At 31.3% G+C, this 144,179-nt stretch overlaps 2 protein-coding genes across 4 annotated transcripts; one reads left to right on the top strand and one right to left on the bottom strand.

Annotated features, from left to right (window-relative positions):
• Positions 1 to 1,018: 1,018 nt before the first annotated feature.
• Positions 1,019 to 63,653, bottom strand: LOC118187235 (cytoplasmic dynein 2 intermediate chain 1-like). The gene is made up of 24 exons (XM_035357405.2): positions 63,354 to 63,653; positions 50,004 to 50,697; positions 49,410 to 49,453; positions 42,707 to 42,763; positions 42,394 to 42,582; positions 37,302 to 37,465; positions 33,899 to 34,022; positions 22,334 to 22,442; positions 22,075 to 22,175; positions 20,246 to 20,369; positions 19,825 to 19,901; positions 19,658 to 19,737; positions 19,490 to 19,562; positions 17,612 to 17,717; positions 17,070 to 17,130; positions 13,431 to 13,474; positions 12,264 to 12,444; positions 11,924 to 12,011; positions 8,961 to 9,027; positions 8,811 to 8,869; positions 7,843 to 7,888; positions 5,739 to 5,919; positions 1,960 to 2,032; positions 1,019 to 1,197 (listed from the first exon to the last, which is right to left on the bottom strand). The coding sequence occupies exons 1-24, from the start codon at positions 63,366 to 63,368 to the stop codon at positions 1,096 to 1,098; spliced, it is 2,859 nt and encodes a 952-aa protein (XP_035213296.1). The 5' UTR covers positions 63,369 to 63,653; the 3' UTR covers positions 1,019 to 1,095.
• A 64-nt stretch (positions 63,654 to 63,717) lies between these two features.
• LOC118187236 (uncharacterized) lies at positions 63,718 to 110,255 on the top strand. Of its 3 annotated transcripts, XM_035357407.2 has the most exons (8): positions 64,033 to 64,084; positions 70,002 to 70,076; positions 73,205 to 73,307; positions 85,716 to 85,781; positions 93,573 to 93,796; positions 100,129 to 100,357; positions 101,658 to 102,039; positions 103,354 to 110,255. In XM_035357407.2, exons 3-8 carry the CDS (start codon positions 73,228 to 73,230, stop codon positions 103,474 to 103,476), a joined length of 1,104 nt encoding a protein of 367 aa, XP_035213298.1. In that variant the 5' UTR covers positions 64,033 to 64,084; positions 70,002 to 70,076; positions 73,205 to 73,227; the 3' UTR covers positions 103,477 to 110,255. The 3 variants fall into 3 exon arrangements, with proteins under 3 accessions (XP_035213297.1, XP_035213300.1, XP_035213298.1); XM_035357406.2 differs by lacking the exon at positions 70,002 to 70,076 and having other exon boundaries at positions 63,718 to 64,084; XM_035357409.2 differs by lacking the exons at positions 64,033 to 64,084; positions 70,002 to 70,076 and adding an exon at positions 63,718 to 64,013.
• The last annotated feature ends 33,924 nt before the right edge of the window (positions 110,256 to 144,179 follow it).

Raw genomic sequence — 144,179 nt, forward strand, 5'->3', positions numbered from 1 at the left:
TATATATCAAATTCAATTAACATTGAGCAGCTAAAATTTTGAGAGCTAATTTTTTAAAAACTACTTGTGCAAGTTTTACAAAACTTGGTAGTTTGGCATAATTTGAGTTGTAGAGTCTAAATATGGGAAAAATTGGCATCATTTCAGAAAAAGTCAGATTTTCTGTCAAAATACATATATTAGAGCAACGTTATATATAAATCTAATGCATATCCTAAGTCGCGCTTTCAAGACATGAAAAACGCTATTTGAATTTCGTCAATTAGCCCATTAGAACCAGAGATATAGAACTGTTCTCCCCCCCTTTTTTTTTTTGGTGCAGTGTACATAAAGCCACTGCTGCATCAACTGCAAAATTTATGAAAACAGCTAAGCGGCAAGGTGTAGAAGAACTGTAAATACACAGTTTATTTTTTCATATAATCCCCAAAGAACAAAAGTCAGATTATTGAAATGTTTATGCTTTAATAAATTAAATACAGAAAAAGTGTCATAGCTTCATATAAAAATTCAAGGAGTTATTATAATTTCATGAAACCAACTTAAAGTTAATAATAAATATTTATTCAATACGGGACAATGATTACAAAAATCTACTTCAGTTTCTTCTACATATCAGCAAAAATTATGTATATTTCCTCATTGATGTTGAAAAGTCATCTAAATCATAAATTCATTCTCTTATATCTGAACATTTTGCATGTAAAGGTACAAAATTTATTATAGTTAGAAAGCATTATGAATGTTTTATTAGACATTTTGCACTTTGTTGACCAAATAAAAAGTTAAATTTTATATTTACAAAGCTCTTCTACATCTAGTCTTGAAACTATTTAAAAAAAAATTCTTGATTTATTTTGAAAACTTAATAATTGGAATTTAATGTCCAATATTAACAAAAAAATAAAGCAAGCAATCATGTTTTATACACTCTCTATATCAAAAGTATATAACATTGGCAGCATTATTATGAAAATGTAAAAATGTGTACGTTGTAGGTTTAAGAAAAAAATACCAGTTTTAAAATTCTAAATATTTGAATTTATTTCTCAAAAATATATTTAATAACTTTAATTTATTAATGATAAAACTTGATCACAGATTTTGCATATACTCTATTTGCTTTAAATATTCCTCCTTTGTAACTTTCTCCTGATACATATGAACTTCAACTTCACCATTTTCTTTGGAAATAAGCTAAAACAAATGTTCAAAAATTGGTTGAATATATAATAGTAAAAACATGATAAAAATGCTGTAGGCCGTGTACATCATTGAATATTTTACACTATAAAAATAATTCCTGTATTCTGTTGTAAATTTTTTAAGAAGGTACAATGATTTTTTATTACTTACTTAAATATAAATATGTAATGAAGTATAAAAATTACTACAACTTAAATGAATGAACTATAAAAATTACAACTAATTAATACAACTATAACTTAGTATTTAATACTTTCACATATTCAAACACAGCCAAAAGCATAAAAATTCAAACATAGCTTAAAAAACAAAAGCATAAGATTATACGAAACAGAAAGTTTCAGAGAGGTAACCATCATATTTTCCATTAAATAAATATATAAATAATGTCCAATGACTAAAAAAGATTTAAATCAGAATTGTCTTGAAATATTCATGTAAGGACTACTGGTCTACTATTAGATGAATTAAAATTTTACTTCACATGACTTCTTTTATGAAATTTATATAAGCTATTTATAATTTAAAGTAACTTTTCTTGCTTTTCATTCTTAAATTTTAAATCATAAGTGCTGCTATTTTGAACACAGGGTCAAATGTATAATTTCTGTGTATTCTAATTAATGTGATTACACAAGTTACTTTCTGTTAATCATATTTTTGAAATATAAAACTAAAGTAATGTGTCAGAGAAATAAACATCAAGTCCAAAATATTTGAATTGTGAATTACATTAAAATATTATGATTTTACCATGTTCAAAAATTGCTCTGATGTTTGATCACCATAGTTCTTTTCAATATTTCTAAAGGCAAGCCATGTTACCCTGTATAAAAGAAATAATATATTGAGAAAATATTTTAATCATATAAAAATAGCTATATTCAATGAGCAAAACAATCTTTAACTTTTATACATTAATAAATTTTAATTTTTATACAAATGCAAAAAGTTAAAATTTGTTAAAACTGTTTTTGTTTTAAATGGATTTTAATGCTTTCCAGTGATTGGATGAAATTCATGCCAAATTTTTCATTTTATTATTATATTTTACTCTTGTATTTTCTTGTTAAGAACTACTGAATATGCCTTTTTAAAAAAAAAGAATTAAAGTTTAAAATTGTGAAAGATTTGATTTCAGTTTTTATGAGTTTCCATGGTTCAAAAGTAAACCATAACAACAGTAGAAAATACTATTATTCTTATCATTAGATTTAGAAATGACGTTCAGTAATGTTGCTTCAGTTATTCTCATCATTTATGTTTCTGTGTTTAGTACACATAATTTGCTTTTATTCACAGAATTGTAAACATTTTCCTGATTTGTGTTAAATATAAAAATTTACAGTTGATAATTAATACAACTGAAATCCAGAAAAAATAATTAAGAATATGTTCATAAGTCTGAAATTACATAATTTCTTGAAAATATTGAATAATTAATCAAATTCTAATTCAGAAGTCAAACAATAAAAATCAGTGTTATATTTTCAAATTTTCACAGGACTAGTTTCGATAATTTTTACCGAACCAGCATCCTCAGCTGCCAAAGCGCAAATGAACAAGATAGGATATAATGATCAGATAATACAGTCAAAAGTCGTTAATTCGGACACCCATAATCCGGACCTCAAAGTTAAAAACTTTCTGCGCATGCGCCGCGTTGACACATGCGCATAGGTGTTTACGCGTGCGCGTAAGACCTCTTACGACTGCGCATTTGCGTGTGCGCATGCGCAGAATACGTTTTCGCGTGCGTGTTTTATGTATCACGAACGGTATAGGCTAAAATTATCTAATTATCTATTTCAGTTAATGTTGATGATTCCGTTGTTCCTTAATTTTTGAATTGGATCCGGCTTATTATTTTTTGCAGACTGTAAGAGCAATACTATAAAAGTAAACTTGAACTTTCGATTATGTCAAATAGAATTTCTGAATCTGGAGCTCCCAAAGGATCATACAAAACGAAAGTATGTTTCGATGTCCGTCAAACAAAAAGTGGAATTGCTGCAAAAAATGGATAAAGACATGAAGATTGTGACAGAGATGTTAGCGAAAACAAAAAAATTTCGATTGACAAGTTAGTCGGTATTCTCGGCACAGCAATTTAACGGGACTTGAACAGCGGAACTTTGTAACTGAACAAAAAATTATGTCTGTTTATAGAATTAAAGAGAAAGTATTATCACATCAAACGAAACCACTTACATTAAAAGAAATGTTTAGTAAAGTAAACAAATAAATATTAAGCTTTTTTTTGTAAATTTTAATACCCTTTAGATCATAATTTTTCTTTATTTCATAAATTATGGTTTCATATTTTTAATTTTAGAATTTCTGCATGCCATCTTACGCAATTTAAACCGATGATCTATAATCCGGAAAAATCGATAATTCAGAATCGCCGAAGTCCCGAGGAGTCCGGATTAACGACTTTTGACTGTATAAGAAAGCCTAGAGATAAAATAAGCTAGTGGCGCCATCTGTTGATGAAACCAGAACTAAAACATAATTTCTTTAAAGGCCGAAGGCAAAGATGGACTGGATTGGAATTAGAATCGTTAACTAGAACAGAAAGATTTTTTTTTGAATGTAAAATGCCTCTAGAAAGTCCAGTTCATCTTCCAGAATCTTTGAATTCAGCCTTTAAAGAAATTATGTTTTAGTTCTGGTTTCATCAACAGATGGTGCCACTAGCTTATTTTCTGTCCAGGCTTTCTTATCTTATCCGATCATTATATCCTATCTCGTTCATTTGCGCTTTTGCAGCTGAGGATGGTGGTTCAGTAAAAACCATCGAAACTAGGCCTGTGAAAATTTGAAAATATAATGCTGATTTTTGTTGTTTGACTTCTGAATTAGTATTTGTTTGGCGTGTTATTATATCTTAATTAATCAAATTGTTTAATAAATTCATATTTAATTACAAAGGCTTTAAATATTCATAACTAAATATAAAATTAGTATATTTATATAAATTTCTTACGACTTTTTATTCTTTTAATTTAATATAATGTAAAACTTTTCTGTTTTTAAGAAATTTCACATATATTGTTAAGTTTTATCAAAGTAATACAATTTTTCTGTTCAGAACTGTACAGCAATTTGCAGATTAAAATAAAAAATCTGAATACTGGTGAAAATTAGATAAACCTATAAGATCTTTAAAATATAGTCTCTATTATTATATATTGTTACGAAATGTCCAACTGCAGTAAGATAGCTTTCCCACAAAACAGGTTTAGGGTTGCCAGATATGGCAAATGGCAAGGTTGCCATATCTGGCGAAAAATCATTTGGGGACAAAATTGGCAATATGCCATAGATGGATGGAGAACCTTCTGGAATGAATTCTTACTGGTTTAGCCCAGAATGTTCTCAAACACGAGCCAAAAGCTGTATAAACCCTGCTGGTACGTGGAGAGTTAGACCGAGCAGAGTCCTTCGATTTGATAGTCAGTCAGTGAGTGAGTGCTCGAAATCTAGTGCTGAGTTAGTCGCCGAATACATTGAGAGTCTACATTGAGAGTGTCATGAGTTGGTGCATCGTCGAGTTTGATCTTGCAGTGTGTTGAGCTTCAGGAACGACTGAACCGAGGGGTCGGGAGCTGTACTCTAGTGCAGGAGTTCTTAACCTTATTCCCCATCTGGGCACATCTGACAAACAGGAAATGGTGGTGGGCACAGTAAATAAAAAAAGTATTACGATTCTTAATATTTCTTTATTTTATTGCAAACATAAGCGTCATAAACAATACCCTACATTAGAAAGGTAACAAAAAATTCAAAATAGTTGCATTTAATGTTATTTTTGGCAGTTGCGGGCACACAAAAATAGCTTTGCGGGCACAGGGTTAAGAATCCCTGCTCTAGTGTATCGTGAGATGTGGTTTGGAGAGTCTCGACAGTACGTAGAATTCCAAGAATGACCGAGCAGAGTTGGGAGCTGTACTCTGGTGCTTTGCCATGAAGCTGTCTCCACCATTATAGCCTGAAGGCTGTGTCGCTGATTGTTCCAACATGTTTATAGTAGATCTTTGACGACTGTAAAATGTGACTTTGGAGTTGTCTTGAATAATACTGGCCAATAAAATGTGTTTTGATACTTCATCAAGTGCCGTTGTTATTCACTCCAAATCCATGAACAAAATGTAAAGGAAGGGAAAAAAACGTAACAATATTTATAAATATTTTCAGTATTTTTGTGTTTAAAATGAAGATGAAATTTATAAAATATAGATATTGCACTCAACCTGTATTTTACATAATTATTATGACTCTTTTTCTATTCATACATCTGAAGACAGACTACATGATTACTTAACAATTATCTTTGATTGCCTAGATTTAATACATTACTTCTTATTATCAACATTGCAATTAGGTTTTAATAGAAGTGGGGATAAAAAATGGCAGTTTCATAAAACTTTAATTTCTTAAATAAACAAAAGATAAATATTGTTAACACCTGAAGTTGTATAATTTAAATTTTATGGTAACACATTTATAAAGTATGAAATTGTTTCTACCTTGAATCTTCAAAATGATAACTTTGGATAGGATGGAGAGAATCCTCCATTAAATTCCACAGGTATAATGATGATGATGATGAACTGAGGGCACAGAACATGACTGGATGAATAGGTGACCATTGCAAAAGAGTCACAGGATCACCTTTTGCAACCTGAAGAAATACCATCACAGGGCGAGCTGAAAATTACATTTAAAAAAAATGAAGAAAATGTTGTATAACTGAACACAGAATATGAAAATTTTGTAAGACCATTTGAAAAATGTAGTTGTATGCACTACCTTAATATGGTTTGTTTTTTATGCATTATTCCTGAACAGATGACACTTCAACATTGGTAGTTAACCAATTTTTTCATGCTTGATAGTCATTCAGGTAACTAAAATTTGCGCTATTATATTATATATGTAATGTTTGTCTGTGAATGATCACCTGCTGTTCTTTTTTCATGAAATTATTAAATTTTTTGTTCAGAAAGATGCAATTCACACCCATATTTTAAAATTACGAAATGTTTAAATTTTAATAATTTTAAAATGAAAAAATTATTATTTGAGATAATTTTCTTAGGAAAAAATTAGTATTAAGGGTTCAAGCATTGTATAGTTATGCTTATTATGCATATTGTTTCTTTGTCTGAAATACTATGAGAAATATACAAGGTATCTCAAAATGAACCTTTATTTATGCATGAATTGGCAAAGGTCAGACATATGTTGAAAGAGTAAATACTCTGATTAAATATGGAAAATGATATCAACAAATGTCCCCCACATCTCGTATAACACTCATGCAATAATTAATAAAGTTTATTATGAGCTAATATTTGAATTTAAAGGCTGTACAGTTAAGTAATTTTCCAACTAATCTATGTATATAAAGAAGTCTATTTGTTTGTCCTCTAATCGTCACCAAACTTTCTGCAATTCTTTTCTGGGTTCTGGAAAAGGTCAACATCCACCCCCCTCAAAAAAAGCTAAAATCAGAGATATTCGTTAAAAACTCAGAAAAACAATAATTTTGCCCTCATTTTTCTAAGTGGCAACAGTCTCGCAAGCTGAAAATGAAAATCTGCTGTATTTCGAAAGTTGTTGCCACTGATTGCTTTCAAATCCTATAGATTTGTTAATAAATAATTTCTGAGTTTTACGATGAAATAAAAATAGTGTCGCCAAAGATTAAATACATTATTCCAGATTCCAAAAATTCATGGGAAGCCATTCCGACTATTCCTATCTTCGTACGATTTTAATCAGCCGAGATATTAATTAAAAACCATGAAAACACTCGTTTTTCCAAGTGGCAACAGTCTCATGCATTGGAGATAAGAATGCTTTATTTGGAAAAGTGTTGCTACTGCTTGTTTTCAAATCGTAGAGTTTTTTAATAAAAAAAGTTTTACAAAATATATATATATATATATATATAAGGAAGAATATCTGTTTGTGTTTGTTTGTTAGCATTATTGATTTCTGATTAACTGTGATTTATTTTTTGTCACATTTTTTACCATCGACTGAAATTGTATATAGGTGAAATATTGAATGGAATTTGAGCTTTTACGACCATTTGATTAGAAAGACGAAAATCATTAAAAACTGCAAGCCATTGTTGCTTATATAATAAAAGAGAGTGAGCTTACTTTTCTATCAAAATTTTTTATGTGGGTTTCATATCGTATCAGACTGAAAAATGTGTGACTATGAATCTTAATTTTTACATCATTATTAGAGAAGGATTACAGTGGTATCATTCACTCTGTTGTTAAATACATTACTCTCAATCTAACTGAACTGCCATTGGGTACTTCCACTTGTATCATATAAAATAAAATAGTTTTTAGAATTTCTACATGAACTTTTTCTTTACTTCCATGATGATATAAAGAATATGAATAATCTGTCAAGTCATACACTTTGCCTCATCAATTTCATTTCATTAAAAATAATCTATTATTTAAATGATTTTATATAAAACTATAATTCTTGTAGAATTACAGAAGGTGAACAGAAATAAATATAACACATGCAATATCTATATTTATAATAATAGTATACCGTATATGAAAATGCATAAATAAAATAATAAAATAAAAGCATCACCTGATTTTATATTATATAATCTAGCAATACCATCACTACAACCAACCTGAAAAATATAACATATAGCTGAATATAATTAAATGCAGAACAGTGAATATAATAGTGAACACATATTTTTAATAAGGAAGCTTTTTTTTTTTTAAAAAAAAAAAAAAAAAAGAAAAACTAAATTATGCATTATAGAATATTTATATATGGTAGATACATACATATATTTAAGCATAAGTGCAATGAAGTATGCTGGATTTATACTTTTATACCTTATCAGAGCAGCAATTTCATTATAAAAAATGTTTACATTTTATGCACTTTGAGTTATAAAATTTTCCTAAATAAGATAACAGAATTTAATTTAAAAAAATTTCAATGTGATATTTGAATACATTTTAAACAAAAATACCATTGATAAAATATTTAGCTTACTTTACAAGTAAAGCAGAAAAAGATTCACATCTTTATGTATTAAATTCTCACAGACATGCTGTAATAATTTTATAAGCTCATCAGATACAAATTTAATTAGTGCTATTTTATCAATTAAAGACCCATTAGCAGCTAAAATGAGTAATTTTAAGTGTATATGTCCTGAATTTTGATTTAAAAATCTTAAATGAAAAATGATCTGAGTCAATAAATTTATTCTTAAATACCTTCTGGTGAAAGGTTAAATACCTTCAGATTACATCAAATTCTAGAACATTTTGTATTTAACATACTAAAGCCAAAAGAATTTAGGGATCTGCTGTATGTGGATCACATGAAAATGTAGTTTTTATATTTAGAAACCTCCCATCTATCTGTAGTATTGAAACTATTCTCATAAACTTCCCTACCTTATTTTGAGAAACTGGCTTGGATATAGCTTCATACTGTTACATTAATTATGCAGATAGCTAAACATTTCTAAGGCCTGAAAGCAAACTTATATCTATCTTAATATGTAAAGAAATCAAATAAAATGCACTTACTAGAAACAACTCTTCATTATGAGGGGAACAATCAATACAACGCACTTCAGATGAAAATTCTAAGAATGAACAATTATGTGATTAATACCATAAATTAAAATTACTATTACTGTGTAATAATTCTAAATTTCATTCACTGAAGAAACACACCTGATTCACTAGAATAAAACCGTGGTTCAGGTATGCCAGTATGTCGTGTTGCATGAAGAACAATTCCCTTTAAAGAAATGGAAGCTTATCATTATTTTAATAAAAAATATAAATATACTATTATACTAATTTAAACTATTACATACATTAAATTTTATCAGCATAAATAAATTTAATGACAAGAACTCAAAAAGTTTTCAACTTATATTTGACACTTCCTGTTTTATTTAAGTACTTCAAGAATCTTTCAAGAATACAAAGACCAAGTGGATACACACATGGATACAAATTTTTCCTCTTCAATATTGATACTAAATATACACTTTCAAATAAAAAGTTCTTTAACATGTGGAAAAAAAACTGTTTATATGTTGTGCATGAAACCGGTCTGTAGGAGTAAAATTCAAACTTTTCTCACAATCTCTTCAAAACAAATATTCCAATTAAAAAAGAAATGTTCATGATGCTTTAATTAATTAAAAAACTCATTAAACCAAAATAAATATTTTCCTACTGCCATTTTTATTCTGCAAGGATTATATAAAAATTTTAATTTTAGCTTTATTGAGCCTTCCTAGACACAACATTGAAACTTTTTTTCGGGGGGGGGGGGAATTCTCTACTTTATTTTGAGAGATTTGTAATTGGAAATACATGCCTAGGATCATTAATTTAAAGCAGTGAGACCTGTAGTCAACTTTCTTATAATATATATATATATATATATATAAATACACACTCTCATGTGCAATATTCAGAGAATTTGCAAATTATGCCTATTTTTATGAAAAGCATTGAATTAAAGGTACTAGTTATGCAACTGAAAAATTATGCAAATATTCATAATTGAATATGTAAGCCTACATGTGTGTGTCTGTGGAGCTGTTATTGTGAAGAGAATATATAAGTGCAAGAGGAGTTTTCAGTGATTTGCATGCTTGTACTCCCTCATGACATTCGCCATGTTTCTCTCAAGAGTTGGGTAAATTTTATAAGATATCAGGTAAAATGAGTAATCAAGAACATATGAAAAATGGAATAAGATGGAGAATTGTCGAAGATTAAAGGCAGGACAATCACAAGTGCAAGTGGCTAGATAACTCAATGTAATGCCCAGTGTCATCTTCAATTTGTGGAACAAGTTTCAGGACACTGAATCCATATTTAGAAGGTTGACTGAGATCCACAATGATGAATGAGGACTGTTATTTGGCACTTTTAGTGTGGCAACACAGGTCTGCTACAGCTTCACAACTCTCATGTGAGCTGTATGCTGCCACCAGAATATGGGTTTCACAGTCTATTTGCTTGAAGGCTTCATGAAATAGGGCAGTATGCCAGAAGACCTGCTCACTGCAGCACACAAGATAGCATATTTAGCATACTGCAGACAACATATGTCTTGGACCAGACTTAAGTGGAGCACTGTGTATTTTACAGATAGTCAAAATTCAGAACTGATTCTGAAGAACACTGATTCTTGGCATACCTGTATCTGGAGAGAGTTTGGAACAGAATATCATCTCTTCCTCATCAGGAAAACAATCATTACTGTGGTGGAGGAGTAATGAATTTGGCGGGCATTATGTTGGACATCCACAAATTGCTGAATGTGTTTGACAAAGGCTTCCTGACCCTTATAAGATACACAGGGGAGATCTTAGTGCTCCATGTTTGACTTTTCAGGGGTGCAGTTAGTCTTGAGTTCATGTTAATGGACAACAGTGCCTGCCCACATAGGGCTCAGCTAGTCGATGATTACATGTAAAATGAGGATATTCACTGCAGGGATGGGCTAGCCAGATCTGCTGATCTTAATCCCATACAGCATGTCTGGGATGATCTTGGTAAGATAATTTCATTCTGCCATTTCCTTCCGGGAATCAGAGTTAAAAACTGCCTTGCTGCAGGAGTGCGATCAACTGCCACAGGGACTCCTTAACTGCTTCCTGTCCAGTATGCCATCATGCTGTGCAACCTGTCTGTCTGTGACAGGTGACCATACTCCACATTAAACTTGTTTTCAGTTTGATATCACAATGTGGATTTTGGACATCTCTGCTATATGAGCTTTACCTGTAATAGTGACCACATTAAATGACTTTTGAATAGTGCATCTCTTTCTCTGTTACAAATGTACATTCATACCAAACTTCATTAAAATCTGTCCATTAGTTTTTCAGAAATTCAACACAATGTGCAAATTCTCTTTAATTTTGCTCATGAGTGTAGATATCAATAAATCGAAATAGTGTGGAATTCTATGCATATTATACTACTACCAGAAGCTCTACTCACTTTTATGTGGTAAAAATATTATAAGATGATTTTGGGCTCTATGTCCAGTCCTTTCAAGTCTGATATTACATTTAGTAGTTTAAATTTAGTTACATTTAATTTCAAGCCTGGTGTAGTTAAATATTAAATGGTGCAGAACTAAAACAGTGCATTATTTTACAAATCTTTTCAAAAATAATAACTTTACAATAACAATAGTAACTTTTAAATTTTGTCAAGTCATACAAGCAATTTAATATATATTTTGAACATAATTTTACTTTAAACAAAATCTATGACATTTGTTTTAAAGTTACAGTAATAAAATTAATATTTTTTGAATAGATGTGAAAACAAATAAAACTCAAAGACATACTCAAACGAATCTTTAAAATATGCAGAATTACATTTTAAAATTTTTCTTTTAGTATTTAATATGTGAAAGAATTATTAAACGTTCTAGCAATAAACAGTATCCAGAACAAATCAAAATCAAAAGCTCTTTTGCATTTCAGATAAATAGTATGCATCCAAGTAAAAAAGCACTTAATACTTTTCCAAACATTTCACTATTACATTGGTAAAGAGTGGTTTTTAATAAGAATAATTACACAATAAACTTTCATAGGCCATATATTAAACATTTTTCTTTTTTAAAAGATGATAATAATTAAAGATTCACTTACAATATCTGTTGTAACAAGAATTCTGCTGGGGTCTGAAGGAACTAAACAAAAATCAAAAGTTCGAATGCTAGTTTTCTGGTTTAGCTGTCTGAAACAGTGAAATAGACATGCATATGTGGTTTAAAGAAGGAACAGTCTGATATAATTATTTAAAAAATAACAACATATAAAATAAAATGTGTTAGTAAAATTGTTATGTATATTACTATATTCTTCCTATATTTATTTATGTTATCTTTCAAAACTTCATTTAAAGTAAAAATTATAATTCAGAATCTTTATTATTAAAAATCTGATATTAAATTTTCAATGGAAAACAAATGTTTAAAATTATGCTTACAAGGTACTGAGGTGGTAGAAAGGCAAACATGAACTTCTAACTAATCTGAATTTTCCACCAGGAGCTAAGCCAAGCTCAGTTTCAAAACCAGATATATCTGGTTTTAAAACTTCCACAACAACCCAAACATTGATAACTCCCATGTCTTCTAAAGTCAGCACATGGAAACTTTTCATATAATCTGGTTGATAATACATAAATGTATTTTATTCTGAACACAAATAAGGTTACATCATAAAACAGGATTAATAAAAAAACATTTGAGAAAAAACACCCTTTTAACCTGAATGCAAAAAGAAATCAGACGATCATCATAAAAACTATTTAAAACATTGATTTAAAAAATATATTTTGCACCATAATTATATTTTGCGTTTGTTAGTTACAAAATTTATGTTCTGTTCCTTGAATTTTCTAATTTGGCAAAAATAAAGAATATATTCTCCCTAACCCCACTCCCCTGTTTCAATTTTGTAATAGCACAGGCAAACTGGAAAAACCTATTTCACCGCATCATCACTGATTTTAATGTTGAATAAATTCAGAAAATAATTTGATTTTCAGCTTACTGGCATTTTTAAAATTTAATGCAACAAATGCAAACAGCATTGATCTGATTTTATGGTTTATCATAATGTGTTATAAGAAGAAAGAAGGCCAGTAGCAGTGAAATAGTAGTAAGAAATTTAAACAATAGCAAGAGACTTTAAAGATGTCACAACTTTTTCATAAAGTCATAATTTAAAAGATGCCATTAATTTTGTCACAGTTTATTATATTTTGTTTTATTAATTTTGTCATAATTAGTAATCTAAAAGATGACATTAGTTTTCTCATCATAATTTAATAAATTTGTTATTATTTAAAAGATGACATAACTGGGCTATAGAAATAGCTCAGTTATGAAAAAAGTCATCAGCAAATTAAGACACAATATATTAAATATACAACTAAAGCTGAGACTTTTACAATAAGATACAACAACACTGATATTTCTCTTTTCAAGATAATAACTTGCTATTTGGATTTATAATAATTTACTTGAAATTATAATTTTGTATATGATACTTTATTAAGTTACTTTTTATTTAATTTAATTAAAAGGACAGAAAAACTGTAATTTGGAAAATACATATTTACAAGCAGAAAGAATTATCTGAGAATTACCTTTTTGTTCAACTACAGCTGACTCCAAATCTTGCTTTACATAGCTAGGGGAAAGAAAGACATTTATTAATATTTTTCACATAAATGTATAAGTATATATTTTTCATGCACTGAATAAAGACTATATTTCAAGATAGAAGTATGCATAAAACAATTTCAAATGTGCACAGCTTTATTGGAATAGTAAATGAGAATTTCTTCTTCAGTCCATTTTGTACTTCAGAACATAGAAATTTATACATCATATATTTATAAAACAAAACAATAAAATGTTAATAGACCTCATGTAATAAAACACAGTGTATAAGATAATATTGCATTATAGTTGGAATACATGATTGCTCACAATAAATTTCAAATGATCATAAACAATCTTTAAATTAAAATACTTTTATTTTTGTTTGTGCAAAAACAAAAAATTAAAATTTTCTTAATGCAAGAAATCAACATCAAAATATTTTCTGATACGTTTTAAGAAGATACTTTGAAAACAGATAAAATTGCCAAATAATTTCAGGTTCTGTTTATTTATTTATCATTGAAAAGATCAAGATGTAAAAAAATGCTTTAAAAGGTACAACATAGTAACAGATTCCCACTAAAATTTTTGCTTTTTAATCATTATATCACTCAGTTTCTCAAGGAGGGGGGAGTCCTTAAGGCTTATCAAAAACTAAATAAAAGACAGATGCACTACAGTTGTACAAAAAAAAGCTAAAATATTTAATAAATTTTATTTTTCTACAGAATTTATTTTTTAATTTCATGCACGGTTTGCTAACACTGAATATGTGAAAGCTAATTTTTTTAAAAAAATAGTAATTTTATTTTGCTTAGAGAAGAATAAAAATTTAAACAAACAATTAAGACAGAGCTTTAAAACATATCAAAATTGCTTTGACTAAAAGCTTGGCAAAAGAACCAAAACATCAAGTACTGGCACTTTCAGAACAAATAATATTCACCATTATTAAATAATGAAAAATCTGTATGTATGTATGCATATAAGTTGCTCCCATTGTGAAAAAATAGTGGCACTTAGTTTCACTAAATTTTGAACATGCAACATACTTCATTGGAATATCTCAAAGCATGAACTCTGGAATTTTTTTATTTTTTTTTATTTATGCTTTGTGCAAACTTAATGAAATTTGATTAATGTATTAAGCAATTTAAAAGCGATGTGTTGCCACACAGCAAAACCTAATAAAATACATTTATTTACATTCTTGTTGTCTTTCAGATTTAATCAGCAAACTCAGCAATTAAAAAGAAATGTGTTGCTATTGCCTGAAATAAAATACTTTTAATTTTCTGTGCATCAGTGTATTCTTTTCGCAAAGTGTATTGGTATTCAACTTTCATTATTTCATTTTTATTACAGTCAAAGATATTTTAACTTTCGAATTTAATCTGCTACTGATTAACAATCTAAGCAGTTTAAAAGGAATTCTTCAACTATCATTATTAATTACTAGCTGGATTCATTAAATCATTTTATACTTTTTCTTTTTTATAATAAATATTTTAGGTGACTGGCTGTGCAAGTACCTATTATAGCCAAAGAAAGATAGCCCTTTTCTTTATGCAATTTAAACATATTTTGAAAAAAGCCAAAAAATTCCAAATTTGTGTAAAATTAGAAGGATAAGGCAACTTAAAAATGACCTTAATTTAAATATATTAAGTTTTCTTTTTTGGTACATACCAGTTTTATTAGCACAGGTCTTATTTTAAATTACTGCAATTAAAAAAAATCATTGTTGTAAGTAATCTGTCTGTACGCAAGCAGGATTATATATATATATATATATATATATATTTCCACACATTAAAAACAGCAATAATTAATTAAATACATAACTTTTCTAATGTTTAAATTTATTGTTAAAATATTATACATAAATGCATATTCCTCATTTAAATTTCGCTACTTCCCCCTTTCTGCTCTAAAAATAGTAACTATTCATGACATATCAATCTAAACTGCCACATTTCAAAATTAATCGGCATCATGCTTTCTTATGTAACCAAACAATGCAGGTATATTATCGCCAATCAGATTAAAGGTTTCAACTAAACACCAAAACTTTTGACTTCTGCTTCCCATGCTTCTTCTGAATGTGTCCCTTTTTCACTTTTGCTTTGCTTTTGCTAACATGCATCATTCGCTTCTCTGTGTCATCCACCGTCTAAAGATGTATTAAGATTTCAAAAATGTGATGTGCATATTGCACCCATAATGATGTGAATCAAATTATGCACCTTATGAATTACCTTATCCAACAATAAAACTTTATTAAATATACAGATATGTTTATCTGCAAGTGTCATCCTTCTGTCTATGAAGTAAAATATCTCTAAGTTACATCCATGTAATAAACCATCTCAAATTCATTACAGCCACCGCTTCCAAACTATTACACATATATGTAAGATTAAAAAATATGTAAATCGGCTTTATAATTTAATTTAGCAATAGCCTCTTAATTCCTCAATTTTAATTTGGGTATTTACACTCTATTCTAAAAATAGTAATAACTTGGACTGCATCATTTCTAGATCAATCTATGTCACGTAGCTATTTCTAGATCAATATATGTGTCAGTCTATATCATAATGCTGATGACATTGATAATACAGAACCTGAATTCAAAATTTCAAGAACTGAAACCTTTCTGTTAACAAACAGCCTCAAACAAAATCTTCTCTTGGTGAGCCTCCATACTGGACAACTGTGCACTTTTGCTTCTATCTCTGACAGCCGCTTGAATGCTATGTTACTGTGCTCTCTTTCTCTCATAACGGGTATCAAAAATGTAAATGTTCTTGAATAGACATGATTTTAGTGCCAAATATATTGTGGCTGCAAATGTCAATTGAAATAAAGTTGAATATTTAATCTTACTTGGCTACCAACCTTCCTTTTCAATATGGATCTAGGTTCTATTGAAAAGGATGCCTATTTATTCATCACATATATATGAATATATATAATTTATGTAATATGAATTTGGAATTAAAGATGAAAATTAGGGTAATCAAAACTAAAATTAAGTGCAAAAGCAGTTAAGATTATGTAAACAATGTAATTATGAAAATAAACCACTATTCACCAGGACTAACAAAAAAAGTGTAAATGAAAAAAATTAATGATGACATATTTTCATTTATTTTCTTTTAGTCTAAGGTTCATTTTCATAAACTTTAGTTTTATTATTTTTAGTTTATAATGCCCACACTAATAAATTAAAAATTTCAGCTAAATTCCTTTTTTTTATTTAAAAAATGTTTTGTGTCCTGGTAAGAAGTAGTTTATTTTCATAATTATTACATATACACAGATATATATATATATATATATATAATATTTTAAGAATCATATGTTATTTTAAATGGATAAACATAAATATATGTAGATCCAAATTAATATTTTAGCAGGATCTTTGTTATTCTACATAAAATATGAAATAATTTTAAAAGGTCTCTTAGAATGTACTTAGAATTTAAATTTCTGTATATAAACACTTTCTTGCTTCTGTACACATGCATACATATTTATGTTTCAAATACATTTATTAATTTTACATTTACTTTTAGTGCACAAATAATATTAAAAAAGAGTTTAAAAATAATTACTTGCACACTGTTTTAACAGCAACAATACAACTGCTGTGATTTTCATTTCCCAGAACAGAAGCTAATAAAAATTAATATACAAGTTAATTAAAGCATTCTTATTAAAAGAATATTTTTTTAAATTGAAATAGTGAAAAAAAGGAAATTAAAATGGAAGATTTTGTAAACAAAATTCATTTCATTAGTAATATTTCTATGTAAAAATAATTCACTTCATATTCTGTTAGTTGTATTTTTTTTCTTTACATTTCAGAAGTACTTTCAATATAGGAACTGTAGGAAGATGAAATAAAAGTAAGTTGAAAGAGTGCAATAATATTTAACTTTAGTTTTTAAGGAATAACATTTGGTTTCTAACAAATATTCCTACATCATGTATTTATTAGTTTCCATGATAAGTTTAGGTTACGTGAGAACTACATGCCTCTTAAAAAGTGAATTTATATTAGAAAAAGATTACATTATGTACAAAGAAAATTAGTTTTATGTATTAGGTAATGAAATTACATTATTTTGTTTAAACTGGTTAAAAAGATACTAACCTGTATTATATGCAGGTGACTTTAGAACAAACTGTTCATTCAAAATTACTTTTGAGTGATTTGAGTTATTTTCTTTCAAGTCCCACAGCATAACAGCTCCATCTACCTTAAAGATAATGTTGAATATTTAATTGTTGCATCAGAAATTATTTAACCATATTTTCATAGTTTAATATTTAATTGATGAATCAAGAATAATTTCAATAAATTTTCATAGCAATTGCTCCAAGAAAAACCTTTATTATCAAAGAGTTTCATATCAGAAGAAAGGCATATGAGCAATGTAAATTTATTAATGGATTGGAGTGAATTATTTAATTTAGACAAAATACTATATAAAATATTTGATTTAGATATAATCTAATCTCCATCACAGTTTTGACAGGGATGGAATCTGAGGGTCTTCTGCCTATCTTTACCCTCTCCAATAGATTTAATATGGTTTTTACTTACTTTTATTTGAATACTAAGATTTCTACAGAATATTATTGTAAGACAAGGTTTAAATCAAAAAAGAAAATTTAATAATTGAATTAAAAAATATTATTATTTTATTTTTATCATATATATAATACATATACACACATATATGCAATTTAGAAAGCAATAAACTAAATTAAATCTATTAAAATCGCACAAGTTGTTACAAAATTTAGGTGACTTCAATATATTTTAAGTAAGTTTTTTTTTATCTTATTGCTTTCTAAATTTTACAAATAATTTGATTTGCAGCTTTTAGCACATCTACTAGTTTATCTCATTTAATTTTGTACAGATTTCAAAAAATTGTATCTTTCCATGGTGGGTAACTTTATTTCTCTCTCTCTCTCTCTCTATATATATATATATGTGTGTGTGTGTGTGTGTGAGTGTATGTATGTAAAAAACAGGTTAAAATTCAACATACTTATAATAAAATATTGTGTTATTCTTGTATCTTTGACAAAAAGAAAATCTTATGCACTAAAAATAAAAATAATAACAATAAAATCTATCTTATTACTAGTACATGTTTTAATATGGCCTTATGATGAACTTAATTATATTTCTTTATATACATTTATAATGCTACAACTTACATTTACTATATTATATTAGTTTCACTTTCACAATTTGAATTGAAAAATAGTACTCAAGTTTACTTAAGGAAATAAAATTATTAATTTTTAATTTTATTCAAGGAAAAATATTCAACTTTTTAAAACAAAGCATTTCCTTTTCTTTCATAAGATTGAAGGAAAAAAAGGTTTGTTGCATTACAATACAATACATATGCAGAGATACAAATACTGATCAACTGCAATATAAAAATTAACAAATAAATATTTAAAAAGTCCCTTTTAAAAACAAAAACAAAAGATGTAAAGAAGTAAACAATGCATTTGTAAAATTTAAACATATTTGGCAATTAAAATAAAGCAGTATTTTTTGTTACAATCTTTTACTGTTTTTTTTTTTTTAATTTAAAATAATTTATACTTATTTTTTTACCTTTCTTAAACATACAATACATATCATTTAAATATATGATCAGTTTGATAATAAAAATTTTAATACAATTATACCGGTGACTACTAATAAATTAAAATTTATTATTAATCTGAATTTTCAATAATTTCAAGTAATACAATTAATTTTATGGTTTAATCTCAAAAGCATCTAAGTGACATAAATAGTATTATTTTTTAAGTATTGTATCACTTCAAAATTTATCTGATTATAATAGCAAATAAGAAATTTCATACTTCTAATAAGATGTGTCAGTTGGTAACTGATCTTACTTTTTATTCATCAAATAAAAAAATCATTGATTTAAAAAATAAATGAATATATATACATATTTTTGTAACATAAATACATAAAAAAATAAAAGCATACCATTCCTCCAATGACAATATCACTACCCATACCAAAAGTTGCACAAGTTGGTTGACTATTAGCCATCAAAATGCTATAAAGGAATACTTATTATTTAAAAAGGATTAACTAGATCCAAAATATATGCAATCTGGAACAAATATTTTCAAAAGAAAACATATTCCTTACTACTCTGGCATCTTTCTATTACAAAGATTCCAAACACACATTATTCCTTTTTCTTCAATAAAATCTTCACTGCATGATAACTTAGAGAGGGAAAACAAAACTTATGTATTGTAAGGAAACATTTTACAAAATAATAATTACATTTCTCATTTTGAAAAAGCACTTACTTTTACCATACTATCATGGATAGTTATAATGAAACGGTCAGATTCAGTGCAGCAACTTACACTGACTACTGGAATATCTATGAACAATTAATAAAAACTTATTTTAGAAGAAATATAAGAAAGTGCAAGTATGTGCATATTCATATGTATTTATTAAAATGACAAAAAATGTCTAAAACATTTTTAAACGATAAAGAAAATTCAGAAAAGATTTTTTTTTCTTTTATCCTTTCAGAGATGTCATCAACAAAATCTAAAAATTTCTATACAAATGTGTTATAGTTCAAATCCTCAATATGGAGAATCATTTTGGAGAATAAAGTTTTATTTTCCTAAAAATTTCCCAATGATTAGATTTTGCAATTCTTTATAAGCTCAGCAGTAAAATTTATTTTAAAAACATGAAATAAACTTTAAGTACCTTTCAAGAAATTTACAGGCGAAAGAATATTATAACTATCACTGAGAAATAAGTTACTTCTTTGGAGAGAGCTTGATTGTGCACTGAAAGGTGGGAATTCTTCATCAAGAAGTGTTAAAATAACCTAAAAATAACAGATATAAAATTACAGTCAAAACTAAGTATGAAATACATGAACAAAACAGTTATCACAGCATGACTATAGTTCATATTTTTTATTTACTAGCAAAGGTTTCATTTTTCACATGGTAAAATGTTTCGCTTTTCAAAAAAAGAAAAAAAAATTGTCATAAACACTATTTAAAAACTTCATGGAGGATGGCACTGTTATGAAACTTTAACAAAAAACTTTTATGTCAATTATCATTTATTCATTCCACTTTTTGTTCAGTTCCACTAATAATTTTAGTACATCTGCTGAAAACTATGAAAATACATAAAAACATTGGTGAAAAAAAGTATAAATAAGGAGTAATAAATACAAAATACTTTTAACAAGGTCAGATTTATTTAATATTATTCAACTATCATTTACAATAAAAATATTTTATTAGTTATTTTACTTATTGCTTTATCATCAACATATAATGCTTTGCTAAAAACTTACTAACAAATACAAATGATGAGTCAATATATGTATTTTTCTATATTCTAAAAAATTTCAAAAAATAGCCATGACTAATATACTTAGTTTTAATAAATTATTAATTATTATTAATGCAATAAACACTCTTAGACTTTAGGTCTCTGAACAATGCATTATATAGTTATACATATCATAAATTATTCGGCATTAAAAGCACTGAATATTGTGGTTCCTTAATGAAGATTTATCTATAAAGACAGCATAATAAAATTAAAATTTTTGATTTGTAAATTATGATTCAATTCAAAATTTTAAAAGTAAATAGAATTTTAAAAAGCTTGAAAATGCAACAAAATAATTTTGAATTCAATAAAGAATTTACATAGTTATTCGTAATAAACGCCAGTAAAGGCTGATTATATTCTGAGATGAAAATACAGGACTACTTAGATTGATAATATATTCATATAGGTGGTAATGTAATACATGAATAGTATTAGCTTTAGATTTTTGTATTCTGAGACAACAATAACAGCATATATAATGCTGTAATGTAATAGCATTATATATGCTGTTACATAACATTTCATCTCTTCTCTCATTAATGTTATTTTTATATTTTTGCACTATGTTAACAAAACTTATTTTTTAGTATGAATAATTTTTCCTTCATAAGAAAAATACAGGTTGTTTCTAGATAGCAATTTTTACAGCTCATTAAAATAATCAATTTAACCAGAAAAAATATCATTATGGCAAGAGAGAAATATTAACTACTTTTCTTTAACATTACTACTAAACTCTTACTGTGTTTAACTGCTGAATATTTCATTTGCTACATATAGGCACACAGTTGTGTGAATTATGGCAGAGTTAATACTTATGTATACTTTTCATATAACTGAATAAATTTTCTTATTTTTAAAAAAATTTATTTCTATGGAATTTGAATTTTAACAATAATGAATTAAAACACATGTAGTTATATAAAGATAAAATACTCAGCCTTCTTTCAAATATTCTTTTTTATTAAACATAAAATTCAAATCTACAAGCAATATTTTTCAACTACAAATTAATTGAATTTTGTGTTGGTGTCACAACTACAAATTTGAGAACTAATCATTTGAAAACATGATTAGTTCTCAAATTTGTAGTTGAGAACGTAGGTGGCCTCTCGTACCACCTACGTTCCTCTTACGAAAAAGTAAGTAAAACAAAAGAAAATTTAAATATAACCTACACTACTGCTTCTCTGTAAAAAACTAGACAATTTCACTGAATGGTCAGCAAAAAGCGATTTCCAGTTTTCAGACTCATTCATAATATTTCCAACATTATCCCCTGGAAATAAATGTTTAGTAAATAACTAAATACAAACAATACTGTTTCATAATATAATATTAAAAAAAAGTACCAATGCTTTAAGACAAAACTTCAAAAATAATAATTCACATAAATTTTAAAACTTAAATGCATAAAAATATTGGTACTTAACCAACCTCCATATCCTAAGTTATCATTTGGTGGATTTTGAGTCCATTTGTTAAGCATTTCAATTTCATCTGTTTGTACTTCTTCTTCTTCACAGTTTTCTGTCTGAACAAATGCCTAGAAATAGAGTTCATTGTCATCTACCATTAAAAATTATCCTTTCTAATTTACTACAAAATTCAAGAGTGTATTCAACATAAAAAGTCTACCCATATTAAAAATGCTTCCTAATTAATAATCTTATGTAAAAATATGTAATAAAAATGCTTATGTAAAAAATACAAAATACAATTAGTGAAAGGGGGAACACTTAGTTATTATGTGTCTGTTTATTTGGTTAGTTGTTATTTCATTTATTATTACTATTTTGTTATTAATAGTAGGCTATACATAATAATTTAATAAAATGCATCGTGAATCATTTTACATTTATTTATGTAAAAAGTATCAGCATTAAATTTCTACAATGTCAAAGTCTCAGTTAGTCTTAAGGTCTTTTTCTTTCTCCCATACAGGTTCTTTTCTTTTGTATCTGATATATGAACTCACACAATCTTCAACTACTCACTAAATGCTGTCTTTTATTGGCATTCTGATTTAGTATAAACAATATACAAATGACTATTTAATGACATTAATTTAATAAGTTACCTCATAAAATACTACCAAAGCAATCTTTATGCATGGACCTTATAAGAGATAGACTAACCCAGTGGGCGGGGCCCGTGTCGCAGACATGTCGGCAAGAAAGAGTAGGGACGATCTGGTTTACTTTAACACTGAAACCTATGGCGTTTGTCTCACATAACTATTTTTAATTATTAAATGTGATCCGTTGTATAGTGATGAGATTATGAAAGCCACAGTTTCTTCCAAATAGGATTTAATATATCTCATTAAAGCACTTTTTACTGCATTTCAGGCATTTTTTTCACAAGTAATTCTTGTACAAACATCTTTACTTTGGTAAAACGGTAAAAACTCTAAGCACAAAATTTATGAACTTAATTTTGCGTAAAAATAAAGTAAAATTAAATAAGTCTGAGAGTATGCAATGCTTTGAAATAAATAAGGTAAAATTAAACAAGATCTGATAATTTTTTTTTAACATTTAATGAACATTTTCACGCAGTGATTTTCCAAACTATAATAACATTACAAAACGATCATATTTATTTGATTATATGATTATTAAATTATTAAATTATTAACATTAAAGTGGACTAGTTATTTTAATAATTCATAAAATTCGGAGCATAAAATTTTCTGAGCATAATGAAGGAAAAAAAAGATAAAATAAAATTTAGAAGCATTCTTACTTTAAAGTTTTGTGTGTTACCTATATTTATTGAATATCATATTCTTCGCCCGTAAACCACATACATTTGAAAACAGCATACCTTTAGAATTTCTGCACTGGAGATAAAACTGTTATTTTCCGTATAGTGCTCGCTCTGAACTCGTTGAGTTTGTTAATCAAAATTTCATTAAAGTTTTACAAAATATGAAATAGATTAAAACAAATTCAAAATTCAGCCTTCCAGATGCCTATGTTCGGGTGGAGGAATACATTATTCAAAATTTGATGGCTCTAGGTACTGTCATTTTTGTCACAGTGCGAGAAACATACATGTATTCATGCAGATTCTTCATTATTTAATTTCCTTACATATAATACAGGGCGATAATATTTGGTAACAACAATTTGCAAGGAGACACAGACATTTATAGTAAAACAGCGCAAAATGCCGCTAAATTAAATTAACAGCCTCTCTAGACTACCGCCCCTTTGGGCTAATAAATTAAATTAACAGTAAATAAAAAAAAATCTTATGCAGAACTAAAAATTAATTTTAAAAAATAATCACTGTAAAATACAAGCAAAATTAATTATTACGGTTAAATACAATTTTAATATTAGAATTAAATGTATAAACATTTTTAAGGAGTCAAATGTGTTTATCACTATGATGTATTATGAAATATAATTGAAATAAAATTCCTTTATAGAAATTGTGCTATAATACTCATCTATAATTTTAAAAAAGCAGCACAATTTAGAATTTTAAACAAAACTTTCAAAAATTCATTTTTAAATATTTTAGTACTTTTACTTATTTACACCAATAAAAAGCATAAAAATTGCAAGAGAAAATTGCTTGTTTGAAATTTTCTATTAGTTCAGATTTAAAATATTATTTTCTAAAAGAAGTAGTTACAAATTTCCTTACAGCATAGGAAAAGCTAAAAAAATATCCAGTCCTGAAAGCACGCAACAGCTTTATAATTATCTGGAATGTTAATTATGCTTGATAAATATGCTAAATTTTTAAAAATCAATCTCAATTTCAAAAATAAAAATATGTAGAAATTCTAATTTGTGAAATGAGGCACTACAACGAGCTTTTTCTTGACAATTATACCCGCTGCAATAGGCAACCAATGTTAAATTTCTGCAAGTCGTCCCTACTCCTCTGGATGTGATCAAGGTGACAGCCGGGAACGCCTCAGACGAGGGAGAAAACCCGTTTGGGTTAGTCTATTTCTTATAAGGTCCATGTCTTTATGGCCTTTCTCAGAGATAAAATAACAATTCCATTTCTTAATGCTTTTTTCCACATTAATGGCTTTAAATTGTTAAAAATGTTTTCATCAGTATTTCTCTTTGAGACAAAACTCATTTTGAATGTATATAATATATGTATACTATATTTTTATAACTATATATGGCCAACAGTTGATTAGGTTGCAGTGGTGAAAAATGATAAGACATTGCTAGTTTCTTTTTTCCTTCTTTCTTCTTGAAGATTCAACTGATTGAAAATTAGTATAAGCTTTTCAAACATGGAATGCTATCATTCTGAAGCCTTTTTTAAATTCAGAAGCCAATGTAAAAAAAAAACTCCAAAACAAAGTTATTCCATATAATACAGAAAAAAGAAATTATTGCATTTGCTATCTACTTGCTAAAATTAATACCAATGATGAGAAGAAGTTCCTTTAATTATTCAAGAGATTTAACATTTAAATGAACCAACCAAAAATGTCTTTACCCTCAGTAAACCAACAAAAAGGAACAGGATATTGGAACACTCTTTAACTGGACATATCACTCCAAGAAAGTATACAGCCTGAGTCAAAAGAAATTTTACACTGGATGACAATCCACTGAAGTATATTTACACAAACAAAAAAAAAAAGTCCCTCTCAGTGTGGCCATAAGCTACAATTTTGATAAAAATGACATTTACGGTATATTTCAACGTAATTCTCATGCTTGTGAATACCCTTGGTTCATAATTTTTAAATGTATATTTTCAACTGAGTAGAGCATGAATCTCTTTCTTTGATCTGAGGATCAATAGTGCTACTTTCTTGTTTATTTGATTATGGCAAAGGAAAGGCTATCTGTCTAAAAGTGCCTTCACGGAGGACTTCTAAGAGAAATTGGCTCATATACACATTACATTACACATGGGAAGAACCATGAAAATGACCAAGCAGCCAGCCTGTAAAATGCTGATTTCTGAGTGCCTGAAACAAATCACAATTGGAAAGGGAAAGGATGAAATCAGAAAAACACAGAAGATAAACTATTACATCAAACTTGATTTTCTGGAAACTTTTTTTACTAATGCAACAAAGTGAATTGCTTTGTTGCATAAGTAGATATCTGAGTTTGAGTCAAAAGAAATTTTACACTGGATGACTATCCACTGAAGTATTTAATAATTAAATAGATTTAAAAAGTATTTTAAAAAGATCAGATTTGATATGGATGCCTTTACAGGCAAAATTACACAGTTTTCTATTAATCAAAATAATTTTCATGTCCTTTCCATTTGAGCTCATCAAAGTTCAATAGTATAGCAAAATGTTAATAAAATATTTGCATTATGAATTATAGCTAAATGACTTTTCCAATTCTTTTGAAATCACCTTAAAGTATCTTTTATGGAAGGACACAGTACCGCAAAAAATTATTTCTTATAGGCTAAATACGAGGGCTATCCAGAAAGTAGATTACGTTTTGGAATAAAAAAATAAACAAAGTATAGGAAACAAATTTTATTATATACAGATGAAAGCCACACTCAAATACTACTTTTCTACATAGTCACCATACAAATTAAGGCATTTATCGTAGCGATGTACGAGCTTGGAAATTCCTTCGTCGAAAAATTCGGCCGCCTGCGCCTTCAACCACTTCGTTACCTCTTCTTGCCTTCCATCTTGCACAAAACTTGTGGTAACCAAGCTTTTCGCTGATGATTTCGTGCAACAAACTTCGCGAAATTTGTGGAAAACTCAAAGAAAGTTCCGTTATTGTGAAATTTCGATTTTCACGGACTTTAGCATCGACTTTTTCGAGAAGTTCGGCGGTCACTATGCTGGGTCTCCCACTTCGATCTTCGTCGTGAACATTGGTTCGGCCATTTTGAAATCTTATGACCCACTGACGCACTCCACCTTCAGTGATAATGTTGTCCCCATACACTTCACGAAGCTGCCGATAGATTTCTATCGGTTTACAGTTTTTTGCAGTCAGAAACCTTATTACTGAGCGCACCTCGCAGCTCGCGGGATTTTCAATTAACGCAGACATTTCAAACCGTCACAGTATCTGAACGGAGCACAGCACGAACCTCTCACTAGCACGGCTAGATGCAGACTGAGCTGCGCAACGCTCTGACCCCAAGATGGCCGCGCTAGCCCCGCCCCTAGCGGACACAGACGGAAACGTAATCTACTTCCTGGATGGCCCTCGTAATTATCCCGTTGAAGATCATTAAATCATTACATATATATAATGACTATCAAATGTAACATGTATCACGCACGTAGCCAGGGGGGGTGCCCTTCACCACTACCTATACTTAAAAAAAAAGCACTAATTAAATTTCAATAGATAAGGCTTAAGTTTTTAAAATATTGCTTGCCATCTTCCCAAAATATTCATGTGATTAACAAAAGAAATGAACAGAAAATCTATGATTTTTCATTTAGAAGTAAGATCAGGAAAAATCACCCTTCCTCAGCTAACAAGTAGCGAAAAAATACTTTTGAAGGTTAGGGCACACTTTCAAGTCTTAAAGCTTTTGTTTCTATTACAGCTTTGAATAGCTCTCCGTATCCAATCCCACTTTCCCTCTAGCTATCAAGCTTAATGTCACTAAAGAAGAAAAAGGCCCTTTCGTTTCAGACCAAGGAAACACAGTAAAATAATTTTAAGTGATTGTTTTTTACATTAATTTCAAATTTCAGTTACCTCAATAAATATAGCTAAAATATTACGATCTCTCTTTTTTTTAAAAAAAAATCATGTAGAGAGCATGCCAACTGCGATGCTTTAAATGTGATAAATTTTATTTTCTTAGCCATCTAGCAATTTAAATTCTGAACGCCTTCAAATTTATTTATTTATTTATTTTGTGTGTGTCTGTGTTTGGGACAAATAATCAGATAAATACCGATTAAAAGGAAATGTAAATTAAGAGAATTTAAATAGAATGAAAAAAAGCACATAACCCATTAGTTGCCAGAAAGTATAAGATTGATGAACGGTGCTAGTTCGACATAGGTTAGAAGATCTGAGAACGAGTGTTTATGGTTTTTCCTTGCGTACAAGGTAAGCAAACATGTGTCCCTTTGAAAGTCCTCCATGAATGGGATGGCATCCCTTCCCATTGACAGATAAACTTTGTATGCTTTTCTGTACCTATTTAAACAAGCAGTAAACAAGTATGTAGCCCTAGTTCCCTAGCTACAATCTCATGTTATAATTTACATAACACCAAGTTTTCCTCCAACACAAATTTTTAAGGAAAGCATGTTTACTTCGGTTTTATCTATAAAGGGAAAGCATATTTATTTCATAAATATTTTTTCGTTTTCTTATTTTGGCCATTACTCCCTACATATGTATCAATATTTATATGTTACTACATCTTTTTTTAATAGTTATACTAATTCAATATCTCTTACTTATGATGCATGCAGCTGTCCGAAGATCCATCAAATATTGTTTTTTCCATTTAGTCCACAATTGCCTAACCAATAAATCTTGGTAAACCTTTCTTTTGGTCAGAGAGGACTTGGTAGAGCCATCTTTTACAATGGAATTAAAGTTGATAGGTAATGTAGAATCTTTGTTTCCAAAAATAAAAAAATTGACTGGCCTCAGTGGCAACGGTTCCTTGTGGTCATTGCACACATATGTCAACGGACGAGAATTCAAAACAGCTTCCACTTGTGCTAAAACCGTTGACAATTCTTCAAACGTTAGTAAAGCTTTACCGAGAATTTTTCGTAAGCACTCTTTTACTGATTTTACTAATCTCTCGTAGAAGCCTCCCCACCAAGCCCCTCATTCTATTATAAACTTCCAACTGATTCTTTCATTCAACAAAAAATCTTGGAATTTCTCATTTGACAATAGTTTAGAGAAATGTTCGAGTTCCTTTTTCCCTTTTTAAAAGTTTTTGCATTGTCCGAATAAATTACTCGACAATTGCCTCTCCTAGATGTGAATCTTTTGAATGCCATCAAGAAAGAATCTGTAGAGAGATTCGGTACAAGTTCCAGATGTATGGCTCTAGTGATAGCGCATGTAAATAATGTTACATAGGCTTTTTGACTTCCTTTGATGTTTTTTACGTAAATCAGTCCAGCAAAATCAATACCAGACACATAGAATAGTGGTGTCTCATTGATTCTGTCTTCTGGAAGTTGAGAAGTGGTCTGGTCAGCAGACTTCAATGAATATCTTTTACAAATAAGACACTTGTTTATTATTTTCTTGATAAATTGACGTCCTTTTCGAATCCAAAAGCGACTTTGAATTTCAGCTAAGGTCGTTGCTACTCCTCCATGCATCATTTTAACATTTGCACTTTCTACTATCAAATTCGTTAGCTAGGAGTCTCTTGAAAGAATTGCCGGATGTTTTTCATCATGTGATAAACTAGAATGTTCTAATCTTCCACCTGCTCTCAGTATCCCGTTCTGGTCTAAAAATGGGTTAAAAAGATATAAGGATGATTTCTTTTCGACTTTATTCGCTTTCTTCAGAGACTCAATTTCTTCGGGATAAAAACGTTCTTGTTCAGATTTTATATATGCCCAAAGGGGCGTTTTTTAACGTTTTCATCGTTACCTTTATTTATTAAATATCATGTTCTCCACACTTAAACCATAAAATTAAATTCAACAGCGATACCTCAAAATAAACCAAAAAGAGCCTTATCTTTAGAATTTCTGATACAGTCTCATGCACTGGAGATAAAAAAGTTTTTTTTTTTTTTTTTTTTTTTTTGTACGTTGTTGCCATTGCTCGCTTTGAAACCGATGAGTTTGTTAGTCAAAAATTTAAAGTTTTACAAAATATGAAATAGATAATAAAGCAAATTGTAAACTCCAAATTTGGGCTTTCAGATGCCTATATTCAAGTGAAGGACTACTTTATTCAAAGTTTGATGTCTCTAGTTACCGTTGTTATATCACAATGCGAGACACATACATACATTCATGCAGATTCCTTATTATTTAATTTCTTTAACTATAATGCAGGGCTCTAATATTTCGTGGCAACAATTCAAAAAGTGAAACACTGTTTATAGTGAGCCAACACAAAATACCAAAACGAAAATAATAGCCCTTCTGGGCAATTTGCTGCTTTGGGCTAATAACAGAATAAAATAAATTATTTGGCACCGAATGAATTTTTTATCTGCATATTTAAAAACTACCCTTTAGATAATTTTAAATAACAATAATTTAAATTGCTAGATGGCTAAGAAAATAAAATTTATCACATTTAAAGCATCACAGTTGGCATGCTCTCTACATTATTATTATTATTTTTTTTTTTTAAAGAGAGATCTTAATATTTTTGCTATATTTATTGAGGCAACTGAAATTTGAAATTAATGTAAAAAACAATCACTTAAAATTATTTTACTGTGTTTCTTTGGTCCGAAACGAAAGGGCCTTCTTCTTCTTTAGTGACATTAAGCTTGATAGCTAGAGGGAAAGTGGGACTGGATACGGAGAGCTATTCAAAGCTGTAATAGAAACAAAAGCTTTAAGACTTGAAAGTGTGCCCTAACCTTCAAAGTATTTTTTCGCTACTTGTTAGCTGAGGAAGGGTGATTTTTCTTGATCTTACTTCTAAATGAAAAATCGTAGATTTTCTGTTCATTTCTTTTGTTAATCACATGAATATTTTGGGAAGTTGGCAAGCAATATTTTAAAAACTTAAGCCTTATCTATTGAAATTTAATTAGTGCTTTTTTTTTTTTTTTTTTTTTTAAGTATAGGTAGTTGTGAAGGGGGAGGGTGCCCGGGTGCCCAGGGCACCCCCCTGGCTACGTGCATGATACATGTTACATTTGATAGTCATTATATATATGTAATGATTTAATGATCTTCTTTAACGGGATGATAATTATTTAGCCTATAAGAAATAATTTTTTGCAGTACTGTGTCCTTTTATAAAAGATACTTTAAGGTGATTTCAAAAGAATTGGAAAAGTCATTTAGCTATAATTCATAATGCAAATATTTTATTAACATTTTGCTATAGTATTGAACTTTGATGAGCTCAAATGGAAAGGACATGAAAATTATTTTGATTAATAGAAAACTGTGTAATTTTGCCTGTGAAGGCATCCATATCAAATCTAATCTTCTTAAAATACTTTTTAAATCTATTTAATTATTAAATACTTCAGTGGATAGTCATCCAGTGTAAAATTTCTTTTGACTCAAACTCAGATATCTACTTATGCAACAAAGCAATTCACTTTGTTGCATTAGTAAAAAAAGTTTCCAGAAAATCAAGTTTGATATAATAGTTTATCTTCTGTGTTTTTCTGATTTCATCCTTTCCCTTTCCAATTGTCATTTGTTTCAGGCACTCAGAAATCAGCATTTTACAGGCTGGCTACATGGTCATTTTCATGGTTCTTCCCATGTGTAATGTGTATATTAGCCAATTTCTCTTAGAAGTCCTCCGTGAAGGCACTTTCCTTAGGCAGATAGCCTTTGCTTTGCCATAATCAAATAAAGAAGAAAGTAGCACTATTGATCCTCAGATCAAAGGAAGAGATTCATGCTCTACTCAGTTGAAAATATACATTTAAAAATTATGAACTAAGGGTATTCACAAGCATGAGAATTACGTTGAAATATACTGTAAATGTCATTTTTATTAAAATTGTAGCTTATGGCCACATTGAGAGGGACTTTTTTTTTTGTTTGTGTAAATATACTTCAGTGGATTGTCATCCAGTGTAAAATTTCTTTTGACTCAGGCTGTATACTTTCTTGGAGTGATATGTCCAGTTAAAGAGTGTTCCAATATCCTGTTCCTTTTTGTTGGTTTACTGAGGGTAAAGACATTTTTGGTTGGTTCATTTAAATGTTAAATCTCTTGAATAATTAAAGGAACTTCTTCTCATCACTGGTATTAATTTTAGCAAGTAGACAGCAAATGCAATAATTTCTTTTTTTTTTTTTTTTTTTTTTTTTGTATTATATGGAATAACTTTGTTTTGGAGTTTTTTTGACATTGGCTTACGAATTTAAAAAAGGCTTCAGAATGATAGCATTCCATGTTTGAAAAGCTTATACTAATTTTCAATCAGTTGAATCTTCAAGAAGAAAGAAGGAAAAAAGAAACTAGCCATGTCTTATCATTTTTCACCACTGCAACCTAATCAACTGTTAGCCATATATGGTTATAAAAATATAGTATACATATCATTTTATATACATTCAAAATGAGTTTTGGCTCAAAGAGAAATACTGATGAAAACATTGTTAACAATTTAAAGCCATTAATGTGGAAAAAAGCATTTAAAAATGGAATTGTTATTTTATCTCTGAGAAAGGCCATAAAGACATGGACCTTATAAGAAATAGACTAACCCAAACGGGTTTTCTCCCTCGTCTGAGGCATTGCCGGCTGTCACCTTGATCACATCCAGAGGAGTAGGGACGACTTGCAGAAATTTAACATTGGTTGCCTATTGCAGCGTGTATAATTGTCAAGAAAAAGCTCGTTGTAGCTGCTCATTTCGCAAATTAGAATTTCTACATATTTTTATTTTTGAAATTGAGATTGATTTTTAAAAATTTAGCATATTTATCAAGCATAAATAACATTCCAGATAATTATAAAGCTATTGCATGCTTTCAGGACTGGATATTTTTTTAGCTTTTCCTATGCTGTAAGGAAATTTGTAACTACTACTTTTAGAAAATATTTTAAATCTGAACTAATAGAAAATTTCAAACAACCAGTTTTCTCTTGTAATTTTTATGCTTTTTATTGGTGTAAATAAGTAAAAAGTACTAAAATATTTAAAAACCGCAAATGATTTTGCGGTTTTGCAGCTGAGGATGGTGGTTTGGTAAAACCATCGAAACTAGTCCTGTGAAAATTTTGTAAATATAACACTGATTTTTGTTGTTTGACTTCTGAATTAACTTTTAATTAATTTTAAAACAAAAATATTGAATTACGCATTTAGTATGTTTGTAAGGTAATAATTATAAATACCATAATGAAATGCAATATATCCACAATTATGTTACATAATTTTATCATTAATAAAACTCATAATATAATTATTATTTAAATAAAGGTAACTGCCATTAACACAATATATTTGTCACATAATAATCATACATATACTTGAACATGCTGTAATAGATAGAACTGTATAGCCATAGGAATCATAACGGGCACCTCCACCCCCCCCCCCCGTAATTTGAGCTGAGCCCATGTTTATTAATCTTGCATATTATGCAAGTATAATTTCAAACTGCAATATAAACCACTTAATATGATTGAGTCAAAGTTTATAATTTCTGACAATAAAAAAGAGTTTCATTCATAGCAGAACAAGAAATTCCTGCTGGCAAGGCTACCTTCAGGTGGGAGATAGAAAGCTGACTGAAATTTATTGTGGGAAAAAAAAAAAAAAAAAAAAAAAAAAAAAAACCATTTACACATACATGTTTGCCTTATCATGAAATAAATCCAGATGAGAGTTCTACATTCAGTAAATAGCTTAGTCATCAATAAACTTTAATATAATTAAATTATAAATAAAATTCATTTTAATGTAAAAATTAATTAAGAGCCTAATAAACTGCTCATAAAGAAATTATGATTAGAAACTAAACTTTTAGCTAATTAAGCATAGTTAATTAATAAATCACTGATCAGATAAACATGAAATGCAGCTTTGAATCCTTTACGTGTAATATATAAATAAGACATGCAGCAAAAATATTAGTAAGAAAAATAAAAAGTAGCTGCAAAGCAAAAAAGAAAAAAAAAAGGGGGGCGATGAAAACAAATAAAAAGAATTTTTTGTAAATATATATTGAGGAAAAAATTATTAGTTTGACACATTAAAAAAATTTACAATGAGTAAATGATATATACTGAGATGACTTAATGAAAAAAATATTTATTAACACTATCATTATATTAAAAAAGAACATTTCTTAAAAATTAGATTACAAAAAATAAAATATATATATATATAACATTCCAATACCTGCTTTGTATCAGACTTTCCAAATGTTCTTATATATGTCTCATATTTCATAGGAGGAATATTTATCACCTCAAAAGACATAACATCTGGTGTTATAATTTCCAGTAAGTCTGATGCCCGTTTCCTGAAATATTAATGATTAAATAATTATTTTATAACATGATTATACCTGTTAAAGATTCAAATAATACAAAATTACAAAGTTCATACTTGATGTAGCATAAGAAGTATAATTCAACATAATATTTAAAAGGATATTTATTTTAAATTTATTTAACTTATTTATTCTAATTTATTTGACTATGGTTATCATTGCCTTTTAATTCCATTCCCAATAAAAAACTGCAGAGGATATCTGGTTTATTTTGATCCACTAACATGTTATTTCTGGCTTCTGTTTTGCATTTCACATAACTTCATTTTCCTTTTAATTTATATCTAAATTTATTTTTATTATTATTTATTAGTATTTACACTATTTGATCTTTTGATCCACCTACTCTAGATAAAGGAAATTCAGTACATTAAATATTTCATTTTTTGCTCATTTAGCAAGATGTGCATGTAACTCGCTCTCTCTGCATATATAATCCATGCACATATATACATTATATATACATTAAATATATAAAGAAACCTAATAAGAGCAAAAATTAAAAACAAATTTTTTATACCTGTCCTGCACTACAGATGCAAGATTACAGTAAAATAAACTTAAAGCCTTTAAAGTTGAAACATGTTTTTGAAGCATATTAATCGACTTTTGTGAAGCTTTAATTCATTTTCCCCAAATGAGTTCTGAATTGGAGTTTCAGTAAAAGGAGATTAATTTTTATATTTTTATCTTGTATATTTTTCCCTTTTGCATTTTAAGTTTTCGAGTTTGCACTACTATGATCCTTTTTTTAATTTCGAATTGTTAGATATTGTGTTGAACCTCTTTTACAAGGATGCAATTATTAATATTGCTGAGGAATTGCCTTGCTTTGACTCCAATTTACTTTTAACTTTAGAAGCTTTAAATTCATGATATACACATATATATTATCAGAAAGAGATAAACTACATAAAATTAATATCAACCAAAAGCTATAAACTACCTAAAAGGAGAGCACAAAGTAAAAACAACTTAAATTAAAAACTTGGAAAACAAAACTGAATTAAAAGAAAATTAATACAAAAAAATGATTGTTATTATTAAATAAATATTAAATAACAGTTGAAAATTGATTGATCTTTGTCAAAGATCAGCTGAAAGAATAATCAGCAGAACCATGTTTCTGAATTATATCTGGATAATTGCAAAAGAAAATAATCAATTGAAATTCTTTTTCAAATTTAAAATAAAACTAATTAAATGAGAATATATTTATATAAAATTTTAGAAAAAGAAATCTTTAAAGAAATCTTTAAAAAGATTTCTTTTTTGCTGATTTGCATTAAATTATGTTTCCCTGTTTTGGATTTGAATATTGACTATTTTCTTAAAGTAAATTGAAATTTAATTTTTAGAAATTTAAATTGCATTTTGCTTTTCACTACTGAATTTTCTTCAATTTCCCCATGTGCAAAGCTTAGGTCATTTTGCCTTTTCTGTATATTTGTAATTTTGATTTTTTTCAATTGTCTTTTTCTAAGTATTTGTTTAATTCTACCTCTCTGGTATTCAAAGTTAAAACTTTAAAAAAAAAATTTCCCTTGTTTTTAATTTTTCAGTTATTGTCTTTCTCCTATTTTAATTTTTTTTTTTTTTTTGGCATATTATACATATATTTTCATTGGAGTCACAAAGATGAAGGTTATTCCTTAATGATTGCTTTTTCTAAATTAAAAAAAAAAAAAAAAAATCTTTAAATTTGAATGAATGTAGTCTCATTTAATTACTTTTATTTTAAATTTAAAAAAGAATTTCATTTAATTATTTTCTTTTGGAACTAATCCAGATATAATTTATAAATATTTTATTAAATAAATGTGGCTTTTCTAATAATGCTTTCAATACTAACTGAGGAAGATCAAAGAATTGACATCTGTTATTTAATTATTATTGTTTTGTTTTTGTATTAATTTGCTTTTATTTCAGTTTTCTTTTCAAAGTAAATTGTTTTTATTATATTAAGTACCTTTCTGTTATGCAATGTACCACTCTTGCTTGATATTAATTCTACATATTTGATTTATTTCTTTTTAATTAAATAATTTTTCAGCATTCTGTGAGACATTAATAGTATTTATTAATTAAATATTCTTTAATTTTCTATTTGTGCATAAATATTATATACATGCATACATATGCATATAAATATATTTACAGTAAGATTATACTTTAAAAACTAAGTGAAGAAAACCATTTTTTTCCATGTTTATGGAAATATGAAAGCAATCTGCAAATCTGGCAACAGTCTTTTTATTTCTTATTTTAATTTGGCTACTTCTCATTCCTGTCCTAAGACTAGTAACCATTCAGAACATATCAATCTAAAGCACGCCATTACAAAAGTCAATCCACATCATGCTTTGTTATGCAATCCTACAATGTGGACACCTCTTATCCAAGATACCTTTTGACTCTCTGATGCTCTTCTGAATGTGTTCTTACTTTCCACTTTGCCTAGCTGCTGCTAACATGTGTCACTCGATTCTCTGTATAAGCAACTGTCTAATGATGTGATAAATTATATAAAATTTTGGGGTGCATATTGTACCCATAATAATGTGTGAATTAGAATATGAACCTCAAGAATAAGTTGTTCAAAATTATGCGATGTTTCTATTACCACGTTTAAATGCAAGTCTCGCCTTCATTAAGCATCATTCAAACTACACAGTAAAACAACTGCTTAAATCTATTACAGCTACTGCCCAATGGTCAAGATACTACAGATATATTGCAGCTTTAGTGCAAGCATTAGGCAATTTATTACTTATTATTACCTTACATATATATTCTGAATTTAATATGAATCCATCAACTAAAATCTGGTTTCTAAAAAATGTTTCTATCTTCCTTAATTAATCAGAAGTAAGAAATATTCATTCAGTAATTTGCAGTTCTAAAAATTAAGGATTCTACACCTAAGTTTTTAGGGAACATCTGTGATCTGAGGTTCCACTATACTTTTAATCTGATTCATAACATGCAGTATTAATTTAATTTTCCTGTTATTGCAAAACTAAAAATATAATAATATTCTTCATAACAGCACTATCTACCTTATCAAAATTCATTATTATGATCAAAATTTATGATTTTCTTTTTTAATTTAGTAAGATTCCAAGTACATTTAATCTCTGATGTAATTATCAATAAAAATGATATTTAAAACTTTAATAAATTTCATACTTTTATAGACTTATTACTAAAAAATTAACAACAAAATTCAAAAGTTGAATAAATACTTACATAACTTTACTGCTGAAATTTTTCTTTTTTTCTTGTTCAACTGCTGAGGCAAAATTGATAAAAGACCGAGAAACTTTAATAGGCCTTACATCTGCCATGGGAATAGATTCTTTATTAGGAAAAAGAGAGGTGCGATCACTCATATTTAAGAATGTCTTCTCAACCTATAAAAAAAATTACTACTACTAAAATACTTACAGTTTTTTTAATCACCTTATTAAATCTGAAATGTGGTGACTACTTGAAAATTAAAAATTAAAAATAAGGAATTTCAGAATCCTCCAGGATTGCAGCTCATTCATAGATGCTCATTTAACATCATAATTGAGCATTTAAAGGGCTCTTGAAAGATTTTTATTAATAAAAACCTTTCATATGTATTAATAATGTATTAATAGTAAATATAAATTAATATATATGTAAGTATGTATATTACATACATTATCATTATTTTTTATATGTATATTATTAATTAATCTATATGTAAATATGTATTAATAGTACCATATCCAAATATATCCTGCCTCACACATTTTCTTCGCTTTCATAAAATTAATTCATGTGCATTACAATTTTTTGAACAGCATGAAGTACATTGGAAAATATCAAATTTGAAGATAGAAAAAAGAATATGATGTATGAAGAAATTAATTACCATTGTTATCTTATTTAGATTTTCATTACTGAATTTACCTTATTAAATTACAATAAGTTTTTTCAATTTCAGCTTAAATTTTTGACATTTTTTCCTATAAATTTATAATGACATTAAAAATAGCTTTAGTAACATAATTTTAATTTTCGTATGTTCATCATATATAGTTTTTAGCAATTATTCCCTCTCCCTAACAACCAGTGAATTAGAATTTGGAAGTGAAAAAATTTGTTCCCAAAGATAAATTTTGAACCAAAATTGAATCAGTCCCTCTAATTAGTTAAACATATTACTTCCATATGCAAAACCTTTCTGAAAAGTGTTGCTTTTGAGTGATCGAATCGTATTGGACTGAATTTTCTTATTACATTGAAGTTTTAGAATTTTATTCATGAAAATTCTTTTTCACACAAGATTTAACTCCCATTTTAGATGACATTGTGATGAGAAATTTTTAGTCTGATTCTCTGCAAATTTAATCATCTTAAACTACTGTAATTATAGGAATTATTTCTATACTTATTTGTAACAATAGTAACAAATGTCAATTTCAGCAACAGGTAAATGGGTTCATTTTTAAAAAAATACATTTAGAAAGTATTTTAAAAGAAATAAGGTATTGCATTGCTACCATTACAATAAAATTCTACTTGAATAAATCCATATTATTTCAAATACTTGTTGTATGTGATTAGAAAAAATGTCAGGTAATGATTAATTTCAAATTTTTAATATTCATATATTAATATAATAACTCAATACATTATTAAGCAATATAATGGAGTACAATAAAAATTTAAAAAAATGATGCAGTTGAGAGAAAATTTACAATTAAATATATACTAAAAAAGAAAAAAAGAAAATACATGTGTGATCAGTAAACAACTTAGCTTTTAAAACATTACAATTATCTTATATTAAATGTACATTTCCAATTTCTATAGTTGTTAGTAGGGGAAAAAATCATCTAATTAATTCATTGTATCTTTTATGTGCACGGACTTCAATTGACATGCAGCTTTAATTTAAAAAAGATTTCAGCTCTCAATTTCATAAAAAGGCAGCACACATTTTGAGAGAATCTGAGACATGTCTCTTTTTTTAGATGCATTTTGCCCTTGAACAAAGTGTGCAAATGATTAAATATATGGCATAAAGAAACACAATATACTTAACATTCAACTTGTGAATATACGAGGGCAGATCAAAAAGGAAGTTGCATTTCCAAGTTATGACCATTTATTAAATTGTCAATACAAAAGCAGCACGGCTATGACAGCATACAATCTAAGTTCACTTTTCCACATAGTTCCCAAGAGACTCTAAACATTTCTTCGAACGGACAACCAACTTTTTGATTCCGGATACATAGAAATCTACTCCAGCAATATATAAACATACGGAGACAGCTGCTTTCACCTCCTCATCATTTTGGAATCGAAAACATGAAAGTCACATGGACAAATATTGGGAATATCGGATGAATATTGTGGACGAATATCACGAAGGAGAGTGGTGCAAAGATCTCCCACTCTTTTGCCCTACCACTAACCATTCAAAAGAACTTTTGGCTCGCTGTGTATTTTGAGTGCCTCCTTGCAGCACAGACACTATACTCTTACAAACATTCATGCCATCTCCAGGATTCGAACCCAGGTCCATTGGTATGTCAGTCTGCATCACTAACCACTATACAGTCTGGATGAAAGGGTGTCTAGGTACAATGTGAATATTACCCCCACACTGCATGAGATTACTATTTGTAAACATAAACTTACCCTAATTTTTGCAGGCACCTATCTCGTTTCCATTCAGAAACATCATGCATCTAGCGAACATTCATGTGCATTCTTAACATGTAGTTTAGTTATAAAAGTTTGCAAACACTTTATTTCTATAGGAATGTAATCAATGACATAGCAGCCAGAGTAATTAAATTTTGTGCATTATATTTGCATTATATTTGATTTTTATTGCTTTAAAAATGATTTTAGTATTAAATATAAGTGGTAGCTATAGAAAGAAATAAGAAAAAGACAATTTTATCCACAATTAACTCTCTAGGTTAGGGTTTCTTAAACTGTGGTTCGCGACCCCCAAGCGGCTGGCATGACATACAGCAGGGGGTCGGCAAAAATTTTAGCAGTTGTGATATTTCTTTTACATATTATAATAGTTTTACAATTACCAAATATTTTTACACAATGTATCTGAAAATAGATAAAGATAAGGCAATACAGACAATGAAAAATACGAAAACGTTTCGACGCATTCTTTTTATAATATAAACGTTCATTTTCTCTGCTTTGCACGTGACGCTGTCATTTCATCTGTTACTTATTTAAAATCTTCACATTGTTCTATGACTTAAAATCAGAAATTAAAATGAATGACCTAAAGCTGTAATAGTATATTACAGTACAAGTGAAAAAAAGTGACAGTTTCACTCACACGTGTATCAGATTTGCACAATACTTATGGGGTCACACAAAATTTTTGTAAATATTATGGGGTCCTGGGAGTCACGAAAAAATCTCAGTGATAAAAAGGGGTCGCAACTGAAAAAAGTTTCAGAAACCCTGCTCTAGGTAAATAAAATTCTTTGCTCCTACTTAGTATGCTTTCTGTCAGTCTGGTGGTGCACCTATATAAAATAGCTGACTACATTGCTCAAGCATTTCACACTGATTCTGTAGTTTTATGCATTGTTTGTGAGTTTTAAATAATAACACACAATAAAATGAACAATGAAAAGTTTATATTGTGGAAAAATTAGGTCAATTAGTGGAATTAACTGAAGAAATATGGTTTTCAATACAAGTGCCTAGAGACAGGGAAGATGAAAATGGGAATAATGACTAAATTTATCACTGTGGAAACAAATTCACAAGAACAAGCAGGGATACAGTAAATTGCATTGCTTTTGAACTGAATGTCATTATTCTAAAAAGGTCTTCAATTGAACAGACTCTGCTAGACCAATGCACGATGATGGTAACAGCAGAATGCCACGACGACTGGGACCTCAAATGAAATTCTTATTTGAGGCATACTAAGATTGTCCATTAAAAATAAGGCATCAAAGAAAGTACAAGATATATTATAGAAGAAAGGAGAAGATGAAGTATATGGAACAACTGTTTGTTGGAAGAGAAGGTGTACCTAATGAGATAATAGTCAAGGAAACTCCCTTTTATCAATAAAATTTTAGATGCATAAAACCGATTTTAAAATCCAATTCTTGTTTGCAGTTCTGTTGTACAAGTGATAATAGTGAAAACTGAATACCACTGAATGCATACTACTCCCAAAATAAAGAAAGAAAATAATTTTGAAAAGAACTTTTCTCTGTCTCTAAGAGGTCTTTTAAACAGCATATATTATTTTAGTGCTAAAATAAATATTTATTTAATGTAGGTTAAAAGTAACTTTTTTCTCGGGGTACTTTTCCGTTTCGCCGACGCAAATCTGGCCAAGTAGACTTTGTTGGCGACAACATACAGTATACACATAAAAAATTTTAATTCTAAGAATTTTTTTTTTTTTTTTTTAAATTTTGAAGGCATAAACATTTTAATATGGTTTAAAATTTTGTAAAGAGCCAATAAATAAAGACAATAAATTTGTAAAAAGACATTAATTTAAGAATTTTCTATGATTTCATGGTTCAAAATCCTGATTCGCCGGTTCGTATCACGTGACCCCAAGTGATCTCATCTCACGTAAACTACGCTACTAAAATCTAATTCTCTCAGTAATTATCTACATTAATTTCAAGTTAAATCTTAATTTGGAATACAAGTTTAAATGCAAGAATTATATCAATTCGTACGAATAGCTTACTCAGAAATTATGTAAAACCGCAGTGCTTTACTTCTCTAGTGCATTCTCATTAGAATTGATGAATTTAACGCTTTATTTCGCCTTCGGATGAGCGGTGTAATTGCGTTCTAATTGACTTAATTACCGTGAATTGTCTTAGGGGATAAAATTTAAATATCGTGTAAAAATTCTATACTATTGTATGCCAGTATTGAAAGAAACAATCTGATAAGAAATGGCTTCAACTTGTTTTGAAACTGAGGCGTAAAAGGTTACCAGCAAAGATATTCCGTCTCGCATCAGTTAAACCATTATTGGCGACTTTATCGTTTGCGCCGGCAAAACGGAAAAGTACCTTTCTCGGATACAGCTTTCATATAATATATAATGTAAATTTTTTCTATATTTGGGTTAAAAAAGACACAACACAAAGAATACTTTAAGAATATCCTAAACTACAGGTTCAGACCAATCAAAATTATTATATAAATGTATGAATATAAAACAAATCATTTAGCTAGATAGAAAGGTATTGTTTGTAAAAGTTATGTAATCTGCAAGTTTTCTAATGAACATAAATTGCTAGAAATTACTAAAAATTCAAGTTTTCATAACCTTTCTCACTGGACCTTTTGATGTATCCACAACAGATAATTTAGGGTCAACAAAATTTCCTATTAGATTATTTGTCTCTCCATCTGAATGTAATGTGTCAGAATCTTCCTCATCTTCAAGGCTGTCATTTTCATTTTCACTCTCAGGTACAGAATCAGTAACACTGTCTTCAAAATCAGAATCATAGTCCTGAAAATTAAATACTTGTAATTCAGAACTATATATATATATATATATATATATATATATATATATATAATATTAGAATAATACAAAACAAGTTTTTGACCCAGTATTAAAACCATAAACTAACTTCAAAATCTTCTTCATAAGATGCTTTTTCATCATCTGATTCAGCATCCAAACTGTCCTGCAAATAACAATTTTATTACAATATGCAATAGATTTTACATAAGTTTAAATACATTATTCAGTATTAAAAATCAAAATTACTCATTAAACTTAATATATATTACTTACATATTAGCACAATCACATTGGATAAATTTCGGAATTTTTTAAGAAAAGAAAAATACGATAATTTATAACTGTAAAACAAATTATTTATTACATACATATTTTGCACTCTAATTTAAAGTTTTCCCTAAAAATCAATCAATAAACCTCTTACAAGAAAGCTTTTGTTTCTTTTGTTCTGGTAGAAATTTCATAGCAATAGTTGAGAATATATGGAAAGCAAATTCGTTTTACTGATTTTGCAGCAAAATAAATATTCCTGCATTTTTTTTTTACATTGCAGGCAAATGCATATTTTAAAATTGCGTTCTACACAAAATATATCATGATTTGTCAATAAATACCACTGGAATTTGGAATACAACAAAAAGATCATATATGATAAATAGTGATGTTATAAAGTATTTTCTCCCTTCTTTATTGCATGTCTTCATGGTATAACTGGACAGCCCATCCAACTAGCGCCAGGAGGTCAGAAATTCAAATCGCAGTGAGGGCATTGCATATTTTTTGTCTTCCCCTCCAAAATAATAATAAAAAAAAAAAAGTTCTAATTGCCTCTATAATGGTGCCTGAACTGAAAAGTGGTGGACAATAATTCATCACTGCCAGTAATTTGGCAACCGGATCCCTTCTTTCCCAGTTGCCTTATAAGAGGGGAAAAGGTAAGGTATTTTCTCCCCTTTCACCACATGCCTACGTTGTGTAATTGGAAAGCATGCCAATTAGAATCAGGAGGTTTGAAGTTCAACTCCCAGTAGGATTTTCACATCTCTTTCTCCAAAATTTAAAAATGCTTCATTGTCTCCACATTATTATTTGTTAAATATGAAGAATTATAACTTCATGGCTGTTTGAACAACTATTTTCCTTATAGATGCCAGATTTTAGCCCATTCTGAAAATTTGGCCGCAGCTACTAAGGCGGTTGCATATCATACACAAGAATTTAATAGTTGATATTAATTTTAAATAAATAAATTGAAATGCATTTAAAATACTTTCTTATTAAAAAAATGTGTCATGAAATTAGACAAAAAAATCAAACTCATATTAGGAGTGGTTTATTAGAAAGCTCTATTAATTTTGAAAATGTCATGCATACGGTCCCTCTTCTTCAAGGAGCAAAAATATTTCATAAGCAGAGAGAAAAATCAAAATAAATGGAAAAAATAACCATCTACTGGACAAAATGGGGATGAAAATAAAAAAATAAAAGTATGTTATTAGGATTTTAAACATTTCAAGAAAAAGTGGATTGGAATTAATATCATTAACTAAAGTAGACGGACTTTTGTAAAAAAATAAAGGTTCAAAGAACTCTTAGTTCATTAACTGAAGAAGGTTTTTTCCTATTTAATCGAATGATAAACAAACTAGTGACTAACTTCGATTAGCTGTTGAAGATTTACTCATTTTAATTTTTCTGTCAGATTCATGAAACTTTAACATTCTGTTAGTTTGACTAGTATATATTACACTACATTGACAATAAATGTTATGAATTTAAAAAAATAAACCTGAAAAAGGGTCTTTAAGAACTGAAGAATAAGAAATGAAAATAATTTAAAAGCTGAATTTGTGGAGAATTCAAACAATTTTGTAACTAACACAGCTGATAAAAAATGAAATAGTAATAACATTACAATAGTTATTTTTGATAAGAGAATCTTTTAATACAAGTAAGAAGAAGATGGCAAAAGCTTTATTAGTGACAGTAGGAGGGAAAACCTTTATAGATAGTAACCAACTTCGAATAGGAGTTTCTGAATGAGAAGCTTCACCTTGATTATGTTATATACATAAAAGTAAGCAAAGTTTTTTTTTTTCTTTGTTTATTAAAACAACAAGATTGGGCATGGAAAGAGAAGGAAACAGAAAAAATTCTATCATAAATTGTATGACTGAAATCAAATTTATTATGAGTAATTAGAATGTTAAGAAAAGGAAGGGAGCTAAAAGATCTAGTTTCAAGCTGCATATTGAAAGGTTGCATCAATCAAAGACATAAGAAATGACTTGTTTATTAAATTCTCTTTCATAAAAAAATACAAAACTGTGATGAGTACAGTGGCCTTAGAATGGGGGGGGGACATTAAATAATTTAGGTGCTTACATATAAACTGCAACAAATTTACTGCAGTTTCATGATTTTTTACAGAACGGAAAAAAATGACGAGTTTGTAGCACTAATATAACTGCAAAAAATTATTTATTACACATACATATTTTATATTTTAATTAGGCATTTATTCTGAAAATCAATCAATGAACCCACTCACAAGCAAGTTTTTGTTTCTTTTGTTCTGATGGAAATTCTGTGATGATCACTTTAAAAATAGATTCAGAGAAATTTTGCAGAAAATACCATATCACTGCAGAAATTTTAATGCAGTTTCTCCCACTGCATATAATTCTCACATGCAAATATTTTTAAATTACATTCAAAATTAAAAATATCATGATTTACCTATAAAAACCATTAAAACTTGTAATACAACAAAAAGAATGCATATGAAAATGGCCATGTTTCTTGTTAAAACTGCTGACTTGTTATGAATATGATTGTACTGTTTGGCATAGTCTTTCAAAATTTGGTTTCATCTATTAAGATAGTTGCAATAATATGCATGTGCTATAATTTAATCTTAGTGCATGTAAATTTTAACAATTACTGAAGTAAGGATGTTTCTCATTAGTAATCTGGGGCCCACCAGCGGCCGAGCATTAAAGTCGCTGAACACTGGTAGTTCGGTCCGAGGTTCGAATCCCGCGAACGGGCTGGCTGCATGGGCGTTTTCGTGGTTTTCCCCATGTGTAACGTGTATACGAGCCAGTTTCCCTTAGAAAGTCCTCCACGAAGGCATCCCTCCCCTTAGGCAGATAGCCCTAGTGGGCTTTGCCATAATTAAATAAACCAATAAAAACCAAACATTAGTAATCTTTTAATTTGATAGCTGCCCTAGTTTAGTAAAATAAAGAAAGTCTCATTTTGAGAAAATTTAGTGGTACTTACGTATTATCCACTCAATTGTGAAAGTTGTCCTACCAAATTATCATCAATCCTATCAAAACTTCACCTATCACTCCTATTGAATTCTGAAGGAACTGACACCTCTTTATTTAATGAACAATAAGTATTCAGTCCAGTTCATTTCTGTGCTTTGTAAAAAAGATTTTGCCAGTTTCTACTATTTTATTAGGCCTGCTGATTTTAATGGAAGCTGTCTTAGAACACTGCGAATATGAACTTCCTGCAGGTAATTTTTCTAGCCTATTACTGTTTCATTGGCTATATACAGCTCATCATATTGTGTTCATTAATATGCACTTTTTTAATGAACACTTGGTAGGATTAAATAATTTTGAAAATGATTCCACTACTTATTGTTCTGTAGAAGGCAGGTAACAAATTTAATCTTTTTTCTTTTTTCCAAAACGCAAGAAAAATACAGTGATAAAAGTTAATTTCCATTCTTATTCAAACATGCTGGCCACTAAATTTACTACACCATGAAGGCCCCCATGCAATAAATGAAAAATTTGCATGAAAAGTACCATATGCTGCGATATGCAAATGATTAACATTCCAAAGCACATACACAAAGCAGTTATGAGTAATGCTATCTCAAATTGAGTATAAATGGTACAGTCAAAAGTCGTTAATTCGGACACCCATAACCTGGAATGATCTATGATCCGGACCTCAAAGCTAAAAACTTTCTGCGCATGCGCCGCTTTGACGCATGCACATAGGCGTTTAAGCGTGCACGTAAGACCTTTACGACTACGCATTTGCGTGTGCAAAAGCGCAGAATACGTTTTCGCTGCACGTTTAATGTATAACGGACGGTATAAGCTAAAATTATCTAATTGTCTATTTCAGTTAATGTTGATGATTGCGTTGTTCCTTAACCTCCAAATTGGATCCGGCTTATTATATTTTGCAGACTGTAAGAGCAATTTTATAAAAGTAAGCTTGAACTTTCGATTATGTCAAATAGAATTTCCGATGCTGGAGCTCCCAAAGGATCTACGAAAACGAAAGTATGTTTCGATGTCCATCAAACAAAAAGTGGAATTGCTCCAAAAAATGGATAAAGGCATATCCTTTGTTTATCTAACCGTTCCGAAATCCGTTTATCAATTTCATGCTGCTCTGCGGGGGGGGGGGGGGGGACGTCGTGGCGCGCAGTGAACTGGAAGTTGATCTGTCAACACTATTGTTATCTTCAGTGCAGATGTTTTTATTTTATTCGGCTTATAATTCCTTATTAAATGTAGCATTTCATCTCGATGTACTTCTTCTTTGATATGATTTAAATCAAATTCCTCGTCATTATAAATATCACGAATACAAATCAAATAGTTTTCTGGTTGCAATTTTCTAATTTCGGCTATGCATAATGTATGCTTTACGCATGCGCACGTTGAAAGAAATGTTTAATAAAGTAAACAAATAAATATTAAGCTATTTTTTTGTCAATTTTGATACCCTTTAGATCATAATTGCTCATTATTTTATAAATTACGGCTTCATAATTTTAATTTTATAATTTCTGCATGCCATCTTACCAGATTTAAACTGATGATCTATAATCCGGAAAAATCGATAATCCGGAATCGCCGAAGTCCCGACGAGTCCGGATTAAAGACTTTTGACTGTATTACTATATAGCTTATTGTGTATAAATGGGAAGATTGCATAGTGATTTTTTCCATTTGGAAACCACATTTTAATGCTGGTTGTTTGTATAAATGTCATGTTATGCATCATGTAAGGAGGAGAAACTCCCACCAGTATGCTTTCAAATTTGACTGCAGTAGGATCATGGCCAACGGGACTGGTTTATCATTCTGCAACATTGCTGGTTGGGATCCCATGATTATCAGATGAGTACGGAATGGACGGGTCCCTGAATGCAATACAGGATCTCAGCGGGCCTGAGCCACTAGCCTAAGAGGACATACATATCATTCTCTCAGCCTTGTGGGATTATATAGCTTTGTCATGTCCTGAGTCAATAACTTGGCTCACATGCAGGATGACAAGTGTCTGCATGGACAGTGCAATGATGTCTGCAGCATCAATAGACTGTCAACATGACAACCATTGTTGTGGCTTCCCTTGACATTGCAGCACAAATATGCATGTTTAAAGTGGAACAAAAAATGTCACTGGACACAGAAGTGGCATTACATGATCTTTTCAGATGAATCCAAGTTCTGTGTGCAGCATCATGGTCATATCTTTATGTGGAGGCATTGAGAAGAATGCCTTTAATATTGCAAGCCAGCATTTGTCGTCATCATATGGGTCCAGCTTCTGGCATGCTAGTACGAGATGTAATCCTTATCACCTCTTTTCTGCTTAGCCAATAATGTGAATAGCAACTGCTACATTTCTGATGTGTTAAGGCCTATGGCTGTGCTTTATCTTCAAAGCCAGCATGATGCTAACTTTCAACAAAATAACACCCGACTGTTTGCCCATGCTATCCTAGCCTTCTTTGATACAGAGAGTGTTCAAATAATGCCTTGTCAAGCATGTTCTCATTGGGAACATCTAGTCTTAGATTGCCGACAGACTGGCATAGCACCACTCATAAGCCACTTTGACTGATGAACTTTCATATAAAGCCACATGGAATGAAGTACTCCTATCTGTCATCCAAGCTAAGTTGAACTTGATGCCCAGCTGCATTACAGCAATTGTTGCTGCCAAAGGTGACAGCTCTGTGTACTGAATTCTGCCTGCTGTGTACTCCAAAGTATCAGCAAAATTAATCATGTCATCCTCCTATTATACTGTATACATATAATAAATAAAGTTCTGCTATTTGCTTTCCTTCTTGGTGTAACAATTTTAATTGGTAGCAGTGCAAAAACAAATGGTGGCTTATCAAAAAAGTCAGAGTTACATGAAACAAAAACCTCAGATATTAGGAATGGTCTATTATGTTATATTAGGAATGGTTTATGAATTGTGTGTTATATTGTATATACTAAATTTTGAAATGGAATAGAAGAAAACTTATTTACTTTTTAAACAACACACACACACACACACAAAAAAAAAAAAAAAAAAAAAAAAAAAACTTTTACTTTCAATTTAACAGACTTGTTATTATATTTATCAATAATTAGCACTAAATCATGCCACTTAGCAACAGATTCATAGTTGATTGCATAATACATAATAAAGATTAATTCTTTAATATCAGCATGAGTGAAATTCAGCTGTCCACATTTGGTTTATTTTAGCACTTTAATTCAAATATCAGTCAAAAGTGATTTAACATAAAAAAAAACACACTGATATGTGTCACTTGCCTGTATAAAAAGAGCAATTTTAACAGACATATGTTAAAAAAGCAATAATAATAATACTAATGAAGCTACTTAAGTGATATCAAAATAAGAAAAATTAAATTTAGGAATAAAAACTGATAAATGAATTGAATAAAAGTTGTTCAGCAATACATCCACCTCTAATGCTTTACTAAAAGTTATTTTTTAATAATTAACAACCATACGTACTTTGCTATTTGGCACAAATATTCCATTATTAGGCACTACATTTCCTAAAAATTAAAAAGAAAAATTTTCAGGCAATTTAACTAAATTAATCATGTTTATTTGAAGATAATCTACACAAAATCTTTCACATATTTTACAAATTAATATCAAACAATTCACTAATATTTCTTAACATTTGATACATAAAACAGTTTACAATTGGTGATGGTTCTATTTGAATACAATAAGATTTTAAACAAGACACATCTTTTGTATAACACAACTTTTTAATTTAAAACAATAATTTTATATGACATTCAGATTTTGATTAAAAAACTTAAGCTCACATAACCAGGCACAGGACCACAATTTTAAAAATCCTTAATTTAACTTTTAGAAGACCCATAATTTCTAATTTTTCTTGGAAGTTAAACATAAATAAATATAGCAGTCTGTTTTAACCAGAAACTAATGATATTTATTTCTTTAGCAAAGAAAGCATAAATAAATACAGCTAATAAGGTTTCATAAAATTTTATTTTAGAAAAGACAGACAGCATGTCTAAACAGCTGCTCAGCCATGCTGTAAGAGAAAAAAGGGGAAAAAAAAATTACCCTTTGCCTTTTCATCTATTTCAGGAACTACGTAGCCTGGTTCAGAATCCTTTCGTATAGTACTAGTTCGTGGTCTTTCAAGAGCACTGTCCTGGTCTGGATATTGTTTACTACTGTTAGTTTTCTGTACATTAGATACCTGGTTTTCATTTTCAGTTGTCTTTATTATCTTTTTAGGTTTTGAATCTGATTTTTTCTTTACAAAGCTTTTAGCAATTTCTACATTAGTTTTACGCTCCGTAGCTTTTACCATTTTCTGAGATTTTTCAGAACTTGGATTTTTCTTAGTAGTGCTAACTCTCGAGGTGCTAGCCTTTTTACTAATGCTTGTTTCAACAGCTTTTATGCTACTTCTTGAACTTGAAGTAGATGTACTTTTATCTGGAACAGCAACTTTACCACGCACTGCATTTTTATCGACTTCCTTTTTAGCTACCTGAGATGACAAATTGTTTCTGTTTGCCTGATTTCTATCAACACTTTGTGCTTTCCTTGGAGATTCTCGTAGTTTAACTGATTCTCGTCTACTTAAACTTTCACTACGATATCTTTCATTCTGAGAAACTTTTTTTACAGATGATACTGAAGATTTAATCTTTTCTTTTTGTTGTTCAGATTTGCTTTCTTTTTTTAAGACTTCTGGTTTAGAACCTCTTTTCACACTGTGTGATTTTGAATCTGATTTTATCTGTTTCTGAAAGGAAATATAAATATTTTCATATTTTTTTAATAAATATTACACATAAAAATGACAAATCAAAACTACTTTTGCTAAGAGCATTGATTTAATTAAATATGCTAAAATATAAATATACTAAAGTTTTGAAATTGAATAACAGAAGAATATTTGCTTTTTAAATAATACAAAAGCTTTTATTTTCAAATAAAAATATCCAAAACAACAAAAGGTATTGATACATTAAACCAAGCAAAAAACAATTTTAAGATCTTTAGAAACACTGAATGCAATATATCACCAAATACAGTGAACAGGGGGGGGGGGAGAAATTAACTTAATAAAGACTATATCTAAAGCAATGATTTTTCCTAATTCATAATGAAGCTAATCTATTTAAATTATTTTATTAGTTTATAAAATTGAAGACTTTACTTGAACCTGATATAAATACTTAAAAGTTCATAAACAATACCTGGTAATTTATCACTTATGCTCAGCTAATATACAATTACTCAATTAAAATACAGTTAATTCTTGATTAATTGAGCTGCAGATTACTGAGACTTTCTATAGAAACAAGTTATGTTTGTTTTTTGAGGAATAATGGAAAAATTATTATCACAAACCCTCAACATAAAACAGAATTGTCTATAGAAAATACAAAACAAAAAGAAATTGTATTTTAATGCCATACTGTTTATTCTTATATTATTTGCACTGTCTCCTTTTCACTTTGACTAATGTTTTAACTTACATAGCCAAATAAACTTACTCCCTAGCGTAATCTGTCTGAAAGAAAGGTAAGCTTTTAATACATAATGTTTTCTGTTAATTATAATATAAGTTATACCGACACCTTTCCTTTTATTTAATTGCCCTTGGATTAACAAAAATTTTAAATTAGCCATACACATCATCATCCCTGGTATTACCCTAATAAACTAAGAATTGAAAACTGTAGTGCATATTTACTTCAAATACTCAGAGATTTAATGCATTTACAGACTTTTCTGTATTAAAGATTTAAAATACTTTTAATAATTTGAATTAGAATTCCTCTGGAAAATATTATTGTATACAACAGTCACCATCAAAAAAACTAGCTGCATGAGATCATTAATCAAAATCATAATAACCCCACTTAAACTCTGTCCAAAAACCTTGGATGAACTAAAAGTGTTCAAAAACCTTACACGTTTAATAGCTGATAAAAACAGTTGAAACGTTCTGGGAGAATTACAAAGGATCAAATCACATATAATTTCTCAAAATTTTCTAATATTTCACATGCTTAATATGCCCTTAAATATGCATTACATATATAATCAATCATTCAGATTTTCCTATAACAATTTTGGAGATCTCTAAAATGGATGCTTTTGCTAATATTTACACAGAAAAGTACTAGTATTAAGGAAATTCAATTATGAAAAGTGGCTGGTTATTTAGAAAACTACAAGAGGAAACAAACCAAAAAGTTATTTAGCACACATGCTAATTACATTTACCAATTAACTAATTAAATTCAAAATGTGTACATACATACATTTAAAACAAAAAATATAATTATCAAAATTCTAACTTTAATTTGTGATAGTCCCTTAAATTTCAGTGGCTAAGCGGTAAAGTCACTGAACACTGGTAGTTCAGTCCAAGGTTTAAATCCTACAAATGGGCTGGCTTCATGGACATTTCATGGTTCTTCCCATTTGTAATGCGTATACAAGCTTGTTTCCATTGTAAAGTCCTCCACAAAGGTATCTTTCCTTTCGGCAGATAGCCCTCGAGTGCTTTGCCATAGTCAAATAAACCAAAGCCTAACCTTTAAATTCCATATTTAATTTGGCTGTTTCACCTTTCTGTCTTAAAAATAGTGACTTTGGTTACTTTTCTATTATGTACCTACCATGCTCTTCGGCAACTGTGAAAAAGAAGCCAAAAACTTGGTTTTTTAATCGTAAAAATAGTTTATAGAAGGTAAAATATTTAATTCTAGTTACTGTTGTTGGGTCTTGGCATGTGTTTGGCTTCTCTTTCACAGAAGCCAAAAAGAGTGTCAAGTGCATAATGGAAAAGTACCGTAACTTCATATAATAAATCACACTAAACTATATCATTTCAGAATTATTGCTGTCATATGATTCTTGTATAATGTTAATGATACAAATACTTAACATAATTCAACCAATAATAATTATAGAGATTTAAATTTAACCATTAAAAATAAAGCTAAACCAAAATTAAATCATTCTGAACAGGAATTTCATCTTAGACTTGGTGTATTCTAACTCTTGCTACTGTCAACTTCCTTAGCTGTCTTTGATTATATTTTTAAGAATCTAAAATGTACCAATGCAGGTCTTCAAAAACAGGAATATTTATTGTACCAATTTGTCTGAGCTGGCTTAAAAAGTCTTTGTCAATGAAAATACAGCAATACTGGTACTGATATATTATTTTGCCATTTATGAAATTGCCACTAAGCAGTGTAATTTAGAGCCAATCATAGATAAGTATGACGTAACAAGACATTCATAATATATGTGCTTTCATTAGCTGTAACCCTTATTGATTCTTGATAAGCCACCATTTGTTTCTATGAACAAGGATATAAATTAACTGTTATTGCTGCATTTTTTCTTGCATTAAAAAAAGTGATTAAAATTTCATATCTGCTTTGTAAGGAACAGCAAGCTTCTTGATGGATATGCTACTTGATTTGAAAATGGTTAAGCACTGGCAATATAACATGAAAAACTGTGACAACAAAATACACATTCAAAACGGAATGTGGTTTGAGGGCTGTTGAATCGCATTTTTGACTGCACTGCTTGCTGGTTGAAAGAATTTAACATCTGTTAAATGGGGAAAAGAACAGCTGGATATAGCAGGCAAAACAATAATAGATTGGAGAGATTGCTTGCAGGAATTTTATATTAATAGTATTCTAAACGGAGCTTTTGGTAAAACTGGAGGGCCTAGCAAAACACCAGAAATCAATATAAGTCTTTTTACAAAGTGCAAAACAAAGTGGGTCTAATACTGATTGTTCATTAAATAAAGAGGCAGCAGTTTCTTTAGAATTCCACAGGAAATGATTAGTGCAACTTTGGCAGGATCTCTGTTACAGTCAATGGAATAATAGATAAGTACAAAAATAGTACATTGGCAATGACTCCAAGTATCTCAGTCTTCTAAATCACAGTTATTCACAAATACCAGCTCATTGTAATTAAATTCAAAATATATATATTGTTATGAATTTTGTGCATAGAAAGATAATTTTAGTAAATTATATGCAAAATTTTATTTTTCTATGTAATGTAATATGAAAATATAGAGAGACGATGCTCTGCTGGAAAAATAAGGATGTCTATTTAATCTTCAAGTAAATGGCTATCTCGCTAATTTGGGAGATATCGCCACGCTGGCAACGATTTTGGTGACTAACTTTTGTTGACAAATTTGGCAAGAAATCGTTAAAAGTCACCAAACTTAACGCCATTTTAGTCCGATCTCTGTGTTACCGTAACAGATATTGTAATTGAATAATTCTAATTGATTTCATATGCAACTGTAATTACATCCGGCCTCATGTCTTTCAGTAATTTTGAAAAGTACTAGACATTTCTCAGAAGTCAGGTGAAAATTACATAAGGCCAGAGAGAGCATCTACTGTCAGTTGTTGGTTCAGTGTGAGTTCGGAGTACAGAGATATCTCTGGGTTAGCTTCGCTCTTTGGATGCGCTTTGTACTGCATCATGTTTAACATTCTTAGTAGTTTGAAGTGTAACTACTGATTAAATTCTGTGAGAGTGTGAAGAGTTGTACGACTATTTTTGAGCAAAGTGAGAGATCTATGAAGTGTTTATTTTTATAAAATAAATTTTATTGACCTACCATCAAACCTGTGTGCATTCAATCTATTACAAACCCATACATATGCATCAATATATATGAAATACAGGTATCTTTCCATTATGCACTTGCCACAATTTTTGGCCCTTTGATAAAGAAACCAAACACATGCAATAGTAGCATCATCTAGGGATTGTATGTGTGGGTCTGTGAATATAATAAGTAAAAACATACACATATTATTACAATAGTACCATCAAAATGTGTGGCAGGTGCATAACAAAAAAAATACCTAAAAATATACACGTATATATACAAAATCAATTATGAATCTTAAAGGCTGTCATATATTTAACCCTTTAATGGTTTGCCTGGATGATCTAACTCTTTGATGCAGACTTTTTAATGGGTTGTTACAAGAAATTGTTATTTTAAATATATCCTCGAATACAGGCCTGCTTGTGCTTTTGTTAGAATGAAAAGATATATCAAGTATGGGTAGCCCAGATTTTTGTTTTACTGTTACCCCCAAATGCCTAAGTGGACAAGCATTCCCCCAACCTTGATGACAATAGTAATGACCCTCATTAGTGTGGAAAGAACTCTTCTTGATGTTTCATGTTTTACACTGGTTCTAAAAAAACAAGAAATTTGTTACTGGTTAGAAAGTGAATGTATATAAAAGAGGAATTAAAAATTTCTGTTTTAGAACTGGTTAAGGAATAAAAAATAATAAAAAAAGACTTATAAAATTTATTTTATTTATAACTTTTATTTATTACTCATGAAATCATTAATGAATTAAAAGGAGAAAAATAATTTATCATGTAGTTTAATAGGAATAAAAGATTAAATAATCCTCTTTACAAAATTCTTCTACAAATTTATATCCCAAATAATAAAAATGTTAGGTTATAAATTTATAAAACCTTTTGGATTTAACAATGGGATTTGATTATTTGATTTCGTTATTTTAAGTGCCTACATTTTTATTATTCCTGATATAAAACTGTACATGAATATTTTAATGATGCTTAATAATTCTCTTGTTCCAATTAAACTATATGATAAATTATTTTTTTGCTTTTGGTTCATTAAGGATTTTATGAGTTTTGAATAAATGCTTATTTTTATAAATAATTTTACCTTTTTAGTCTGAATGATACATTTTCATTCAACTTATTCAACTGAAAAATCATTTTTCAATAATGACTAAACAGTTTTTTATTTTCAATAATTCTCTCACCTCAAATACTTTAAAAAAAAAAAACTTTTGATTTTCAAAAATTCACCCAAAATAAAACGTTAAGCTAAAAAATTCATACAAATTTTATTTAAGAGAATATTTTAAGCTATATACAGTGGTGGAAACATTAAACTTTTCAGACTTCCAGTTTGTTCTTTAAACTAAAATATTTGCAAAATATTGTTTTGACATTAAATTTTAAAAAATTTAACCAAATTTTATAAGACTTGTTTTACCACATCGTGTTATCATCCAAAAAATAAAAGCTTTTAAAACAAACAGCTCTCTTGCCAACTCTTAAATATTATGTTTTTAAACACTGGAAAGTTCTGTAAATTGCCGATTTCGCATAAATATTATTTTCATAACATCATTGGTATCCATGAAATTGAAACATTCTTATGTGATTCTGACAATTCTGTTCATCTGTCAAATTGGTTACATTTCAAAATATGACTTTTAATGATGCTCATTATTGACATTTAATTATGTTCTTTTTCTGTACAGAAATATTGGTCAATATGAGAGAAGTTGTCAGAAGAATTTTTAGCATATTTTTAATTATTTGGGTTATATAACTACATAATACTAGGATCTGAAATTTGCTGTAATTTTGTAAAATTTATCTTTTTAAAAATATTTTTAATAATAAGAAAATATAAATAATTATAAATCTAACTAATAAATACTAAACAAATACACCTCTTCACATTTTAGCAGAATTTTTTAGCTCCTAAGAAAAGGAATTTGTGTGGATTGCTCTCGAAATCAATAGTTTTATGCCAAGTTAAGTTTGCTTTTTTGTCTAATTTTCAGCTGTTTATAAGTATATTAAAAAGCTTTCTCACTTAAGTTATTAATTGCTTGAAAATATTTGCAATCGCAGGCAATTTGAATTTTTAGAAATTTTTAACCTAAGATTTCTTTAAAAAGAGACCATTATATTTGTATTTAATGCTGTTTTTGTTGTCTCGTCCATATTACATGGAAAGATAGTTGCCAGTGCCTACACCAAAGACAGGTTGGACTTCTAGTGCCGCCATGCCAGACCGACACTATACATTTACAAACAACCATACCTTCTCTGAGATTCGAACCTGGGCTCTTAGGTACCATAGTAGGCTCCCCTAACCACTATACAATCTGGATGATGATGGATTTAATGCATTTGGATTATGGCAAAGCATGAAACTGCTATCTGCCCAAGAGGAAAAGGCTACAATGGATAATTTTCTAAGGGAACTGGTTTGTATTCACATTACACATACAGAAAGCCAAGAAAATTTCCATTACAGTACAAAGTCTTTAATCCAGACTCGCCGGGACTTTGGTGATTCTGGATTAGGGGTTTTTCTGGATTATAGATCAGCAATTTAAATCTGGTAAGATGGCATGCAGAAATTATAAAATTAAAAATATGAAACTGTAATTTATGAAAGAAAAAGCAATTATCATCTAAAGGGTATCAAAATTTACAAAAAAAAAAAAAAAAAAAGAGCTTTATATTTATTTGTTTACTTTATTAAACATTTCTTTCAATGTGCGCATGTGTAAAGCATACATTACTCATAGTTGAAATTAGAAAATTGCAACCAGAAAACTATTCGATGTGTATTCGTAATATTTATAATGACGAGGAATTTGATTTAAATCATATCAAAGACGGAGTACATCAAGATGAAATACTACATTTAAGAAGGAATTATAAGCCAAATAAAATAAAAACATCTGCTCTGAAGATGAGGATAGTGCTGACAGATCAACTTCCAGTTCATTACACGCCGCGCCTTCCCCCCCAACCCGCAGAGCAGCATGAAATTGATTAACAGATTTCGGAATGGTTAGAGAAACAAAGGATATGCCTTTATCCATTCTTTGTAGCAATTCCACTTTTTGTTTGATGGACATCAAAATAAGCTTTCGCTTTGTAGATCCTTTGGCAGCTCCAGAATCGGAAACTCTTTTTGACATAATCGAAAGTTCAAGCTTACTTTTTATAAAATTGCTCTAACAGTCTGCAAAAATTAATAAGTTAGATCCAATTAGAAGATTAAGGAACAACGCAATCTGCAACATTAACTGAAATAGATAATAAGATAATTTTAGCCTATCTTATAGCGTCCGTTATACATTAAACGCGCATGCGTAAATGTATTATGTGCATGCATAAATGCATATGTGCATGTGGAAAGGTATTATGCAATTGCATAAATGCATTATGCATTTACACATGCACAGAAAGTTTGTAGCTTTGAGGTCCGGATTATAGATCCTTCCAGATTATGAACGTCCGGATTAAAAACTTTGTACTGTATAAGCTATTTCTCCCACCTTCTTAGTGTGCCTTCGTGGTGTAGTGGTTCTGCACACCGGGCCGGTATTCCACAGGTCCGTGGTTCAATTTCCGGCGAAGGCAATTGCTCATTTTTCATCTCTCCGGCCTTCAAAAAAATCCTAACGTTTCTACATTGGCGCCCGAACTAAAAAGGGTGTTGGATGATGATTCTCCTTCCCCAGGATTTGGTGATTGGGTCCCCTAAAACACCCAGTTGCTTTTTAAAAAGGGGAGTATATAAGGTATTTCTCCCGCCTTCCTAGCATGCCTTCGTGGTGTAGTGGTCAGCACACTGAGCCAGTATTTCAGAGGTCCGTGGTTCAATTCCCAGCAAAGCCAGTTGCTAATTTTTCATCTCTCTTGATCCAAAAATACCTAATGTCTCTACAGTGGCACCCGAACTAAAAGGGTTGTGGATGATAACTCTCCACACCCAGGATTTGGCGATTGGGTCCCCTAAAATCCCCAGTCGCCCTTTAAAAGGGGGAGTATATAAGGTATTTTCCCCACCTTCTTAATGTGCCTTCATGGTGTAGTGGTTCTGCATGCTGGGACAGTATTCCAGAGGTCCATGGTTCAATTCCCAGTGAAGGTAATTGCTCATTTTTCATCTTGCATGCTTCCAATTAACCTAATGTCTCTACACCATAGAACCATCTCGTTTGCCAGGATTTGAACTCATTTTGAATTACCAGTGGTCAGCGATTTTAGCTCTCGGCCAGTGGGAGGGGGCCAACAGACTGATTTAAAATCTTGTTTAGATATCTTCCATCTTGATTGTGTGATAAGTATCATTGTATGAGGTTAGGATTGTTTAAATAAAGTAAAACAATAGGCCTGAGGAGAGATATGCCTTCATAGAGGACTTGCTAAGGGAAAATGGCTCATATTTGTGTTATAAATGGGGAAAATATTGAAACCAACCATGCAGCCAGCCCATTCGTTCATCTAACTTAAGTCAAACTACCAATATTTAGCGGTCTTGTCGGCCACTGGTGAGGTCATAGCATAAGATAGGAAAATAACAGTTTTTGTATTGATTCATTTAGTTTGCTATTTTTAATAGAATTGTCATTAAATTGTTTCATTTCCCCGTGCAATGCCACACACAATTTATTTGAAGAGAAAACTATGCCAGAAAAATTAAAAATACAGCACACATGAATTTAATAAATAGATATCTAGTAATTGTACTCTTTTAATATCCAGAAAAATCTAGAAGTTTCTCATGCTTTTTAAAAAGTTTATAAAAGCGGGATCAAAACCTCTCAGCTCGGAGTTTTTAGAAAACTGCTGTTGTTTACTGTAGCGAATCCACGGTGAGATTGGATTATTCTCTATTTTGAATTAGTTCTCTTGAACATTTTGGTAGTTTAAAGATAACTACTGTGAGAGATTGCAATATTGAACAAATATTTGAGGAAATTTAAACATTTCGTTTTATTTGCTGTGATAATAATAAATTTTTATTCACTTTTTATCGGACTTGTGCATTCAATTTATTATGAACCCGTAAGCACGCAACAATACCAAACTGTTCTGTATGAAATCTAAATTAATAAATTCAAAAATATTTCACTTCAGAAATAATCTTGAATCCAAATTAATTTTTTATGCTAATGATTAATATAATTATGAAACAATTTTAACACTTCATTTGTTTCATTTTCATATTATTAAAATTAATATGGCCTGAATGAGTGATTATTTAGATCTACGACAGGGAAAAGATTCATTGAAATTTTGCTTTAAAATATCAGGAGTTATTGAAAACCTTTTGTAATTTATAAACAAGGAAATGGAGTATTTATCCAAATTATACAAGTGAAAAAAATAATTAATTATAAAGTCTTCTAGTGAAGATCTCAGTAATTATAATTTTAGTTCCAAAATCAAAGTGGGAAATTACTTGCTGAAGCCACAGAACACTAGCAATTCCTTCCTGTAGGCTTCTATTTTCAGGAGCAGAACAAATTAGCTGCATGGAATTTTACGTGTATTTAAATGGATGGCCATCTAGCCAGCACCCATGCAACTGCCGCAGTTGGGCCAGGCGGGACAGTTCAGAGGTGGCAAAACTTTCAGGGCTAATCTTTGGAATATGGTAACAGGTAGTTTGGCAACATTTTGGTAAGGCGATAAAGGTTACTAGCTAGGACTTTAGCAGTGTACATGGATACAGTCAAGAGTACACGCAATGCCATTTTTGTGCAATTCTGGGATGTTTTTTTAAGTGAAAATAGGTCGACAAGTACATGGATACCGAGTATGTGCAATTCTTAAAAACACGGCAAGCAGTTTGCGATTCTGCACTTTCTCCCAATTTCGCACCTAATTTTTGTCATGATTAAGCCCTTTCGTTCCATAAAAGTTCTAGCATAAGCGTAATTCGGCTAGCAGATTGTTGGAAAAAAATGTTGAAGGGAAAAAAAAAAATGCCTTTACTTCGTGAAAACAAAATGGCGTCCAAACAAAAACTAGCAGGTTGCTGTAGCAGGGTTGGTCACCAAATTTTTGCCAAAAAATCACCAAGTTACCATAATCCAAAGATTAACCACTTTCAGAATTTAGAAGCTGGAAAGTTTGCATCAGATGCAAAGAGCTAGCACCAGGTTTAAATATCATCAAAGGCCTTTTAAGTGATGTACTTTAACAAGGATGTATTTTTAAAGGTAATAAATATATTTATTGGGTAACTTAATCCAAGAATTAAAAAAAAAAAGGATTTCTTATTAAATTACAGTTTTTATGTGTGACATAAGCATGAAATAGTGCTCTTCAAAATTTTATCCACAAAAAAAAATTTTTCATATATTAGCAATAATTCTCAATACACAAATTTACATTATAATAAGAATTCAGTGTTACTGTAATAAGCAAAAATAAAAGCTGGAAACAAAAATTTTTTTATCTTGTTGACTCATCGGAAAGGAATAACTTGAATGCTTGTTATCAGTTTACAGTTTTTCTACATGAACTTTTTGTTCATGTAGAAAACAGTTCATGTAGAAACAGTTGCCATAATTTTCCTAGATTTTTTTCTTTTTATAGATAAACTTTTATATTGTTTCAACCAGTGGTGTAGTGAAGCGGTGCAGGGTGGTCTATAATGTCCCGGGTGTAGCTTGCAGAGGGATGCCAAATGGTCCACAAGACAAACAAGATTTTTCAGAAAATTTCAAATTTTATTTTGATTGATTTCCGGGAAATAGACTTTAAATTAATAATTATTATAATTATTTCCTTTCTTGATTTATTGTGATATAAATATTCTTTGCAGTAAATCAATCAAATATCTCTGTATGCAAAACGTTCTTCCTTCTTTCTTTCTGAACACTTTATTTTTCAAAAATAGTAAAATATATTTACTTTTTAAACAAAATGTATGTATGTCTAATTCTTGTTATTTTAAAATACTAACAAACAATATACTATAGCCTTTAATTATATTATAAGCCATTTAACCTTGAACTATTATTAATTCAACCACCAAACTATAATAATCAACTAATAAGTGGCATCAAAAGAAACAAAATATAGACTATTATTTGATTCGACTACTGATATCGCCCAATGAAAACAAATGTCATAAGTCTAGGTATGTAGGTACAAATTTACCATCAGAAAAGTTTCAAACAAAGAATCTTTTTTGGAATTTATTGAAACACATGCTAAAGATGCAGCTTCAATTGAAAATACAGTTTTAGAAAAATTAAATTTTGATCAGATTTCATAATGCTGCCATGATGTCAGATCACATATCTGGTATTCTACAAAGAATTACGGAAAAAAATAATGAAGCATTATTTGTAAACTGTGATAACCACTCACTAAATTTAATGGGAGTTAGTGCAGCTAAGAAAGATACAGTCTTAGTAAAGTGTTTTAGAATAACTGGAAATATATATCTCTTTTCTTATATTCAACATCATGATGGAAATTAAAAGTGCTTAAAAGAAAACTGTTAAACATGAATCTGAAACAAGATGGAGTGACAGAGCACAAATAGTTAGTGTTACTGTTGATGGGCTGGAAGAATCAGTAGAACTGTTAGAAAAATTATCATAGGACAGTTCTACCTCAAGTGACACCAGAAGTCTTAACTTAAGTCCATGTCCATTTCTAGCATGAACTTTTAAGAAAAACTGATCATGTGCAGCTCAGATTACAAGATCCTAAATGAATTTTAGAGAAGTGTTGCATGATCTTGAATCATTAGCAACTGAGCCTGCAAAAATTCAAGGCAAGATCTGTGAATCTGAGGCAATAGAAAAGGCCATATCTCTGTGAAAATAAGGTACTGATACAACAACCTGTGTTAGAAGATGCCAAAAAATGCTCAGCGAATTGGGTAGACATGTTAGCCTTTCCGCAGAGAGTGCAATTTCTTGCATTGTGAAAAGCATTCCTGATCGCCTATAATAAATATTCAATTTATATGATTAAGTGATCTTAATTCCAAATTTGGATATTTGCTAGATGTTGAAAATTTATTAAAAACAAGGATACTATTGATAACAATCTTGAAAAGAATTGTAAAAATTTGGGTGAATTTAATAATACAGATTTTAATGGAACAGAACTGTGTCAAAAACTGTGAATGCAAGATGTTATTCTGTAGTAGAAAAGAAACTGCACCTAAAACTTTATTAGTGCTTCTTGCCTTCATAATTTCATATGTAGAAAATGTTCTTACAAACCTGAGAGTTGCATTCTTACTATTTTAGTATCAATTGCTACCTATGAACATTTGTTCAGCAAATTAAAATTAATTTTGGCATACCTGCGTTTGATGATGGGGCAAGCTCACCTAAGAGACCATTTATATTTTTAGAAGACCTAGCATTTTTAAATACGAAAGAGAAAAATTTGAATGATATCCTGAAGTAATTGATAAATTTGCTTCTTTAGAGGCAAGAAAAATTTATGCATAGCAATTAATTGTATTAATGTATTATAATATTATATTTTTAATAATAATTATATCTATTTATATATGATATATATTTCTTTATTGTTTTAAACTGCATATTTTTATAAATATGTAAAGTAAATAATATATTTTAAACTAATTCTAGATGAGCATATGTCTGATTTTTCCACTGACACAGGCACATTACCAAATCCAATCCTAGTTTTAATTTTTTCAAGTAGATTTTTGTCTCAGATTTAATTACAAACTAATGCAGAAGAATGGATTAAAAAAAAAAAATAAGACATATTATTACTTACCGAATTGTGGGACATGACTAAAATAATTAAAAATGGAAGTGATAAAAATAATAAATCATAAATCTTTCATTAAGAATCTATATATATTTTTATAAACTTCTTGCTTTACTAATAAGTTAAACATTTCTTCACTTTCAAAAATAACAATCTTGATTCAACAAATTGTTTTTTAGAACAAAAATCCAGTACACTGATTGTATGAAATCAAACTATCATAGCAGAGTTTATGTTGTAAAGGAACAAAATCGCCCAACTCAAATATTCACAAGGACGGCATGTTGATGTCATTGTTTTGGAATGGTAACCATAGAAACTATCAGGAGAACTCTAGTCCTATGCCTAATGAATTTCTAAATGGAATAACTTATATCTGAATACTTTAATTACATGGTAATTTAACGAATTAAAGTAAAATTGAATTTAAGGATAGAAATTTTAGCATTGTGCATTTTGAAACGTCAAATTATTCTAAAAAATAATTGAATATTACAAATAAAAACTATGGTTACAAAATTTTTTAACTTATAAGGAAGGGTCTATTTTTCGCAAAGGAATAAAATCAGCTTTTCATACACTAAATAAAGTTCAATGAACAGGAAATATTTCCTTCTGTCCTTGTTTGTATTGATGCACTAGTAACCTTGATCTGAAGTGAAATAAGTAAGTTATGTTATTTAAGTCTTCTGCATTTTGATGTAACTGATAGCGTGATTAAGTTGTCAGTTTTTAAGGTGAGTTTCATATTTTATCGATTTTTTAAAATTTATATGAATATTCAGCCTTTCTGTTTCCTACGTTCAATATAATTTTTGTCTGTCGTCGTACTTTAAGTTTTGACATGGACATAAGAAACTGTATTGTTTGATGTGTCATATGGTGACAGATTTCTGCATCAAACCCCAAAAAGTGTTTAAATTTTGTTGATTTAATAAACAGTTTCATTCTGTGATGAAAATTTTTTAATCCTTTAAAAAAGCTCTCTGAAAACTCCAATTTAAAAAAAAAAACCAGTAGACGTTTTCTCTTTATGTGCATATTTTGATTTATTATGTATATGCCATACCTATGTATACTTCAAATGAGTATGTTCTTCAGTATTCGTTCTCGTAAGACTTTCGTTCCTAATTTTACTATTTAAAATTAATTTTTTGTTGTTTGATGCGAGTGAAATTTCAACTACGTTAATTCTATTCGAGGTGTTGTATGCAGGATGTTTTGAACATTTTTTGAATTGTATTATCAACATTTTTGGAAATTTCTAGCCTGAATTTAGTGATAATTAGCAGTATTAAGTATTAACACGAACTTAAGTAAACATCAGTCATAGAAAATTTTTGAGTGATTTAAATTAATCCTGTATTACATAATGTGAACTGGCTTGAGAAAAAGTTCGTTTTATTAATCTGGGAAGATAAGCATAAATCTTCTGCTGTTTTAATATTATATATGTAGACATAATTTACTTTCTTACAGTCCTTGATTTATAATTTGGAATGACTGGGAGTTAATGCAGCTGTTTACTTATAACTAAATTTTGATGCTGATTAAAAGTATATGTTCTTATTTTGCTTGTGTTAAATTAATTTTACTAGTTTTAAATAAGCAGATATGTGCAGTATGAAGTCAAGAATCTGGCTGTCCAATATCATAAATGATCTAAAATCCAAACCTTCTAACCACCAGCAAAATTTTTTTAAGGGAGAAAAAATGAGGGTGTTTTATGCATATGCATTTGATATTTTTTGATAGTAAAACATGTGGGTTTACTATCAAAAAATCTTATTCTTAATTCAACATCAGTACTAAATAAAATACCTCCATACCAAAGAAAAAAATCATTTATTATCATGAATCTGTATGATTGATAACTTGTCTCATAGCCACCATTTTTTCTCAACATACATCTCGAACTGAAACATCATTGATACTAAGATCATATGTTAGCTTTTGAGATTCAAGAAGTGAATAATTTACATCCCTGATCTCAGCCTTGTGATTCATTATTTATTATTTTGTGCTTTCATTGCTGCATGACTATCGATGTATGGCTGCTTAAAAAGTGATTTATGTTGTGAAGTTTAAACTTTTTATTTTACATTGGTTATTGAATAATAAAGAGCATGGTAACCTTTTATATCACCATTATGCTTTGTCAATGATTACAGACTTAAGCTAACTTCACCATGAAGTGTTGATGAAGAGAAATTTAACAGAAATTTATGTGCAAAAAGTAGATTTTGTATATGATACATATTTGTATGAAAATAGATTTTGTATACTCTCAGGCCAAAAGATAACATTTTATGCTGTTTGAATTCAGAATAACTGATTTGGGTTGATCTTTGGATTACGGTAACTTGGCAATTTTTTTGAGAAAATTTGGCGACCAACTCTGCTACAGCAACCCTCTATTTTTTTTTTCCCCGCCACCATTTTGTCTTCACGAAGTAAAAGCATGTTTCTTTTCTTTTCTTTTTTTTTTTTTTTTCAACACTTTTTCCAACAATCTACTAGCCGAATTACAATTATGCTAGAAATTTTATGTAACAAAACTGCTTAATCATGACAAATATTAACTGCAAAATTGGGAAAAAGGGTACAACTCTGATAAACACCCTAATTTCACCAAATGTGGCGATATGTGTTTTGAGCTGGGTTTTGGCGCGATTGCGTCTTGTATGGCAACCATGTCGACGTTGAAAAGTCTTTTGGTGGAGTAGTTTAAATTGCTAGTTGGTTCGTGTCGCATGTTTTTGAAATGGCCTATGTTGCGATGAAAGACATGGTGGGAAGGTTTTAGCTGCGTATTTTAGATTGTGTGCAGAGTAAATTTAGTATGAAAAGGTACGATGTTTGAGTTGTTAACGAGTCTTTTGTTCTTTGTCTTTGTATTTTTGGAATTTCTGTGGGAGTCGGGACTTTTAAAACGGAGTTTGACGTGTCCGAAGTGCGGAGCTGATATGAGAACTCTGACGAAAAAAGGTGTTTCTGATAGACTTGTGTGGGTTTGCAGTAAAATTGTTGCTAATAAAGTATGTGGGTGTCAGCGGAGTTTAAGGTTTGGATCTGGTTCTTGTGTAGCAAGTTAACGTTGGAAGAAGTTTTTATTGTTACTTTCGAAATTTTGAATCGTAGGAAGGCATGTGATATAGCAAAATCGTGGAAGTTTTCTTCACAGACGTTGTGTGACTGGCGAAGTTTTATTAACGAATGTATTTTGGACATTGTATGCTCTTTATCTGAGAAGATAGGGGGGGAAAGATATTTCTGCTTTTAAAAGAAGCTTTCATTATGGTAAGTGCATTTTATTTTATTGTTTTTATTTTGTAGAATGTTATATTCATTGTTTTTTGTATGAATTTCCGTTTTTGTTGTTTTTTGAATTGTCTGAAATTTATTTTAGTTTATTTTCTTGATTTGTTTTTAGTGTAGATTGTGCAATTCGTAGATGTTTTTTAAAGTTGAAATAGAACGCTGTGTACATGGTATTCTTTGAAATTTATTGTTATGTTAATTTATTAAAGTGAGGTGTGCGTAGTTCGTAGATTCGTTCGTTGCCTACAGTGTGCCATTTGTAGATGTTTTTTTAAGTTAAAACATGTCGCTGTGTACATGGATTCTTGTCAAATATTTTTGGTTAGAAACTTTACGTTTCTGCTATCTAAATTTTTTGTTTTTGTTTTGTATTTTTAGCTTAAATTGTGTGTTCAAAACGTAGTTTTTGCATGTGCGAAAACCATGTTTTTGGAGACATTTTAGGCTTAAAGTTCAAAATGTAAACAAAAAATTTAGATAGTAATATGGCAGCGTGAAGTTTCTCGCCAAAAATATTTGGCGACTTGAGGGCGCATATCAGAGTAGTTCCGTAAAAAGTGCACAATTGCAAACTCCTTGCGCGTTTTTCAGAATAGCATATACACATAAACCATTTACATGTCGACTTATTTTTACTTAAAAAAGCATCCCAGAATTGCACAAAAATGGCATTGCACACACTCTTAACTTTATCCATCTACACTGCTACAAAAATTTGCAGGAAAATTTTCTTAATCTTTAAACTCTGTAAAAAGCACATATATGAAATTACCTGATTGCGAAAAAGTATATACCCTTTCCAAGAATGAACATTTCCATGTATAAAATAAATAAAATATCCAAAAGCTTTTACCTCTAAATTATCTATTATATTATAAACGTCACCAACGAATTTATACGCAAACATTAAAAATAGTTACGAATACTTAGTGTCAAATATTTAAATTATTTCCATACACGTTTACTTCAACTGAAACGTATACCAAATTCCTACAAACATAAAATTCACAAAATAACTATCATTTAATTAAAATATAACTAAACCATGTACACGTCGACTTATTTTTACTTAAAAAAACATCCCAGAATTGCACAAAAATGGCATTGCGCACACTCTTCACTATATCCATGTACACTGCTTTTTTCTCATAAATTAGAAAAATTTCACGAAAATGCATGAAAATTTTGTGAATCTTTAAATTCGGTAAAAAGGACATATATGAAATTACCTGATCAGGAAAAAGTATATACCCTTTCCAAGGATGGACATTTGCACGTATAAAATAAATAAGATATCCAAAAACTTTTACCTCTAAATTATCTATTATAAACGTCACCAACGAATTTATAACAAAACATTAAAAATGATTACAAATACTTAGTGTCAAATACTTAAATTCTTTCCATGCACATTTAATTCTACTCAAACGTATTCCAAAATACTACAAACATATAACTCTCAAAATCATGATTATTAAATTAAAATATAATTAAATTAAAAAACACTACTTAAAATATAAATAAGCACATACATTAAATTAATAAAAATTAGCTTACAATCCTAATTACTTTAAACTAAATCAGTGCTAATAACAATTTTCCAATAATACCATATTAATTTATATACTCCTTACATTTAGAACAATGCATAAAAATAATATCCTCAAATAATTAAAAATACTAACTTACCTAATCTTCTACAGAATCTTGAGTGCATGGCGAATCATAAAATGTCCATTTTCACCAGGTTTCTTGCACCGCCATTCAAACTATCTGTAATATCCTTCCTTTCACACAATCTCATTTCATTCCCACATATTGGACATTCATACTTAACCGCAATTAAGCAATTCTTTTCAATTACACATAAACGTAATAAAAATTTCTGATTTACTTTATATACGGCCATGGGATCGAAATATTAAACAACACTGTTTCACAGAACATAGAATGAAACTACTCCTATAAAGTACAGCAGATATTTTTACAATATACCCCCTTTTCTGATTAAAGAACAGTGATTCGTCCATTAATGTCACATGACATATATCATGATCTCTCATTTCCCTCACACAAAATAATGCGTAACTTGCATGCGCACACTCTTGACTTTATCCATGTACACTGCTAAAGTCCTAGCTAGTAACCTTTATCGCCTTACCAAAATGTCGCCAAACTACCTGTTACCGTATTCCAAAGATTAGCCGAAAATTCTTCCTTTTCTTTTATCCCTGGATACAGACTTGGCAAGGTGCATTTACTAATACTGTTGATGGGAATAATATTTTTTGTTGTACAAGAGTGTGGATGACCAAGTCTGCGGTGCAGGAAGTCGGAACTTTTAGTTTTCGTAACGTAGACAGTTGTCATCTTTTCTTCGATTATGTACAGTCTTCCTTTTTTCTCATCAGATAGAAGAGTGTCTCCATTTTTACCAATCACTTTGGCTTTTCCTTCAGAAAATTCTACTTTTAAGCGTCTTTCTTCAATTCTACTCCAATGGATAATAGATTTCCTCCTAGTTCTGGAACATATAGGACATTTTCAATAGTGATGTTTTTTTTCTCCATTTTCTTCTCCAACAGAAAATGAAATATTTCCAATTCCAGTGACCTTTATTCTTTCTGTATTAGCAACTTCAACTTCAAATGTATACTTTTTAAGGTGTGAGGATTTTCTTTTATCATCATTCTGTAGCTCCACTGTCTAAAATCCACAGATTACTTTTCCTTGATTTTTCTTCGTTTGCCAGAAGTGCAATGTTTGTCTTGAGGTCAAATGCAGTTTTGGCACCATTTTGGTTCTGATATTTGGTCTCTTCACAATTTTTAGAGATGTGCCCCCATTGGCCACAGCTGAAGCATTTAGTATTTCTTCCTCTGTTAGTTTCTTCTTCATTTGGCGTTTTAGATGCATACTTCTTCACAGGTTTTCCAAATGCAGGCTTCTTCTGGTTGATTGCAAAACTTCAGCCAAAGTGTATCATGAAGCTTGTTCTTCATGATACACTTTGGCTGAACTCTCATTTCTAACTATATGTTTCTCTTCTACATTTAGCCTTGGTTTTACAATTGTAGTTGACAGATTTGCTTCATCTTTTTCCAAACTTAGGATGAGCGATTCATAACTTCTAGGCAGTCCCAATAGCATCACTAGGCCACTTCTCTATCTGTGCATGCATATCCACCATTTGCTAATTGTCTATGTAAGTCCGTTAATCTTGCTAGATAGGATTGGACAGACTCATTTGGCTTTATATTTATGCTAAAGAATTCTCTCATAAGTTGCAGTACATGAAGCAAACTAAATTTTGTATGCATTTCATTTAAACAGCTCCAGGTGTCTCTGGCTCTAACAAAATCTTCGATATCATCTAGAAATGCATCTTCAACTATGAGGAATAATAGGGTAAGAGCTTCATCATTCTTTTTTCTCTCCGCTTCATTCATTTCAATTCCATATCCGGGTTACACTGCTTCCCAACATCTCTTCTGCATCAGCACGGCATGTGAACGGATACACCATGTGTAATAATTGTCGCCGTTTAGTTTCAGCATTTTATAACCTTCAGGTGTCATTCTTCAAGTAAATAAATCGAGCTAAATTCACCAGAAAAAAATTTATTTACTTCGTAAAAGGATGGTTATCCAGCTCACTTCAGATTCACGACATGGTTAGGCTTCAGTGCTATCTTCAATCTTGGGTCGTTATGGCATTTCCTTTTGAGCTTCGTGCTTTGTGTTAAAATTTAAATTATTAGTGTGTTAAATAAATGACATAGTCCAGGTTGAACAATAAAATATATTGGGAATATTTTGGTTACATGGGAACGAGCAACCACAGTAATGCACACCAGATAAGGACAATACAACAACAGCACTACTGTTGCCAACTAACATTAAGTAAATGTTGTGATTGTCACGCATTTTTTTTTTTTTTTTTTTTTTTTTTTTTACAGCCTGAAAAGCTTCAACTGAATTTCAGCTTTATAAAACTGTTAGTGCTTTATTTTATTGATTGAAATTATAAGGGTCGTTCAAATGAAAGTGGCATTGCTATAATAACTCTTCCATTTTAAGAGGAAGATAACAACGTATGCACTTATAGAGGACACAGAATGCTGGGAGTGCATGCAATATTGTCATACCCCCCCCCAGGTGCATGTGTGATAGCGTGGGAGCTCATTAAAAGGCCTCGATTGCATCATGGATGCTTCCAAATTTCCATCATGGATGTCAGTTGGTCGTGCAATTTTCAACAGTGGAAAGTGGGAGTGTATGAAACACAGATCAGTATTCCAATGGTGTATAGATTTTCAACAGTGGAAAATGGGAGTTTATGAAACGTAGATAAGTATTCCAATGGTGTAAGGGTTTTCATAGTGGAAGAAGGAGTAATGACGATAGGCCACAACCTGGTCAAGCACATGTGGTGAACACTAAGGAAGCAGTTGCAGATGTGGACCATCTCGTGAAAATGAATCAGCGAGTCATCACTTGAGAAATAGTGGAGAAAATGTCTGTGAACTTAGGAAGTGTGCACACAGTGCTGCATGAAAGGCTGCCATTCCACAAGGTTTGTGCGCAATGGGTGCCAAAACATTCGACAGAGGAGCAGAAGATTCATCTCGTGTCTGTTTCCATGTTTCGGGGTACTACACCTTATGTAGTACCCCGAAATGGAGAACTAAACTCTTTCAAGGATTTTTGCTGCTGATAAAACAGGGTGGAATCACTTTGATCCAGCCACCAAAAGCATGAGCATAGAATGGCGACACTCTTTATCTCCATGCCTAAAGAAGGCTCGCACGTCCACTAGAGCTGGTAATGTCATGTTTGTGTGCTTATTTGAGCTCAATGGCCCACTACTGTTGGATTGACTACCTAAGAGCTCGACTGTCACTGCTGCCGTGTATGGTGGCACATTGCAGAAACTGAGAGAGAAAGTGAAGAAACACAGACATGACATGCTGTCACATGGGGTTATCCTCTTGCATGATAATACTCATTTCTCATGTGGCTGTGGCATGCCAAACATTGTTATGGCAGTTCTACTGGGGAGGTTCTTGAGCATCCCACTTACAACACGGACCTCTCGGCATGTAACTACCACATCTTCAGTCCACTCAAGAATTCTCTGAAGGTCCGGTAATAGTAATGTCCAAGCTGCCGTTGAAAACCGTTTTCACAACCAACCTCGGAGTTTCTTCATCCAGGGTATCTATCGTCTCGCTGATTGCTGGGACACACACAAGGTGACTTTGTCTAGCCTATCTGCTACGGTTGTATTATTTCTTTCTTTTGTATACTACTTTATATTAATATCATTAAACCATTTCTCAAATTGACTGAAGTACCACCTTTATTTGAACGACCCTTATAAAAATAATGTATGAAATTGCAGGCATATTATTATTTTGTTTTATTTTATTACAAAGTATATTTTTCTATATTTTTTAAACAAACAAACAAACAAAAAAAAAAAAAAAAAAAAGCTGCATTCATAAAATTTATCATAGATGCATCACTTTGTAAAATAGGTAATCCATATGACACGGGCTACTGATTTCTTTTGATCTCTAAACTGGGATATTAAAACATTATAAAAAGAAAAATTAATAAAAAAAGATTCTTTCTTGTTTCTTAGCATATCCAGAAGAGCTACTAACATATTTGTATGTGGTGTCTTCAAAGCTAATGAATGTTTTGGCTAGGAATAACTACTGTTTCTGAAGACACGAACAGTTTTATTTTACACAGATACATATTTAAGACCCACAGAAGATTGTATATAAAAAAGTTCTTGATTTTCTATTGAAAACATTAAGCATTTACTCTTGTTACTAAATTACTAATAAAATAGAAACAAAACCCACTGATATTGCTTGTCACAGTTCTTTCTCTGAAGCATCAGTGTGGCTTTTCAAAACATTACTGTGTTCCAGCTTCAAGTATTTCCAGCATTTATAGAGTAGCACAGGGTCATCTGCTGGTGAGGAAAGTAATTTCTTCCACATGTATATATGTGTAACATATATAATGTGTAACATATATGTATATTATATAAACATACATAATCGATTGAAAGAAATTGGGCACACGAGCACTGAAGAAAAATTAATATCACATAACAATAAACTAAAAAATCTATATATTTTCTTGGTTCAAAAGGAAGCAATGTGAAAAATAAAAATGTCTTAACTAATAAAAGCAACGTAATGAATGAGTTTTTCTTCAAGTACATTTATTTTTCACATAATCGTGTTGTATCAAGCTCTACTTCTACACTAACTCATCCGCAATGTCCTTGTAATGTTTTAAAATATGCTGTACATTGTATTTTCTCCCCCACTTGTCCATGATTATTATATGTTATTCATGCAGTCATTCACATGTCACATTTATTATTGTTACAAAAGCTTCATTTTTATAAGTCTGCTCTTTGGCTGGAGTATGAAAAGAATTGCTTTTATATGCTCTGTATCTCATGACTAATTATTTTTTAAGCTTTAAACAATTGGAATTTTATTTATTTAGGTTAAGTCATTAGTCGGGAAGCCATGACGAAGTTAACAGAACATACAGTTCTGGCTCGAACAAGAGCCCAGGACTTAAAAAGTGTTCGGAAATTAAATGCTTGGTAAGTTGTTCTAGAAGAAATATGTATTATAATATTGTTGTCCAAGTTGAAAGAAATGTGTATTAAAATATTGTTGTCAAGTCATTGTTGAATGCTACTATAATATGAGGCCCTGAATCCTTTAGAAGGGCTTACAAGATTCCTTAAAATGCAGTTATACTTGAATATCCAAAAGTTGCTAAATTTAATGATTAATTGCTGTTTGTACTTTTGAATAGTAGCTGTAGATGTCCGAGTAACTGAATGATTTGAACCATCAAATGATTGCATAGTTTATCAAATTAGTTAATTTTTACTTAATCTGCTCAGGCACATAACTATAGTAAAATAAAACCATTTTATTTTACTATAGTTATGTGCCTGAGCAGATACAGAGATAATATATTTAATGGAAAAGCTTTTAATTATTAGAAATCAAGTAAAAAAATAAATAATTGTTATGGAGATGGTTTCCTATAATTCAAATTTATTTCATAAATGAAAAAAGAAAGAGACGTAACACTAGATAGTTATCTATAGTAAAGTTATCTTGTGTTTAAATTATATTTTAATTGATAGTTAAAACATTAAGATTTCAGAAAGTAAAGCTAACGTTTTTGACTATAAAAGTGAAATTCTAAGAAACAGATTAAATTGTGCTTAAACAGTAAAATTGAAATTTTTTATAAAACCTTTTTTAACATTCTCATGAAGCAGTAATAAAATACAAACACAAAATTGCTGCTTTTCGTATAATTCAAATAAAAAAAGAAAGAGATGTAACACTAAACCGATATAGTTATCTATACACTGGTCTGCAAAAATTAAGGACGAGACGGTTTTTTCAATATAACTTTGTACAAAACCTTTCCAAATCAACACATTTAATACCGTAAGATCCCCAATACGTCAGGACATGAGTAATGTAAGCAACACTTACTAAAAGAGAAATCAGAGGAATAAAAAGAAGCTTTATTGAAAAAGTAGCATGGAGCGCAATGCGACTAAGGGCCGGAACATTCCTGTGTAGGGTGTTCAGCAAGAAACATCCGGTCTTTTATAGGGAATATGATCTCCCCTGACTGCTAGACAGGTTTCACAGCGTCTGCCCATGCTGAGAATGAGGGTGTCAATGAGTTGTTGAGGCATTGCTGCCCATTCGTCTTGCAGCACCAGTCGAAGCTTCGGAATCGTTACTGGTGGTAAGGTACGAGCTGCCAAGCGTCAGCCTAGAAAATCCCATACATGCTCGATGGGATTGAAATCCGGAGATCGTGCCGGCCAATCCATATGTTCAATATCCTCACTCTCTAAGAGCTGTTCGGCAGCTACTGTGCGATGACATAGTGCATTTTCGTCCATGAAAAGGAACTGTGGACCCATAGCGCCTCTAAAAAGACGCACATATGGAAGAAGAATCTTGTTACAGTAACGAGTCCTGTTGACTTAACCTGCGTCAAAAATGTGAAGGTCTGTACAACTACCAAGCATGATGCCTCCCCAAACGAAAACACCGCCACCTCCATACCTGTCCCTTTCAATGATGTTCGAGGGATGATTGCGGCTTCCCCGCTCTTTCCAGATGAGTATGTGATGAGAATCGCTACTCAGACTGAATCTGCTCTCATCTGTAAAGAGTAGTCGTCCCCATTCATTGTCTCTCCAATTCCGGTGTTCTCGGCACCACAGAGAACACCTTCTCCGATGGGCAGGCGTTAGAGGTACACACCGTACAGGGCATCGTGCAAACAGACCACCACCGTGCAGTCTTCTGGCCACGGTAAAACGCAATATCGGTCGTCCAGTCGCCTGTGTTGTGTGTCTAGCGATTTCTCCCGCTGTGTGCCGCCTGTTTCTTCTGGCCTGTAAGGCAATATACCGGTCATCTGCGGGTGTGGTTCCTCGTGGACGACCACTACTAAACCCATGGATAGCTGTTCTTGTAGTTTGAAATTGTCTCCAAAGTTGTGAAACGATGCTGTGAGCAATTCCGAACTCTGCAGCCACACTTGTCACGCTGCTTCCTTCCTCCAACTTCCCAATGATTCGACCTCGGGTAAAAGCATCCAGATGTCATCTAACAGATTGATTATTTGCCATTTTTCGCTGAGGCAGCAACTCGGTGTGATTTTAACTGCTATGCGGCGTGCAATCTCTGTGCCAGAAATACTGATCTTACACCGACAACATGCTTTATACTACTCAGACACTCCCCCATTACGTCTACCTGCATATCTGCGCATGTGCTACCGTACATCACCTTACTTAATCTCCTGATTGGTCTTTCTGTCCGCTCTGCCTCTTCGTTCAGCTGATATGCTAATTTTTCGACTTCATCCTTAATTTTTGCACACTAGTGTAATTAAGTCGGCTTTTATTTAAGTAATGTTTTAATTGACAGTTAAAAATCAAAATTTCAGATAAGCTAATATCTTTGACTGAAAAAAGATATATATATAAATATACATATAAATACAGATGATATATATATATATGTAAAGAAGCAAAAAAATGTTCTGTGTGAAATAGCAAGTAAAAGGTTAATTTGCACTTAAGTAGCAAAAATAATTAAAATTTTTATATAAATTTTTTTTAGAAACTAATATGCAAAACTAAGCAGTATGTAAATAAATTTTGTTTGGAACTACTCTTATGTATGCCCTCACTTGGCAACAAATTTCTTGCCAAATATTTTTGGCAAGAAACTCCACGGTGCCATATTACTATCTAAATTTTTTGTCTATATTTTGAACTAAAATGTCTCCAGAAACGCGTTTTCGCACATGCAAAAACCATGTTTTGAACACACAATTTAATCTAAAAATCTGAAACAAGGAAAAAAAAAAGAAAAAAAAAAAAATTAAGATAGCAAAAACACAAAGTTTCTAGCCAAAAATATTTGACAAGAATCCATGTACATAGCAGTATGTTTTAACTTAAAAATCTGCGAACTGCACAATCTATGCAGCAAAGGAATCTATGAACTACGCACACGCTTTAATAAATTAACATAACAATAAATTTCAAAGAATATTATGTACACAGCATTTTGTTTAAACTTAAAAAAACATCTATGAATTGTACAATCTAGGCATTATGCACAAATCAACAAAATAAACTAAAATAAATTACAAACAATTCAAAAAACAACAAAAATTCATAGTAAGAAAATGATGAATGTAACTTCTACAAAATGAAAACAATAAAATAAAATGCACTTATCATAATGACTGCTTCTTCGGACAGCAGAACGTAGCTTTAATTTGCTGCCACATACTCTATGGTATTTATATGACCAGACTCACTATCCACAAAATTGATACTATAGTTCACAAACAAATGTTCAAAATCTTCTTTTCCTAAATCCTACAAGGATCCGGCAAAGTAAATGAGTTGTTTGCAAAACACCTATTTCACTGATGTTGAAATGCGGTTTTAGCATGTTAGTCTTTCTAGATTGACATTTAATTTCATTATTACAAGATACTGTACTTTCATTTGTGATATTTTTGGTGATTCTTGTTATCATAGAATAACAGTTAAACAATTATTTCCATGGAATTTGATAATGACTATATAGTCTGATGAACATTTGACAAGTGATAGTTGTACATCTGATATTCATTGCATCTCAAAGTGTTCACTGTGTTTAGCTAATTAAAATAGTCCATCTGAATCTCTTCAAGCCATTAAGCTAGATGCTTTGCTTTGTAAATAGAAACTGGCCTGAAATCAAACTTACGCAAATTATTACCTGTTTGAGACTGATCTCATTCTATAAGAAGTGTATTGTTATCCATAATATGAGAGTAGACATCTTGTGCCAGTTTACATATTGTGAACCACTCAAGCAGGATAGTGGTTAGCGATACTGACTGTTGTACTGAAGGGCCTGGGTTCTGATCTAGGAGCAGGCATTGATGTTTGTCAATATATAGTGTGTGTGCGGCATGGGGACAATGTAAATATGTGGATAGGCAAAAGTTATCTCGAGAACTTAGTGGTAGGGACCTGTCTTCCCCTACCACTAACTATTATGACTGCTAAGTATTTCCTTAATATTAAATGCATGCATGTATTTTATTTATTTAGCTTTGCTCACATAATGCTAATTTATATTTTGTGGATGATCAAGGGGATATCTGATCACTTTCAGCTTCACAAAATGCATACTATGCTAGTTAATAACTAGAAAAGTTCATGACTTTCAGTTAATTTCAGGTCACCAGTTGTAATTCTGCTGCAAAGTGTCTCTCTCTCTCTCTTTTTTTTTTTTTTTTCAAAAATAGCTGTGGTAGTTATGCAACGACATCATCGCAAGTAAACAAGATTATTTGTCTGATATTGTTCCCCTCAAAATTTTCAGTTCCTTTTTTGTTACATGCTTCCCTTCCTTTTCCTTCCAAAGGAAAGAAAATATGAATTACAAACTTGGGCAGCGTAATGACATCAGTATGTCATTGTCTGCCACTCTTTAGATTTCTGCTGAATTCAACTACATGAGAAGATGCAAATATTTTTAGCATTAAACAAAATTGGCAGTTTCAGATATCCTGTTAATTTAATAATATTTTTTTCATGAAACTGTTATGTATAGATTGAGTTAACCTTTTCTATCTCTAATTAGATTTTGAACCAAAATTAACATTTGGTGCCAAATGGTACATTGTTTAACCAAAAAGTACCAAAAATTATAACAGCTAAAAAAAAAAAAAAAAAGAAAAGAAAAAAAAGAAAAAAAAAAAAAAAAGAGGAAACATTGAAAGTATAAAAAAAAGAGTAGGTAGACATTTTAAAACAAACTAAATATTTAATCCTCTAAATATGTTGATCTCTTATAACGACTATTATATTATTTTTGATACTATGTCAAGTTATTCTTAAAATATATTTGAGCTACAAATTAAATATACTAGTAAAAAAATTAATAAAATAAAGGAACAACTATAAAAATTCATGACTTAAATAATTTTGCAATTAAAGCATGAAACTTACAATAGATCTTCAGCTTTTCATGTCTGACATATCTTCATAATGCAGAACTGTAAATAAGAGCAAAGGAAATGTGATATAAAGTGTGGTAGGGAAAAATTGATGTAACATTTGTTTATAGATACATAGAATAAAGTAATGAGGTGTGTTGTCACCCTTGAATTAAATGCAATCTTTATAGCGATTTTTCGTGATGTGTATTAGGTTGTACAGGATTTCCTGTGATAGAAAAGTGTGTTCATGATGAATAGCACTGAGATGGGGCTGCAATGATGCAAGTTAGTATCCTAGTGAATTCCATGTGTATTCTACTAGATATAAATCTAGAGCATATAATCAGCCCTTTCATCAACTAGATTCCTTCACCCTCAAAAAAATTAGTTACTAGCATAGTGTAGTGAAAACAAGTATTAACTATTATAGTGATGTTATTGCTGTTAGCACACCTAAACGACTTGCTAAGAACCTTGGCATTCAAATCTTGCCTACTCTTACTATGATTCCATTTATATTGTTGCCTGTCATGAATGTTTTCAGGCTTATTGCATGTGTTTTGCTTCTTTCAAATTGTAAGACATCCATAATCACTCTCCAAACAAAAATGAGACTCATCAACAAAGAAAACTCAACTTCATTTTGTGGTACTCTGGTCACTATGAGCTCTGCATCACTGCAACCAGGTACATTTTGCAGCCTGAGTTAGTAGAACACAAATCATAGGTTTCCTTGGACGCAGCTTGTCTCTCTCATGGTATATCTGAACTGTTGAGTTCCTGTAGCTGTAACAAACTCCCTTGCGGTCGGGGTCGATGCCAGTTGTCTATTTCTATAGCAATCATTGCTAAAATAACAGTCCTAAAAGTCTGTTGTGGCACATTTTCAGCCTTGTCTTAGTTATCTGTATACATCACCAGTGTCTGAAATCTATTTTCAGATTTTTGCCATAAGGCTTTTGGTTATTTTTAGGTCATTACAAACCTATATCAGCATTTGTTCTGGTTCCATTCTCCTACTCCTCAACAGTTGGTTCTTTATTATTTTTTGTTTGTTTTATGGATTTCATTGGCCATGTGCTTAATAGTTGAGTTTCTTTTCTTTATTATTTTTGACTTGTTTTATAGATCCAATTAACCAAGTGATTAAAAGTTGATTTCTTTGCTTGCACTTTGTTATTGATTTTTTTTTTATGACAATTTAGTTCAATCTGGATTAAGATTCTTGCAAATAGAAGAGAAGAAACATAATTTCTCAGTCAATCAGTTTTCATTCAGTGACAGTAATTGAATTTTTTGCCTTTCATGGCTTCATTAAACTTTTAAGTTTTTCCTTTGTTTATGAATTTTGCTAATTAAAAAAAAAAAAATTCTTTGACATTTAAGATCGCAATTTTTCTTTCTTTTCATTGGAGAACTATGCAGCTTCAGCGCATGTTGGGCTTTTAGGCAAACAATTTGGAATTGTTCTGTTATTGGCACTGGATTCAGAAATGTGTGAACCTATGAACATGTGTTTGTATGTATGTGCACATACATATGTACATGCATGTATGAATGCATACATTTCTGAACTCGGTCCTGATAATAGAACAGTACTTATAATTCTTACCTTTTAATTAATTGGCTTTCTCTCTCTCCATATATATAGTTATCCTTTTATTTTTTCTTGTTAGTATATAACTGTCGTATCAGACTCGCAGTGTATGAATCTTGAACAAGTCATTTGCAATCCTAAAATTATTAGACTAGGAAACCTTCATACCTAGTCACAGAATAACTTTGGCATCCATGTTATTTTTAGTACTCGAAATTATTACAGTCAAAAGTCGTTAATCCAGACTCGTCGGAACTTCGGCAATTCCGGATTATCGATTTTTCCGGATTATAGATCATCAGTTTAAATCTGGTAAGATGGCATGCCGAAATTATAAAATTAAAAATATGAAACCGTAATTTATGGAATAAAGAACAATTATGATCTAAAGGGTATCAAAATTTACAAAAAAAAGCTAAATATTTATTTGCTTACTTTATTAAACATTTCTTTCAATGTTAGTCGTTTGTTTAAGTTGCTTTGTTTTATGTGATAATACTTTCTCTTTAATTCTATAAACAGACATAATTTCTTGTTCAGTTACAAAGTTCCGCTGTTCAAGTCCTATAATTGCTGTGTCGAGAATACCGACTAATTTGTCAATTGAAATTTTTTCGTTTTCAATAACCTCTGTGTCACTTTCTTCACTATCGGAAGCGAATTATAATGACGAGGAATTTGATTTAAATCATATCAAAGACGGAGTACATCGAGATGAAATACTACATTTAGTAAGAAAATTATAAGCCAAATAAAATAAAAACATCTGCCCTGAAGATAAGGATAGTGCTGACAGATCAACTTCCAATTCATTGCGCGCCGCGTCATTTCCCTTCCCCCGCAGAGCAGCGTGAAATTGATAAACATCTTTCGGAATGAATAGATAATCAAAGGATATGCCTTTATCCATTTTTTGCAGCAATTCCACTTTCTGTTTAATGGACTTCGAAACATACTTTCGTTTTGTAAATCCTTTACATATTAGTAAATATATATCGGAAATTCTATTTGACATAATCGAAAGTTCAAGCTTACTTTTATAAAATTGCTCTAACAGTCTGCAAAAAATAACAAGCCGACTCCAATTCGAAGATTAAGGAACAACGCAATCTGCAACATTAACTGAATTAGATAATTTTAGCTTAGCTTATACCCTCCGTTATACATTAAACATGCATGCGTAAACGTATTATGCGCATGCGTACACGCATATTCGCAGCCGTAAAGGTCTTACGCGCATGCGTAAATGCCTATGCGCATGCATCAATGTGACGCATGCGCAGAAAGTTTGTAGCTTTGATGTCCGGATTATGGGTGACCGAATTAACGACTTTTGACTGTATATATTAAAATATTTTTTTATCCTACTTGTAAATAAAGTACTTTAACAAAATAAGTAAAAAAGGATAATTTTTTTAAAAAATAAATCTCATAAAATTCCAGATAGAGTCTAAATATTTGATCATGAATATGAATTGAAATCAGTAATCAACAGGGCAATCAGATAACATTGTATTTATTGTATCTTCATATTTTTATTGAGCTAACTTTATGAGAATACCTTTCAAGATCATTTCATTTTTTTAGTGTCGCTTATACAGAATGAAATAATGTATTTTAACTCCTTTAAGGGAGACACAAACATAATATTATAATAGTAGTAGATCTCTCATACCAAGTTCTGAGCTCGAATTTTGGACAAGGCTTAGCTATTTCCATTGTTTCTCACTTCCTCCTGCAGATAGGTTTATTCTTTGTGGTGCATCCTGACAAATGTTGCCCATAATAAAGCGTTGATGTGATGGTTATTCCCAACAAATCTGAGTCAGCAATCGTTTATTGGGGGAATTTTCATTGATTGAATGGAACTGACACATGTTTACAAAAGATGAAAATTTGGCAAATTTCTTGAAAATCATCATAAATTGAAACTAATAATAATAATTGTAAAAATTTGAAAATGTTATAGATAACAAATGTGATTTATTTAAATGATTAAATTAATTGAAATTCATTTAAGTTAACTTTAGAAAGAAATAAAATTTCAGTCATCATTATTTGTTGGTTAATAAATTAATATGAAATGCTTTTAAATTTCATAATATTCTAACTAGAAACATAACTGCTCGAATAGGTATAAAAGTGCATTCTGAGGAAAAGAAGATAAAATTTTTGCAAATTCAGATTGAACATACCTGTAAAATGGATATGAGTCATTTTGAATATATCCTCTGCTTGAATGCTGCAGAAATAATTTCACAAAATGGTACTTTGTTATAGTGGCCACCAACCATATTTTGCAATTTTAGATTTGCATCAAGATCTGTTATAATTTCTCCAAGCTCATGAAGTGCAAATGTAAAAATAAATCACACAATATATAATAATAATACAGTCAAAAGTCTTTAAACCACGAAGGCATGCTAAGAAGGTGGGAGAAATAGCTTATACAGTACAAAATCTTTAATCCGGACGTCCATAATCTGGAATGATCTATAATCTGGACCTCAAGTTACAAACTTTCTTCGCATGCATAAACGCATAATGCATTTACGCATGTGCATAATACCTTTACACATGTGCATATGCATTTATGCATGCGCGTTTAATGTATAACGGATGCTATAAGCTAGGCTAAAATTATCTAATTATCTATTTCAGTTAATGTTGCAGATTGCGTTGTTCATTAATCTTCTAATTGGATCTAGCTTATTATTTTTTGCAGACTGTTAGAGCAATTTTATAAAAAGTAAGCTTGAACTTTCGATTATGTCAAAAAGATTTTCCCATTCTGGAGCTGCCAAAGGATCTACAAAGCGAAAGCATGTTTCGATGTCCATCAAACAAAAAGTGGAATTGCTGTAAAAAATGAATAAAGGCATATCCTTTATTTCTCTAACCATTCCGAAATCTGTTTATCAATTTCATGCTGCTCTGCAGGGGGGGGGACGCAATGAACTGGAAGTTGATCTGTCAGCACTATCCTTATCTTCAGGGCAGATGTTTTTATTTTATTTGGCTTATAATTCCTTGCTAAATGTAGTATTTCATCTGGATGTACTCTGTCTTTGATATGATTTAAATCAAATTCCTTGTCATTATAAATATCACGAATAGACATCAAATAGTTTTCTGGTTGCAATTTTCTGATTTCGGCTATGCGAAATGTATGCTTTGCACATGCGCGCGTTGAAAGAAATGTTTAATAAAGTAAACAATAAAGTAATAAAGTAACAAATAAATATTAAGCTTTTTTTGTGTAAATTTTGATACCCTTTAGATCATAATTGCTTTTTATTTCATATTTTTAATTTTATAATTTCTGCATGCCGTCGTACCAGATTTAAATTGATGATCTAAAATCCGAAAAAAACCATAATCTGTAACCGCCGAAGTCCCGACGAGTCCGGATTAAAGACCTTTGACTGTAAATATAATACTCACATGTCATTTCCTAAGAATATTTTTAAGAATCCTTATCCTTATTATATTATTGCATATAATTGTTTTAGTCAAGTGCAGCACCTTTCACACATATTGAGCTGTTTGTTATACCATTTCATGGAGCTCAACTCCTCTGCCCAAGAATCTGCAATTTTTAACATTGGACCTCAAAATGGTTTCATTGTTAACATAAAGTTTCATGTTATGGCCATTTCCGCATACTTGTTTGTGAGAAAAGACTTCTTTCTTGAAAACATGATATGGCATCCATCTCATTACTTGGGAAATTAAAGATTGTTAACATCACATTCATACAAAAAAGGCAGTGAATATATACAGTGGTGGCCAAAATTGTGGACACTTTTGGAAATTTTTATGTTTTTGAACTTTGTATGCTTATAGAAAAAGTTACGTTTCACAAAATGCAAACTTGTATATATCATTTTAAAGATAATTTATTACTGAATGCAATACAAAACACAAAATTCAATTATTTGCAATACAAAAAAAGTTACAAACGATAATAGTTATCGATATACATTAGATAGTGATGATTGCAGTGAGTTATCAGTACTTTGTAGGGTACCCTTTATTTTTGATTACAGCTTCACTTCGACGTTTCATTGAGCTGACAAGAGTTTTAAGCTCTTCTTTCGTTATTACATGATGCCAGGAAACAATTATAGCCTCAATTAGTTCCCTTTTATTTGATGGGTGCCTCATTCGGACAAGCGTTTTCAAATGGTGCCACAAATTTTCGATAGGATTGAGGTCAGTACTGTTTCCTGGCCATGACAACAATTAATGCTCTTTGTACGAAACCACTCTTTCAATATTTTGGCCATGTGGCAAAGAGCAGAAGCCTGCTGACAAATAAACGAAACATTGTTGAGAAAGAGATCTCTGATGGAAGGTAGAAGTTTTGATTCTAGAATAGTGTCAATGTATTTTCTGGCATTCAGTGTCCCATCGATGACATGAAGGCGACCAATAGCATCTGCTGACATGCATGACCAAATCATAACACTAACTGGGTTCTTCACAGTTGCTTGAATGCAGTCAGGATGTAGCTCTTCTCCTGTTCTACGTCTTACATATTTTCGCCCATCACTACCGAATAACGATATCTTAGTTTCATCACTCCATATAACTTGTGACCACTGATCATCTGTCCAATTAATGTGTTCCTTTGCCGACTGTAGTCTTTTCTTTTTCATTGCTGAAAATTAAGATAAGGCTTTTTTCGTGGAATTCTACCTCTCAGTCCGACATCTGTTAATCTTCTCCTGATTGTTCTTGAACTGACAGAAACACCAGCATCATTCAGATCACTTCTGATGGCTGCTGATGACATACATTTTTCTATCTTGGAGACATAGTCTTTTTATTCTTCTGTCATCAATAAATGTGGTGCACATTTTTCGTCCTTTTCCTTCTTTGTTTTTTATTGAATTTGCTCCTGATATTGTAAACAAAACTTTCGGACTCCAGATGTAGTCACTGAAGCACCCACCTGTCTTGCAATTTCAGCATAGGAAAAACCACTTTCTCGTAACACAATAATATTACATCTCTTTCTAGGTGTCCAATCTACTCTTTTATTTGATGTCATTGCTTCTTGACTAAATATTAAAAATTTTACAAAAATTCCTACTTGTAATTGCAGTGTATAAGAAACGGGTCCTCCTTCTACAGAACAAAGCAAAATAATGAATTGTTTCAAGTATAAACATGATGTCAGCTTTTACTGGCAGTTACTAACATTTGATTGGTTCTCAGAACAGGAACAGAGATTGGCCAGGAAAGCTAGACATTACTAACCACTTCATAACTGTATTTTTATTTATATTAAAGTACATTTTTTTTTTTTTTTTATTGCAAATAATTGAATTTTGTGTTTTGTATTCAATTCAGCAATAAATTCTCTTTAAAATGATATATACAAGTTTGCATTTTGCGAAACGTATCATTTTCTATAAGCATACAAAGTTCAAAAACATAAAAATTTCCGAAAGTGTCCACAATTTTGGACACCACTGTATTTTTAAATAAACATTGCAAATTTGAAAAACTTCATAAATAATGAATAATATAATAAGAGCATGCAAGGAGAGCAAAAATGCAACATGGTGCTGAAATGTGATTATGTGGGGAAGTTTAAGAACATGCAGCTAATGCTAATATATGGTGAGGTGAAGTATAAGAACATGCAAGCCAGATTCTGGTGAGATATCTTGGCTGATTGGCGATACAGCCTTGGGGGGGGGAGCATTATATCAAAGAAGTACCCACAAAGCAATTATGTTGACTTTCAGCATATAATTTTATATATTTTTGTTAATTTTATCATTTAATTGGGCCATAAATGTAATCTGTTATTTTCTTTCATGTTTTATTCATTAGGGGCAGTGAACTTACTGATGTCAGCATTGTGAAGAAGCTGCCTAATGTGGAAGTCCTGTCACTGAGGTTTGTAGTTGTTTGTATTTATATATGTGTATTTATGTAATAATATAATTAATAGATATTCTTGACACCAAATTTGATGAAATATTTTTTTTTTTTTCCAAAAGTATGCAATGTGTGCAAAATTCAACAAAAAGTATGCCAATAAAATTTGTGATTTAAAAATATAAAAGTGTGTAAAAAATAAAATTATCTTCATGAGCTAGCCCTGGACCATGCTAGATGTAAGTACCTGAATTGGGAAATTAGCGTGCAGTGAATGCATGCAAAATGCACTGTTTAAACCAGTTAGGAGATTATGATTTGGATATAAACTATGAATAAGTATTGTTGGCTGGTATATGATCCATATGCATTATAAACAATGACACAGGAAAACTATGTGTGGAAAAAGGAATAGTTAAATTTTATTCTCCTTCCCCCCCTTTTTTTATGTTGTTGTAGCTGCAAAAATGCCCAGTTTGTGTATGTCATCCTGATGGTTTTATGTAACATTGCGCCAGAGGAAAACATGGCCAAGGCCTGGAAGGATCTTGTCCTCTCTTTCAAGGTTTATGTCCATGCCTCCAGAACTGTTCTGAGAGGGCTCCACTCCTCCCGGTCGCTGGGGAGGGAAAACCTCCCTCAGCATTTAAATTCATCTAGGCAGAGACCGACGGGCGACCATCAAACGGTTACGAAGAGATCCACAGGGCCGATCTCCACCCAGACTACTTAATATCTTAGTTCTTTCCCACGAGAGGGGTCACCACTCCCTCCTGCAGTACTCTTAATTCTATGACCTTTATAATTAAATTTGAGTTCATACGTCCCTCCGCACCGACCGACAGGAACCATATCCTCTCAGGCGGTCATATATATCAACCATGTAACGTCCCCACCACCAAGGACACTGACAAGCCTGAACCTACCACCGAATAAACGATGGTTCTAGTCAATGTGAAGACTGATTATTTGCTCTGCAGGCCGAACTGTCTAGACACAAGTCTAGCCAGTGATCTGGAAGAACCCCAGGTCTCCTTCCCCAAAGGGTCGGTTCCGGAAATTCCGCCCAGTCGGACCACAGAGTTTGTTGTTCAGCATCCATTAGCCTATGCTATCCAGCTTTATAGCCTAAAATCGTCCAAAGACAACCAGCTTTATAGCCTAATGACAGCATAGTTTCCAGCAGGCGCCACAAGGAGGCCGATACTGAACTGTGGGAGACGAGACTAAGTCTCCATTCCACGACACCGACCCTTCGATCGAACGCTGGGTCTCCTGCCTCCCGCCACTGTTCACGACGATCTTCCACGCACGGTTCACGCTGCTCCCAGTGGTTTTCAGCCGGTTCCAGACATCCGTCAACCGGGACGGTGCCGGCAGTTCTTCACCTAAGAGCAGACATCAGGTCTCCTACCGCCAGCGGTCAGTTCTGGATATCTGTCGTTGGGTCTGAACGCCACCTGCCGGTTTTAGGTAACAAAACAGTGTCTTAAAAATAAACCAAAAGTAAGATTTCTTGGATGAGTTTTAATGAGAGAGTGGGTTTTTCCTGACCAAGAGCAATGCTGACCTATGATGCTGAGAAGAGGGACTGAGTTTTCTCTCCCAGTCTTCTACAGGAGTGGTTTCCAGCTGCTGAACTGCTTTTGATGGTGATGAACTACCAGCAGCTGTTCTTCCTACACTGTCCCAACTATGTTTGATTGGATCTATATTTGGGAAACATAATGGCCAATCCATTCAAAGCATTCTTTCATTAAAAAAAAAAAAAAAAAAAAAAAAAAAAAAGGAAATCCATCCATTCAAAGGATGGCTGTGTTGAAAACATGGGTGTAAGAATAACCCAGACTTAGGTGCCAGCCCTGCACTATGACTGAAGCAGTGCTTCCAAGCTTGATATCTTCTGAGCAGATGTTTTTATTTTATTCAACTTATAATTCCTTACTAAATGTAGTATTTCATCTCGATGTACTCTGTCTTTGATATGATTTAAAGCAAATTCCCCGTCATTATAAATATCATGAATACACATCAAATAGTTTTCTGGTTGCAATTTTCTAATTTCGACTATACATAACGTATGCTTTACGCATGCACGCGTTGATAGAAATGTTTAATAAATTAAACAAATAAATATTAAGCTTCTTTTTTTTTTTTTGTAAATTTTGATACCCTTTAGATAATAATTGCTCTTTATTTCATAAATTACGGTTTCATATTTTTAATTTTATAATTTTTGCATGCCATCTTACCAGATTTAAACTGATGATCTATGATACGGAAAAACTGATAATCCGGAATCGCCCGACGAGTCCGGATTAAAGACTTTTGACTGTATATAGTAACTTTAACATTTAATTGCAAGCATAAATTGAAATTCTGTTGGCAAATATGTTTATAAATTTATTTAAGCAACAAGAATTGTTTGTACTGGAAAGCAATCTGTTAAAAGGTGTTGTAAAGCAAAGTCTATGAGACGCGTATTTAAGGAAGTAGTAAAGAAGAATTTTTAGAATATGTATTGGTGAAATTAAAGGTAAAAAAAAATTTATAAGTATTAAAAGAATTATTTCCTTACATTTTGTAATAACTCAGTTACAAGTTTTAAATAAAAGAGAAAAAAACCTTTTTTATTCCCTTTCAGAAATATTCATAGAAAGTTAAGTACATGAAAATCAGCAGCAATTTTTTATGTATTTCACAATAAAAGGTGCTCTAATTTGAAATGAACCAAAGAGAGCATTAATTATAAAGTGCCTGTAATTTTTTTATTTAAAGGATGTCTCAGAAGCTAAAAATATCATCTCATATTTAAGAAAGCATTTCAGGAAGAAGCTGTGTAAATAGAAAAGAAATAATGAACAATTTTAATATTGATAATAAAATCAACTTTGATCTTAAGTTTGTAATCGTTAACTGAACAAAATCGAATTACCTTAAAAATATTTCTAATGCAGTTAATGAAAACTTGTGAAAATATTTCATTCAAATTAAACTGTTCTGGGAAAAGTATAGCATTTAATTCCATTCAGAATGAAATGTTTAAAAATGCATTCTTTTCACATACTTAGGACTCTGAAATATTGTAAAAAAAAAAGGAGATATTGACATTTATACATATATTTAGGAGGTAAATATGAAATGTTTATTTCCGATCATTTCAAAACCTATTGATCTTAATGGCAAGTTACTGAATATTTTCATGTCCATGAGGAGTGCACCACTGCTTCAAAGCAGTGCATGGGAAAAACCAATTAGGGCATCGCCTCTAACTTCTTATTTCTATGATTGAAAAAAGAAATCATCCACTAGCTGAGCATCGTATGGCTTGCACTATCATCCACAAGAATGAATTCAACCCTGATTCGTGCAGCATAAATGACCACAAAAGATCTGAGGATCCCATCCCTCTATTGCTGTCTTCAGTGATCCATTTCTATGACATACAGGTTGGTATGCCATTAATAGAAATGCTATCCCAGACCATCACTCCACCTCCTTCAAATACACTTTTTTTCGCAAATTCAGAAATTCAGGATTATTTCGAGTGTCATATTTCTTCCAAATGGTAAACCATCTATTGTCAAACAAGACTCGTCCAAGAAGAGAACATTGCTCTGTTCATTTCGTCTCCATCTGAGATGGCCTTGTGCCTACATTTTGTAAGATGTATAGTAACTTACTATTAAAGAAACACAATCCATACATCTGCAATCAATCAAACCAACCCTATGAAGTCAGTTTCAAATTTGAGTTGAAATGCTGGCGTCAGCTGCTCTCAGGTGCTTTTGCAAAAGGGGGTTGTTCATACTGTAGTTTCTTTGTTAATGCTAGTCTTCATTTTATGTTATTGCATGCCTACGACTTTTTTTCCTTACTTAACATTTCCAGCTTCCAAGAACTGACCCCATAATTTGAAAAGAACACTTTGGGGCACATTTCAAAGGCCTCTGCTATCACAGGTTTCATTTGGGTCACTTTTAAACTCCACACTAGTAATTCATCCAAATCATGTTATTAAGATATATTACTGCTACAAAGCATTCAATGTGTCAGTTTCTAATTTTCTCCTGCATAAAGAATTCAGAAAATCACTTTTTGCCATCTAATCACTGTCATTGATTACTATTTTGTCATCACAGACAAAAATATGTGTATATTGAAGTTTGCAAATGGGATTATTTTTCTTTTTAATCTCTTTTCTTTCATTCTTCTTAGAATGCTAGGTAATTTTTTAAGTTTGTGCTTGTCAAATGTTTCTTGCTGAGCCTGCAGTATCCGCTATTTGTTTTGAGCAGTGTTATAAGGGTGGCTAGATTTTTAATTTTAAACAATTGATAATGAAAGCAAAAGATTCTGCACCTTCCCATTGTATGTTATTTAGAACACCATAACTTAATCATATAGTATTATGGTAATTCTGAGAGCTATAAATATACTGTTGTGTTTTATTTTCTGACACCATTTTTTACATTATTTTCTTCCTTCACGTTCGTATGGGGTTCGTGTGGATTTGGAGTGAATAACAATGACACTTGATGAAGTATCAAAACATACTTTATTATTTACCAATATTAATCAGGACAGCTCCAAAACACTTTTACAGTCATTGAAGATCTACAATAAACTTGCTGGAACAATCAGTGACACAGCCTCACACTGTCGGGCAATAATGGTGGTGACAGCTTTACTGCAAAGCATCAGAGTACAGCTCCCGACTCTCTTCGGTCGTTCTCTGAACTCCATGTACTCTCAAGACTCTCCACGCTACAACTTGCGATGCACTCGACGTCACAGCACAGCTCCCGTCTCTTCAGTTTAGTCGTTCCCAGAGCTTAACACACTCTTTCGACGATGCACTAACTGTGATACACTAAGAGACTCTTCGATGCACTCGACGACCATCTCGGCGCTAGACTTCGAGACACTCGCTCAGTGACTGACTATCAGCTTGCTAGACGAGGCACACATTCGATAATCTCCGCATACCAGCAGGGAGCAGGGTTTATATAGCTTTTGGCTGATGTTCGAGAACATTCTGAGCTAAACCGGTAAGAATTCGTTCCAGAAGGTTCTCCATCCGTCTATGGCATATTGCCAAATGGGCGATTTCTCACCAAATGTGGCAACCCTGCCTTAGCTTAATGGCAAGCTAAGGCAGGGTATCTATTTATCTTACCAATCCTGTACATTTTGTAACAATACTTTAAAAAAAGTCAACCTTACATAACTTTATGGAAAATCTCTGCTACCAAATATAATTGCAGAAATCATATCACTTCTCACTAGCAAGACAGTGCCAAGTTGAAAATTGAAATAAAAAAAAAATGCTTGCATTATATTTGTAGGTAATATTAACATAAATGAAATATCAGTGGATCCCAGCTCACTGCGGGATTCTTAGGAACAAGGCTGCCGGTATTTTGGCCAAGAGGAATGGAAGGGTCTTCCAGAGACTTTAAGAAGCCTCTTATTTCATTCAGTTAAACTGATAAAAAGATGATGTGCCTCCAGAATAAAGCAGAAAGCACTGTGTGACTCTGCCAGTAAGCCATAGGCCTCATTGCTTGAGGATACACAGTTAAGCATAAATTTTCCTAGAAGTGCAGCTGTGGCACTTTTCCGCCTTACAAATGTGCGAACAAAATCAATTTTTTTATGCTATTCATCATGACTCGTGCTCTGCACTTGTGTTTCTGCACAGCTGAAGTAGATGAGATTATGCTACCTAAATTAATTAAAGAATTACAACTGTTCATTTTGAAGTTCAGAATTAGACAAGATAGCAACCTTATTTTAAATTTTGGATAAGGTACCTGACCTTCATGAAACTATGAGTATTTGAGACATTCTTGATATGAAAAAAATAAAAGTATTTGGTTTTCTTGTTTATATATTATGTATTTCATAAATACTTAACTCATTTTATAATTTTATTTTCTAAAATTAGCTTTTTCAGTTTAAAAATAATGTATGCCTTTATGTTAATAGCTTCAGTAAAGTTCAAAAATGTTTTGCATTTTATGATTATTCACATCAGCACCAAAAAGTCACAAAAACGTATTCATGAGGCAAAGCATTATGTCACCAAAATAATGAAGTGGCAATCCACAATGTCATTAAAAAAGGATTTATTTAGCAACTCAGATATGCAGTGTAGTACATGTTTTGGCTAGTGTGCTTAGCTGAAGTTCTATGGATGCCAAATTTGTGCAGTTGTCTGATGTTTTTTAAGTAAATACAGGTTATTGTGTACTTTGGAAGAACAATGGTGCAAAAAAAAAAAATGGATTACTAAAAAAAATGTTTTGTTATTGATGTTTGTTGCTTTTTAATTTTATTGATTGATTGTTTTTGTATGGAGTTCATAGTGTGCGGTCATTTTAAAAATTACTGTTGCCTTTTGTGCATTAGCTTGGCAAAAAATTAGTCTCCAACAAGTTCATGAATGTACTCCAAAGCTTCAAGAAAGTCTGTGACTTTTCAGTGAAGCTGCGAATAATTAAAAGCTACTTTTTTTTTTCTTCAAATTATTAGTTATATCTCTTTAATCTGGCTGATTGGAGGGCATTATTAGTAGCACTAAAGCTTAAAAATATTTTTATACTGCATTTGCTTGCTTTGTAAAGCCTTGTTTCTTTCTTGTATATTATAATTTCCCAGGATTTCATTTGTATAATAAATGGATACAGAAGATAATTTAGTAGTAATATGTGTAAATATAAATTATTATCTATGCTTGTAAATATGGATAATGTTGCCTTGAGGAAAATTGCTAGATATCTTATGTGAATAATATTGAATCAAATTGCTATTTATGTGCAAGACAAAGTTCAAAATCTGCAATTTTTGGGACTTGGGCTAATCTGGATTTCAGAAATTTCGAGAATTTAGATCATTAGTTCAAATCGAGTGAGCTGAAATGTGGAAAACATAAAAATATGAAATGTTTGTGTACTGATCGAGCATTTTTATGATCATAAGGGAACCAAAATTTTCAAAAAAAAAGCTAATTGTTAATATTTATTTTGCTTTATTAAATGTTCTATCAATATATGTTATTCAAACAATTTCATTTTTATGGTAATATTTAATTTTATAGAGAAACATAATTTCTTTTTCAATTACTAAGTTATTTTGTTCAAACCATGTAATTGCTGTGTTGAGAATTCTGTGTAAGTAATCAGTTGAAATCTTTTCATAGTCAAAAATTTCTTTTGTCATTTTCTTTATATTTTTGCCATTATTTTCTGGATTTAAAACCTTATGACAATTTTGCCATCCTCTCACTGATAATTGAGGCATTAGAGACTTCAAGAAAAGCAGCTGCTCTGTTTCACCAGAAAAGAGGTATTATTTTGTATAAAAAATGAATGTGATTAAAATGTGACTTGAAGCCAAAACGGTGGTGTACTTTTAGTTCAACCCAATTTGATGTCACAAGCCTGTACTACAGTATTATTTTTTACTTTTAGGTTTAATATTACAGTATCATGCATCAAATAAGCAATAAAAATCTTATTTAAAAAGCATTAATAAGCATATTTTTCCCTTTCATAAATTCTGTTTTCTTTAATATTATAAATGTTATAATATCCATATTGTAAAAATATTTCTGTTGAATGATATGGCAAACCTATAGCATCAAAAGTTTGAGTACATAACAGGTTTATTTTGTATAATTTTTTATTTTTAACTATTTTCAATAGTTTGACAATGCCCAGGTAAGAAGGTTGTCAGATTTAGGAGGTACAACCAAACTTTTTGTAAGTGTCTTAAAATTTTGAAATATTATCTTTATTTTTCCAGTGTTAATGCTATATCCTCATTAGAAGATTTTTCACATTGCAATAATTTACAAGAATTATATATAAGGAAAAATAATATATCAGAACTTGGTGAAATTCGACATCTTAAAGACCTTCAAAAATTAAGGAATTTGTGGTTAGCAGATAATCCCTGTGCAGAAGGTGATGACTATCGTCTTACTGTTATACGTGCCTTGCCACAGTTACAGAAACTTGATAACGTGCGTAAGTAATTATATTTTATTAGCCAGTAAATAAATAAAAATGAAAATTCTAATTTGTATTAAAAATTAAGATTTTGTCAAGGTATAAATTTTCTTTAAAAATATATTAAATTTAAGGATTATTATCTTATTTGGTTCTAATAAAAATTAAATATTGCTTGGTACTTTTCCCTTTGGCCAACGCAAATCTCACCAAGCAGACTTGATTGGCGACAACACGCAGTATATACATAAATAACAAATGTTAGTTCTAAGAATTTTTTATTTTGAAAGCATAAGATAGTTAGATTTTAATATCATTTAAAATTTTGTAAAAATACAATAAATAAAGGCAATAAATTTGTAAAAAGACAATTTAAGAATTTACCATGATCTCATGGTTCAACATTCTGATTCACTGGTTCATATCACATGACCCCAAGTGATCTCATCTCACGTAAAGTATGCTACAAAAATTTAATTCCGTCAGTAATTATCTACATTAATTTCAATTTAAATCTTATGGAATACAAATTTAAATGCAAGAATTATTTCAATTCGTACAAATAGCTTACTCGGAAATTATGTAAAACCACAGTGCTTTACTTCACTAGAGCATTCTCATTAGAATTGACGAATTTAACCCTTGACTTCACTTTTTTTATATTTTCGCCTTCAGGTGAGCGGTGTGATTGCATCCTAATTGACTTAATTACCGCAAAAGCCCTTAGTAATAGAAATTACTTAAATGGCAGATATATTTTGAAAATATAGTAGAAAGAAATAAGCAAACCACAAATGCACGCTACATGTTTATTTACTTGGCTAACTAAACATGTAATGTGCATTTTTGGTTTGCCTTATTTCTTTCTACTATACTATCAAAATATATCTGCCATTTAAGTAATTTCTATCATGTTATCAGCACGATATGCTCTGAAGAAGTTTATTTAGGAGAAACGAAAAAGAAATTTTGATTTTTCCGAAAGAAAAAGAAGCAACATCCACAGCACCGACGAAGCTAAGCCTAACACATTGAAAGTAATTTCTATCACTTAGGGCATAAAATTGAACTATCTGGTAAAAATCCTATGTAATTTTATGCCAGTATTGAAAGAAACAATTAATCCGATAAAAAATTGCTGCTACTTGTTTTCAAAATCAAGCATAAAAGGTTACCAGGGAGGATATTCCGTTTGGCATCAGTTGTACCATTTTTGGTGACTTTATCGTCTGCGCCAGCAAAATGGAAAAGTACCTTTTGTTTTTTTCTTTTATTCTGTGAGTAAAAGTAATAAATGTACAGGTTGTGTAATTCTTTACATATGTATTAATGCATGTTATATATTAGCACAAGCACCTTACTGAGATTTAAAAAAGAATATTTATTACATATACATATATTATTATACAAAGTTTATTTTTAATTAGGTATCTATCCCAAAAATTAATTAATAAGTATAGTTAATAAGAGGTTTTTGTTTCTTTTGTTCTAGTGGAAATTTTGCGACAGTCACTTTAAAAGAATAGATTTTTTTGTTTCTTTTAGGATTTTATGGCAAACTAATTTATTTCTTCAGAATTTTTTTTTATGTTTCTTTCACTACACTCAGTAGTTTTTTTTTTTTTTTTTTTTGTTTTGTTTTTGTTTTTGTTTTTGTTTTTAAATGCACATGATATAAGAACTTTTCTAGAGTTATCCTGACATTAGCATGGTTTGCATATAACTCTGGCCACCTGTGTGTGTTACAAACAGTCAAGTAAATTAATTTCAAATCTCTTGGGAAAAGGAATAATAAATTTAATCGAGTTAGATAATATTAATCATTTTAAGTGCTACAGGATTAATAGTTTATCATTGTAGGAGTAATTCATATATTCATTCTTTTTTATCCTGCGATGTAATACCTTCTCTTTTTATTTGTAATTTCTGAAGTGCGAGATTTTCCATTATAGCTAAATTTTATAGAAACAACAGACATGTTATATGTACAGTTTTTTACTTTTCCAATCTAGCCATCACTTAGCACTTTTTAGGTTTTGACATGTTTTCTCACTGCCAGGTGTTGTCAGTTTAGTTTGGCATGAACTCTTGGCTTTTTTCCTGGCAACAGTAGTGTTTATGACCATTACTTGAGCAATCATGTTTTCATCTAATCAGTTTTTTTTTTTTTTTTTTTTTTTTTCCCACTGCAGTGTGTATCATAACTTAGAACTTTCAAAGAAATGAAAAAGTTACCTGTTTTTTCAAGAAAGGAGTATTCTTCACAGAGAAAAATTGTGTTCAAATGACCAACTCATGAAATTAAAATGTGATTCTAAGCCACAATGGCTGTGCAACCTTAGTTCATGCTGTAGAAAAAAGGTATCAACACAGGCATGTTTTGTTAGATCACACATTACCATCGTATGATTAGTTTTTATTTATGGTGTCAGAATTTCTATGGAGGTTTGCAAACCAGAATTTTCTTCAAAGGAATCGTGATGTGGCTGTTAATTGGAATAATTGCATCAGGTATATGACCAATTCTTGTTTTGTCCTAACATTAAAACTGATAGACAATACAGAATTATGAAGACTGATGAAAGCTTATCAGCAAAAGGGAAATAATAATGTGGACCATGTTCTTTCTCCACAGTGCATTTCGGAGAGAATTTTGTCTTGAAATTTGGGAAGGTTTCCCTGTAGTTATTTGTGATTGTTCCATATTGTTTCTTATCAAGCCAAATGTATGGAGAAAGAAATAAGTTAAAATGTGCCAGTATTGTGCTAAAAGTGATGGTATGTCTCAATGAAAAATTGCCAGAATTTTAAAGCTTTAATCCCCTCTTAAAAAACTTTTATTGAATGAAATTGAAAGAGAAAAACAATAGAAGTAATTTTTTTTTTTTTTTTTTTTTTTTTTTTTTATGAACTTTCCTATGACAAGAGTTAAGTCAACTGCTTGAGTCAATAAATAGACTCATTCTACCAGTTTTTCTATTAAAGTTGTTAAATCTTGTTTGGTTATTAATTCATCATAAACTGTTTAATAAGAGTTAGAATTGGTGAAAATAAACAAACTCCAGTTTAAGTTTTATCTTATCCTCCTTTGACATTTTCTCCACCAATTTCTTTCTTTATGTTATAATGATGTCACATGAACACCTTGTACACAAAAATAGAGGGGGCAGTTCTATATCTCCCATTCTACTGCGCCGATTGATGAAATTTAACTTGCATTGTTCAGGTCTCGAAAGCGTGACTTAGGATATATTTTAGATTTATATATAGCATTATTCTGACACAAAATTGGACTTTTTCTGAAATGACATCCTGTATTTTCCATATTTCAATCTATGACTCAGATATGCCAAGTTTCACACGAGTAGTTTTTAAAAAATTAGCTCTCAAAATTTTAGCTCCTCATTGTAAATTGAATTTGGTACAGATTTATCACAGTTTGAAATTAGTTTAGATTTGATCCATATAAAATTAACAGCTAGTTTCTGTTTTGTTTTTAAAATGTGTATTTTTAAGTAATTTTTATAAATTTTTCGAAACATTTTTTAATTATAACCATTCAAAATTTCCATAAGGCATATGTGAATTTATATATTGGTATGTTTTGAAATTTGTCATATTTGTGATAAGCAATAATGATGCCAAATGTGTTTTAAGCACTTTTTTAAAATTATTTGAAAGTTTTAGAATGATACACCTTTTTTTCCCAATCGTGTACGAAGAATGGAAAAGGAAAATAGGTCACTAAAAATCAAGAATTTCACCAAGTGAATTATTCTTGGTGCATATTGAAAAAAGTGCACCAAGATAAAGTTTTAGTGCACCAAGATAAATTTTTAAATTTCTCATTGTGACAAATTTTACAAAATTGAATATTTGGGCATAATTTGAGTCATAGAACTGAAATATGAAAAAAAATCTACATGTCATTTCAGAAAAAATCCGATTTTGTGTCCAAATACCTGTGTTAGAACAATGCTATATATATAAATCTAATATATATCCTAAATAGTGCTTTTGAAATGGGAAAAACACAAGTTAAAATTCATCAATCAACTCATTAGAATGGGAAATACAGAAATGTCTCCCTTTTTTTTATTTGGGTGGAAGGTGTACATAGTTAACCTCAGCCCCCCCCCCCCAAAAAAAAAAAAAAAGTGCTTTGTATGGTCCAAGCTCTTAAGCACATGTCTAAGTGTTCTTATATCTTTGTTTGCTTGTTTATAGTATTAATGAATATTGTATGTATGTAAAAATTATAATGTCATACTTTTCCTTTTCTAATTGAATTCTTGTTCTGGATAGAGTTCGTAGCTAAGGGTTTTCAGTGCCAGGGGCAGCTGAAGATTTTGCATCCCTTCCTGTTTTCTAAGAATGGAAAATATTTATTTATAAAATTTCATAACATCAGTTTGGCTCCCTCTGGATGCTGTGCCCTTCCCAGCCCCTCTAACTACGCCCCTGGTTCTGGAATAAATATTACCATATTCTCACATGGATGAGCTACACTTTTTTTCACAAGAAAGCAAATGAAATTCAGGGCTGCAGCTTTCACACATGAATGATTAGAAGTAGGTACACACAAATATGTGGAACATACTAGCAGCACATATTTAACTACTTCACCATTTTCTCCAAGACGTATTCATCCATTTGAAAAGTATTCTTAGATGTCAGCTACAAAATATGCTCATCGGGATTAAATGTGGCCTGGATTATTTCCAGTGCAGGATTTAAATATAAGCTACACAAGCTATAGATAAAAAGATAATATTAAGAAGATGGGATATAGGAATGCATTTCCACACCATTTCAGCTGGCATTGCAATGGGAACTACTGCTCGTTTGAAAGCTTGCTTTTATGGGATCAAAAAATTTATCTTTAGAGGAATCTGATACTAAGGATATTGATACAGATGATGGAAGCTACTGATCTAGTGCTACCAATAGTGAGAGCGAGTAAAAGGTACTAAACACTGAAACATGTTTCTTTTGACCAACAATAAAAAATTTGTCTCAGTATATTTAAGTATTGTTTTCATTTTAGCTGTTTTCACATCTTCAAAATGAATATGGAAGGCTGTTGACAGGCTATGCATGCCTTATCCTCGAGAATTTTTTTCCCAAAATTAAAGAAATTAAGGGTGCAACTTATACATTAAAAAATGTGGTATATTAAATATTCTTTATTTTCATTTCTTTGTAAAGTCTAAATTTGTAGATATTTTCTATATAAATGGTCTTCTTTTGTGTTTTTACAACTCAATTCTGACACTTGCATGCCTGTTGTAGGCAATTTCCATTTTGAGCAAGGCATAAAATAGTCATGGAAAACACTACAAAACGTAATTATTCCAAAACTGTCAGTGCATTTTTTTTTTATCATTTTCTTTATCCCCATCATTAAAATTATCTGCGTATGTCCCACAATCTCTCTCCTGTTCATACTAAATGAGATAGGCATCATTAATTTTTTTATGTCAAGTCTAGGTTTAGTGTTAAAAATTTGCACTTTGTGATTTTTTTTAAAAATCTTTTGATTAAATTTCATAAGCATATAAGGCTTTTACTATGACAATCTCATGAACTTTCTAATTTTAGAGATGTTCTGATCCAGTCATGTTGCTGTAATATTTTGGCCTGTCTCAAATCTGTTTTGATATTTATTACATTTTATATAGCCAGACTTTGTTGGAAGTTATTAGGTATCATCTGCTTTATATAAAGATTGATCAAAGAATTTTTGTGTGTATGATAGATACGGTATTGTATATATGGTAGGAGTATTAATCTTGTCCATGATGGATAGTAGCATCCTGAATTTTAGCGTTTGAATGCTAGAAGATATTTTTTATGGTACCTCTGCATCTTTTCATCTGTATGTTTAATAATATGTCCATAAAAATTATGCTGTCAACTTTGTTTTTTATTTATTATTTTAATGAGTGGTAATTTGCAAAAGGCAATTGATGAAATCCTTTAATATCAACCCCTTACACCTACTGAAAGAAATTATGAAATCATATTTTGAAGTATGGAACACTGTTATTTCTTTCATGAATCAAAATGAGATAATCGAATTTGTGTGTTGATTTAAATGATGAATGCAATTTGTGTGTTATGTAAATAGGAATAAAATTTTATTAAAAGAAAATCATCAGACTTATATTCAAGTCACCAAGGCATGTATTAGATTTAATCAGCTTATTTATAAATTTTAAGAGTATCCAAGTATTTGTGCATCATCTTTGTCTGTATTTCATGACTAAAAATAAATAAATGAATAAATAAAGAATTTATTATTTAGTTTTGCACAAAATTTTAAACATAATATATAAATTGTCTTTCAGCTATCCGACCTGATGAAATAGAATCAGCAAAAAAGCATGGTTCACCTTTAGAACTCTTGCTTCCAAAAGAAGAATCTTCTACTCCTCAAACTACATACGTTTCTCAGCCGCCACCCCAAACTTCACATGCAGTTCCAACTTCTTCTAGTTTTGAAGAAATTTCATCAGTTACCCATACAGAAAGTTTTTCAATCGAAAGCTCAGCTTTTTCTCCTAGCACTCCAAATAAGTAAGTATTTTGTTGGGTATCTATCGTTCACATAATTTTGGTTCTCTTATTTAGTAATAAGTATTTATTTAACTGTCTTGAAATAAATCTGATTATTTTTATAATCTTCTTGCACATTTGAGTATTAATAAGTTGACTTAGATTTAATTTTTTTTAAATGGAGGTCAAGGCTAAAATGAATATCTGCCTATATTTCAGTCAGTTGTCCCTTTTGTTAGTAATAACAATAGTGTTAATAAGGTTATTCTGAGATAAGAGCTAAGGTATTGATAACACTATGCTGAGTTCTATTAGCCACATCCTTGCCCATGTGATGTAGTCTTCACCTTTGCAGCTATAAAGATTAATTCCATAATAAACCCTATTAGTTTTGCTAAGTATTAATTTCCAGAGTACAAAATCCCACTTTTAAGCAATTTTTCACTGTTTCTAAAGACAGACGATTTCTTCACAAGTTTAATGACCACCAAGACTATGCCTGTTATTTAAGAGACTGACAGTGTAGCAAGTGACTACCACATTATTGACTTCTGATAATCTGTTTTAACACTGTTAATAACACTTTAATTGATCAATTGCAAAAGATGGGGAGTATAGGAGGGATAAAAAAAATCAGGCATTGCAAAGTTTGCTGTTGTTTTATCTAAAAATTACAAAATATGAAAGTCATGTGTATTTATTTTGAGGATTTTAACTTTCAATTAAAAGGTTTTATCTTTCATCATTATTTGATAGAAGAAAATGAAAGAAAATTTCTCTTGAAAATTTCCAGTGGCTAGTACCAGAGTCAAGTAAAAGAATTTAATTAAAAAGAATGTTATTAACTCATCCTCCTATGATCATTTAAGAAGAAAATAGAGGAAACCAGAATCTACAATGTGTAGAATAGTTAACGGTTTCTAAATTATCTACAAGCTTTCTTGGAAATTTTCTGTATAGGTTAATATTCTACATAAATACCTTCTTTCTGGATTTAAATTTCATAGCTGCTGTTTATTCCAAAGATGTCTACATCGCATTATACGGCAAGTCCAAGAAAAGACTATAAGATTTTTCTACTAGGGAAAAGTTTTTTTCTTTTCTTTAAATGGAGACAAGTCAAATTTTACAGTGTAAAACTAATTTTTGTGTAAGATATTCATTTGTTGTTTGTGCAATATTTTTCCCCTTAATTTTGAAACTTTATATTATTTAAATTGCCTCTTATAAATTTCCCTGTATTTTCAAAAAATATTTACTTTGTGACAGTTCTTCCTATATATTTTTATAAATGAAGGTAATGCATTATTTTATATTGCAGTGGTACAGAAACTTATAACTCTGTGAAAAGTTCTGTTAAGCAAGTAGAATCTGTAAATCATGTGTCTCATACATCGTTTCAAGAAAAGTTATCACCTGAATCACCATATTTTGAGAAAGACGATAGCATGCAGCAGAATACAGTACACTCATCTGATTCAAGTCCTGGAGCTACAAATCCTCATTTAAGTGGCAGATTTCAAGATAATTTTGAGCGGGAATTGCCACCAGAAAATGAATCTGCTTTTGAAGCACAAGGTGCTGCCTTGGTAAAAGATCATTTTTTACCTAAGTGTGCATTTGCTGCACCATATTCCAGTAAATTACCACCACGTGAAAGACCTCTAGCAATACGTATGTTACCCAAAGGTGGTAAAAGCAGGGTAAGTATTTATTTCTGTAGTAAATCTTGTGATCTTTTGCATTCCATCAATGCTATGTGATGACATAAATGATAATATGCAGTGTAACTCACTGATGCTTGTGCAGTGACATTACATAAATAGTAAATTTAAGTAGATAGTAAATAATAAATTTATATCTGAAAGTAATTATGTATTACTTTTAATATATTTAGCAGATTTACAGTGAGCATGTTGTTTGGAATATTTATGTATTACTTCTTGCTTTGAAGTTGATAAAGAAAACCTGAAGGAACTTGTATTTGCTAATAAAAGTCTGAATCGTGCCTTTTTATTTTAAAGCATTTACTTCATGGAAATGTATCATGTTTCTTACATGATGTTATATCTTGATTTTAATTAAAATGTGTGTGCATTTTTTCAAATTCATTTTGAGCCTTTATTCTGAACCTCTGTGCTGTCTTTGCTGCTTTATTTTAGGTGCTTTTAATTTTTCCTGCTTTGTGTATGAAAAATGTTGTAAAATTGTAGTGTAGCTCTAAGACTTTAATTTCATTATTTTCTTTTATCGAAAACGAAAATAAAAAGTTACTTTTTCATTTCGCCGGCGCAAATCTCGCCAAGCAGACTTTATTGGCAAAAACATACAGTATACGCATAAGAAATGTTAACAAATGTTAGTTCTAAGAATTTTTTTTATTTTGAAAGAATAAACATTGTGATATCGTTTAAAATTTTGTAATAAGCCAATAAGTAAAGACAATAAATTTGTAAAAAGATATTAATTTAAGAGTTTACTATGCTTTCATGGTTCCACATCCTGATTTGCCGGTTCATATGACATGACCCTAAGTGATCTTATCTCACGTAAACTATGCTACAAAAATGTAATTCTCTCTGTAATTATCTAAGTTAATTTCAAATTAAATCTTAATTTGTGATACAAGTTTAAATGCAAGAATTATTTCAATTCGTACGATTAGCTTAGTCAGAAGTTACCAGCCAGGATATTCCATTTGGCATCAGTTGTACCATTATTGGATACTTTATCGCCTGCACCGGCAAAACGGAAAAGTAAAAATAAAAACTGTATAGATGTAGAATTTTTTCTTCAAGTTCTCTTTTTCAAAAAGACATACCTTGCATAAAATTTTACAGTTTTCACCCTTAGGTTAGTTTTTACTTTAGAGGAAAGCTCTCAGTCTTTCTCCAAAATTAATGTCAGTGCAAGGCTACATTTTAAGCTTATTAACAATATTTCATGTATCATAAATTATAATGAGTAATAAAAACATCATTTTAATATTCTAATTTTTCAGTGTTTTCCTTTTTCAGGCAGCTAATATTTTATCTGCAGTTTTATGTTTAATCAAAGAATTAGATTGGGCTAGCCTAGAGGTTGTAGATACTGCAATTCATTGCCAAATGGAAGAGTTAGAAGAACAGAATTCATCTTAATGAAGAAAATATATAGAGCATCAGTCAAGAGGCTTATCATAATTAAATTAATAACCTGCATTAATAAGATTCACTATTATTTATAAATGCCTGAAATACTTAAATTGAAATTACTTAACATTTGCAGTGTGAAATTGAACTTTTGCTTAACAATATGAATTCTATATTCTTCTAAATGCATTTGCATGAGCAAACTTATGGAGTGTGTAATGCTTGTAACATTTGGCATGTTGTGATAAATCTTCGTTTATTTTTATGAAAAGCATTTATAAGAAGAAAATGGGCATATTTATTGTGTTATCTCCCTGGTTGTGTATGATTTAAAGTATAAGGAAGTATATATATTAATGTATATAACTGATTATAATCATAATTCCTCAGTCAGTATCTGTACATTAAAAAGAAACTCGTCATATAGCATATTTAAAGAAAACTACTGTATTAAACTATGTATTAAAAAAACTATGTGTGATTATGTAATGGGTATTGTAATATTTCTATTGTATCTTTTAACATTGACAATAACATATACATTGGAATATTGCTTTTATTTAGCCTTTATACATTAGAATCTCGTGAGTTATATAGGATGGAGTATAATCTGTTCTCAAATTTAAGTTTTTGTAAATATATAAATGAATGTTTTAATAATTTTCTTATTGTAAAAACTAATGATTTTCACTCTTAACAAATATGTAAATTTTTTTCTTTGCAAATTGTTATGCAGAATTAGTTACTTACTATGTTTTGGTACATGACTTAATTGTTTTGCTGTGAGTGATCTGTTTGGAATCATTCAGTAAGAAAAATTTGAAATGTGTGGGTAGTATTTATATTATGTAATATATGTATATGTCTTAAATATGAGTGCAAAAGAATTCTTCAGTACTGAATTATTCTTTACTGAAAGATAATTCAGTATATCAATGTATTTCACTGCTTCGGAGGGTAAACTCTGCTACAGCATATTTCCATACTATGGTGGAAATCTACTTTACTAACAATAATTCCTACTTTTTCATGACTCATACTTAGGTGATACCACAAAATCTGAAAATTTTTGCTTTAACCTACTCTATTAATACATTAGCCCTTTCGCAACGGCGCATCTTTGTTTAAGACGCGCATGCGGAACGGAAGGGAATTGAAGGCAGTCACCGTACAGGATGGTGGTTTTGCATCGCTAAGCCTAATTTTATATATATTAAAAAAAATTTTTTTAATCAGAAAAAAAAAAGTTTCACTTCTAGCATTGTAATTTTTGGTATCATTTTAGATTATTACTTGAGCTCTTATATATGTTAAAATTAGCATTTAATAACCTTTTTTTCTTTATTTTACATAAAAATATATTAAAAAAATTGCTTATCTTGTAAAATAATTTTCGGAAGTGCTATTCAAATTATTCCAAAATTTTAACTGATAAAATCCATCAATAAAGTTTAAAATTAATAAAACAATACAATAAAGACTATTTACAGTAAGAAGTGATAGAATTTAAAATGAAGACTGAGTGTGGTAAATTCCGAAGCACGGAGAAGTATCACTTTCTAACTCTTAGAAAAGAATCACTTTCTAACTCTTTGGAAAATGAATCATCACTCTCATCTGTGTTAGTAAATGGTTCATTAATCATACGAGTGTATTCTTCCTCTGAAAAATAATGCCTTCACGCCATAATAGACTGGAGGTGAAGCTTTCCGAAATAAAAAGAGAAGAACCCAAAATATGTCTGATTGCAATGCAAAACTTAATAGAGCTCCACATAGTAACCCTAAAAGACTGTACATGGTAGAAGGAAAAATAGAATAAAAAAGGAGTTGGATATAAATTAGACACGCCAATGTTTATATTAGCACCCCCTGATTTAAAGAGCCCACCTCTGTTTACACTTTCCCTCCTCCTCCTCCCCCCCCACCTTCACAACAGTTGATGAGTAAAATACCAAAGTCAGGCAGTATATATCAAACTCAAGGTCAGGAACCTAAAACTGTGTTCATTTCAAAAGTAATAGACATATAATAGAAGCGTCATTTGCACTTTTGCAGCTGAGGCTGATGATTCGGTAAAACTGTTGAAACTAGTCCTGTGAAAATTTGAAAATATAGCTCTGTTTTTTGTTGTTTGACTTCTAAATTAATAAGCTCTTAAGTTGTCTTTTCTTATGAGTAACTGTAAGTGTAATATGAAATAACTTTCATGCCTTTAAGAAGATATATTGTCATCTGTCATGTGTATTCAGATATTTTTGTTTTCTTTTTAAATATTTATGTAGGAATAATAATGCATTTGTTTAAATTTTTGGGAATGCAAAACTGATATTTCTGAAAGTTAATTTCAACTCCATTTCCTGCTTGAAGAAAAAATCCTTCATTTCTTGACTTTGCCATTTTTATTTTTACTATAGCTAAACATGCAAAAGTCATTTTATCTTTTATGCCAGACTCTTATATATATATATATATATATATATATATATATATTAACTACTGTAAAACTGTAGGTTTGGATAAAAAGAATGTATTGTGAATTACATTCATATGATTATGTTTGGGGAATTGTGATAACTCTCAAATGCATTTATTTTATAATCACTATTTATTAATGGCTATTTGTTTGGTCTTCCCTTTTCTAAATCTCTGATTTGTTTATCATTTTGCTGTATTTGAAGTGCTGCTGTTCATGTTTGAAATACTTTTTTCAGAAGCATTCTAAAAAAAATGGAATAAAGATAAATAATCTTTTTCTATCTTTTATGTATGATCTAAGTTTAGCATGTAATGAGTCACCCATAATAGTGTATAAATAGGTAATAATTTAGATGAGAAGACTGAGGTATTTGCAACCATGGTTGGTCTAATATGTTTTACTTTCATTGGCAAACATTTTTTTAAGCCAACATGGATAAAATTGGCATAATAAGCATAGCTGGTCTTTGCAAGAGCTACATCAGTACCCTTGATAACAAAAGAGAAATTTGTATGATATAAGTTCAGTAAAATAAAAGGTATGCTGTGTTTGTATTTTAATTTTCTTGGAAGTCTTTCACATGCATATTACTTCATTTTTCTTTCGTTGTTTTTCTAAATACTGACAAAAATATTACAGCTTTGTTGAGAAATGAATAAATAACTGTGCTTGCATATGTTTTAATTTTATTTTTGTCTGTTGGCTCTTTTTACCATGTTTCCCAAAGTATATGAAACATTTTCAGTGGTTATAAACCACTCAAAATTCAATTATTAACAATGCAATGATTACTTAGAATTTTGTTAATGTAGAATCATATCTTTACAACAATACTGTGTAGTTCATTCAAAATTGTGATCATTGCCATGATAATATCTTGTGCCATTTCAGCTGGAACTATGTTATCTCATAATCTGAGTCTGAAGAAAAATATGATAATAAATGAAACATTTTATTAATTATTAATCAGATATATACTAATATAACTGGGCTAAAAATTTGCATTTTCCCCTCTAAACAAAGGAAAGGAATAAAATTAATGCGATGTATTATAGCTAAAAGTTTGCAAATCTGCTGTTGCATACTTTGCTCACATAAGATTTATCAACATCTCTTTTATTAATAATATTGGGTGGCCATAGTGTGCCTAATTGTTCAGGCATTCTTGTAAATATGATAGTGACTTAACCGTTTTGTTGATTAAAAGAATAAAGAAATCATTTAAAGATCTTGAGACTCTTTGATGGGGGCTAATAGTCATAAAAGTTTAGGAGCCTCTGTATATTTGTTTAAACTAAGATTATGCCATACTGCACTTTAAATTATGGGAGGTATCCGGATTAATTTGATAAAAAGTATAGTTCTATATTATTTTTATTTTTCTCTTTGTAATTAAGATACAGATTTGAATTTCATTGTTAGGGTCCAACTGAACAATTAAGTCTAGTTTTACATAATAAGTATAATGATGATTATAATTTATATTTACATGTGTTTTTCAACTGTATACATGGGTGTGTCAAGAATAACTCGGTGAATCATACATGTTTCATTTATGCCTAACAATAAATGATCACAACATTTAGTTTGATAAAATAATTTCCTGCCTAGTTGGGGGAAGGAACCTTGGTTTGACATAGATTATGATAAAATTTTATCGATTTCGAGGGCAATCAGACTCCAAGTTTCTTTTTTCAAAAGCAAAGAGATTTTGCATTGGCATGTTTCTTTTTCTTTTAATTTCATAATGTTGTATTCCTTTTTAATGCTTTTTGGTATGCATGCTTCATGTAAACATTTTTGGATATTTCTTTTGGTTTCATATTTGAATTCCATATCTTCAAAATGCAGCATACTTTGAATGACATCTAGACTAGAAAATATTTTAATTTAACAGTATGTGCATGAAGCTATTATACTAATTTGAGAATGATTTTTCTTTTCTTTCTTTTAAAACTCTTTCATTATAAGAACTGGCTGAAATAGAACTGGCTGAGAATGATTTTTCATTTCTTTCTTTTAAAACTCTTTCATTATAAGAACTGGCTGAAATAGGAGTACCTTATGTTTCAGCTACCTTGTGTAATTAACTACATATATCTATGTGCTTTTTCTTTTTTGTAGCAGTGCACTGCTACAGAAAAGACTGCTTTCTTAAATTGCAGGGATTCAGATTGTGATAGGAAAAAAAAAAAAAGTGTAATTTTATCATAGTACTCATTCATAATAAACAGATAAACTGTGTGAGTAATTGTATTTTATGCAATATGTAGAATTTAATATACAGTTCAAAAAATCAAAAATACAATTCTTCATGTACTGAAATCTATTTATATTATACATTTTTTTAAGTTACATCTGATACTCTCTTAAAAAAAAATTGAACTGAACAATTTTATCTTGATTAAATTAAATGATTTCAATGATTAACTGAAAATAATATGTGTAGCAATTGTATGGTTTGTAAATGTCCATAGTTATAATTGAGTGAAATATGAGTCGCATATTATGGTTTAGTATCATTGTATTTTAACTTATTATGAACAGTGAAATGCTTGTTTTGAATTGCATGTAAATAAAATCAAATAATAAAGGAATTAAAAATTTTCTTGGACATAGTAAAATTGAACAAAGAGTTTTCGGAAATGTAAGAAGTTTTCAAAATGTCTTTGCTCAATTTTTTTAACGAGATTAGGATATTTTTTTCATTAATTTGATAAGACTATATGTGTAGTTTGTTTTATTTATATTAGTTTTGTACATTTATAAAATATTGTTTTTATGTATATTGTCATAAAAAAGCACAAAAAATTTATCTTAACCAGTGTGATATTTTTTTTTAATACCTTAAAAAGCTAGAATGACTTTTATGTTATATGTTGTTAGCTTCATTTTTTTTTCCTACCAATTTTTTTCATTTACTAACGTGCAAAGATTTGAGTTCAATTAAGCTGAAATACTGCACAAACATTCAGCTCATTAATAATATTGATTAATATATTGTTATGTATATAATGTATGAAATGTTAAATCATAAATGTATTTGAAAGATGGTTTATTATATGTAAGCTTTCAAAGTGCAGAGTAACATTCCATTGTACTTTTGTTATTTTTCTTGGATATTTTGCTGTCTTTAATAAGAATATTATTCTACAAGGAAGTCTGACAAAATATTTAACATTTTAGTAATTATTTTCTAGAAACTTACTTTTGGGGGGAGAGGAGTTTATAATGGCTTAACTTTGATTTATCACTTAAACTTCATTTTGGGGCATATTTGAAAAGAATTTTTTTTTTTTTTCCCAAAACAAAATGTCTAAGCTTTATCCACTTGATCAAGTTCAGTTTTTTTTTATTGTTATTTAAATGTATTGCATGTGTACTTTTAATATCAAGCTGTGTGTGAAGTATTGTATGTATGAATTTGAAATTTTTGTCTGTATCATTTATTAAATATCTTTTAAAGAAAGAAATGCCCTTTAGTTTGTTTGTTATTAAAATAATCACAATTTTAAATTAAAAAAAAGTTTTCTAAAATTATAATCATGTATTTATCCCCCCCACCCCATTATTGAACTCTGATAGTAACTTTGCAGCAAAACTGATGGTGTATAATAGTGATAGCATTCCGCTCAAGTGAATTTGACATTTAGGTTTTAGAACATTAATTTTTCTCATATCAAATCATTAATTTACTTTCTAATAATCAGTAAACTGAAATTGCATCATTATATAAAAAATGGGAAGGTATCTTAAGTTATAATTTAAATTTTTAATTATGATAAAAAATTTCATTTGGTTTTTGTGAAAAGCTAAATGTTTTGGAAATTACTTTCAAATATCTGTTTCCTTTAACATTAATTTCTTTGGAACAAACAGTAATTATCATCATTGTACTTTTTTACTTTTATATGTAACCATTTTTATAAGCTAAAACAGCTTTGATGTAACCATTGGCTATATCAGAATAACCTTTGGACATTTTAAAGTTTACTGATTCATAAAAATTTTTATGCAGGTATTTTCTTTGCAAAATGCTACAGTTGAAAATGTGAGTAAATTTAATAATCTGTGCTTTCATAAAATAAGTTTCTTTCATTCTTACATTTGTGAATAAAAGTATCTTTTGTTTTCATCATGTGTACTAATGTTTATTAAAAGTGTTCAGTATTTATTTAACAATCTTTATATTGTTGCATGTGTACAGGTTCAGAATAGATTGAATGTACACTTGTCCGATGATAGGTTGATGAAATTTATTTCTATCAAAAGAAACACTTTTGATAGAAAGACATCTAGAACTTTCTACAGAAATAGTCGTACAACTCTTCACAATATTCCAGAGTACAATCAGTAGTTACATTTCAAACTACTATGAATGTTATCAATGCAATGCAAAACGTATTTACAGAGCAAAGCTAAACCATAGTTAGTACTAAGAACTGGCGCTGAGCTAACACCTGAGAGCAGATGCTGTCTCCGACCTTATGTAGTTTTCACCTGGCTGCCACTTGATCAAGTTCAGTTTTTTTTATTGTTATTTAAATGTATTGCATGTGTACTTTTAATATCAAGCTGTGTGTGAAGTATTGTATGTATGAATTTGAAATTTTTGTCTGTATCATTTATTAAATATCTTTTAAAGAAAGAAATTTAGTAGTTTTTGCTTCTGGAAATTACTGGAAGGTAATATGAGGGTTGAATTACGGTTACAGCTAATATAGTGATCAATTACCATTTATTCAGTTATAATACCTATTATGGTAATATAGGGACTGGACCAAAATGTCAACAGCACCTGAGAGCAAATGCTGTTTCTGGCCTTATATAGTTTTCACCTGGCCACCGAGATATTTCTGCTTCTCGAAATTACTGGAAGACAATATGGAGGTCGAACTACGGTTACAAATATAGTGATCAATTACATTTATTCAATTACAATCCTGTTATGGTGATACAGGGACTGGACCAAAATAAGTCACCGAAACTGCTGGCAGCTTAGCGATATGTCATATTTGGCCAGATTACCAAGGTACCTCAATGTGAAATGGACTTGCCCCTGTATTCTTACTTTTCCAGCATAGCTTGTGTCTCTTAGATTTTCACATTGCATTATACAAAAGAAATACAGAAATTTCACATGGAATTACACTAAAATCATCTATCTATGTACAAAATTCGTAACATTTATGTATAGCCATTTTAGGAATGTAATTTGAATAATATTCATGAGAATAGATTTAGATTTTCTGTTGCATAAACTGAATCTAGAAACTTTGCCTAGTCACTACTGAAAACTTGTTTCTTCCCTTAATAATGGATTATGAAGGCAACTGTAGACAGAACAAGCAACATTTGTGAATACTGAAAACTATAAATTCATATTTAAATGTAGTCAAAAGTACACGTGTTAGTACATAAAAAAGCTTTTTATGATTTTGCCGGTCTGCCTGGCAGTGACATTGTTAATCCCATGTGAAGCATGTTAACCCTTATCATTATAACATTTTACTGTCTTTCTACTATATGTCAACTGCAATTCGCAATCTGTATTGTTTGTATTCTTTATAAAATCTATCCAATCGCATAGCAACTAAACTTGAATTAATAAAACATAATTTTTTTTTTCTTAATTTCTCATCCGAACTGCTAAATCAGTAAAAGTTTTCTAATAGAAATATTTAACTTCTCTTCAAAAGCTCTATTAATCAGAAAATAATTTTAATTTATTCTTGGGTTCACTAAATTTTGAAAGTTACAGTATAGTTGGCATGGAGCAAGCAATGAAACAAATAAGACATTTTATATTTACATGTTTCTCTTCTATATAATCTTAAGTAACATAACTAAAATTATAACTTTCCATGAAAACATATATAGCCTCACCTGGGAACATCTAAGTAGAGATTTGCTTCTGCAGACATTAGATAAACATCTATGTAGAGAAGTTGATTCTGCATCTTGAATAAAACGGGTTTTAATGTCTTAAAAAGAAATATTTAAAAAATATTTTACAATTTCTCAGTGTTTGTTGTTTTTGCAAATAATTATTAAAACTGTATTGCTCTTAAATTCTTAAACTTGATCTTCAGGTTCTGAGAGACCTCAGGCTCGCAGCCAATGAGGAACAATCATGCATTTGTTGCAAAATAGCATTCTTATTAAAAGTACTGGCTATAAAAATGCTTATACTCTACCGCAGTATACGGTATAGTGTAAATATTTTTATGTTTAACACTAGGGGAGCCTGACTGCGATACCAAAAGGCCCGGATTTGAATCCCGGAGAAGGCATGGATGTAAAATTGTCTGTCCCTTTATAGGAGGTAACAGTGGCCGCCTATTAGGTGCCTCCATAATAAAATGGCTACCACTTGTGGCCTTAGTAGTTGCGAATGTTGTTATAGGAAGTGCCCGCCATTTGTAAAAAAAAAAAAAAAAAAAAAAAAAATGTTTACTGTCAGCATAACATTAAAAATTAGAGTTATACATTATGCTGAAAAATGAGGGGGAGGGGCAGCTCTACATTTCCCGTTCTTCTGGGCCTATTGAGAAATTCAAATAGCATTTTTCATGTCTCGAAAGCGCAACTTAGGATATATATTAGATTTATATACAGCATTGTCCTAACATTGGTATTTTGACACAAAAATCGGACTTTTCCTGAAATAACATACCAATTTCTGTTTTCCATATTTTGATTCTACGACTTAAATTATGCCTAGATATTAAATTTTGTAATTTTTGGTGAGAACATTATGGAGAAATTAAAAAATTTATCACTCCGCTTTTTTTTTTTTTTTTCTTCCCAGTTTGCGCTTAGAATATTTTACTTGGCGAACTTCTTAATTTATAGCAACCCATTTTCCTTTCCTTTTTGTCATTGTACAGGAGCCGAAAAAAGGGCATCGTTCAAATAATACTTTCAAATAATTCTAACAAAGTGCGCAAACCAAATTTTGCGTTATCGCTTATAACAAATATGTCAAATTTCAAAACTCGCCAATATGTAAATTAACATATATCTCAGGAAATTTTGAATAAAAACTAATTTTTTGTGGGTGTGATTAGAAATACGTCTACTTTAAGATGAAGGTAAAAAATTTTAAAGGTTATAATTCAAAATTATTTTCAAAAAACTTATAAATTTATTTTAAAATGTAAATTTTTTAAATAAATCATAAAAAGGGGATGAATTTAGTTTGGAAAGAACCTAAATTTCGAAAAGTGAAAGGAAGAATCAAAGAAGTTTAATAAAAAAGAGAGATTAATAAATATATACCAAATTCAATTAACAAGGAGGAGCTAAAATTTTCAAAGCTAATTTTTTTTTAATTACTCGTGCGATTTTTACAAAACTTGGCACTTTGGCATAATTTGATTCATAGGAACGAAATATGGAAAAAATGGTATGTTATTTCAGAAAAAGTCCGATTTTGTGTCAGAATACCTACGTTAGAACAATGCTATATATATAAATCTAATATATATCCTAAGTCGCGCTTTCCAGATATAAAACACGCAAGTTAAATTTCGTCAATCGACCCAGTAGAACTGGAGATACAGAACTGTCCCCCCTTCCCTTTTTTTTCCGCATTATCCGTGAATTGCGCATGAAAAATTTATTTTAAATACATAACGAAAACATTCTTATCACTTAAAATACCTTGTGATACCTTAATGCGGTAACCGCTATTTCTCCTTTAATTTAAGATTCCTTTTCCAATTTATGATTTCGTTTGAATCAAATTGTGCATTTTAATAAATTTTGTACCCGTGGGTTAGAGGGTTATACATATGTTGTATGATCTTAAATTCACTTAGTTCGAAAACAATTTATTCTAATACTTTCGCAATAGCTGATAATAATATTTATTTACTAAAGAAATATTGATTATATTATCTCCTAATATTAATTTTAGTAGAATTATCTAAAAATAGTGAACCCATAAGTAGGAAGTTTAATTCCGAACATTGTTTTAAAGTAACTTGAATGTAAATTGTTAAAAATAATTTACGGGGACTTGAAGTAAATCATGAATAACAAAATTTCAAACTTTGAAAAAGAAATTAAATTAAAAGCAAGTAATTATTGCTGTTGATCGGAAATTAGTTGACTTTTCAAGGGGAACAAACCAACTCCCGTTCAATGAGACAATAAATAATAAATAAATAAATACGAAGGTGTTCCGTCTTTTACTCATGTAATAATGCTGATACCAAACTGGCAAATTAAGTTAGGCCAAATATTTCCGTGAAGTGAAGGTATTTAGAACCAGAGTAGAGTACCAAAGAACTCATTCTGAATTAAGCATTTTCGCTGATACAAATTTTGAGTGAAAAGCAATTTATGTAGTAAAATTGATAAAATACTTGAGTAATTGTCCCCCGACACTCTCGTTTTTATGCATGTTAATTCAAAACTATTTATAAAAAAATTTAACATTGGTAATCTTAATTGGAATTATGGAATAGAACGCAAATTGAAATAAACATTAGAAAATTAAGAAACATGATGCTGTCTTTTCAAAAACAAATCAAATAATAAAAATTGAAAATTAATATATATATATATATAATAAGAAAAAGGGAATGTACATGAAGATATAAAAGGCCAGAAAAAGCATTAACTTACGTTCTTTCTAGTGGGATGTGGGCAAAGGGTATTCTTCAGTGTCTTACTCAGAAGGGTTGTGTGTCCGAAATTCCTTATCGGCAGCGGGGGCTTTGAATTATTTCAGGCGGTGAAACTTGAGAGAAGTAATTTATGGGACAAGGGAGGGACGTTTGTTGCGGAGTTCTTATGTGAGTGAAAACGTCTGTTAAAATTTTGAATATACTAGTGAATGGAAATTAATTAATTTCTGGCTAATTGTCGTGTCGGAACGAAGAAGAAATTAAGAGAAGGAAAAAAGTAATTTCCACTGTCAAAGAGCTATTTGACAGACTAAAGATTATGAAATAGGCCCAATTTTTTAGTAACAGCATAAGAACAGTCTGAAAACAATTAGCTTTTTATACATTATATATAACTTTGTAATTACACTATGTACAAATCCTTCAACTGATAGTCATCCAACTTATACCGCCTTCTCAGGTTTAGAAACAAATTATTATATCCCTATCAGTTAAATGATTTAGAGTGAGTATTTAACGCCTGCTCTTTTAAGACAATGGTTAATAAATTGATTAGGTATTAGATTATTTTTGAGAATTTTTAATAAGGAGCAAAACTTCGCATTGTAGATCTATTGTATATGTGCAGATATCTTTAATACGTTGTACTTGATTTATTATTGTATTGATAATTACTTTTTTGGAGATGTTGGAATTCCAATTTATTAATTTGTTAGTACTGAAACTGAAGTTTCTTGTTTTGTCAAACAGTAAAATTGTTTTGTAGTTAACGATTTGAAGATCGAGATAGTCTGTGTTATTTTGCGAATTGTTAAATTTATTAAGTGTAAGGCAATTTGGATAAATCTCGGAGCATTCCATCTTATTAAAATTATTAAATGTAATAAGAGCATCTATATATCTGTAAGTATGCTTGTAGTAATTTAATTCTTGCTGTTGTAAATTTTTTTTGTAAATTTGTGTATGTCTGACTGGTCTAAATTAAATTCTTTGATAAATAAAAAGATATTACAGATCGAGGTACTGGAAGCCCATTGGAAGACCTCTGACTTGTTTAAAAAGTTGATTTTGAAATTTAATGTAGTTATGAAAAAGTGGGCGTTTTAGGTAGATTTTCCATGTATTAAGATTCATAATCGTGAGCATATCAGGGAAAAGTTTAAGCAGATCTAGTAAACTAGTATTAATTTCTTCTAAAGGAAATGAGGTATATAAGTTTTCAAAGTCATAGCAGTTAATGTTCTGTGTGTTAATTGTTTGAATGGCATCAATAACAGGAGTGTTATTATGGATGATCCAGCAATAGTTATGATTAGTGTTACAATCGTTGAAAATAAATTTACAGATTTTTTTAAGTTGAATTGAAAAATAATAGTCTACATTTTTCTTGTCATTATTAGTTCCATTTGCTATAAATCTGAATTTTAATGGTGTTTTATGGAATTTGGGAAGTGCATAGAGGTTAGTAAATCTGTTGTAGCTGGGATTTAAAGTGATATTTAGTTTTTTATGAAAAGTTTTAATTCTGTTTATTATAGATGTTTCTGTAAGGTTTGCTAATTGTTATAAGTAGTTGCGTTGAAAAGTTCTTTAAAAAAAAAAGTTGAAAAATAATTTTTGCGTAGATTTGTTTTCATATAATGCTAAAGTTATTATTTGCTTTATCTATTTTTTAATAGTAAAAAGTTTTTTTAAATTTTTAATATCTGATAGAAGTTCTGACCAATTCAATGTACTTTTAAACTTGAGGTGATTAATTTCGGTGGATGTGCGTTGAAGTATTTCATCTTTCCATTTTAAAAAGGTATCTATAGGTAAATTCAATTGATAGCTTGCTTTAACTGTAAATTCCTTGATGCTGTTTTCGAAAGTCTCGTTATAGTAATTTTTATTTATGTGTATGTCTGACTGGTCTAAGTTAAATTCTTTGATAAATAAAAAGATATTACAGATCGAGGTACTGGAAGCCCATTGGAAGACCTCTGACTTGTTTAAAAAGTTGATTTTGAAATTTAATGTAGTTATGAAAAAGTGGGCGTTTTAGGTAGATTTTCCATGTATTAAGATTCATAATCGTGAGCATATCAGGGAAAAGTTTAAGCAGATCTAGTAAACTAGTATTAATTTCTTCTAAAGGAAATGAGGTATATAAGTTTTCAAAGTCATAGCAGTTAATGTTCTGTGTGTTAATTGTTTGAATGGCATCAATAACAGGAGTGTTATTATGGATGATCCAGCAATAGTTATGATTAGTGTTACAATCGTTGAAAATAAATTTACAGATTTTTTTAAGTTGAATTGAAAAATAATAGTCTACATTTTTCTTGTCATTATTAGTTCCATTTGCTATAAATCTGAATTTTAATGGTGTTTTATGGAATTTGGGAAGTGCATAGAGGTTAGTAAATCTGTTGTAGCTGGGATTTAAAGTGATATTTAGTTTTTTATGAAAAGTTTTAATTCTGTTTATTATAGATGTTTCTGTAAGGTTTGCTAATTGTTATAAGTAGTTGCGTTGAAAAGTTCTTTAAAAAAAAAAGTTGAAAAATAATTTTTGCGTAGATTTGTTTTCATATAATGCTAAAGTTATTATTTGCTTTATCTATTTTTTAATAGTAAAAAGTTTTTTTAAATTTTTAATATCTGATAGAAGTTCTGACCAATTCAATGTACTTTTAAACTTGAGGTGATTAATTTCGGTGGATGTGCGTTGAAGTATTTCATCTTTCCATTTTAAAAAGGTATCTATAGGTAAATTCAATTGATAGCTTGCTTTAACTGTAAATTCCTTGATGCTGTTTTCGAAAGTCTCGTTATAGTAATTTTTATTTATGTGTATGTCTGACTGGTCTAAATTTTGCACCATAACTCATTAGTGTTTTTAATTGATCATTTTGTATGATATTCAAATTGCCAGTAATTATGTGCTGGTCATGAGAATCTACGTAAGTACTGTAAACTGGTGATTTGCAATGTCATTCTGCTGATTCATCTATTTCATGGTGGTTAGTTAGCAAGTTGCTCAAGGTCTTTCGATATTTAAATGCAACTATTGGTATGGTGTCTACAGCTGGGAAGTAAACTTTACAATCGTTGACGATTCTAGAGAATTGAATATTATTAAACTGCGGATGCAGAAAATTGTCTTTAAAATAAATTTTGCGTAGAGCCAGATAATTAGACGTCTGAATTTACAAAAATCGAGAACCATGTCTTTAATAATTTGTATTTCGTCGTAGTTTTCATGAATGAATTTTTTTAGTTTTAAAAGGAATTTATTAGTACAAGAGTGTAACCAGTTGAGAAGTTCCTTGGGGAAGTTTTGAGAGTAAAAAAAAAAAAAAAAAAAAAAAAAAAAAAAAAACATTTAAATTGTTTTTTCAATGTAATTGAATCCAAAGTGGGTAAAAATGTCGTATTATTTTTTAATTTGCTTCTTCATTTGCCTCTTTGCGTTTTGTTGCTGTAAAGCTTAAATTGGCTGAAAAGGGATTTATTGTAAGTATCTCTGTGACTATGTAGTATATAAGCGTTAAGTCCATAGGGATAAAGTGAACGTTGTTTACTAAAACAATACTATATACTAATATAGAGTGATTGCTGAAAAATTCCTGCTTTGTGATTGGGTATTATTTCTAAGATCTGAAGTTGAATAGAATTGAAGTCATGGTGTTTAACGTGTTCTACTTCTTGAGTGGAAGCAAGCGGTTGTCATCTTAATTTCCAAACCCGGAGAAGATAATACAAGAGTGGATGGGTTTCGCCCAATAAGCTTGCTTCCTGCACTGGGAAAAATCCTAGAGAGGATATTCTGCAGAAGACTACAGCCAGCCCTAAAAGCGCTTCCAATACAGCAGTTTGGTTTCCGTAAAGGGTTGTCTACCACCATGCAGCTTGTCAGAATCGTTGAATTTTTAAGCGCAGCTATTCATAAGCACCAGACAACTGCTTTCCTTATGCTGGACGTGGCAAAAGCCTTTGACCGCGTCTGGCATAACGGACTTATCTACAAGCTTGCTTCCCTCGATCTCCCCAGGGAAACGATTTTGATTCTTCACTCCTTTCTAAGTGATCGATCCTTCTATGTCAGGCAGGCGATGTTTATTCTGAAAACACATTAATTAAAATCGGCGTCCCCCAGGGAAGCATCCTTGGGCCTATTCTCTATCTTATATGTGTTAAGGACTTCCCTATGATTGAAAATACAAAATGCATCACCGCCTGCTACGCGGACGACACCGCCATTCTTTCTAGTTCACTTAATCGACGACATGCCATGATCAGAATACAAAACCACACACACGAAATAGAGGAATGGTGTCAAAAATGGAGGACGTCCATTAATGCCACAAAATCTTAATTATTACTGATAGGACGGCACAGAAGAAAAAACATTGAAGCAGTTCTGACCCTCTTTAATAAAACAGTACCTAAAGTTAGAGAGGCTACATACTTGGGAGTTCGTTTTAACGGCTTGCTTACATGGAGTCTTCACATTTCCATGACCATCGGGAAAACCATAGGAGTCTCCAGGAAGCTCCGAAACTTTCTTGACGCCTCCTCACCACTGGATTTTGCTCGCAAGAAGCACATTTACACATCAATATTAAGACCCATCCTTACATATGCCTCCCCTGCATGGTGCTCTGTTCCCACCTCCGTATTAAATAAATTGCAGGTTTTCCAAAACAACTACTTACGATAAATCACAGGAGCCCCCTGGTTCGTTCGCAATGAACAGCTACACAGAGACCTTAAACTCCAAAGTCTGGCGTTATTTATCAATAAATTAAACAGTAATTTTTTCAAGAAAGCCATCACCAACGCTGAGGTAAATTATTCAGACAATTTTAAGTACGAGCTGCTAGACATTGACATCAATTTAAGGCCTTATGCAACCCATATTTATCGGAATCCCCCATAAATAATCTTAACTTCTTTCAGCCAATTTTGATGTTTCAAAGTATGACATTTTAATTTACACTGGCCTGGGTCACATCTACACAATCTTCCTGCAGTCCCTTGTCAAGGTATTCCTGCGAAGCACTGTATGTTATGTCTCCCGTAACCGGTGTTATTTGAGGTGCCTGTAATAGCGGAATATAATTCCTGCTGAAACAGGCATATCAAAAGTATCAAAGTAAGCTCTAATTCTGCTGTATTGATCTGTGAAGGTGTACTTATTTTAGTGCCAGTCAATTTCTTTTTCAAAGTTTGAAATTTTTTTATTCATGATTTACTTCAAGTCCCCGTAAAACATTTTTAACAATTTACATTCAAGTTAATTTAAAACAATTTTCGGAATTAAACTTCCTACCTATGTGTTCACTCTTTTTAGATACTTCTACTAAAATTAATATTAGGAGATAATATAATCAATATTTCTTTAGTAAATATATATATATAAAAATCTGAAAGCTTTCAGTTTTTATATTACGCCAAAATAGAATTTCCGATACACAGTCTCGCGCGCTGAAGTTTTTTTTTTTTTTTTTTTTTTTTTTTTTTTTTTTTTTTTTTTTGGGGGGGGGGTGTCGAGTCTTGTACGGTGTTGCAATTGACTACATTATTCAAAATTTGGTGTCTCCAGGTACCGTTGTTTTTTCACAATGCGAGAAACATACATACATTCATGCACATTCGTCATTATTTAATTTCTTTAAATATAATGCAGGGCTCTAATATTTGATGGCAACAATTTCAAAAGTGGAACGCCACAAAATGCCAAAACGAAATTAGTAGCCCTTTGGGCTATAAAAACTAGGTTAGATTTAGAATGAATCTAGAATTAGGTTATGTTATTGTTTGGTTTATTTGATAACGACAAAGCGCTCGAGGGTTGATTGCCTTAGAGAAAGGATGCCCTCATGGAGGACTCTGCCAGTTTCCCTTAGAAACACGTTACACATGGGGGAAAATCCGAGAACGCCCGTGCAGCCAGCCTGTTAGCAGGATTCAAACTTCGGACCGAACTACCAATGTTTAGCGATTCTGCCGCTGGTGCGCTCTGTTTTGTGATAATGCATTTGTCCATGTAATTAGATCTAACAAAATTGCAGCAATGGTGAAATTTAATTAAAATTTGCGTTTTTCTTACACGTAATTCTGACTATTCAGATTTCACTGGTAAAATTTAAAATTTTTAATTTGTTTATTATCAAAATATAGAAAGAGATTGAAAGAACAACATCCCAATTGTTATATTTCTGCTTAACTTCTGAGAAAGCATTACAATTTGTGTAATTGTATCAATGTAATACAGCGCCGGATCTTTGATTTTTCTGATGTGGGGCAAAAGCTAAAACTGCCGCCCTCACCCATCATCCTTTAAGTTTCTCTAAAAAGTTTTAATTTCTTTAATAAATACAGAAATATGTGAGGATTGAGGTAAAAAGCTAAGCTCCATTTTATGCTAAATTCTTAACGTGCCCCCCCCCTTTTTTTTGCTATAAAGGAAAAAAACGTAACGAAGTTACATAGTTAGAAATTCGTCCCCTTCCTAAGAGAATCGCCTTTCTGGTGAGCTTACTTTCGGATTCAAGCCTAATCCGAACTCTAATCCTGAATGCTTCTAACCCTCCAGTCCTCGCAACCATTCGTTTTCATTTCTAAGGGACAATGCGCAACTGCTTAAAGGAGTGGTGCTTTCGTGGAGGAACTTTTTAAAGGAAACTGGCTCGTATTCACATTACACATGAGGAAATCCACGAGGAGAAACCATGTAGCCAGCCCGTTCGCCTGGGTTTGAACCCAGGCAAGGTCGAACTACCAGTATAGAGCGATCTTAATCACGGCCACTGCTGAGCACATTTGTCTGATTATTAACTATGTGTTTCGCCGTTAGGCATTGCATGGAAAGGGAGGAATGCCTTGTGGAAAACATTTTTAAGGAGACTGACTGGTATCTGCTTAGAGGAGAGGTGCTTTCGTGGAGGAACTTTCTAAAGGAAACTGGCTCATATTCACGTTACACATGAGGAAATCCACGAAAGCAAACCATGTAGCCAGCCGTTTGCCTGGGTTTGAAACCAGGCAAGGTCGAACTACCAGTATACAGCGATCTTAATCACGGCCACTGCTGAGGACATTTGTCTGATTATTAACTATGTGTTTCGCCGTTAGGCATTGCATGGAAAGGGAGGAATGCCTTGTGGAAAACATTTTTAAGGAGACTGACTGGTATCTGCTTAGAGGAGAGGTGCTTTCGTGGAGGAACTTTCTAAAGGAAACTGGCTCATATTCACGTTACACATGAGGAAATCCACGAAAGCAAACCATGTAGCCAGCCGTTTGCCTGGGTTTGAAACCAGGCAAGGTCGAACTACCAGTATACAGCGATCTTAATCACGGCCACTGCTGAGGACATTTGTCTGATTATTAACTATGTGTTTCGCCATTAGGCTCTGCATGGAAAAGGAGGAATATCCCGTGGAAAAAAACTTTGTCAGGAAAACTGGCTTGTATCTATGTTACACACGGGAAAATCACGGAAATACTCATACAGCCAGCCCATTCAACTATACTTGACCCTCGGACCGAATTACTAGTGCTCAGCGGCTTTTATTGCTCAGCCACTAATGGAACCATTGCATACAAAATATGGGCTATTGCCGAAAGGAAGTATTCTGAAACGATTATACAAAATATGGGCTATTACTGAGAGTATTTGTACTTCCTGTCTTGTTTTTCATATTTCCTATTTCATAAGTAATTTTAAGTTCTTACCTGCCTTAATGCTATTAAAATATCACGGAATTATGTAGTAACGAAAATTAAAATTTTACACTGTAAGCCTTTTGTTCTGCAAATAAGTGCATGGAATCGTCATAATTTGATCTGCGGTTGGATTTTCGGTTGCTAGAATCGCGAGACTTGCGCTCTTGCTCACCGAAGATCGTAGATATTTTTAATATGTTTTAATTTGCTGAAACTTCGATCTGAACAGGTTGAACTGCTCGTGATTCGTTCTCAAGCAGTTCATCAGATTACTTTTTGTGCGTTTGAATTCTTTATTTGTCAGAACAAACTCAACTGCAATTTTTTCAGCTACTTTTTTAGACTCTTGTATCCAATATTCCATAGGTTTTTTTTTTTTTTTTTTCTCTCATTTTTTATAATTCCTCAGTTTTGGTCAGTTCTTTCGTTAACTACACAGAACGCTGAAGAGGGCTTCCTTTTGAATTTCTATATTTACTCGATTGAATTCTGGAAAAATATTTGCTCAAATTTTCAGGTTGAGTAAATTGAAATTTTTCACAGCATATACAGATGTCCTACCTCATGCTTTGATTCCGCATCAAGAGAAACATCTTTAATTTCATTTTAAATATTTGAATATTTCCGGTCAATTCATTAGAAGGACTTTCACAGCCACATATTTTTCTGACCATCTCGCCTGGCTGCTTCCTTTTAAGTTGTATTTTGTACATTTTTTTAATCATATACTGTCGAGTAGTGCATCCGACAAAAAAGCGAAGTATTTTCTGAGTAATTCCAAACTGATTAACTGCTTCCGGGCACGAAGAAGCAGAATGCATACTGACAAAATACGAGGAGTGAGCCAAACATGGCACAAATTCATCCAGCTTATTCATTTCTGTAATTCTAGCTTGTACTGTTTTAGAAATGCTAGTCATATTAGACCCGTTGTCGTAATACTGACGCCGACATTGTCCAATATCTAAACCATCAAGTGTCAATTAAGACACTAATTTTCTACAATGCGTTCAGAAATACATTCTCCTATCTTTCCACCAACTTCTATGAAATCAATTAAATTTTCCTTTATCTCACACAATCACCCCACGTTTTTACGTATTGAGTCACCTGGTTCATTTTTTTTCTGTATGAGACACATATGGGGTAAATATGATTCCTTTCCCTCTGTTAGGTGCTTTGACTTGTTAGGTGCTTGTACTTAAGAGTTGAATTATGTTCGGCAAGCGGAGAGATTAAATTCAGAAAATTTCCTTCGCTAGGTCGAGGACACTTTGTGAACAGGCTACTTGGGATTTCATCAGACTCAAGAAAAGAACGACAGATTGTTGAAAGATATAGTACTGCATCCATAACTGGCGTTGAAAGTTAAATATTTTATAAATATTTATTCGGATGCCATGTCCGTCTTACAAACCCTCTCGGGTCCTGGATATAAAAGCTCTCTGGTGAACGATATAAAGAATTTATATATGCGTTTGCGGGGTGTTCATAATATAAAGTTTCATTGGATGAAAGCATATGAAGGACATGAAGGGAACGAGAGGGCAGATGCCTTGGCAAAATCTGCTGTTACAGATGAAAATGTTACTATAGAATATGTTCCGGATTCTAAGAGGAAGTCCACTTCAGTATTATATAATGAGATTATACAAAAATGGAGACTTGGCTGAGGGTCGTCCGAGAAAAATCAAGGATTATTAAAAATATTTACATAGGAAAGAAAATGGAAATTTATAAGGATATAGATGCTAATCAAATTATGACAGGCCACGGACGATTCCCGGCCTATTTAAAAAGATTTGGGCTTCAGAATAATAATTTGTGTAAAATTTGCAATGTGATTGGAGATGCTCAACACTTTTTTGAGAACTGCCTGATTACTGGGAGTGCAAGGGAGGAATACAAGAAGTATTATTGTAGTGATTTTAAAAAGAATTACAAGAACTTTGTGAAATATAGTAGGAATATCATGAAGTTAGTAAATACAACAAAGGAAGCCATAGGAATTTATGTATGAGTGATGTATATGTGATATTTGTGTGAGTGTTATTTGTTTTATGTGTCGTTTTATCCTAAGTTGATAAACTTATTATTTATTATTTTATTATGTTTATTAGTATGAATGTTATAGGTACAGTGATAAAAAGAATTTCGCTGGTCGTATTTATTATTTTATTTAGTTTACATTTTACTAACATTTTTTGTTACTCGGTTCCCGAAGTTGTTGGTTTTCCGGGGCTTGTAGCATAAATTTAAGTTTAGATGTTTTCTTCTTTTTTGTTATCTTGATTTGAGCACGGCTGAATCGCTGGCTCCTCGTTTGTTGTTAGATGGGCTAGCTCCCTTTAAAAGTCATATGACCAAGTTAATCTTGGTTAGGTGGGCTGGGGGCTGCGCCCCATACTTTCACCGCATCCATGACTATATAGAATTTTTCTTCATTTTCCTTTCTCTGTATAAATGAGTCGCTTAGTGTCCTAATCAATGCCTTGGCAAGATTTCATTTGTTGTACTCGAATTTTCTACTTAATCATGCACCTCTGTGGATTCCAGATGCTTCGCGCTCAGTTAATCTTACTAAACTCCAAAGTCTGGCGTTATTTATCAATAAATTAAACAGTAATTTTTTCAAGAAAGCCATCACCAACGCTGAGGTAAATTATTCAGACAATTTTAAGTACGAGCTGCTAGACATTGACATCAATTTAAGGCCTTATGCAACCCATATTTATCGGAATCCCCCATAAATAATCTTAACTTCTTTCAGCCAATTTTGATGTTTCAAAGTATGACATTTTAATTTACACTGGCCTGGGTCACATCTACACAATCTTCCTGCAGTCCCTTGTCAAGGTATTCCTGCGAAGCACTGTATGTTATGTCTCCCGTAACCGGTGTTATTTGAGGTGCCTGTAATAGCGGAATATAATTCCTGCTGAAACAGGCATATCAAAAGTATCAAAGTAAGCTCTAATTCTGCTGTATTGATCTGTGAAGGTGTACTTATTTTAGTGCCAGTCAATTTCTTTTTCAAAGTTTGAAATTTTTTTATTCATGATTTACTTCAAGTCCCCGTAAAACATTTTTAACAATTTACATTCAAGTTAATTTAAAACAATTTTCGGAATTAAACTTCCTACCTATGTGTTCACTCTTTTTAGATACTTCTACTAAAATTAATATTAGGAGATAATATAATCAATATTTCTTTAGTAAATATATATATATAAAAATCTGAAAGCTTTCAGTTTTTATATTACGCCAAAATAGAATTTCCGATACACAGTCTCGCGCGCTGAAGTTTTTTTTTTTTTTTTTTTTTTTTTTTTTTTTTTGGGGGGGGGGTGTCGAGTCTTGTACGGTGTTGCAATTGACTACATTATTCAAAATTTGGTGTCTCCAGGTACCGTTGTTTTTTCACAATGCGAGAAACATACATACATTCATGCACATTCGTCATTATTTAATTTCTTTAAATATAATGCAGGGCTCTAATATTTGATGGCAACAATTTCAAAAGTGGAACGCCACAAAATGCCAAAACGAAATTAGTAGCCCTTTGGGCTAAAAAAACTAGGTTAGATTTAGAATGAATCTAGAATTAGGTTATGTTATTGTTTGGTTTATTTGATAACGACAAAGCGCTCGAGGGTTGATTGCCTTAGAGAAAGGATGCCCTCATGGAGGACTCTGCCAGTTTCCCTTAGAAACACGTTACACATGGGGGAAAATCCGAGAACGCCCGTGCAGCCAGCCTGTTAGCAGGATTCAAACTTCGGACCGAACTACCAATGTTTAGCGATTCTGCCGCTGGTGCGCTCTGTTTTGTGATAATGCATTTGTCCATGTAATTAGATCTAACAAAATTGCAGCAATGGTGAAATTTAATTAAAATTTGCGTTTTTCTTACACGTAATTCTGACTATTCAGATTTCACTGGTAAAATTTAAAATTTTTAATTTGTTTATTATCAAAATATAGAAAGAGATTGAAAGAACAACATCCCAATTGTTATATTTCTGCTTAACTTCTGAGAAAGCATTACAATTTGTGTAATTGTATCAATGTAATACAGCGCCGGATCTTTGATTTTTCTGATGTGGGGCAAAAGCTAAAACTGCCGCCCTCACCCATCATCCTTTAAGTTTCTCTAAAAAGTTTTAATTTCTTTAATAAATACAGAAATATGTGAGGATTGAGGTAAAAAGCTAAGCTCCATTTTATGCTAAATTCTTAACGTGCCCCCCCCCTTTTTTTTGCTATAAAGGAAAAAAACGTAACGAAGTTACATAGTTAGAAATTCGTCCCCTTCCTAAGAGAATCGCCTTTCTGGTGAGCTTACTTTCGGATTCAAGCCTAATCCGAACTCTAATCCTGAATGCTTCTAACCCTCCAGTCCTCGCAACCATTCGTTTTCATTTCTAAGGGACAATGCGCAACTGCTTAAAGGAGTGGTGCTTTCGTGGAGGAACTTTTTAAAGGAAACTGGCTCGTATTCACATTACACATGAGGAAATCCACGAGGAGAAACCATGTAGCCAGCCCGTTCGCCTGGGTTTGAACCCAGGCAAGGTCGAACTACCAGTATAGAGCGATCTTAATCACGGCCACTGCTGAGCACATTTGTCTGATTATTAACTATGTGTTTCGCCGTTAGGCATTGCATGGAAAGGGAGGAATGCCTTGTGGAAAACATTTTTAAGGAGACTGACTGGTATCTGCTTAGAGGAGAGGTGCTTTCGTGGAGGAACTTTCTAAAGGAAACTGGCTCATATTCACGTTACACATGAGGAAATCCACGAAAGCAAACCATGTAGCCAGCCGTTTGCCTGGGTTTGAAACCAGGCAAGGTCGAACTACCAGTATACAGCGATCTTAATCACGGCCACTGCTGAGGACATTTGTCTGATTATTAACTATGTGTTTCGCCGTTAGGCATTGCATGGAAAGGGAGGAATGCCTTGTGGAAAACATTTTTAAGGAGACTGACTGGTATCTGTTTAGAGGAGAGGTGCTTTCGTGGAGGAACTTTCTAAAGGAAACTGGCTCATATTCACGTTACACATGAGGAAATCCACGAAAGCAAACCATGTAGCCAGCCGTTTGCCTGGGTTTGAAACCAGGCAAGGTCGAACTACCAGTATACAGCGATCTTAATCACGGCCACTGCTGAGGACATTTGTCTGATTATTAACTATGTGTTTCGCCATTAGGCTCTGCATGGAAAAGGAGGAATATCCCGTGGAAAAAAACTTTGTCAGGAAAACTGGCTTGTATCTATGTTACACACGGGAAAATCACGGAAATACTCATACAGCCAGCCCATTCAACTATACTTGACCCTCGGACCGAATTACTAGTGCTCAGCGGCTTTTATTGCTCAGCCACTAATGGAACCATTGCATACAAAATATGGGCTATTGCCGAAAGGAAGTATTCTGAAACGATTATACAAAATATGGGCTATTACTGAGAGTATTTGTACTTCCTGTCTTGTTTTTCATATTTCCTATTTCATAAGTAATTTTAAGTTCTTACCTGCCTTAATGCTATTAAAATATCACGGAATTATGTAGTAACGAAAATTAAAATTTTACACTGTAAGCCTTTTGTTCTGCAAATAAGTGCATGGAATCGTCATAATTTGATCTGCGGTTGGATTTTCGGTTGCTAGAATCGCGAGACTTGCGCTCTTGCTCACCGAAGATCGTAGATATTTTTAATATGTTTTAATTTGCTGAAACTTCGATCTGAACAGGTTGAACTGCTCGTGATTCGTTCTCAAGCAGTTCATCAGATTACTTTTTGTGCGTTTGAATTCTTTATTTGTCAGAACAAACTCAACTGCAATTTTTTCAGCTACTTTTTTAGACTCTTGTATCCAATATTCCATAGGTTTTTTTTTTTTTTTTTCTCTCATTTTTTATAATTCCTCAGTTTTGGTCAGTTCTTTCGTTAACTACACAGAACGCTGAAGAGGGCTTCCTTTTGAATTTCTATGAACACTCTACGGAAGGGAAAAAAAAAAAGTGTTTATATCCAGCGCGCGGAGTGTATCTGAAATCCTAAAGATATGCTCATTTTAAAATTATTTTGCGACATTGCTATTGAACTGAATTTTACGGTTTAAGTGCAAAGAACGCGATATTTAATAAATAAAGGTAACACACAAAAATAGCACACGACGTTGCAAAGTGGTCGTGATAACTTTTACGACGTCTGTACAACGTTGCGAAGCCGCAAAATATTTGCCGTTGCATCTTGGCAATTTGTCGACATCGCTGAAACGTCATTGATATGGTCGCTTTTAGACGTGGTCGTTTTAGCATTTTTTTCATAGTTCATCAGCGTTCTTTTTAGAATGAAAAAGAGTCTAAATCTGCCCTTTCAAGAATCTGAAGTCCGCATAAGATTTACTTTGCAATGTTTCATTATTTCATCTAAATATATTAATCTAAGGTAGATTCATCTAATGAAATATAAATTTAATATAAATACTTTTGAATTATTAAATTTAATTAATACTAAAAATACGTGCTAAATTATTGTTTAAAATTTTGTTAAAATAAATAATACTTAAATTATTTTTTATAAATATTGTAGCAAAATATTTAAAAATGAAACTATAATCTATAAAGCAAGTTATTAAGTTATGCATTTTATATATTTTAAAAAATCATATTTCCGAAAATCAATGCAAATCACATATTAGCAATTATTTCACTACTGAAATATGACTTTATTTATTATTTTTGAAGTAAGGAAGAATTTATTTGAATTAATATGGTGGCATAATATGAAACATTTTATCGCATACAGTGCAAAAAGTACAATTTTCGCGAAGATATGATTGTGCGTTAAGATGTATTCAAGAATAAAAATGGGGCGATTTTAAGAATTCCGAGAAAACGTCCAATGTTAAAAGACGATGCACATCCACGCATATTTAACGGCTGTCCAGTAACTATGACGGAAAACTCATCGACAGGCAGAAGCAGAACGGAAAAAATTAATGAAAAGGAGAAAGAAATATTAACACTTTTCATGGAAAACAACAAAATTAATGGCTTTCCTAAATTACTAATAAATGTTGACATAAAAATAAGAGAAACTTTTAACAAAAATACGAAATTCATTACCTATAAAAATTCTGATGAACTGTTTGTTATGTTTTTACGTTTTTGTATATCTCCATGCGTTCAAAAATGCTTGGTTTAATCCTTTATGGTACACTCGGAATTTGGCGACATTGATATTACATATGTTTTAGCGAGCCCGATAAATATTTTTTTGTAAATATAATCTTGTGAACATTATTCGTAATTCTATTTAGTTGAAATAATTCTTCTAGGCCATTTAAAAAAGATTCTATTAAATTATCAGAAGAACCGTCGAAAGGTTTAATGCAGTCGTATAAATCGCTGAAAGTTACACTAAATTGCTCTTCAACCTATGACATTCCATGTACATTATTTACTGGATGCTTATATAAACGAACATCTCGAGGTTTTGCGCGCTTTAGCTAGCTGCCAAATTCGAAGTTTTTAACTGCGCAATTACTTAAACTGGACTTTCTAGCTAAGCGCAGTGTACAGGCAGTGTACAGCAGTATACGGAACGGAAAGATTCCAGCAGTTCTTTTAAGTAATTTGGTAAAGATGCTGTCTGTAAGCCCTTTGAAAAGTCTGACTTCATGTTTGAAACTGAATCAAGCAATGACTGATATAAATAATATTGCTTATATTAAAATTAAATGTAATGCACTGCCAATCAAAGAACGCACTGTGAATCTCTCATTCTAACCTTGGTTCTGTCAATATCTACTTAATTCAACAGCCTTCAGCGAGTAAAGTTCCATTGCTGTGAGCTCCTGTTTGGAAGCCTATGAACTGAGGAGAAATCAACGTGAGAATGAAGAATTTATGCTTATTTTGTTTGTGAATATCTGCTCTACAAGAAGACACCAAAAGTTTGGATACATCATTTAAAAAATATCGAATGCAACGAGCTGTAATGCTAATCGTGAATATAGTGTTCGTGAAATAGTGTTCTGTTTTGGTGTTTTATGTGTTTCCGCTGATTAAAAAGATATAGTGTGGTTTGTGCTTCGGTTATAACGTCCTAAGTGCTATAATGTATATCATTCATATTAATCGATTATTGTGTTCATATTGAAAGGTTGGTTTTCAGAATTAATTCATATAAAACCAAAAATAACATACAATGGTAAGGCAGTTTCTGGTTTTGCTGAAAATGCAATCAATGCAGAAACGAGAACAATTCAAGCTGTTATGGTATGTGCATTATTTTCAAAATACAAAGAAATTATTGGACTGGTACCAGTACTTAATATGACTGCTGAAGATGAATTAGGTATATGTAATAGTAAGAAGCAATACATTAAAATTAATAATAATGCACATTCTATAGTATGTTTTGTATAATATGCAGAAAAGGTTAATGATTTTAAACAGTGTATGAAATGTATGATAGAAAAAATAGTGCTAAGGAAACATTAGCATCTCTATAAAATATTGTAATCTATAATTATGTGATATTTAATTGTGTAATATTAAAAAACACAATATTTTTTATTGATTGCAAATTGCAGTTTTATTACTTTTCGTTTGGTATCTATTCTTCCAGACGCTATGTAATTCGCGTTTTTTAAATATTGCCGTTATTGTATGTTATTTAGATTATCTCAATAAATGAAATGTTGGAAATTAGGTTTTATTTTTTATTAAATTTAAGTATATTCTATTTTCTTCGCTTACTTTTTATGTGCTTGTGATAACAAAGAAATTCATAATAAATAGAAACAAAAAGTTTCATCCTGTGCTATTTAACGTAATTAGCTTACTATCGTATACTATATTATTTAAATTATTTCTGTACAGTAACAAAAGGAAAGTTATTGATTATAACGTTGCGCGCCTCTAACTAGCACGCAACCAAGAGGTGACTGTGAAAGCTTGTATAAACCACAGAGTCTTATAAAGGGTTTAAGTCCCTTTTTATTCAACGTACTAATTTACAATTGCGTTCTCTTGACGCTTACAAACGGTGCCAACTCGGCAGTCAAAATAAAAATAAAAACCTGAAAAGAAATTAAAGACAATATTCTAACTACGAGGCTCTCTCAAATAACTAACTCACCGCGTTTTACAATACGGCTGCTAATTCAGCAGACTTGAAGCTCACTGGAACAATTGCAACTACTTCCCGCCAAGCACATAGGCCGCAACGCGGGGTTTTTCAAATCTCTATAACTACCTCCGTGCTCGCTAAGTAAGAATAACTCTCTCTCACCGAACTTGTTTCCTTCTATTTAAATCATACTACTTCCGCTGATAATTTGAATGCTTGCGCGTTCTACTCAAATTTACATATTCTGGCATTGGCAGTTCCAGGGGAAAGTAAGGATTGACAGGAAAGATAGTTTAAACTTAAAATAAATGTTAGTTAAAATAAATATAAACCCTACATTTGCCGCTGCCAGAATTTGGAAAACTTGGAAGCAGGTCCTACAAACGACCTGTTGTAAGTTTATCTAATTCTGAACTAACTGGCGAAAGCCTCGTTTACACAAAAATAATCTTATGTAACAATTAAAATTCTGTTACTCTTTACAAAGGTTTCTTCTTACAGCAACTTTTCCTGGACTTCATCCATCAATCTTGGTCTTTCCTTCCAGCATCTGGAAGGAATAAGTATCAGTATCTTTCTACATACATTATAATTTACACTTTCTTGACACAATAAATTTTTGTTTTTAACGTTTCGTTTTTCTTAGTTATTGCTTACTTCACATTCATTCAATTTTTCAAGCATTAATTTAACTTTACCCTGGCTCTCCACCGTGTGTGGTGTCAAACGGGAATATTCGTGTATTAGTCTTACAACACTTCCCCTAACCACCATGATTTGTTAGAATTCAACAACCAAATAGACACACCTTACTCGACATTCTACAACTTAATGAGCTACTTTAATATTCTTAAAAATTCAAATGTAGGTGGAGAACCCTACAAAACACATTCATTCTAACTTCCCCCTCATTCATCTTTTAAACATGCAGGCTTTCGCTCTAAAGCATGACTTTACAGTTTAATACTTAAATTTTGACTTCATTGCTTTTAAGCATTCACTTTTAGCATCTACAATTTTATGCTTCTAGACTGAATTCTACTTTTACATAACATGCAAGTATTTACATACATTTACAAAAGTTTAATACATATGCTTTTTACAATTTACCATAAAATGAATAAGAGAAAATAAATTTTTACTTTACTCATCCTTCGCCAAGCTGGCGGCACTGAAACTAAAATTCTTATTAGTACATACAAGAATACGAAGTTATTTTTATCTCCGGCCAAATTTTGGCTTTAACATAACAGAATTAGTCTTTCGACCAACAGAAAATGCTTGTTTTTAGCTTTTACACTTAAAGAAAATAATACTTTTGCCTTAGCTAAATAAAGTAAAACAAAACTAAGTCTCAACCGAGACATATTGACTTTCGTCAAAACATAGAACTTCGTACTTATGCATAACATTTCGGAACAAAAGAGAAAAATATTTATAGAAGGTTTTAACTTATCTTTGAGTTTTCGATGCTTGAAACTCCGTCATCCGTTTTTGACAAAATTGATCCCAAGTTAGAGGTGTCATGGATGTCAATCTTCTCCTTGTTGATCTCCAATTGTCGTCCCCGTTGATCTTTCTTTTGCGTCCTCTACATGCTGGCCTCTTGACGGAGTAATCGTCTGGTTGTTGGCTTTTGCGTTTCTGCCTGGGACGGCTGGTCTTGACGTCCTCCGGTCTGGAGTCCTTGAATTTCTTCTGTTCCTCGTACTTCTGTGCTTCCTGTTGGCGTTTCAGTTTCCGGAACGGCGGCCTTGCTGGCACCTGACTCTGTGGCCGTGTGCGCGTTCTTCTTGATGTGTAATTCCTCCTGCCATCCTTTGTAGGTGGTGTTTTTCTTTTTACCACGGTTTCTTTACCCGGTTCATCTGTACTTTTGTTTTTCTTAAACGCCGGAGTTTGATAATCATTTTTTCTTTTTGATACCGACGTCCGGGTTGTAGAAGTGCTAGGTCTCTCTTCAGTTCTCCGTTTCTTGGGTGGTGGAATAGTTGTTGCAGTCTCTGGCCCTTCTATTTCGTTTAGACTTGAGTCCTGCAAGAAACTTTTAAGGATTTCAAAATCATTGGGATTATAGTATTTTTTCACCTGGTCGGGACTTGCTTTACAGATTTCCCCTCTCTCGTTTTTAAGATATAAAACTACTCCTTTGATTTCCTGAATTACATAGGGGCCTTCAAACTTTGGAGCTAGCTTTGCCATAAAATTGTCTGGGGCACTTGATAAAGAAAATTTCCGTTTCAATACTTTATCACCAACTTTAAAATCTGCTTCACGGCGTTTTTTATCGTAATAAATTTTCTGCCTATTTCTTGCCGTATCCGAGGTTTTAAGCGCCTGATCAATTAGTTTTTGCACGTCCTTTTGTTTTGTTTGATTCCTGCTCTCTTTGTTGCACAAAGAATAATTTATCTAAAGGCGTAATTAACTTTCTGCCTAAAAATAATTCTGCTGGAGTTTTTCCCGTAGTATCATGATGTGCCGTTCTTAAAGCATAAGCTAATTCATTTATGTAGCCATCCCAGCGCTTGTGATGTGTGCTAACGTAACTGCGAATTATTTTTACAATGTTTTTATTAACTCTTTCTGCTATGTTAGCCTGTGGTCTATACGGAACCATTTTGATATGGCGTATATCAAGTCCATTGCATATGTTTTCAAATATTTGACTAATGAATTGTTTTCCGTTATCGCTAATGACTTTTATCGGTGCACCGTATTTTAAAATGTATCTGTGTAAGAATGCATCTGCGACTGTTTTGGCTGACGCGCGTTTAAGTGGAACAATTTCTATCCATTTTGAAAAATGATCTACTATTACTAAAAGAAAACGATTTTTATTTAACTCGCTCTGGGGGAAGGGACCAAGGAGATCTATGCCTAAAATTTCATTCGGAAATGTAGCGCGAATGCTATTTAAGTACCCGGCCGGGCTGTAATTAATATCATTTATTAACTGACATTGATTGCAGGACCTGACATACGCCGTTACTATTTTGTATAATTGCGGGAAATATACCGCCTCGCGTACCCTTTTTAAAGTCTTTCTGACCCCTAAATGACCTGCTGTTTTCGCGTCGTGTAATTCCTTCAAAATGCTTAATCGAAGCGAGGCTGGGATGACTGGCTTATACTCAAGATTTTCGTTCGTTGTTTTCGTATAGAATAATAAATTATCTATTACTTCATAGTTTTTTGCTCTATTTCTTATCGCATCGATATCTGTATGCTCAAAGCCTTCGGGGTCTTTCAAATAAGCATAGATATTTCCAAATTCAGGATCAGCTTTCAGTTCAGTAATAACCGTATCTCTAGAATCTAAAATTTTTGAAGTCAACACAGCGCATTTAAGTTCATTACCTTCCTCGTCCAGTTTTATACGAGAAAGTGCGTCAGCTACATTGTTTTCCTTACCCGGTTTATATTTTATTGTGATATTATATTCTTGGAGTTTTAAAGCCCATCTTATTAACCTGGGCGTTAGGTTTTTTCCCGAGTAAAGTCTACCAACAGCCGCATGATCCGAAAAGACAGTTACTGGCGATCTGCCGAAATAAACTCGAAATTTGTGTACAGCCATTAATACGGCTAATGTTTCTCTTTCTGTAGCTGTATAATTCCTTTGTGTTTGATTCAATGTTTTACTAAAAAATGCCAGCGGATGGTTATTTTGCATAAGAACCGCACCCACCGCATAGTCTGATGCATCTGCCGCAATTTCCAGGTTTTCGTCCCCCTCAGGGAATTTTAAAACAGGGGCATTAATAAGCGCTTCTTTTAATCTTTCAAAAGCCGTGTTAGCTTCCGCTGTCCACGTAAATTTACTCTTTTTTCTTTTGATTACTAAGAGTGGTTCAACAATATTAGCGAAATCTTTTATGAAAGATCGATAGTAAGAACATAGTCCAAGGAAAGACGAAAGTTTCTTGGCGGTGTTGGGCGGTGGGAAATTCTTAATAGCTTTTATTTTTGAATCTTGCGTTTCTATACCCTTTTGCGAAATTTTATAACCGAGATATTTAAGTTCTTTAGTTGCGAACTTGCATTTTGAGGCATTAATTGTAAGACCGGCCTCTTTTAATAATTTAAAAACTTGTTCGAGATCACTAATGTGTTGTTCCAACGTACTACTCGTTATAATTATATCATCTAGATAAATTAAAGTTGATTTTCCTAGGACAGGCTTTAGAACAATGTCCATAGCTCTCTGGAATGTTGACGGGGCCCCACACAACCCAAAAGGCATGCGTAAAAATGCATAAGTGCCCGATTTTGTTATAAACGCGGTTTTATGTATATCTTCGGATCTCATAGCTATTTGATAGTAGCCAGACGTTAAGTCCAAAGTAGACATATATCTCGTCGATTTGATCTGTCTAATGATCTCGTCTATAACCGGCAAAGGGTAAACTGGGAATTTAGTTATGCTATTTAGTTTTCTATAATCGATAGCAAACCTCCAAGCCCTTTTATCCGAAGGAGGAAACTCGTTCTTTTTCCTACATAGTACGACTGGACTCGCGTATTCACTATTTATGGGCGTTATTATTTTATTCTTTAACATCTCCTGAATATGTTCTTCGATGATTACGTCTTTTTGTTTGTCATAGCGGTAAGGTTTAGTCCTACAAGGTTTTTCGGCATTTAATTGAATCTTGTGAGTTACAATCTGACAGTTTCCCGGCTTTTCTGAAAACAAATGAGAAAAATTACTCACCACTTGCTGTATTGCTTTACTTTCCTGGTCATTCAAATGGCTAAGGTCCAATTCAGGTGTCTCCACCGGTTCCACCACCCTCTGGTCCATCTCCAGCACCACGGAACTATCTTGAAAATTTAATTTGGCCCTCGCGGCCCTTAAAAAGTCCATACCTAAAATAAGAGAGTGTTGGAGGTGTTTCACCACAAAAATTAATACTTTGAGATTTTCCTCTTTTACCTGTACGTTTAATGCTACTTTCCCGATGCAGTGACATGTTTTTCCTTGCGCCGCTATAATTTCCGTATTTCTGGTTTTAAAGAGTCGTATCCTATAAAAATTCTTTTTGAAAAACTTTTCACTCATGAAATTGCCTTCTGCCCCTGTATCGATGAGGGCTTCTACTGGTACATCGCCAACCAGGACTTGTATAATTAGTAGCTGTGAGTTTTTTACGATGACTGTATTTAGATGTCTATTTGAGGGTTTTTCTAAAACTTCCGGGGTCTGGACCCTCCCTTTCACAGGCCCCTCTAGTCGTTTAAAGCTTTCCTTTCAATCTGTGTCTTCTGGGTACGCGGATGCTTATTTTCAAATTTTCTTTTTGGGCCTTGCCCTTCAAGTTTCGATGCGTTAGCTTGATAGTTCTTTCCCCCATATGAGCGATTTCCATTTCTTGTTTCCTCCTTCCTTCTGGTACTTTGAGAATATGTTTCCCCTCTCGCTCTTTCCGCGATTCTGCGATTTTGAAACTTCACCGCCAATTCGAAAAGTTCCTGCAATGTGGTTGGGTTTCTAATTTCAAAGTAGTCTTGGACAGCGGGTAACAATCTTGGTAATATTATTTCAATAATCTCCGCATCGGGTTTTTTCCCATACAACATATCCGTTAGCTTGATTTTTCGTAAAATAATGTCCGTCAATTGTGCTGTATCCCGTTGATAGAAGCTATATAGCTCGGCTTCCAGCCGTGCGCGATCTTTCACTATGGGGAAGGCCTTTACTAACGATTTTTTGAAATTTTCAAAAGTATACGTCGGGCTTCCAAATTCACCTAGAAGAAATTTGCCTATATTTTTCCACCATAGCGCGGCCTGTCCTCTTAGTGCTGATGTGGCGATAGCAACTTTTTGTCTTTCGGGCACAGGATAGAGCTGAAAGTGGTTTTCTATACCTTCTAAAAATACGGACACCGAATTTTTTCCGTCGAAATAGACGTTTGGCTTGATTGATGCTCTCAAAGTCTGGACCAGGTATCCAAATCCTTCTAACTGCGTTGTCATTTCTTGGTGTTGTCCAGCGGCTTCCATCCAGTTTTCGGCCATTTCAGTTCGATAAGTGTTCGGGCGCCAATATAACGTTGCGCGCCTCTAACTAGCACGCAACCAAGAGGTGACTGTGAAAGCTTGTATAAACCACAGAGTCTTATAAAGGGTTTAAGTCCCTTTTTATTCAACGTACTAATTTACAATTGCGTTCTCTTGACGCTTACAAACGGTGCCAACTCGGCAGTCAAAATAAAAATAAAAACCTGAAAAGAAATTAAAGACAATATTCTAACTACGAGGCTCTCTCAAATAACTAACTCACCGCGTTTTACAATACGGCTGCTAATTCAGCAGACTTGAAGCTCACTGGAACAATTGCAACTACTTCCCGCCAAGCACATAGGCCGCAACGCGGGGTTTTTCAAATCTCTATAACTACCTCCGCGCTCGCTAAGTAAGAATAACTCTCTCTCACCGAACTTGTTTCCTTCTATTTAAATCATACTACTTCCGCTGATAATTTGAATGCTTGCGCGTTCTACTCAAATTTACATATTCTGGCATTGGCAGTTCCAGGGGAAAGTAAGGATTGACAGGAAAGATAGTTTAAACTTAAAATAAATGTTAGTTAAAATAAATATAAACCCTACATGATTATAAAAGTGCATGAAATAATCATTGTAATCTACCACTATTCTAAAATGTAGAAACTAAAAATAAATAAATACATTAACATATGATCGAAAGAAATGGTATTAAGAAACATCAGTGTTACTAATAAATACTGCAATCCATAATTATTGTACTTTTAATTGCTTAATATTTAAAAAATACAAATAATTTTTTATTAATTGGAAATTTTAGTTATGATATTTATACTTTCAAACACTACTAGTAGTTAATGTTTTTTCTTAAATAGTGCTGTCATGTATGTTGTTTTTTAGGTTATTATTTTATTTTTGATATGAATATGGGAAGTTTTTTTTGGTTATTAGATTTAGGTATATTTTTGTATGAAATATTTTTGATCACATTTATTAACTGCTTTATACAGTCTTTCTTTTGCATATTTTGGAGATAGCAATTTTCAATGTCTCTGAGATTTAACAGAAATAAATGTGATAATGGTGTTATCAGAAACGCTCTTTTTTACCCACATATATATCTTTACTTTTATTTCTGTCTGATTGAGTTTTATTTACTAGAAACCTACTATTAATGTTATATATTTATAATAGCCACTTTTATAATTACTCTCACTTAAGGGGAAAAAATGATGAAATCTTAAATAATCGTACTTAGAATTTAAATAATTTAAAAAATATAGTTTACAGTACTGAAAATAATTAAGGTTATTATTAATTATGCATATTTAGTCTAAAGAGAAAAAAATGTATTATCTTCTGGTTTTCAGGAAATGATAAAATATTTAAACTTTGGAAAAATACAAGGAATACAAAACTTTAAAAAAGAAGAAAAATAAATTATTAAGCTTATTTTTCTGCATAAATCAATATGTAACACAAGGGCATAATAACGACATTTTCGCAATTGTTGCAAAAAGGTGGAATTTTGCGAACATTTATGCGCCGTTAAGATGTCGTGATGCGATGCTTTCACAACTGAAATATCACCTTTTCAATAACGACGCAATAACGACGTCTATGCGACAAAAAGCTCATCTGCGAAGACGTAATAAAGATTTCTTTGCAACGGTTGCAAACCAGTGGAGTCTCGCAGACATTTGGGCGTGTTAAAGATGACATATTACAACGTTTTTGCAACATGACTCGTGACCAGTTTGCAACGTCGTAACGACGTGGGTGTATAAAGCAGTCATAGACATAATTATGCGAGAGGTATTAAAGCATCAAATAAACTTTCATTTTAGTAATGAAACTTCTTGTAAAGAACATAGAAATACATTGAGATCTTTTAACTAAAATTTTAACATAAATGTTTTTTTCGAAGCAAATACTTTTTAATTACATTATCACTTTCAGCAACTGTATACAAGGGCGAGACTGTGAGTTCATGTTTGGGGATAATTGTTTCAAGACAGAAATAAATCTTAAAGTAAGAAAGACTTGTTTGTTGAACCGATGCCTTTTGCGATAACGCTGTCATTTGTTTAAACGCATAAGAAAACTATAAAACGTGTACCATCTGTTTCACCTTCAAAGAATCGTCTGGAATTGGGGTTGATAGAGATTTTGAGCAAGGGTTAATGGTGTGTAAAATACTTGAATGTATGCTTACATCCGTATATTAAATTTCCGCAAATTGGTTTTACTTCTGTCGCAGGTAATTCTAATTCAGAAAACCAAATCACGTCACCCAGTACGATATCGAACTTTTCCTGTTTGAGCACTTTGGGCGACACTTAGTACGATGTTATGTAAACGATACATTTTTCTTTTCACACTTCACTATAGTACTAACAGCTGAATCTATTTGATTCTTTCTTGCTTGCGTGACTGAAAAACATTTTAGGCCTTCACGAAATATTAGAATTTCCTTCACTGAGGACATTCAGTGTTATTTTAGCATTCAGCAAATTTATTCGAAGGCGAAATTTCGTGCAAAATGACAATAAAATAGAATAAATATTAGCATTAATGGGGAAATGTTTCACACTCTAAAGGAAAATGTAATTCATGCACCACTGACGTGCATCTTTTATGCCTCATCTGTTTATTCTTCCGTTTATCTATATATACTTATTTATTTACTATTGGGCATGTTGTCGCATGGTAGCTGCTCGTATTTTAGTTCCCAGATAAACAGATAAAATCATGTTGAGTTCTATTTATGATATATATTAAATAGTTTCTAATACGTTCAATGAAAATGCGAGTAATTTAGCTTGATTAGAGCAAAATGTTCCTAAATCAGTTTAAGGCAGGGCTTAATTTCTAAAGTTGGAAGTGCCGGAGCCCTACGAAAGACCGTTAAGAAAGAGGAACAAGAATAAATAAATAAATAAAATTATTAGTAATTAAAAAATTAAATAATTAATCATTAAAATAATTATTAAAGAAATTAAATTACGAGATATTTCTCCCGCCTTCTTAGCATGCCTTCGAGGAGTAATAGTCAGCACGCTTGGAGCGTATTCGAGAAGTCCGTGGTTCGATTCCCAGTGAGGGCACTGCTTATTTTCACGTCTCTTGCTTCGAAATAATTCAATGTCCCTAAAATGGCGCCCGAAATAAAAAAGGTGGTGGATGGTGATTCTCTACCACCAGGATTTGGCTATTGGTTCCCCTAATCCCCAGTCGCCCTTTAAAAGGGGTACTATATAAGGTATTTCTCTCACCTTCTTAGTATGCCTTCGTGGTGTAGTAGTCAGCTCGCTCGACGCGTATTCGAGAGGTCCGTGGTTCGATTCCGGGCGAGGGCACTGTTAATTTTTCAAGTCTCCTGCTTCGAAATAACTTAATGTCTCTACAAAAAAATTAAAATTTAATAAAATGTAAAGAGATAAAATTAAATAAGCGATTTTTAGTATTATTTTATAACTATTATTTTCGAGATCAAATTTCTACTGAAATTGTTGTTCAGTTACATAAAATGATTGCCGGAGTCTTCTTATGTAGAGCTCCAGTGCGCTCCGGCTGGAACTATGATTTATCCTAAAACACCGCGAAGTACTGGAGCTGCGCTCCGGTGCAATTTAAGTTTTGGTTTAAGCCATAAAATCACTGAGATACAAGTTCTCTAAAATTCACGTTGAAAATGCGCAATGTCAGATCTTAAAAACCGCTGTAAAATCAACATCTCTTTTAACGACCTATGCACTAAAACTTTAGAATGTGTACTCTTGCTAGATCTTCAGAAGACAACTGCTTCTTTGATTTTAGATATTACATCTTTCTTAATTTGAAAGTAACGTCATTGAAAACGCCATCTCCTTCCTGCCATTTACTTTCCCGTTTTATCAAAACCTCGAAATACTCCCGTGTCATCCGCTGCCTTCCCCCACCGTTTCCCTCTTTTCCGTTTCATACGCTGATACTATCTTTCCCGTTCAGCGTTGCTTTTCCCGCTCCCGTTCTCTCTTTCCCATTTATGTATTGAAAAATCACTTAACAATAAAACAAATACCTGTTTTTGTCAATTAAAATGACTGGGACAAGAAGGGACCCTTACTAGTTTGGTCTGACTTAGCTTTCGATTTCTAATATTTATGGATATTTCCTTTTTCATATTTATGGATATTTCCTTTAGACGAATTATTCTGAGCAGAACAAATTTCAGGTATGTTCAGATACTTGTGCATCTGAATCTAGTTAACGTTTTTATTATATAGTGTTTTAAAGCAGTCTGCTTTGAAAGAAAATAAGAAATATACAATTAAGATTAATGCGTATGATATATTTAAATGTACAGCAAGCCCTCTTTAAATGCGACCTTCCACGAATTTAGAGGATTTTGAAGCTTTGTAGATGTGGTGGTCTTAGAATGGTGATTTTTACTGCCAGTGTTTGTTTATGATCTCAAAAACACAGGTCTCTCTCAGAATGCGATCTCTTAGAGATATCACCAATAGAGGATTTTCGCTGCAATTATTTTCTAATAGATTATTAGATATTTTTCCCCTCCTTTCCTGCCTTCGCGGTGTAACTGGAGGCCCGCTGGACGCGTATTCGAGAGGTCTGGAGTTCGAATCACAGCAAAGGATTTCTTCAGTTTCCTGATTTAAAAATATTCTAAGACTCTGCAGTCGCTCCCGAATTAAAGGTGGTGGGTGATAATTCGTCACCCCCAGGATTTGACTATTGGGTCCCCTAATCCTCAGTCGCTCTTTAAAAGAGGAAGTATATATGGTATTAGTATAAGGTAATGTAGAATCGGTACTTACTGTCTAGGAATATGATGTTCGTAAACTTACTTCCGATGTGGCTGTCTAGGGGCTAATAAACTAGTCCAATTTACAAATAACTTGAATATTTAATGAAACATGAATAGTTGCTACAAACTACAAAGTAATTACATACATAGAAGGAAATAGATGAGATTATTTACAAACGAAGAGAAGGAATCGTATTTCATAAGCAAACATCTTTGAATCGCGTCATCGTCTTAATGGCGGAATCGTCTGCCTTCGTCAGCGAAAAAGTGAAAGATTTCCTCTCACAGCTTGTCGCGTCATCCGATTATAAATGAACGATGCCAACCCACAACTGCTCGTCCATCCTGATGGAATGCGGCCTCGCATTCTCGTAGCACCACTGTCTACATCTAGGGATCTGAAAAACAAAATAAAAAAAAAAAAAAAAAAAAAAAAAGAGAGATTTTTAGTTACTATTGATGTAAAAGTCGTCTTAAATGGTTTATTTCAGCCATCTTTTCTCATCATCTTAACATCCTCAGAAATAACGGCGTTAGCTCTTCTTAAATGCTCTTTCAGTGTTCGTTCATCTTTAACAGTCTATCTGAATACATACATTTCACAAACACGTTTTCTTTGATGTTGTCTGGTACAACTCGTCTGGATTCGTCTTTACATACGTCTTAATATCGTCTGAATGCGTCTTCTTAGATACCGTCTGGATACGTCTTCTGAATGCGTGTTAGATATCTTCAAGATCCGTCATTCGAATGCGTCTTCTCAAAATCATCTTCTTTAAGCCGTATTTCTTCATACTTTTCATCCTTAGACATCATCTTCAGTTTTCTTAAATTAGTTCACGTCTTTAAAATAATAGTTCAAGTCCATTAGTCAAATCGGGAGAAATTTGTCAACTTGGGAAAAAGTTTATAATCAGGAATCGTCAAAATTGGTATTTCATTATCAAAGATCGTCTGTCCATGGTTTCAGGTATTCAGCACAGGTACTAGTCTTGAAAGGTCCTTCGGTAAAACCAACCTTCTCCACGTCGTATGTGTCATTAGGTTTCACCTTGGTGATTTTGTATGGACCTAAAAACTTGGATTTTAGCTTTATACCTGGCCCTAGTTGAGTGCGTTTAATAGCTACCATATCATTGATCTTGTATTTACGAGGGAGTTTTCGACTTCGATTGTAAGTCTTTCGATTCTCTTCCTGGATCTTCTGAATCTGCTTTTTCGCTTCTTTTTTCTCACCTTCTTTAATTTCTTTTCTTCTGTCTTTGCTTTCCGTATCAGCGTCGTTGTGATCAGGTTTTCTAACTGACTTCTGCTTTTCAATCTTCTCTTCTTCTTCGGTGGTCTCTGTAGTTTCCTTGTCTCCAGTGGTTTCTTTTGCTTGTCTGTTATCAGATATGTTACTGAAGTTTTTTTAGTAGAATTAGCAATTAATTCATCATAAACTCTAACATTAGACTCTTCTTTAGGAACATGCTTCTTTTGAGAATCTCCTTCTTCAGTGGCGTTTCTCCGCGTTGGCATCAAAGCTAATTTTATTGTGCTTGAGTTTCCTTTTTGCACTAATTCAAATTCATCTTTAATAGCATCATTTTCACTTATATCAGAATCTGCATCACTCGGGACGTCGTCAGAATTCACAATCAGGAAATCATTGCCACTTGCTTTGATTGTGGATGAGGTATCCAGATTGATCACATTCTGTACTGTAACAGGAACTATACTAACAGGATCAGTTTCTGGTTTTGGAAGTAAAAAAATATAATTAACAACTTTTTCAAATCCTTCTTCAGAACCATTTCCATTGCAATGAGCATTTTTCTGTTCTTCAAAATCATTCTCAGATTTCTTGTTTTCTGCGATAACACAAATATTGGATTGATATGACGAACCATTAGTTTCGAATTCACC

This window comes from Stegodyphus dumicola, chromosome 4 (assembly GCF_044657685.1).
Source record: "Stegodyphus dumicola isolate Sdum_Otavi_A_Nest chromosome 4, ASM4465768v1".
Taxonomy (NCBI): Eukaryota; Metazoa; Arthropoda; class Arachnida; order Araneae; family Eresidae; genus Stegodyphus; species Stegodyphus dumicola.

What these genes read in the sequence shown, in the direction of transcription:
- LOC118187236 (XM_035357406.2), top strand. Translation starts at nt 73,228, where the DNA reads ATGACGAAGTTAACAGAACATACAGTTCTGGCTCGAACAAGAGCCCAG. An exon ending in GTTCGGAAATTAAATGCTTG is followed by an intron (nt 73,308 to 85,715) that starts GTAAGTTGTTCT and finishes TTTATTCATTAG; the next exon opens with GGGCAGTGAACTTACTGATG. An exon ending in CCAAAGGTGGTAAAAGCAGG is followed by an intron (nt 102,040 to 103,353) that starts GTAAGTATTTAT and finishes TTCCTTTTTCAG; the next exon opens with GCAGCTAATATTTTATCTGC.
- LOC118187235 (XM_035357405.2), bottom strand. An exon ending in TATTTGTGCCAAATAGCAAA is followed by an intron (nt 42,764 to 49,409) that starts GTACGTATGGTT and finishes TGTTATTTGCAG; the next exon opens with GACAGTTTGGATGCTGAATC. An exon ending in GTCACCTGCATATAATACAG is followed by an intron (nt 17,131 to 17,611) that starts GTTAGTATCTTT and finishes AATTTTTATTAG; the next exon opens with CTTCTGTTCTGGGAAATGAA.